This window comes from Emys orbicularis, chromosome 8 (genome assembly GCF_028017835.1).
Source record: "Emys orbicularis isolate rEmyOrb1 chromosome 8, rEmyOrb1.hap1, whole genome shotgun sequence".
NCBI classification, from domain to species: domain Eukaryota; kingdom Metazoa; phylum Chordata; order Testudines; family Emydidae; genus Emys; species Emys orbicularis.
The window spans coordinates 107,743,503-107,882,858 of record NC_088690.1 but is presented as its reverse complement, the minus strand read 5'-3'; the positions used below and the strand labels follow the sequence as shown (position 1 = coordinate 107,882,858).

The following is a 139,356-nucleotide window of genomic DNA, read 5'->3' as shown; positions in this document are numbered from 1 at the left end:
GGAGCACAGGTCAGTGTGGACTCATGTTCCTAAGGCACTTAGTGCTGTGGAAATTCCCACCCTACATCAGCATGCTGGGTGGGCTCAGACGGCCCCGAGGGTCACCTCCCGGCGGAAAGGAGCTGTTGACTCTCAGGTCTGGGGCTAGCGCACAGATCTCCATAGGAAGCACCCCCACGATTTGCCTTCCTTGTCAGTGGTCTCGGTGGAGAAGCCAAGGACTGACTGAGCTACCGTCTTACCCATCTCCTGCCCCTCCCTCTCAGGACAGACACACAGGCAGCTTGGGGGGTGGGGCGGAAGTTTGCACCAATTGTTTTCACCAATTGTTTTCGAGCTACAGATCTGGCCCCCATCATTATAGTCTGTGAGCCCCTCAAGAGCACTGGTTAAATTATCCCAGGTGGGTGGGGGGAGCAAAGGTGTTATCCCCATTTTACAGCTGGGGGACTGCAGCACTGAGGCGAAGGATGTTGGAAAGAACTCAGCAGGGTGGGAGCCCATGGGGTGCTGAACTCTTGAAAACCTGGCCACCCGTCTTGCAATGGGAGCTTCTGGCTACTGGGCACTTCAGAAACTCTGCCACTTATCAACCTGCCTAAAAGACACCCCTTATTCCCCTATCAAAGAAACCCTGAAATGAAGCAGTCTAAATAAACCCCGCTACAGAGAGGAATTAACCCTTGTTTTTAAAAAATCCCTCCTGCAAGCAGAGTTTTTCCCGAAAAAGGAGAAGTTGACAGAGACGCCAAGAGGCTCCCGAGAGCCTTTCTGTTGCCGCTGATTGTACGTGGAAGGAGCTGAGAGCCTATGGGGATGGGCAGAACGAACCCTGAGACAGAATAGGGAGCTGAGCGCTGGGGAAAATCTGGCCCTCGGTGACTTTGCCAAGGGCAGCCAGGGCATCAGTGGCAGAGTTGGGAGCTGAATCCTGATCTCCTGAGTCCTATGCCATTGTGCTAACCACACGACCTCCCCCAGCTCGGCAGAGACTCTGAGCACGTGGCTCCCCAGAGCTGTCAATCAGGCAATTGTCACCAGCACTAAACTCATTTTAAAAGGAACCAGCTGCCACAGAGAGAAGTCTCAGCTCCTTGTGGGCCAGGAGACAGGAAAGGATGGGCAGGGGCGGAAAGACAGCTTGAGTCCTGCTGTTGCGGCTGTCACAGCCATGGAGAGACGCTGCAAACCTTCATGGAGGCTGCCTCTGCTGGTCTCTGCCCAAGAGGAGCGCTGGAGTCTGACCAGCCGTTCTGTCATGCCCCAGCTCTCCCCAATGCCTGGGACCAATTAGGCTGCGGGGAGCACTTCACAGCTCGCTCGCTCTCTCCCAAATTGGTCTTTTGCTAATATCTTTTCAGCCTGCTCGGTCAGGAAGGAGTCAGGGGAGGTAGGGGGAGATGAGGCCTCCAGCCATCAGTCATTCTCAGTGGTGGCAGATGACAGAACAAGGAGCAATGGTCTCAAGTTGCAGTGGGGGAGGTCTAGGTTGGATATTAGGAAACACTATTTCACTAGGAGGGTGGTGAAGCACTGGAATGGGTTACCTAGGGAGGTGGTGGTGGAATCTCCTTCCTTAGAGGTTTTTAAGGTCAGGCTTGACAAAGCCCTGGCTGGGATGATTTAGTTGGGGTTGGTCCTGCTTTGAGCGGGGGGTTGGACTAGATGACCTCCTGAGGTCCTTTCCAACCCTAATCTATGATTCTATGATGCATTTCTCTGGTCTGCTGTATTAGGGGGTATTTGTCACCTCCCAGAGGTGCTATCCTTAGCATAAGAATTGCAGGCGGGGACCCTACTGAGTGAGCTGTGAACCCCGTGTTCTCACAGATGTAGGCAATAAGAGAGGGTGGTGATATTCCTGGCCACCAGGTGTATTTCTATATCATGGTTGTCTCCCCTTGGGCTTTCCCCGTGAAATGGTTCCATGAGGGAGGGCAGCGTGACTGGTGGCATGTTAGAATTAAAGTTCATGGCTGCTAGAAAATACATATGTTGGTCCCTGTTCAGGGCTGCCCATGGGAAAGCGTGCTCATGTGTGGATGTGTGAGTACCCCGCATGCACTGCACATATACATGCCATACACATATTCATGCACACGCAGGCATTTGCCTATACAGATGTGTAGGCGAGCATACATAACTATGCACAAACACATGTACAGCTATATAGGCTGACATGCACGCACACTCTGCATGCTCCCAAAAGCATACACATATGCACAGGGCCGTCCCTAGGGGGGTGGGGGCCTGGGAGAAATCAGCCTGTATGGGGCCCCCCTTAACATTTTTTATACAGGTGAAATCTGGTGTGGGGAGGGGACACTAGTGCTGGGGGGTGAGGGATGATGGAGAGTCACAGGGTGGCACCTGTGCTAGGGGCGAGGGGGCCCCCCTGTGCTGGGGGGTCCTGGAAAAGGGAGGGGTTGGGGGCGGAAGCGCAATGGATGGGGTCAGCCTGGCGCTGGCGTGTTACGGCGGTGCTAGGACACTGGTGGCTGGTGCGGCGGCAGGCGATGCCGGGAGCTGGCGGGGCGGGCTGGGGTTGCTGCTGCCGGAGACTGAGCCCGAGCCCTGAAATGCCGAGGAAGAAAAAGAAATACGAGGCACCCCTAACCCCACCCCCGGGCCAGCCTAGTGCCCCCCCGCATGACACACACACACTGAAGTGTGGGGCCCCCCAAAGCGCGGGCCCGAAGCGGCTGCCCCAATTTGCCATACCCAAGGGACAGCTCTGCATATGCCCCTGCAGGCTCCCATACACTGCACACCCACGCACGTATGTGATCACACGGGTGACTAAAATGATACGACCATCTGCTAGCCTGAACTAGAGCTGGGCCGGACCCCAAATCCTGGATCCAACCAGCCCTGAGCTGTGGGATAGGTGGGGCCCACAGTTCTGAACATTGCTGTTGACCCCTCTATGTGCAATGAGCCCTGGGCAGAATCCCAGGCCCAAGTGGGCCTAAACCTGGCAGAAGTTCAGACCCCACTCTGGATTGGACCGTAACAGCTTCGACCTTCCATCTCTCTCTTCCCCTCGGAGAGCTTTGCCCAGATCTGGTTTCTTTCCCAGCAGCTGTGACCCAGCTGACGTGGTTCTGCTACCCTGGGCCCCGCTCCCCATGGTGTAGTGTTGAGAGCTCAAGAGAGCAGAAGCAGTGAGAGAACCTGCCAGCCAGCAATTTGCCTCTCTCGGGCACGTTGGCAGCAAGGCTCTGTGGCACAGAGGGACTGGTTTCCCGTCTCGAATCCTAGTGAAATGCTCTGCTTGCTCAGGGTTGACCCAGACTCACCTGGGGCAGCCTCTCGCCTCCCCTCAGTGCACCCTGTGGACAAAACAAAGTCTCTCCTCTTTGAAGAAGCTGGTCAGTTTAATGAGTAAATAAATCACATGAAGGGGAGGAGGAAGAATGGAAGCAAATTTGGTCCCTGTGTCACAAAGAGATCTCTGGTCCTTTTATTACTTCTATGCGTTGCCATCGCTGACCTCCCTATCTGTAGCACGGCCTGGCTATCCAGACCGGGTCCCCCTCGGGGCCGGGGTGGCTGGAAGTACCCGGACACGGGTGGAGACGGTGGTGGTGCCCTGTAGGTTCATGGCGCTGCAGGTGTAAAGCCCCTCGTCTATGGCGCGTGCCTCGTCCACATAGAGGATGCTCTCAGACTCCTGCTGCACCTGCCCGCCTCGGCGCGCCAGGTCGGCGCGTTCGCGGCTGTAGGGGGGCCTGCCAATCTGAAAAGCAAGCGCGGAATGGGGGTGGGAGAGCTCCTATCCCTTCCTAGGCAGCCTGCAGCCCCTGCAGAGCTAGGGGCTGGTAAGTGCAGGGCTGGAGGCAAAGGAAGGGCTCATCCGATGCTCAGCAGCCCCTCACGCCTAGCCCTGGTCACTGGCATCTGCTGTAGCAAGAGGGGGCATATTAGCCAACCCCCCGGGACATCCCCTGTTCCATGCACGGAGCACCACGGGCTCTTTGTATCTCCCCCCTAAAGTGTCACCAGAGATGGGCAGAAGGGACCTCAGCTTCACACCTGGTCTGCATGGCCCCGCCAACTACCCCCCTCCCACTCCATGTAAAGGGCGCCGTGTGCATTTCCGATGAAGCCCAATTCCGGCCCCCATTCCGTCACCTCCCCCCCCATCCCCCGCCCACAGTCATTGGTTTCACTGGAACCGCCCATCATTCTGGAGGCCCCAGCCCATGTCCTGTTCAGTTCTGTTTCGTTGGCCCTGGTGTGCTGAGTGAACCGTGCTTCTGCAAAGGTCACATCAGCCCTTTGTGCTGTTTCCTGTGGGGAAAATGCCTCTGGTCAGCTGCAGAGGAGAAGCCCCTGAAAGGAAAGTTGTGTGCAGCGCAAGCCCCATTCTTCTCTCTGTGCCCTTTTAGCTGGGGAGGCACCATGGTCTGGGAGTCAGGAGAACTCGGTTCTGTTTCTGGCTCTGACCTGCTGTGTGACCTGGGGCAACTCATCCTCCCTCTCTGGCCTTTATTTCCCCCCCACACACACTTTCTCTGTCTAGACTGTAAGCCCTGGGGGGCCGGGACTGCCTCTTACCCTTTGTAGGTACAATGCCTGGCGCAATGGGACCCTGATCTTGGTTGGAGCCATTCGGTATTATCAGGCTAACAACCCCCTTCCCGCCCAGCCACCTCGCTTCCCTACCTGCTGCCCCGGATACTCCCAGGTGAAATCAACCGCGACTTCTGGTTCTCCAAAAACCGTGCATGTCACGTTGAAGTTTTCTCCAGCCCGCACAGTGGCGGCTGAGGCGCTGACTGTGGGTTTGGGAGCAGAGGAAGGGTCTGCGAGGGCAAGAGTGAAGTGGTGAGAAGCAGGATTAGGAAGGGCGGCAAAGTACCATGGGTTAGCCACTTCCCGCTCGTAGGAGACGGGCTAGTCAACCAATGGCAGTTCAGGGAGCCGTAGCGCTGAGAGTCCATCAGCTCACCACCTCCCTGCCAACCCTTCTGGGCTTTAGGGCTGGGTTAAGGGAGGGACAGGCCTGCTAACAGGTATCTCCAGCTAAAGGGGTCGCTGCTTCTGCTTAGAGACCTCTGTCAATGTAGCAACCTACCATCTCCTTGTGCTGGATGGCGTGTGTTCATCTGGCGGGCTGATGAATGGTACGTCAGCGTGTGTATGGTCCTCGATAATTACAGACCAGTGCAGGTGACCAGGGGCGCTCAGTTAACATGCCCGGATAGCTCAGCTGCTCTGCATAAGCAGGTCTGTATGAGCGCAGCAGTGCCCAGAAAAGCTAGTGACAGTGAGAAGAAGGCAACGATACACAGCCTCGTGGGCTAATTCCTCCTGCTCTGTCTTAGGAAGGCAGGTGGAATTCTGTGTCCCCATTCCTGTCCCCACTGCTAGTGTGGTGGAGCGTTTCTGGCTAGCTAGCGCCGTTCCTGAGCTGACAGTGGTGAAGCTGGCTCGGGTAAAGGCAGCGGATGTCAGCAAGCAGGCAGGTGGAGGTCTCAAAACCAAAGGAACACATAGGTGTTCTCCCACCTGGATCTCCCATCCCTGCCAGGCAACGGTCACTCACAGTTGATGTAGATCAGCATGTACTTGGTGGATATCTGCCGCATGCCGTCCAGGCTGGCCATGCAGAAGAGTGACCCTGCATACGAGGGCCGCGGGCGGTGGATCACGAACCCCCTCTTCACGTCATACGAGATGTCGATCCCGTCCACGGCCACCTCCTCGGGGGGGAATTCGCGGTGCAGCGTCACCTTGGCCAGAGGGCTGGTCACCTGGCATGGTAGGAGCGTGGGGTGGTTTGTGCGCAGCTGGACCACTTCGTAGTAATCCTCCGTCGGCACGAACAGCTCCTGGGGGTCTGGGGAGGGAGGAGGGAAGTGGGATTACATACTGGAGGCAGGGAGACACTTCCCGGCTCTCCACCTGCGCCGGCCTCCTGTGTAACACGCCCTAGCCTGCAGCAGGCCTCACCCGGGGCTTCCCTGTCCACTGGATAACGAGAGCAGATGCTGATACTCTCTGGCTCATGTCCCCTGCCTGCCCCAAACCGGTCTAAGCGCAGAAGCCTGACCTGTGAAGAAGATGAAAGCCTTGCCCGTCCTGTCCTCTCCGTCCTGGCACTCGCTGTCCCGGCACTGGAAGGACCAGCAGCTGTACTCGCCCGTGTCAGCAGCCCTGGAGTTCACCACCAGCAGCTGGCTGTGCCTCTCAAAGTGCTTGATTCTGAAACAGAGGGGAGAGGGCCCCGCTCAGACTCCAGGAGAGTCACCCTGGGCCTCTGCATCAAACAGTTGAACATAAGAACGTTCAGACTGGGTCAGACCAATGGTCCATCTCGCCCAGTGTCCTGTCTCTGATAATGGCCAAAGCCAGGTGCTTCAGAGGGAATGAACAGAACAAGGCAGTTATCAAGTGATCCATCCCCGGTCGTCCACTCCCAGCTTCTGGCAGTCAGAGGCTAGGGCCACCCAGAGCATGGGGTTGCATCCCTGGCCATCGTGGCTAATAGCCCTTGATGGACTGATCCTCTATGAATGTATCGAATTCTGTTTTGAACCCTGTTATAGTTTTGGCTTTCACAACATCCTCTGGCAATGAGTTCCACAGGTTGACTGTACACTGCGTGAGGCAGGAAAACACCCACTTATCTCCACGCCCATGGTGATGGCCTGGGGCCGGGGAAGGGCTTCCTGTGCCCCCATTGACTGTGCCCAAGGACAGACCATGCATGACAGGGTCACGCTAACAATTCCCAGTGGGCACCGAGTGTCAAGCTCCCCAGCTCTGACCTACCTGCCCACCCAGCGGGGTGAAGTCCGGAGATGGTTAATAACGGGAGCTGTGGCCAGTGTGCTCCAAATGCTGGATAGTGCCTGGCACAGCCCCTCCCTTAACATGCTCCCAACTGCTGTGGAGCTCGCACTGTCCCCCAGCCCAGGGCCGTGGGGCGTGAGAGGTGGGACGGGCAATGGAAGCCGCAGCCAGGCTCAAGCTGAACGTGAGGCTCGGGCTCTATGTCCCTGAGCGCCTTCCAACTTTGCTCCCTGGTGGATCTCACAGAGCGAGCAGGGGGTGTCTGTGTGTTTGGGCCTGTTAAACGAGCTCCGATTGGCCACGCCAGGGTAACGCGTCTGCTGCATGCCCTCCCCCGTGCTTGGCCTCCAGAACAAGGGTCTGCCCGGCATCCCCAAATCCAGGCCTCCTGCATGTCATTTACTGAAGCCATTTGATGCCTTTGGCATCTCGGGGGAATGGACCCCACACAGGCCCTGCTCACCCCTCATCCATGACAGGCCCCGGGCCTGGACAGCCTCCCAGAGCCCGTCGCACATCCCGGACACACACCTGAGCCGCCCCTCATCCTCGTCCTCCAGGTACGCAGGGAACCTCCACCTGACGGCCCGCCCTCTGCAGCGCAGCTCCAGGGTGTCGCCTGCCGTCAGCGTCAGGGAGTCAGGCACTTTCTGGAACCGCCCCCTGGCCACCACCCGAGTCAGGATGGACGCAGGCTGGTGCACCTGGCTGGGAGGGGCCGTGGGTTTCACTCCGGCTTTGCCCTTCGGGGGCTTGGCTGCTGCCTGATGGAGCTTTTCACCTGTTGCTTTGGGAGGTTTGACCTTGTTTGGCTTGGGCTCTTTTGTGACCTTCTTCTCAGTGGCTTTGGGGGGCTTTTCCTTCTCCTGACATTCAGCTGAGGACAGAGAAGGCGCATTTGATAGCAGAGCAGCAGCAGGCGCAGGCCCACAGGGGCAGAGGGTCCAGCGCGGCTTTGTAGGTTCTTGCACTGATCTTTAATTACAAAAGGCTGTTCAGCAACAGGGCCAGGTCAGGCCCCAGGCACTGCAGGGATGTTTATTCTCCCTCCTAACCCACAGCACAGCTTTCATGGACACACTAAGGGTCCGGTTATGAGATGCCCCATTTCTGTGTGTGCAGCTGAGCCCACAAAATGAGGGGCGGCACCAGTTTACCACAACACATTGACTGGGATGCGGCCCAGCGCCTCAGCTGATGTTCATCAGTGTCGTTTCACCAGCTGAGCATCTGGCCCTGGGTTCTTGGATCCCGGAATTCACATCCACAAAAGGCTGTTTGCCTATTCAAAATGGGAGTGCGCCTGATACAATGGCCATAATCAGTAGCGGGTTCAAAATCAGAGACCAGTTCTGGAAATCGGGTCCCAAATGTCATATCCCCTAAAGGGCAGAAATCTGCAATTCTTGCAGGGTAACATTATTTACCAAGGAAATTCTTACCTACTCACCGTGCAAAGGACATGACTGGCAGGATCCCTGTGCCATATAAGACAAGGCTTTTCCTAGTAGGGTTACTTGTCTTCCTACTCTAAGTTGCTTCTGGGTATTGGCACAGGAAGATGCTGTGAAAGTATCGTAGCTGTGCAGAAAAGAGGCCTCTCTGTTCGCTCACTGGTTTGCCTGCTCTCTGTTCATTGATTGTTGGGAGGCATTTGTGTAGCAAGTAGCTTTTGCCTCCTATCTGTGATCCCCACATGCACCCAAGCCGAGGATATCTGGGATGCACCTGGCAGAGAGCAAGAGATCAGGCATCCTAACTTAGATGTGGATCTCCCAAATCTGCCAAGCCATCAGCCTGGCTCACAACCCTCCTAGGTATCCTTCTTCTCTGGCCAGGGAAGAGATGGCTCCTGTACTTGATGCATGTCTGAAGGGAAGATCATCCAGCTTCCTTTTATGCGGACCCACAAAGCCAGCAAAACCTGGGATCTTTCCCTTGGTTACACTCAAGCCAAAATAATTGGGGCTGCGGCCCATTGGCAAAGTTGTTCAAGTACCACGGCCTGGCCAAAGCTGCAGAAGCAAGTCCCTATACAGCCACAGTCCCTGAGTTCCTGCTGGTGTTGCAGGCAATGTCTTCATGCCATGCCTTTCCAGCATGCTGCCCTGCCCTCCAACAAGGCATCCTTGTGTAGGCCACTGAGGAATGCAAGGAGCACCAAGCTAGGGAGGGGGAGGAAAACGTATGGGCTTGGGAAATGAGTAAGAGGAAGGGAAAGAGTCAGAAAAGCAAGACTTACCCAAGATGAGGAGGAGAAGGCTGCAGCCCAGGACAGTCAGGGCCTTGGAGTTCATGCTGGAGCAAGCCGGACACAAACCAGGGAGCTGCGCTGCTGAAGTGGGGCTGCACCAGCTGCAACTGTTCACAGCTCCGCAGCAATTCCACACTCTCCCGTTCCCTCCGAGAGGGAGGAGGGGGCGCTGAGGGGACGGAGAGTCCGAGGAACTCGGGAGATGAAGGGGAGAGATTTCAAAGCAAATCAAAGGCTTGACTCTTCACCTCGTTAAACAAAATTCCTTTCACCCCCGCGTGCTATGAAGGCATTCAGGTTCCTTCGGAGGTGGTGAATGGAGCTATTCAACGCCTGGCTCCAGCAGTCACACTCCAGGCTTAAAAAGAAAACAGTGTCCACCTCCTCCATTTCCAGGCGGTGCCCGGTCCAGTTACGCTGTGGAGAGCTTGGGGCAGGTGGAGTGGTTGGATGCAAAGCACTCTGGGGAAGGGGCCAGCTCTACCCCAGTGTTTGAACAAACTCCTAGCACAATGGGGTGCCAATCCTGAGGGAAGACTCTGGGTACTAACTACCCCGACGATGGTGATAGCGCAGTGTGGGTGAAGGGGAGCTTCTTGTTGGAATCCTGCGGTTTGCTTCCCCTTCAGCTATTGCCTTTGATACACACTATTGAAGGGTAAATGTTGCAGCGCAAGATCATGTCACAGAGTGCAACACAGTGCAGGCCAGTAGCCTGGAATAATAGAATACTTAGCTCCTCCACAGCACTGTTCATCCTCCGATCTCAAAGCACCATCCCTACTGTACAGCAGGGGAAGCCAAGGCACTAGGAGATGAATTGACTAGCCCAAGGAAACTCAGTGAGACAGTGGCAGGACTAGGCCCGGCAGTTCAAAGCCCCGGCACCTCCGGGCCTGGCAGTTCAGAGCCCCAGCACCTCCGGGCTTGGCAGTTCAGAGCCCCAGCACCTCCAGGCCTGGCAGTTCAGAGCCCCGGCACCTCCGGGCCTGGCAGTTCAGAGCCCCGGCACCTCCGGGCCTGGCAGTTCAGAGCCCCAGCACCTCCGGGCCTGGCGGTTCAGAGCCCCGGCACCTCCGGGCTTGGCGGTTCAGAGCCCCGGCACCTCCGGGCCTGGCGGTTCAGAGCCCCGGCACCTCCGGGCCTGGCGGTTCAGAGCCCCGGCACCTCCGGGCCTGGCGGTTCAGAGCCCCGGCACCTCCGGGCTTGGCGGTTCAGAGCCCCGACACCTCCGGGCCTGGCGGTTCAGAGCCCCGCCACCTCCGCGCCTGGCGGTTCAGAGCCCCGCCACCTCCGCGCCTGGCGGTTCAGAGCCCCGGCATCTCCGGGCTTGGCGGTTCAGAGCCCCGCCACCTCCGGGCCTGGCGGTTCAGAGCCCCGCCACCTCCGCGCCTGGCGGTTCAGAGCCCCGGCATCTCCGGGCCTGGCGGTTCAGAGCCCCGGCACCTCTAGGCCTGGCGGTTCAGAGCCCGGCACCTCCAGGCCTGGCGGTTCAGAGCCCCGGCACCTCTGGGCTTTGCTGTATCTGTTATGAATGTAAAACAATTGCTTGAGCCCTGGCCTCTCTTCCATTACAAATTAAGCCCTGACTCATGTGGCCTCTCCATGATAGGACAGTTCTGCAGGATGCTGGGCAAACTTGTGGAACGAAGGCCATCCCTTCAACCTGGAAGATGGGTGCACATATTAACTAGACATGGGGGTGCAGGGCCTTAAAGGGGGACAGGACGTGGTGTGGAGTGTCCCTGTGGTTTGGGGGAGATTTAGGGTTAGGGTTAGAGCTGCTTGTGGGCAGAGGAAATATTCAGTGTTGACTTTTTACCTATATTTGCTGGAGAAGCCCCGTTTCTGAGCTTCCATGGAGAGCTGCAGGTTAATTCCCGTGGGATGATGGAGTGAGGGCCTCATGGCACCCAGAGGTCTCCTCCCGCTTGGAATCGTAAGCCCTGCCTAGCATTGCCCCCTAGGGCAAAGGTTTGTCACTGCATTATTAGCACAATGGCACACATGCTGGGTCTGTAGCCATCCCCCACACCAAAGCCTGCTCTTGATGTTCATGGGAGCTCTGCGTGTGAAGCGAGCTGCAGAGCCTGGGCCCATGACAGCCCAGAAATGCAGTTTGCCCACAGATTTTTCCCTTGGGTTTTTTGCCCTCCTGCACTCCAGGGAACAGGCCTACGTGTAAGCTGGTGAAGGTCGGGAAGCCACGCAGCTGCTCCTAGCACAGGTCCAGAAGCAGCAAAGTGCAGCACCAGCCTTCCGGGACAAGCTACGGATAGCCGTGCCCCCCAAGCAGGGAGACAGGCTGAGGGCAAACCTGTGTGATGAGATGGCCGATTGGTGGGAGCCAATCTATAGTGTGACTGGAGCTTCTGTGGCCCCATCCTGCTCTCAGGTGTTGGGAGCCTACAAGGAGATGCTGATTCCACCCTGATTATCAGCGCCTTGGGCGTGGCTCTCCAGGCAGAGGGAACTAGGGTCTGATGGCTTGTCCACACTTGAAACTGTGCCACTGTAGTGCTTCAGTTGCTACCACTGGGCTTTGGCGGCTGCTGACTGTGGCCAGAGGCCTGAAAAGGAGCCCATCTCTGGCCATGGCAAGTAGGATCCGTGGCATTGGGAACATGGAACCGAGCAGGCTGCAGGGGAGGGAGGAGACAGATGGGGAAATAGGTGTAGCCTGACCCAAGCAACCTTCCTTGCTTCTTTTTCCTTTTCTAGGACACACGGAGTAAGCTTTGGCAGATCTGTGCTGTGTGCTGGGATAGGCCTTCACAAAACACCATTAACACGGCTCTGCCCGAGCACCACCGAACGCCTGACCAGAAACAGGCCTTGGGCTGCAAGGTAGGAATCCTGGATAGAGTAGGTGGCTGCGCTGTGTGACCTTATCCTTTCCTCTCTCCAGAACTGAGTTCAGGTGTGGTCACGAGTGAGGTGCTGATCTCATCCCTTAGAGGCCAGCAGATGTTTGCTCACATGATAAAGGCCGCACACGAATGGGCCTGACTCCAGATCCTTGCTCAGGAAGGGTGGGAGTAGGTCACAATTGGGGTGAGTTGGCAGAGCTCTGCTGCGGCCCAGGACTGGAAAAGCAGGGGTGCTGCTGGTCATGACGGGGGTGCATTGGCTGAGCTGAGTTGGGGCTGGGAGGGGAAGCAGGCATGGCTCTATCCATCTCTGACTTTCACAAGGACTAAAGCTCACCCAAGGCTTTATCGATGCTCAGGAAACTTTTTTTGGGCCTATGGAACATGAACGAGTCTGAGGTAAACTCAGCAAAAATAACTTCTTCCCAATGTGCTTCTCCCCCCCCCCCCAACCCCCTTCTCACCTGGTGGTCAGGGCGCACAGCGACCCCACAGCCACAACGTTCTTGGCCACGCTCCACCCAATGTATTCGAACGCCACTGGCAGTGGGCTCCTGGGGTCCAAGAGGTGGTACAGCACCATGAACGTCAGGGCAGCTGAAACCCCAGAGCATGCCAGGAAGCAGACCGAGAGGGAGATGACGATCCCTGTTGGGATGGATTTCTGGGGGTTCTTCACTTCCTCCCCTGGGAAAGGCACGCTTGGCTGGTCAATGCAGGCATCAGCAATCCTTGTTGTTTCTTGGGTCTATGGCCCCTGCTGGCAGCTGCAGTATTGTGGCACCTACAAGGAATTGACTGGAGACTTCTCTTCCCCTCCTGCCAGCCAGCCTCCTGAATGCATCCCAGGCTTCTGTGTGGCCCATCCCCCCTAGAGCAGTTAGAGCGAGGAGTGTGTTCTGGCAGGTTCAGCCCAGGCCTGGGAGCCAGGAAAGCCTCAGTTCTGACCTTGGCATCTATACCAACTCCTTCTGTGGCCTCAGGCAAAGTCACTGACCCTCTCTGCCTCAGTTTCCCTATTTGTCCAATGGGGATAATACTTTTCTTATTTTTCCCCTTCTCGCTTACCCATGGTAGCAATGCAGTTGAACCCAACAAAAGCGTAGAAGCAGGTCGGGGCTCTGGCCAGTGTCCCAGTGAAACCATAGGGCATAAACCCTCCGACTCCAAACTCACCGGTCCTATTGCCAGCCAGGGATTGGTTACTGGGGAGAAAAAGTCAGCCAGCCAGGGGCAAGCTGAGGGCCTGCCCCTGATAAAGCCCCGCCAATCCCCCCCTACCCCTCCCCAGCACCAGTAAGGGTCCCGGCCCACGTCCCGAGTCGCCCCCCAGCACCAGCAGGGGTCCCAGGCCACCCCCCCAGTACCTGCAGCGCTGCCAGACACCCCCCCACCCAGAGCACCCGTGGCCCCCTGGCCCAAGTTTTAGTCGGGGTATATAGTAAAAGTCATGGGCAGGTCACAGGCCTTGAATTTTTGTTTACTGCCAGTGACCTGTCCATGACTTTTACTAAAAATACCCGTGACTAAATCTTAGCCTCACCGACGCACCCAGCAAATACGAGCTGCATTGCAGGCAGGGTCTTTACTAAATGTCCAACCACCTGGCAATGGAAAGTGCAGTCGGGACACTTTCATACAATCACTTTAGACCCAGGGTTGGCTCTCAGGGGAGGCCTCCGTGTGGGGTGATTCTAAAGCACGCAGAACGGTCTCGGGGCTGGCCCACCCAGGCTCTCACCTGGCTTGGTGAGCAGCGGCCCTCAGCAGGTCATCCTCACTCCTCCTCCAGTTCCTCAGGTCCCCTTTGCTGGCGCCGCTCACTGTGATGAACAGCAGGATGAGCACGTTGATGGCTGTGAATAGTTTGTTGACTGTGGTGGACTCTTTCACCCCAAAGGAAAGGAGCCCCGGGGAATCAAAATGGAAGAGCAACACGCCCAGCTGGTTAGTCCCCTTGGGGGCGCACGGGGACATCAGGGCCAGGTGCCTCCATATGGAAAGGGATCCGAATATGAGACTTGTGTGTCTTTACCAAAGGAACCATTGAAAGACCCCAGGAGGAGCACAGGGGAGCACATGAGCCTTTCCTCTCTGGAAAGCTGAGTTCAGATGCTCCTTCAGAGCCTGTTGAGTTAAGGGAAACGCTCCCATTGACTTCAGCATGCTTTGGATGAGGCCCTATGTCACGTAAGTGAAAATGAACGGGTGATCTCACCTCTCACCACGACAGAGTCTGTAGCACCACCATAGCAGAGACGCAGCTGGTACACGGGCTGGGCTGGGCCTAGAGAACCTGGACTGGAACGTGCGGGGGGCCGACATGCATTGGTGACGCTTTCGAATGGGTGTTGAGATGCTCACTTTGGGTGGCTGGTTTGCATCACACATGGCAAAGATCCACAGAACACATTACAGACCTCAGCTGCCTGCTTCGCCAAAGCAGCTTCACTGCCTGATTCGCCCAAGAGAGGCGACGGTTATTGCCGGTGTCAAATAAGCAGAAGTATTTGGCTGCAACAGACAGGCCTGTTTTGCAAACCAGACCCCCCGGCTCTTGGCAGCGGGCAGTGACCCCTGGGGGTCATTGCGAGAGTTTCACTGGAGGAAGAGCTGGCCTCCACTCTCTCAGCTGCCAGGAGAGCGACTGTAATGTGAGGAGAACAGGAGTACTTGTGGCACCTTAGAGACTAACAAATTTATTTGAGCATCAGCTTTCGTGGGCTACAACCCACTTCTTCGGATGCATAGACTGGAACATATAGTGAGAAGCTATATATACATACAGAACATGAAAAGGTGGGAGTAGCCATACCAACTCTAACACGGCTGCTACTCTGAAACCTGTGATGTGAGGGCTGGGCGTGGAGGATGTGAAGAAAGCGGGGCCCATAGGGCTCTGACAGGCATGGGAAGCACCCCCTGGTCCAAGCACTTCAGTGCATTTGTCTCATTTCTAAGGCTGAAGGCAAAACCAGCTCATTCGAATGCTAAACAAAACCCAGGCCTCATGCCCTGGACTGGGTCTCTGACAGGCTGCGCTGAGGAGTGAGTTCCAGAAAGGGGAGGGGGGTGAGGAAGGATGGTCCAGGGGGCTAGCCTAGCCCCAGAGAGAGCTGGGTTCAATCCCCCAGGCTTCCCCTGCGACCTGGGGCAGATTACTTATGGTTATGTGTCTGTGCGGAGCTGTAATTTCCAGCCCAGGTAGACACCCCCCACCTAGCGTGCTAAAAACAGCAGTGGCGCTGCAGCGGTGCGAACAACGGGACAGGCTCGTCGCTGGAGTATGCATGTAGGGTTTCAGACAGGGTGGTACTCAGGGTGGCTAGCCTGCCATGTTGTAGCGACTACACTGCTCTTGTTAGCATGCTAGCTGGAACAGAGCTGACGTGGGTATGTCTCCCAGAGCTGGAAATTACCCCTCCAGCTCCAGCGCGGCCGTCCCCTTAGTCTCTCTGTGCCTCAGTGCCCCAGCTGTACAATGGAAGCAATAGTACTTCCCTACCTCACAGGGGTGCAGGGGGTTGTGAGGTGCCCAGACACAATGCGGGGGCAGATGGGGCCCTTAGGTAGACAGAGCGACTGGCTGCCTAACAAGGCGGGTGCATGCTTAGAGTCTGGCCACAGGAATCCCCCTGCCAATCCTAAAAGTGTGCATAGGGCATAAGACCCTTTGGATAAATGGGTCCCAGCCCATTTGAGGATGTAGTGGCAACCTTCGACTGAGTCTATCCAAACCCCATATAGACCCGGAGGTTTATCACATCCCCTGGGGCATGGCTGGACATTCTGCATCTTATAGACAGGGTCAGAGGAATGAAAGCATTCGCGTGAATTGTATTCAATAAGGGAATGTCCCTTGTTTAAAGCTTGTGACGAAGTGGGAATGTTCTTGATGTGTTATTTGAATGCTGAGTGGGGAGTATTAACCTGGGAAGGTTGCAGGGGAGTTTTCCTGGGACTGCCTGCATTGGGGAAGGGAGGATACCTGAGCATGTAACATGAGAACCCAGGAGGGGGGTTGGAGGCCAGGTAACACCTCTGCTGGGGAAACTGGACAAAGGACACAAAGGCTGGGGGAGGAGCCGGGAAAAGGCCAGAAAGGAGGGGACTGAAGGGAGTTTCAGTTTGGAGCTGGCTGGGAAATAAAGAGGGGTGCCCCGACCAACAGGGCTGTGGCCTCCCTGGGGCCCCCAGATGGACCTAACTAAAGGGGGTTCTGTTGTCTCCAGTGCTGCACATGTACACTGTGCTGTACAGGTTCCTTGCCCCGAGAAAGAGAGCTGTGGAGAACTATGACAGGACCAGCGTTCAGGACGGGGCGGGTTATTGGCTGGGGGCTCCTAGAAGTAGGTGGATGGAGGGCGGGCTTGGAGGACAAGAACAGAAAGGGGGCCAAGTGCAGGGGAAGCATTGCAGGAGAATGGCAGAAAGGGGGCAGTGAAGGAAGAGGGTAGGTAGGACTGGAGATGTGGGGGACTGTAACCGCACGGGACTCACCCGGCAGCGCCTCCTGCTGGTCATCTCTGGGAATTAGCTTCCAGCCTCCGGAGCGCCCTCTGTCCGTCAGTGTCCCGCTTTCGCTTCTGGGATAGTTTAGGCTCACTTGGGCCTGCCTCATCGTGTGTGTGGGTGGGTGGGTGGATGGGTGGATTAGATGACCTCTCAGGGCCCTTCTAGCCCAACTTTCTATGATTTGCCCAAGGTCACAGCAAGTCTGTGGTAGAGCAGGGAACAAAATCCAGTTCGTCTGTCTCCCAGGTCTATGTTGTACCAACAAGACCATGCGTCCACCTCCAAGCTTTTGAACTGGAAGTCCTATTTCTTTAACACATGCCCTCATCATAAACCATTACGTTACTTGCAGAAGCTACCATATCAATGAGGGCTTTATGAGAGGAGGAAGAAGCAGGTCAGGAGGCTGAGAAGGCTGCCTGATGCGCACAATAATATTTGTGTGTGCATTACACCTCGCTTGGACGGATTAGATTTTTATCGGTAAATTTCACCGTACGCACGCTCACCCCAACAAAAAAATGTTTCCATCGATAATAATAAAAACGTAAAGATAGGCAATGCAAGACAAATGCTGCTTGAGAACGTATTAGAGTTCGATGGGAGGATATTGACTTTGCATATGCTGACGTGTGATGTTGACCTCCCCCATAATTTTGCACATCTGTGAAAATGTAAATCTGCGAAAAGAGAAAAAGATGCATGAAGATAAACATCGATGTTATCTTCCGAAAGTCTACAAAAATAAAAACGGAATTCTGCCCAGCCTAAATACAACAGTGCTGAAAAATCTGCAGCAGGCAATACCTGGGCCCAAGCCAATGAGAGCTGGGCAGCCCACAGCATGCCATTTCGATTGTGTAGTGAAAAGCCGTGCTCACCAGCTTAGGGCGTGCCCGGCAAAATTGTCGTGGCCAAGCTGCGCTGGAGTGGCGTGCTAGCTGGTAAAAGGGCAGGGAGTGGAGACAAATGTTGTTTTCCATCATAGAGCCTGACAGTTGTTAACAAAGCTTTTATTGTCTCCTGCAACCATCTCCAAGGAGCAACTGCTCCTAACGCACCTAATCGCATCAACATGCGTGACTGTCACACCAGCCAACTGGGTTATACAAAGCAGATGGGGTTGTGTCACCCAGAAAACCAGGCTTGGGTGACAATGCTAGTTAAGTGACATGTCCACAGGGAGGTAGCAATGCCAATCTGTCAGTACTAGGACGTGTCTCGTTAGATCCTAGGTGCGGGATGGGAATGAGGAGGGATTCAATTTGGTTTTTTATATTAGGGAAAGCCCTGCCCTTTCCCAGCAGTTGGACATTTTCCCTCAGGCTGTGCCATCCCTCCGGCCTGCCCCCTTCTCTGCCTCTTTCTCACCATGCCCCGCCGGCTTGGTGAGAGGAGGGAAATGGGCTCAGGGAAGCGTCTCGTGGTTATATCCAGGATGCCCGTTCTGCTGATTGCCAGGCTGCCACTCTAATTGCCAACAGCAGGAAGTTGGCAGCGGGGTGTTCCTCTCTGCTCCTGCGGCTCTACCCATCTGCAGTGATCCTCTGCTCCCTCGGCTGACCCCGAACTGCTTTGGACCCCCCTGCAGGAGAGCTTCTGGGGTACATCGAGCTAATGGGGTACATCCTCAAACCTTTGTACTGGGGACCCCTTTCACACAGCAAGCCTCTGTATGTGACCCCCCCTTATAAATTAAAACACATTTTTATATATTTAACACCATTATAAATGCTGGAGGCAAAGCGGGGTTTGGGGTGGAGGCTGGCAGCTCGCGACCCCCCATGTAATAACCTCGTGACCCCCTGAGCGGTCCCAACCCCCAGTTTGAGAACCCCTGAGCTAATGCCAAAAACAACAAGGAGTCTGGTGGCACCTTAAAGACTAACAGTTAGTCTTTAAGGTGCCACCAGACTCCTTGTTGTTTTTGTAGATACAGACTAACACGGCTACCCCCTGATACTTGAGCTAATGCCGTCTGTTGCTGCTGGGCCAGCAGGTGGCAGTGTGGACTGACACACAGGCCAGAGGCCGTACCGTAGGGCTGGCTGTTCTGCCTTGGGGGGGGCAGTTCTCCGGCTGGGGTCCGGGGAGCGCAGGAGGCAGAGGGAGACTCCTTTGCACGTTGACAGTAAAGCTCCCATTGGGAGAACTGTCTATGTCTCTGGCAGCTAAGGTCAGGCACCTCCGTGCTAGTGTCAGGCACTGTCAGACCTCAAGGGACCAGATAGCAAGTGTGAAAAATCAGGACACCTTTTTTTTTTGGAAGGGGGAGAGGGGAGTGTAGTTGCACATATAAGTAAAGCCTCTAATATCGGGACGTCTGGGCACCCTAGTCAGACCTGCCAGCACCTGAAAGCTGTGGACAGGGACAGGCTGCAGAAGAGAAAATTCAGTGACACACATTGGGTTGAAAGCGTGATGGAATGGGGTGCTTGTCTAGCCCCCTCAGCAGGTGCCTTATTTCTCCCACCCCATCCCCCAATATGCAGTGCAGCCAACTCTGGTGATCTCTGGTGTTTCTCTTAAAGCCCCCGCTGCAGGAATCAGGAACTTGCGGGAGAATCTCCACTGTCCTTTGGGGGGAAAAAAGCAAAGTAACTTTCAAGCCCCCGTCGATGCAGAGGAAAGCTCGAGAACATGCACCGAGCGCAACCAAAAGGCTCAGAAACCAGCCAGCAAAGAAAAAGATCCCAGCCTTTATTACTGGGAAAAAATCTCACGAGTTTTAAGCAAATCTCTGAATTTGGGGAGCCTAACTCGTGATTTTTGAACGCTTCGGGTTGGCAACGCTGAGTCACTCCCATTGACTTGTATTCTGCGCAGAGGATCAGTCCATCAAGATGGTCAGGCGTGCAACCCCATGCTCTGGGCACCGTTAAACCTCCAACTGCCAGAAGCTGGGACTGACGACAAGGGATGGATCACTCCAGAGTGCCCTGTTCCGTTCATTCCCTCTTGACTACTATTCTGCAGGGGAGGAGCATAGGGCTCCGGGGGAGGAGCCTTTAAGAATCCGTTTCCAAGGGCCCTACCACTGCACTTCCTGGTGAATTTCCCAGCTGGGCGGCTTGAACCCTAAATCCATGCCTGAGAGTAGAGTGGAAAACTAGGAGACATTTTGCCAACAAATATAGGGCCCATCCCCTGCCAAAGGCCCTGTCGCCATATGTAGATGGCGCTGCTATAGATGGCGCTTGCTCTGCTCTTTCACTGAAAATAGGGGCAGGAGGCGCTGAGCTGGATTTGGGGCCATTCCTTCTGGCAGTGTCGTTCCACTTGCAGGCCTGGCTGGCGACAGCAGGCAGGGTGCTCCCTCTGCAAACAAGATCTGCCCCTCGACTCCTGAGCGCATCCTGTTAATCACTAACGGTGAAACCCTGGCCCCACTGACGTCAGCGTGAGTTCTGCCGTTGCCTTCAGTCGTGATCACCAGCATCGTCCCAGCTCTCCAAGTGCTTTACAAAGGAGGTCGGTATCATTATCTCCATTTTGCAGGTGGGGAAATTGAGGCACAGAGCGAGCCGTGACTCGCCCAAGGTCACCCAGCAATGCAGTGCCAGTGCTGCGAATAAAACCACCGTTTCCTGAGTCCCAGCCCACTGCTCAATCCACTAGACCAATGGTTCTCAACCAGGTGTCCCGGGCCCCTGGGGGGGCCACGAGCAAGTTTCAGGGGGGCCGCCAAGCCTGGCCGGCATTAGCCTCTCTAGGGCCCAGGGCAGAAAGCCAAAGCCCCACCGCAAAGGACTGCAGCCTGGGACCCTGAGCCCCACCACCCAGAGCTAAAGCCGAAGCCTGAGCAACTTAGCTTTGCAGGGCCCCCTGTGGCATGGGGACCCCCAAGCAATTGCCCTGCTTGCTACCCCTTAACACCAGCTCTGGCTTTTATATGCAGAAAAACAGCTGTTGCGGCACAGCTGGGCCGTGGAGTTTATTGTAACTGATGCATTTCAGTTTCAAATATAGGAATGGCTCCAAGCCCTCTATCTATGATCAGTGTGTTCACACTATTTCACAAGAGACTGAACCAATTTCCTGGCCGTTCATGATCAGGATGGAGCAAATATTTGCTTTAATGGGGGCACAGGTCTGCAGGCAAAAGACTTGTGCATGAACTCGTGCAGCTCCCTCTGCACGTGCAAACCGTCTCCCTGCACGTGCAACGCAGGGACTGTTTGCACTGTCATCTGTTTCATCCCTTGTGCTTTCTACACTGAGGAGAAAACCCCAGCAAATAGTCTGGAAGTGCCAAAGAAACAGCCAGGGGGAGGTCGCACAACAGACCCTTTTTAAAACACTTCAGAAATAGACTCGCTATAGGGGCTATCTGCAATAGAGAGCAGCAGGCCCAGAACACACTTCTTGGAAAGAAACATAGGGCCTGATTCTCATTGACACTAAGGCAGTGGAGAGGCCTCAAAGCTGGCAGGCCTCTTTACCCTGCTCGAGTGGCGTAAAAGGGCCTTCGTGTGAATGAGAATCAGGCCCCTAGTGATTTCAATGGGAATCCTTTTCCTGCCCTTCTCTGGAGCCTGGCCAGACTTGTGCCTTCGTGCCTGGGACCCTCTCTCAGCTGTTTGCGTTAGATCTGGCAACTGCTGAGGGCTGGGCACTCGCCATGTCATTTGAGTCTCTCTCTGGTAGAACCCAAGAGCCCCCTGATGTCGGAGCACGTCCTGCCAGCCAGGCACGGAGCCCCCACTACAGCATGGACCTCAGCTCCTTTGAATCCCAACAGGGCGATGCTGGCGGGATTGTTGGGTTAAAATCCCTGCTCCGGGAGGACGATCCCCCTCCTGAGGTTCTGCTGAAAGGTGCGAATGGCTGCCACCAGGTGAGCCTTTGACTTATTAAAGTCCAGGGGTGTGCCAAGCCCCTGCTTTCAGCCTCAGTGAAAGAGCAATGGTAGTAGGTAGTAAAACAGCTGCAGCTGATGGAGGCTAGGGCTCGAGGCACTAAAGTGCATGGCTAGGCCTGAGCAGAGCTAACCCAGGTAGATTAATAGCGGTTTCCCTAGAGGCAAGTGCAGCGTCTAGGGTAGACGATTGGTTTGCAACCTTTGCAGGCTAGTTGGTTGGAGGCAGAACAACCTGTGAGCATGAGCCAGAAAGCAGAGACACATGGAGGTTCTTGGGCATGCTGGAGCGGCAGAGTGGGGGATTTCTGAGCAAGGAAGCTGCCTGCTGCTGTTTCTTTCTACATCTCCTCTCGCTGTGACTGCAGCAGCCCGGAGACGGAAATGGCTGCTGCAAACAGCGCACAGGCAGGGGGCTTAGAAATGTCACGAGGTGCAAAGCACTGGAAATTGGAGGCCCCAGAGTTCCAGCTGCACACCCTGGAGCTGTTGTAACCCAGGCCTGGCACGTCACCATGCAGCCATGGGTTACGCTAGGACCACATTCAAGTTAAGACTCTTAGTATTTCCATTATCAAGCCCAATTTGTAGGTGCTTGCAAATGGCTGAAAACCCTTCTTGGTGCCTGAGCCGAGAGGCTGCTTCTTTCTCAGAGGAGAAGGAATTGGGCCTTTTATCTTTTCAGAGAGCACAAGGGAAAGGCACCATATATGGTCTGGCTCTTGCTAGATCTCTCCTCACTTATACGGAGGATGCATCCCTCTGCCCCTCCACTGTCCTGCTCTCTCCTCTCATTCACGCCCATGCGGTGCGATACTGACATGGCGAGTGACCACCAGAGGTGCTTGAGCTGGGAGCCCCCACAGGTCAACAGGGCAGGGCATTCTCCATGAAGCCCTGAAATTTGCTTCCCTCCATGGTGGGTCAGAGCCCGGCTTCCTTAGTTAACTTGCCTGCGATTTCCCCTGAATTAGGGTCAGGGATGAGCTGATGGGGCAGAGGGGATCATCATGTTACAGTCATTGGTGGATGTAGCTTAGTGGTGGCACAGGCAGTTTGATCTATATATGAAGAGCTTAATTGTGTTAAATGCTCTTGTGTTAAGGGGGTATAAGACTCATGCCATAAAATTGAAATAAGCGTTATCTCCAGTACGTGCCCCATAATGCACATCACGAGACTGAGGGCAGTGGCATATGGCCGCTGTGAAAACCACCAGGGCTAGCCTTTCCCACCATGCTGTGCCCTACACGGGGGGGGGGGGGGGGGGGCTGGAGTTCTATCTCTGCAGCCTGGAGAGGCACCCAAGTTATCCCTCTCATTGCTCTTGTCCTGGTGTGTATAATGAGATACACTACTGAGCTCTGCTCCCACTAGTGCAGCGAGACGGTGAGGCAGGAGCTGGATTATTTCTCTGACCCCTGTTGCCTTTTCTCAGTGAGCGTGACAGATGGCAGTTTGCTGGTGCACGTTCTTTCTCTAGTGCCATGGGCGAGGGCCACTGGGGGCGAACCAGTGGCTCTCCTGGTGGCCCCTGCCCCTGCCTGGGAGGCCAGGGTGACACCCAGGGGCTAGCCCGGATTGGAAGGCTCTGGAGCGTGTGACGTCGCTCCACCGGAGGAGAGGAAACAGCTGCATTGCAACGAGGGCAGGCTGCACACTGCCATACCGAGTGCGGCTCTGCACAGCTCCTGGGCTGTCTCACTGCAGGCTGAGAAAGGCTGCTCCAGGGGAAGAGGCCTTGGCAGGACATGTAAGTCTGAGCCCGGGAAAAGGGTCGATCCTTAGTGAGAGGGGAAGCTGGAGAGTGCCAGGGCTGATTGCGGGGAAGGGGGTCTGGCAAGCCACTGGACTAAAGGCAAATCAATAGCCCCTCCTGTGTGCATTGCAAAATGTTTAGCGTGCTGGTGAGTTTCAGGGTTATTTGCTCTTTAGAGTAAATTAATGATTATTTATTATTAATGAAAATCACCATAAGTCTACCTGGCACTCTCCAGACGGAGAGCAAGCCCCATTCCAATTCGCTGGGAGTTTTGGGGAACTGGGTAGCGTTTCTGTAACCAGAGATGGCTGGGAACTGGTGGGTGTGTTCCGGGCCCCTTCCCCGGGGTGTTTGAGTGTGTGCAAAACCCAGCCACAAGGATAAGCCTTGCTTAGCTTTGCTTGTCCCAGTATTTGGGCAGACGACAGAAAAAGACAAAAATCCCAGTGACATACTCCTTGGGATACGGGTGAAATCCGTGAACTTGGTTTGGGGAAAGCGGATTCCCAGGGAATTTTACCCTCCTGTTTCATAAAACGTCCCGTGCAATAGTTATTTTATAATGTATATTTTTAAAAGATTCATGACCTGGCGGGGAGATGCTTGAGCTCTGGGACATTTCTTGGGGAGCTGGGATCACTTGTCCTAAGGCTTAAGGTTGAATTTAAAAAAAACAGACTGCATTGGATGTGTAGCGTCCCGTGTCTCTGTCTTCTGAGGTGGCTCGTGCATCTTTTTTTAACCCTCCCGATGTTTCATTTGCCGCCCTACAAGGCACGTCTTTTAACGTGAGGAGCCCCAAAGGGCTGGTGCAGGAGGTCCTTGAGCCAACGCCCCGATTCCAGGGGGATGGGTAGAGCCTGTGGTTTCACTTTTGCTCCGGGAATGACTTTCTGAAAACCCCCTCCTGTCTAAAGCAGAAGTAAACCCCTCCTGAGGCAGGCAGGGTGTGTTCTCACAGTACCGCTGCCAGCCTGCAAGCTTTCAGAATGACCCCTAGGCCTCTTGTCTCTCTGTCCATGCTGCACCCTGGCATGAATCTGCAGGGCTGGGAAGAATGTAAAACCAAAGCCCTGCAGCTTAGAGGAGCCGTGCAAAGGCGGGCCAGGCTGGCCGGGGCCGTGAATCCGTCAGTGAAACACAGGGGCTGGGGCTAGCCTGTGCACCACGGCTTTCACTGGCCCTTTTGGGGAAGGGGAGCTCAGGACAATTATCCTGCCACTGTACCGAGGATTTAAAGGATGTGGGGAGGGGCTGCTGAGTGCCCAGAGATCCTGGATGCAACAGGAGAGAGCTCTCCGCTCTAGTAAATTATTTATTAGGTGCTGTGAGAAAATCCCTATAAGCTCTCCTAAAGCATAATGAGCAGTGAATCCTTTTGTCCGCCCAAGAGCCGGCAAACATGGACACACCGACACCGCCTCCCAGATCCCCCCCTCCCGCCCCCGGCCATCAGGGCTTTCCGTTGATTCCCTTGGTCTAGGTCGCTCTTCCTGGTGTTCAGCAATCAGGGAACGAGCTGCGCTTGCCAGGAGAGGCGGCAGCCCGAATGGTCGTGTGGGGCCGGCCCCCCAAGTAGGGGTCCCGTCTGCCCCTCGTCAGCTCACGTGCTGCAGGCGCGAGTCTGTGCGGCACAACGGCGCGCTGACTATTTCATCCCCCATCGGCCTGTCTTTGTCTTCCAATGAGTGTCCCAAGTGGGGATCGGCTCTTGCCGTTGGTCTTTGCATAGCTGGACCTTGCCTAGGCAGTTGTCATGGGAGAGGCGCCTCCCCTAGGGCCAGGAGGATGTTAAAAAGCAGTGCTGGATGGAGCTGTGGTGACTCCGGCATGGGCCTGCTCCCATCCAAGAACGGGGATAATGCGGAAGGCCAGCTGCAACCCTGAGCAGCTGCTCGTTCCAGTGAGGTGGTGTTGCCCCAGACGGGATCCAGGTGCTGTCGGGAGTTATCAGACCCCAGTGAGATGAATTTGGCTGTGTCTGTTGCACATTTCTCTGGGGCTGCATGCAGAGGTGGGAGCCAGACCCGGGGTAGGTGATCTGTATCAGAGGAAGTCAGGCAGGAAGCTTTCATAGGGTACAAGTCTCTTCATTTCCTCGCTGCAGTATTCACAAGCAGCCCCCTCCCCCACCCAGGGCCCCAGGGAGGGGCCCCATCTATGCAAGTACCCTCGCACAACGCCACCCCCTTTCCCTTTCAGCATAGCTCTGCCCCTCGTGGAGCTGTGGCAGGTGCTGGCCACCCTTTGCAAAGCCTGTCAGTTCAGCTGCTCTGGGCCCTGAGCCCTGCACGTTCCTGGTATTTCACTCTCTGGGCTTGCTGGCTTCAGCATTTGTGGATAAAAGCCCGGGTTTTGGAGCTGGCCCCGAGAAAATATGGCAGGCGATGAGCCTCAGTGAAAGCCCACGTCAGCACCCCCCTGGGCCTGGCCAGTGCAGACCAGCAAAACTGCAGAGTTCTGTGCCTCTTGGCCAGTTCGTGGTCAGACAGCGCAGCGCGTGCTGCTGGAGGCTGAGGGGTGACTCCGGCTGGTTTTTGGATCCCTGCCCTGCAGCCAGACTGCAATGCAGGGACAGGCTGTCAGCCAGGAGCCAGCCAGGCCTCTTCCTGCAAGCCGGGCTCTCTCATTGGAGATCTGAGCTGTGCGCTCTCCACCCCCGCCAGACATTTCTCTCCCACCCTCTCTGGGCAGAGCTGCAGCCAAGAGGGTGCCTTCAGAAAGAGGATAGGAAAGCAAAGGGGGCTGAAGAGGCCGCTGAGTTTCTCAGCAGAGCATAAGAATCATAAGGAATTCTCAGAATCACAAGTAAAACTGTGACGATGCCGGATGCTTCTGTAGCATCTCAACACACTTAATTCATGTTTGGAGAGCACCGCAACGCTCTCCGGAGACAATACTGTTATCACCATTTTAGCAAGGGGGAAACTGAGGCACGGAGGAGATTAAGTGACTTGCCTGGGGTCACCCAGGAAGTCGGTGGCAGTCAGTCAAGAAGAGAACCCAGGACTTCTGACTCCTCGCCTCATGAGGAACAATGAGGCAAGCCCACCCTTCCTGCTGCCCCTGGAGATGATTGTGGTGTCCGAAATCCAGCCGGACGACCTCTCCACAGGCTCTTCTGGGGCTGTGCGGGAGAAGAGCCTCCTGTTTGAATGCAGTTCGCTTTGGCCGTTCGCACACAGGCTTTGTGGAAGTGAACAGGATGGAAAGTGAAATGTATTCAACGTATGTTTTTGAAAAGTGCTCCCAGCCCGAATTGCTGCTCTGGGGCTTTGCCACTATTGAATTTTCCTGCAACATGGCGCGTTGGCTCCAGGAAGTTGGGGGGGGGGGATACGAGTTGTCCCGAGACCCGATGGGTGTCAGATAACACTCAATAGACTCATTCATTTCCAGGCTCCGTTATCCAGCTGCTTCTCTCCCTCCATCATCCTCTGCTTCTCTCTAGTCCCGAGGAAAATGAAAATGGCTCCCCCTCTTTGGTGAATCTCCCCCTTGTGGGGACGGGGTGTCCGTTGCCTGGTGACCGGCAGTGACTTTAGCGGTGAGGGCTTGTTTCCGTTGGTGTAAAATCTATCTTAAAGTAGGAGTAGGGTGAGCTGCCATGGAAACCGAGGTGCATTTCCTAGGTTCGGGTCTCTGTATGTCTCTGGCATCCGACTTGATTTCTAGTCTAGATGGAGTGAGGGGCCCGTGAGAGGGAGCTGCACAGCGCACTGCAGACCTCGAAATGTGGCACTTGGTTCTAGCCCCGGGCTCCCCGGAGAAATAAGGGACTGATTGAAGCTGAGGCGGGATTCTGTCTCTCGAGGGCCTGTGGGATGAAATGGTGAACAGGGAGCGAACCAGCCGCTCTCTAGAACGCAGCGCAGCCCCATCCCACCCTGCCGGGTCTCTGAACACAACACCCCACTGCAGGGGGTCTGGATTGTGAGGTCGTCACTTGTAGCAGGGGCTTCCTCCGTCAGGCATTGACCTCTGCTGCTGCCTCAGTTTCCCTTCTCCCCCTGGTAAGCATCCCACTGCAGGCGTAGTCACAATAACCCTCCCCTGCTGGGAGTTTGGCTTATTAACAGCGTTCAACACACAAGCCATCCGCCCAGCCTCCTGTGCATCACAACCTTTGGTGTAGGGCTCTTCGCTCTGTCCCTGATGAGGCTTTCCCCCCATGGGCCTTCTCGCCCCTAACCTCTCCTCTCCAGCTCCTGCCCACTGGAGGCTTATGCTTGCCGGGACTTCTGCCTGGGAGCTCTGGAGAGCCCTCTCCAGCCTGCTCTCTCTCTCACACGGGCCCCCTATACGCTGTCGCCCGGGACTCACTTGCCTCATCTGTGCCAAACCAGGCGAGGCTGAGCCCAACTCTCTTGTGTTCTGAAAGGGCCAGCATTGGAACTGGTGCTCTGGGACGTGTATGTACCCGGGGGCCACTGCCCTGCTCCCCCAGCCACCCCTGTCTCCCTGGGTGGCTCTCCTGGCTGGCAGGGTTGCCCCAAGATTTTGTAAGATGTGTCTGAGTGTCTTGCGATATCTTTGGGGCCAGCGCAGCATCCTCTCCTCGTGGGGATGCAGCCCCTTGCAAAATAGGATCCTGAACCCCGACTGGGCTGTCTGGACACTATCGCAGTGCAAAGGAGGATGATACGCGAGCTGAGCTCACCACAGGGCGATGCCAAGCCAAGATGGCATGACGTTGTTCCAGAGGAAAATGTCTCTGAGACGGTTGGCGTTCCGCTGGCTCCTAATATCAAGTGCTGTCCATATCGAGCACGATTCTGAGGTCCACGCTCAGGGAAACTCCAGTTGACTTCAAGGACTTTGTAAAAACGGCTGAGCATGCCAGGATCTGGCCTTCGGTTTCCACTCCTGATGATCCTGGGCTTGAACGGGGCTTAGATTCCACATAAAACCTGTCTGCTGGTATGGTGGGTGGCTTTCTTGGGAGAAGCCAAGCACTGGAATAGCAGGGGGTGGCGCAGGCCAGGCCTGAGATGCGTTGGCAGAATCCTGGAGTAGAAGCTTGTTCAGCGCTGCCTGCTCTGTACCTGTCCAGAGTAATTTGTTCCTCCCCTAGAGGCGTTCTCCTGTAAATGACGTAGGTAAGAGAGAACAGCTGGGAAAGCAGAGGGAGAGGAGAATACAAGGTGACTGGAGCAGTAATAGGGGAGCTTTTGTATTTGTGGCAAAAGCTGAATCTTCCTGACATGCTCCTGTGGGGTCTGGTTGTTTTATTGTAACACCTGTTGCCATAGCAGTGCCGAGGTTTAATTACAGCAAGATGAAAACACACAGGGCCTGATCCAAAGTCCATTGAATTCAGTGGGAGACTTTCCATTGACTTCAATGGGCTTTGGGTTGGGCCCATCACCTACGTAAATTAGTGCCAGCAGAAGGAGGTCTTAAAAATTGAACGGGGCCATGACAATAACTTGTCGCCAGCAAAGCTATGGAGACTGAGCGTCCGACAAGAGACAGAACACCCCGAAGCGATCAGCCAGGGACAAAGCAGCCATGGGCCATTGTGTGATGCTGCCCAAACATGGGCTCTGGGGAGGGATCATCTCCCGCCAGCCATGGAGAGCTCAACCCTACGAAGCAACAGCAAGAGCATCTCAACCACTCAGGATGCAGAGAGGGAGAGGAGGTCTCCTAGGTAACCAGGTCTCCGGCCATTCAGCGCAAGACTTCAGTGCTCTGTGCTGAAAAGCCAGTTGCTCTAGCAGGCTTTCCATTGGGGAGCGGGCTGTCAATGGCAATGTTCCCCAGGGACCACGCTGTGCTCCTTGCTGACTCAAGTGCAACCTACTTTGTGTTTCTTCCTTCCCTCCCATCCCCTTCCTGTGTCTGTCTGTGCCAGGCTGCCTGGCGCGGAGCAGAACGCCAGGGACCGAGAGCGAAGCAAAACTGGCTGCAGATAAAGAGGAACCTGTGCATCTGCTGCTCTCACTGGTGAATGCTGATTTCTTGGAACGATGCTCCATGTGCCCGCGCATGGCAGCAGGATTTCTGCCCTCCAGGTCTATCAATACATGCAGAATGGCTCTAGGGAAGAGAGGGGATAAAGGGCAGAGCAAATCTGCGCAGCATCTCTGCCCGACAGAGGCATCCGTGCCCTGTAGCAACTGTATTGTGTGTGTGAGCTTGGCCAAGCCTCGGATAGGGGCCAATAAAGGACATAACGGACCAAATGTCTGGCCTCGGTTATGCCGGTGTAAATCTGGAGTGGATCCCCTGACTTCAGTGGAGTCACTCTGGAATTTACATTGCTGTGACTGAGAGCCCAACCCCCACCAAAGTCATAATAGCTGTTGGGTGAAAGGACATTTTGCCTGACGTTTTTCTTTTCTTCTGCAGCTTCCTCTTCCTCCTCCCTCGTTGATTCTGACCCAGAAGCCATGGCGCCCACAGGCAAGGTACTGTACTAGCTGTAGCCCATGGGACATGTCGTAGCACTGGTTACCTCCTGCCGACTCCTCTGCAGAAATGGAGAGGCTCAGGGATCCCCCGTGCACCATTTTGTCCTTGGGACAGATTCACTGGTTCACTCCAGTGGTTTTGTGCCTCTCTGGCAATGTAAAGCAGCCAGTCCTGGTTAAAGGATTGGCTACCAAGAATCCATCCCATATTTTGCCAGGGGGCCATGTTAGTGAAGCTAACAGGTTGGTACAATCCACCGACCCAGTTTATAATTCTTGCCATAGTGGTACTGGGTAACTCAGCATTTCTGCTCAGGGTGGGGGCAGTTTCTTTGTAAGGCTGAGAAGCAGGAAAGCAACCACAAGTTGCTTTTCATCCGGGAGTCATGAGGCTTGAGATCTTGCTGACAGACACTGTTTACGGTCTTTCGTCCTTCGGCTAGCACTCTGTGTAAACACAAAGCAGAGGCACCATAAGATCCAAATGATTGTGATCTGAGTGGGGCTGGGAAGAAAGACAGAGGGGAACACAGATGGAAAAAAAGAACTAGTAGGAAAAGAAAGAGAGAGAGAAAGAAAGAAAGGAAAGTAGAAATAGAAGAAAAAGGGGGGGGCGAGGGAGTCAGGAGCCTCTGTGGGGACAAAAGAAGTGGCGTGTAGCACAAACTTCTCATTCACCCCGGGGAGGTTATAGATCAGACCAGTTCATGGCCTTCAACCCAGATTCTGGTCTCAGCCACCCCAGTGTAAATCTGGAGCAACTTCCCAGAAACCGAAGGACTGACTCCTGATTCACACTGGTCTAATGGGGATCACAGCCTGGCCCCACTTCCCTGGTTTTCCAAGCAAGTGGTGCAACCCATGGTTTTTAAAATGCCGGGGGTGACGGTTGTGGCTGGATGCCAGGTGGGCGCTGGAAGCTCGAGAAGTTCTAATCCAGAGCTTGTTGCCAAACCTTTTGTTGTAGTGTAGACAGGGGGAGGAGGGGGGCGAGTGTGAGCGAAGGGAAGGGTCACCACCACTCCTCTAGCCTGGAGCAGGGACAGCCATCTGGGGGTGACCTTTAACAGCCACAGGTGGGGGCTGTTTGCTACAAACCCTGCACTTATATCGGATTGGGGGAAGGGTCCTTCCGCCTGCTCGGCCCCATCCTTAGTGGGCACTTCAGCGATCCCACTACGTCCCAGCCTGGCCTCTCATCATGCCTAGAGGAAACCGATCTGGCAACTCCCCTGAAGGAGAACAACTCCATTCTGCTAAGAGAGCAAGTCCCTTCGCCCTCTGCCATCTGGCAGCTCCATTAGCAAACACCCACGCGCTGCCGAGCTCCGGGGAGGCGGAGGGGTGGAAAATCCCCTGTCTCTGGTGTCAGTGAGGTCTGCACGCACCCACGCCTGTCACTGCTGGAGGGCTCCTGCCACCTGATCCCTCGCAGCCCCCATGTGCACCTGGGGCTGGCGCTTCTTCCCGCTGCAACGCGCCCAGTAGCCACTGGTCAGCGTGTGTTATGTCTCCCTCTTGGTGCCCGCTCCACACAGGGTGTGAGTCTGTTAGAGCCCCTCGCTAGACAGCCTGGCTGCAGGGCCTTGTGCTCCTGGATCTAGAGGGCCCAGTTCAATCCCGGTGCTGGCCAAGATGGTGGCTGTCACACTGGCAAAGGGTCAGCACCGCTCCCCTCCCTGGGGGTGTCCAGGTGTCCCCGCAGGACATGTGGGTGGGAAGCTGGCGTTCTCTCATCTCATCCACTGGGGAAGTCCTGTCCCCCAAACGGGGGAAGTCCCTTAAAGCGACAGACAAATATTCACGCTGTAAAGAAAGTGACCCCCTCCCCCCCCCCCGAGAGAGAGAGGTGGCAAGAGCATAGGGTGCTGGGCAGGTGAGCATGTGCACCCAGGGATCACTGGGCCCAGGGTGGATGCTGAGGCTGTGTGAGGAGGAGTGAAGCTGTGTAGGGAATTCGACTTCCACGGAGCAGCCTGCCTATTTATAGCGTCAAGGGCTCCAGCTGTCTAGAGGCTGGTGTGACTCAGAAGTGGGGGATGGGAGCAGGAGGGAGTCTTATAGCCTATGCACTAAATAAAACAGCTGAGGAATTGGGGGGGAAGAAGGAAGGCTGCCTCCCAGCTCATTCCCAGCAAGGCAGGAATGGGAGTGGGGGATGTTATTGCCCCAGAAAGCTCACTACTAGCATGGAGCAGCCTCTGCTTCCCCTCCCCCCCATTCAGTGCCAAAGGGGCCCTCCATTCCTACTAAGTGCGTATATATACAGCACAGTTTCGGGCTCCTGCATTTTGTTCCCAGCTCTGCTACTGACGCGCTGTGCAGCCTTGCCCATGGCACTTAGCCGCTCTGTGGCTCTGTTTCTCCACCGGGCTCAGAGTGGTGTGGCTGTGAGGGTGAACAAGTTAATGTTTGTAAAGCACATTGGGACTATGAAGTGCCCTGTCAGTGCTGGGTACGATTAAACCTCTGTCCGAGTGGCGGGTGCTGAGTGTGCCCCTGCCAGCGTGATCTATGCCACCCCAGGCAGAAAGAAGTTCTGCTGGTACCTGATTAGCCACCCGATGGGCCCCTGCTCTGAGCTCTCCCCTGAGATGAGTCTCCACAGAGAACACGCCCCACCCCCACACATTCTGCGGGAGTCGGTGACAAGTGACTCCTTTGCCGGTGGCTTGGCCTTGTAACGTTTATTCACGTCTCTCCAAGGCATTGGTGCGGGAAGCAGCTCACACAGGGAATAAGGGACCTCAGGGGCTTTGTTACGGGAAAGCAGGGATAAAGCCTTGCCCTGCCGATGAATCACCCGCAACACGATCCTGCCCTAGCAGCAGGGAGAGTGATCGGCTTCTCTTATTAGCCATGCCAGAGACTGTGCACACGGCCAGAGCAGAGGTGCTCTAAGAACAGGCTCACGGTCTCCTGCTTGAGTCACCAGCCCCTACTGCCTCCCCACACTCTAGCAAAAGCGATGCTACTGCTTGCTTTTTGAAGAGCTGCTTCTCCCTGCTGTGGTCTCTCTTCAGTTCCTTGAACTGAACCATTGTGGTGGTTGAGTGCTGCTAATCGGGTGTCATATCTGCTGTCCAGTAGGGCCTCAGCTGTTTACAGTTGTCCTGCTTCCGTGTTCCTGCACAAGCTCTTTTGTAGATGATTCTGCCTCTGTGATGGCTGATTCAGCACTGGGCTGAGAGGAAGGCGTCGGTGGCTAAAAATTAGCCAGGCACCGGGAGGGAAATCCGAGTTTCTCCCCAGTTTGACTTGACTTCTTCATTCTTAGACTCTATTCCTGGGCTATAACTGTGCATGGTGACTTGATAGCAACACGGTGCATAGGAATTGCCACGGTGGGTTGGACCATGGGCTCCACCTAGTCTAGGATCCCATCGCTGACCTCAGCCAGTACTAGATGCTTCAGAGGAAGGTGCGTGAAACCCCATAGGAGTGATGGGACAACCTGCCCCTCAGGGAGCCTCCTCTCAACCCCCCGCGGCTGGAGGCTGGCATGTGCCATGAGGCAGGAGGCTTTGCATCTCTCCAAAGCATTTTATTTTTGAGGGTTCACTAGAACAACTCTGGCTGGGCCTGCCATCCAAATCGATGGCCACGCTCGCCTGGTTAGTTGTGCTAGAACGGCAGAGCAGCCGCGCACACTGGAGCAGCTAGGACTGCAGAGACTAAGGGTGAAGGGAGGATCCTGGGGTCTGATCCCTGTGGTTAGAGCAGGCCCAGCTGCCTCAGGGGCCCGGAGCACAGATGATTGCCGCACTGTTGGCTGCTGGCCGGGCTGAGCTGCTTCGCTCCGGAGAAGGGCCAGGCTGGAGCAGAAACAAAGGCCAGGTTCCATCAGGGCACAGGGAGGTGACTCGTCTGGGAAGCTCCCAGCTGTTGGTGGATCTGGGCCCTGTTTCACCGGAGTCCCCCTGTGGAGGCTGGGTGAGAAGCCCAGTGGTGGAATTCAGCGGTGGCTGGGTGGATCAGATGTTGGGTTTGCCCCACGCGTTCACGTTGCCGCCCTCATGCCAGCTCTGGCCAGGCGGTGGAGAGGAGCCTCCAGCTGGCACGTCCCCATTTGTTTTCTTGTTTCCTCTCTCTAGGCTGGCAGGTACAGGGGCTCCGTGAAGGAGTTCCCGAACTTCACCGCGAGCCAGGATGCAGAGGCGCTGTACAATGCTATGAAGGGGTTCGGTGCGTACTTTCCACTGCCGCCACGCTTTGGGCCCAGTCCAATGTCCGTTGTTAGTGGCTTTGGAGCAGGCCTTGTGCTGGCATTCTGGGGCGGCATGGCCGGGTGTGAGCGGAATGGAGGGGTGACACTGGATGCCCTGATTGTCCCTTTTCTGATGGCAAGGGAGAGCATTAGGGGGAGAAGGCCATGAAAGCATCTCCTAGCCCTTCAGTATTGCCCCCTCCGGTGCTTCATCACCTCCCTGTGCCTCCATGTAATTGGTAAACGAGGATGCACAGTGCATGTGTTTTCAGGGCACTGCTGCCTGTTTTTGTAGGGTGCTGGAGTCGCTTCATGATGCACAAACAGCCTTCCTATGGGAAATGTCCCATGGCTTATCTTGGTGGGGGGAAGAGGCAGGCAGAAGGCACAGCGCTTCAGTCCGGATCACCTGGGACAGTCTCTGGTGCCCCAGTGCAGGATCCCCACGGGGAGAGCGAGTGATTAGGGCATTCCCTGTGCTAGCGTGCTATGCCCCCCCCCCTTCCCCAGTGATGTCCCTGAGACCAATCAGTCCATTACCCTGGTCCCAGGTAGGCCAGCCGTGGATGGGTGCGCCCTGGTCGCAGCTCTCTGTCCTACCAACTCCAGCACAGAGCTGGAATCCGCTTCTGGTCCAGGCAAAGCTGGATCTTAGAACAGACCCAAATCTAGGCAGTGGGACGAGGGTGACTGACCGTGTCTCCCTGCAGGCAGTGACAAGGAGGCCATACTGGACCTGATAACATCCAGGAACAACAAGCAGAGAATCGAGATCAGCCAGGCCTACAAATCGCTCTACGGAAAGGTAACCCCAGAGAATCAGACGGTGACACATCCTGCTCTGTGATCCACAGGAGAGGAAGCCTTTGCTGTGTCCTCCAAACCAGAGCATGCAGGGTGTACAGCCCCCTGCTTCTCCCTGTCCCTGCCAGACTGGCAACGGGCACACAAAGCAAAGCAAAATCATTGGGAAAATTCACTAGCTAACGGCAGGGGGGGGGAAATCCTTCCGATACCCATGGCCAGCCCGGACTCTGCCAGCAGCCCTGCTGAGAAGGTCATGACCTCCTCCCAAACAGCTAAGGAGGCTGTCTTAATAAGTCCTTTCTCCCAGAGAGTCTGCCGCTCATGGATCCTTCTCTCTCTCTCTCCTCACACTCCCTTCTGTGCCCGGTGGCCAGGACCTGATTGCAGACCTGAAGCGGGAGCTGGCGGGGAAATTTGAGAGGCTGATTGTGGGTCTGATGCGGCCCCTGGCATACTTTGATGCCAAGGAGATTAAAGACGCCCTTCAGGTAAGGGGCAGGAAAGGGCACGCTCTGACCATCGTGGAATACAGTATGTGCTACACCGGGGTTCTCAAACTGGGGGTGGGGACCCCTTAGAGGGTCGCGAGGTTATTACGTGGGGGGTCACGAGCTGTCAGCTTCCACCCCAAACCACACTTCGCCTCCAGCATTTATAATAGTGTTAAATATGTAAAAAAGTGTTTTTAGTTGATAAGGGGGGTCGCACTCAGATGCTTGCTGTGTGAAAGGGGTCACCTGTACTATAGCCTAGCTCTGGCCGCTGCCTCTAAGGGTGGGTGTTCTTATCCCCGCTCCCCGACGCAGTCCCCCAGAGGCTGCCCTTCTCGGCTGATACCCACCTGGCGTCAGCACGTGACATCTCACGCGGTGGTTGTGTTTCCTGCCTGCAGGGCATTGGCACCGACGAGAAATGCCTGATTGAGATCCTGGCATCCCGGACCAACCAGCAGATACACAACCTGGTGGAAGCCTACAGAGACGGTTAGCATGGGGGACAAGGGCGTCCCGGCTTCTCTGGGGCCAGGAGGCCAGCAGTCACTGCCCTGTGGGCAGGGGAGGATTTAAGTCAGATGGGGCACAGGTTCACCAGAACTAGAATATCCCCCAATAGCCTCTTTCTCTGTGTTCCCCCTCCGCTGCTCCTGAGATGGACTCCTCCACTCCAAACTCTGTGCATGCTTCTCGGGGGCACCTGCCTGCATCCTCGCACGTGGGTGGGAGAAGGTCTTGCACTTCCCAAATGTTGCTGTTGCCTTTGTACTCAGCTTTCTGATTGGTGCTGGGCAGCTGGAGTTAGAGAAGCGAAATATCTTTCTTTGAGAAGAGAACTGATTTTTTAGACAAAGGAAATGCAGTAGATCGAATCTGCGTGGATGTCAGGAAGGCATTTGATACAGTTTCACATGGGAAATTATTAGTTAAATTGGAGAAGACGGGGATTAATATGAGATCTGAAAGTTGGATAAAGAAGTGGTTAAAGAGGAGACTACAATGGGTCGTGCTGAAAGGTCAACTCTCAGGCTGGAGGGAGGTTACTAGTGGCGTTCTCAGGGGTCAGTCTTGGGACCAATCTTATTCAGCATTTTTATTACTGACTTGGGTACAAAAAGCGGAAGTGTGCTAATAAAATGTGCAGATGACACAAAGTTGGGAGGTATTGCCAATATGGAGGAGAACTGGAATATCATACAAGAAGATCTGGATGACCTTGTAAACTGGAGTAATAGAAATGGGATGATATTTAATAGTGCAAAGTGCAAGGTCATGCATTTAGGGATTAACAAGAATTTTTGCTATAAAATGGGGATTTATCAGTTGGAAGTGACAGAGGAGGAGAAAGACCTGAGTGTATTTGTTGATCCCAGGAGGATGACTATGAGCTGTCAATGTGATGTGGCCATGAAAAAGGCTAACACGGTCCTGGGGTGCATCAGGCAAGGTATTTCCAGTAGAAACAGGGAAGTGTTAGTACCATTATATAAGGCACTGGTGAGACCTCATCTGGAATGCTGTGTGCAGTTCTGATCTCCCATGTTTAAGAAAGAGGAATTCAGTCTGGAACAGGTGCAGAGAAGGGCTACTAGGATGATCAGAGGAATGGAAAACCTACCTTATGAGAGGAGACTCAAAGAGTTCGGATTGTTTAAGTGGTTCTCAAACTGTGAGTTGGGACCCCAAAGTGGGTCGCGACCCTGTTTTAATGGGGTCGCCATGGCTGGCTTAGACTTGTTGGGGGCCAGGGCTGAAGCCTGACTCTCATCACGCAGGGCAGAAGCCAAAGCCCGAGGGCTTTTCAGCCCTGGGCAGCGGGGCTCAGGTTACAGGCCCCCTGCCTGGGACTTAAGCCCTTTGGCTTTGCCCCCACCCCCACCTAGGACGATGGGGCTCAGACGGGCTCAGGCTCCGGTCCCCCTCTTGGGGTTGTGTAGTAATTTGTCAGAAGGGGGTCGTGGTGCGATGAAGTTTGAGAATCCCTTTAGCCTAACCAAAAGAAGGCTAAGGGGAGATAGGGTTGCTCTCTATAAATACCTCAGAGGGACAAATACCAGGGAGGGAGAGGAGTTATTTAAGTTAAGTACCAATGTGGACCCGAGAACAAATGGATATAAACTGACCATCAACAAGTTTAGGCTTGAAATTAGGTGAAGGTTTCTATCCATCAGAGGAGTGAAATTCTGGAGCAGCCTCCCAAGGGGAGGAGTGGGGGCAAAAAACCTAACTGGCTTCAAGACTGAGCTTGATAAATGTATGGAGGGGATGGTATGACAGGACTGCCTACAATGGTGTGGCCTGTCAGTGACTGCCTGTAGCAAAAATCCCCAACGGCTGGAGACGGGACACTAGCTGGGGAGGGCTCTGAATTACTACAGAGAATTCTGTCTCGGTATCTTCCTGGTGGGTTTTGCCCACATGCTCGGGGTCTATCTGATCGCCAGATTTGGGGTGAGGAAGGAATTTTCCCCTGGGTCAGATTGGTAGAGACCCTGGTGGTTCTTTCACTTCCTCTGCAGCATGGGGCAGGGGGTCACTTGCAGATTTAAACTGTGAATTCTCAGTAACTTGAAGTCTTTAAACCATGATTGGAGGAAGTCAGTAACTCAGCCAGAGGTTAGGGGCTGGGTGAGGTTCTGTGGCCTGCGACGTGCAGGAGGTCAGACTAGATGATCACGATGGTCCCTTCTGACTTTAGTAAGAGTAGCTGAGTAAGGATATACACTACCATTTTAAACCTAACCAGTGTCCCTTAAGTGACTTCCCACAAGATGTCAGAACATGTTAGTATTGGAGCTGAGTGGGTCTACTATGTACTTAATTTTCTTTCTTGATATAGGAATTAGATACAGTGCTCCTGTCAGAGAATTTCTAAGTTATTACCTGCAAAAAAAAAATAGAGTTTTCAGTTGCCTAAGTAGCTCCTGGAATCATGGTTAAAGTTGTCCCTTCCCTCCAAAAAACCTGAAATGGTGCCCCTGTTGGCAGGCACAGAATTTGTCCCCCCCCCCCATGCACAGCACCATTGGCTTGACTGGAGCCGCCCCTAAAAAAGTCAAACTATGGTGATGGGGCTGTGGGGGCAAGGGGAGTTGTTGGCAGGGGGCAGTGCCTCTGAAATGGGTTTGGCTTGTTTTGGGCTTGCTGTGAAAGGCAGTGCAGCTTTGATTGCATCTAAGAGAGGGGTGGCATGCTGGACAGCAGCTCCACATACATCCTTTGAATCTGGGGTCTGGATTCTGGGAGCCTTGTGTTGGGCTCCGGCCTAACCTGAATACAGAGCTGAGGTGCTTTCCATTTTCCTTTCCAATGCTCCAGCCTACGAGAGGGAGCTGGAAGCGGACGTCCTGGGAGACACCTCGGGCCACTTCAAGAAGATGCTCGTTGTTTTGCTTCAGGTAGGTTGATCTGTCCGCCCCTCCCCATTCCCCCCGTCTGTCCGCTGCCCTCATTCCTCTGTGACTGAGGCGCTGGCCTCTCGTCTCTGATGCAGGGCACGCGGGAGGAGGACGATGTCGTGAGCGAGGACCTGGTGGAGCAGGATGCCAAGGTAAGTGACGCTGAATTGAGACTGGCTCACTTCCCTGGCAATCACTATGGCACAGCCAGTGACTGGGAGGAAGAATGATGGGTCAGAATGAGCTTTCCATGGCACTGGCTGCGTCCCCAGCTGGTTCAGATCGGCGCGACGGTGATTTGTACCAGCCGAGAACCTGGCCCCTCCGACTTCAGTTTTAAGCACATTTTTTGTAGTTTATTCATTGCTCTGCTATGTGTCTGGGCAGCTAGAAAGGGGCCCAAAGCCCTGGCTGCGGACACCCCATTCTGGAAAAGTTCAGCTCTGACTTCTGCAGCTCAGGCCCATGTTTATCACCCCCTCTTACAGCGTTTGAGAGGCCGTGTGGACAAGAGCCACCCAGGAGCTGCTTTCTAACTGAGTAGAAAGCTTCACAAACACACATGGCTGTGGCCCAAACAGGATATGAACCTAGGTCCGTACACACACACACACACCACACACACACACACACACACACACACACACACACACTCGCTCTCTTCCAGCCATGTGCTCTTGCAAGGTTGTAACTGTTTTTACTGCACACAGACACAGTGAGATATGGCGGGGGAAGGAAGACAAGACAAATCAGATTTTGAATTGATAACGTCCCTATAGATGAAGTCAGTTAAACAAATGATCGAGCCTGAGACCGGGAAGGAGCTTTGCCTTTTGTAAGCAGTGGCATTAGGGTTTGGAGCTGGCACTGAAGGCAGGTGTTGAGCGTGTTTGTTCTGGGTTGCGTTCTGGGTTCAGGATTTTAGCACTCTCTGACTCTGGGCTTTTGCTGCTGTTTTCGCCTTTCTGCAAGGATCTTTTGGAAGCTGGCAACCTGAAGTGGGGCACAGACGAGGCCCAGTTCATCTACATCCTGGGAAACCGAAGCAAACAGCATCTCCGCCTGGGTAAGCTGTTTTCAAAGCGATCATAAGATCGCCAAACCACAATGCTCCTCCCTCCCCACAAAGCAGCTAGCTGGTCCTTGCAGATTCTGTGTGGACATGCCAGCCAGTCTGGGCTCTCGCCATCTGGTGGTCACGCCTGGGAAGGACAAGTAACCGTTTTCCATGAGATCTAATGAATTTTGAGGGAGGAGACCCCGGTGCCCATTCCATCTCTGGCAAAATCTTATCGGGCTGTTGCTGGGGGAGCCCTGAATGCTCCTTTTCATCTTCTCTCAGGCCTCATGGCTGCAATAACTTGTTCACCCCAAGAGATTTTGTTTCTGTAGAAGTGCTTCGTAGCTTTCATTATTGTCATTGGTGCCTCTGCTGATTAAAACCCAAATCATTTAAGGTAGTTGCCTTAAAAGCAGACTTGCTGTGAAAGTAGTGGAGTAAACCAGCCACTGGATGGCCGCCTTCATGCTGTAGTGTCCAAATGACTCGCAATCTGGCTAATGCACAAAGGAGGGGAGTGCGCCTGTCTAACCCACTGGTGAGTGGGTGTTACAGGCAGTGGCGGTGGAGCCATTTGTATAGTGGGGGTGCTGAGAGCCACTGAACATAACAGTAAACCCTGCATATGATGGAAACCACTTCAAGCCGGGGGGTGCAGGTTACAGGGACCCTCTATGCTGGTACACAGAGGCTATGAGTTGTTACAGCCCCAAGCCATAGAGTTTGGGGGTTTTAGCTCAAGCTGTAGGAGCCCACGCGTTTAGTTCTGGAGGTCCCCGGTTCAATCCCCAGCGTGTCAGCTGAAGATTTCAGGTGGCCAACACACTCTCGGTGGCCAGTGGGGGAGCACCACGGGGAACAGCTGCAACCGTGGCATATGGCAGTGAAGAGAAAACACAACAGATTAGTTCCTCCTCTCACCCTCCCACGCAGCCATGGGCAGGGTTCCTGAGAACAGCCGGACGCTCTTGCCAGCCAAACACCTAAAAGGCAATAATCCCTCCCTCTGAGAGCCCCTAACATGCAGAGTGGTGTCTGCTCCCCCACAAAGACGCTGGCCTCCATTTCCCCCGCCTCTGGGCCATGCCGGTGTGGCTTGTGACGGGGCCTCTCTCCTGCTTTCACCCCACAGTCTTTGACGAGTATCTGAAGATTTCCGGGAAGCCCATCGAGGACAGCATCCGGGGCGAGCTGTCCGGGGACATTGAGAAGCTGCTGCTGGCAGTGGGTGAGCTGGTGCTGTCTGGTGGAGGGGCAGGGCCGGAGGAGACGCTTGCACCAAAAGGGTCAAACGGGGGGACTTAAGGTGAAGGGCCCGTCTCCCTATTTACACAGCTGAAGAAGAGACCTGAGCACTCACCGATACCGTGATCCCACTGACGGCACCTGGTGGTGTGGGTGCTCAGCACCTCTCAGAAATGGGTCACTTTTATTTCGGTGCCTTAACATGGATTATGGGGCCTACTCCAAAGCCCATTGAAGTCCATGGCAGAATTCCTGATGGTATCAATGGGCTTTAGATCAGGCCCCAGGTACCCATCTTGAGGCACCCAAGTTTGAAAATTTCACACTAATCCCTGTGGAAAAACACAGACTGGGTCCCCCCATGTATACGAATGTGGGACTTGCCCGACTGCATGAGGCCAGGGTCTGTCAAGTCTGGTGTCCTGTCTCGGAAAGAGATTCTGGGCGGACAATCGTTGGTGCTAAAACGTGTAACGTTCCCCTGAGCATGCAGGGAATGGCTGGAGAGCCCCGGACAGCGGAGAGGAGCCCGCAGCGAGGCTGACTCGTGGAAATATGTGCAAACCCCTGCTGTGTCACCGGGCCAGCTCCGCGCTGTGCGTGTAAATGCAAGCCCAAATCCTGCAGTCCTCCTTCAGTCCGTACCCCCGTTATTGTAGAGGGTAAGGAAGGAGGAAGAGCTGGGAGGGTCCCATGTCTACAGGAGTTACCTGTAATCTGCAACAGGAAAATAGAGCGCCAAGATTTGACCCACCATTAAAAAGACCTTTTCCGGCTATTACATCACAGCAGCATCTGCGATGCTACGCTCATTTCTCTCTAACTAAATTAGCCATCAGCTGCGACATCTGAGGCATCACAATACAGTAACTCATCCTGGCTCTTTAGTGGTGACCACTGTCCTGTAGGTGGGTTACAATACACCTTAGAGGGAGACCACTGTCCTGCGGGGGGGTTACAATACATCTTAGAGGGAGATCACTGACCTGCGGGGGGGTTACAATACATCTTAGCGGGAGCCTTGGGAATTATACTGGGACAGGAGGAATACAGACACGGTACAGGGGAAACTGGGGGTGGGTTAGGGAGCAGCATCTAATGTGGTGTTGGAGGTGTGGGGAAGAGACCGAGAGCCTGGAAGATTTGAAGGAGTCAGCCGTGCCCTGAGCTGGAGCGCTGTGGTTAGAAGGGCTAAGGAAGCCACTCTGCTCTGCTGGCCAATGGGGAGCCCTGTCTGTCGGGGTCACTGGACTCTTGTGACTCTTCTTGTTTTTTCACCTTCGTTGTTTCTCCTGCAGTGAAGTGCATCCGGAGCACCCCAGAGTATTTTGCTGAAAGGCTCTACAAGGCCATGAAGGTGAGTGGTGCAGGACGTTCTCAGGAGCCCAGGCTCCGCAGGTGCTGTGTCAGGGAAACCCCACTAGCGAGGCATGAACCCCATTTCCTTTAGTCTGTGAGAGGCATGGGGCTCTCTCTTCCGGGCGCAGGCCTGGCAGGGTTCTAACACCCGGGCGTGGGCAGGGAGAGTTCAGCAGAGCGTGGGACAGAGGGGTGGGAACAGTCTGGGCAGATTCATTCTGGCCATGGAAATCCGAGCCCAGCCTAGCGTAATGACACTGTTGCTCTCCTCTGAAACTGCGCTCTAGGAGAAGATTGCAGAGCTCCAGGAGAATTAACCTTCCAGGGGCTTGGGGACAAGCAGTGTAAATGAGCAGAGATTCTGACAGTGGGCCACGGGGACATTGACTAGCTGGCATTCGGCTGGTTTCGCGAGTTACTGGGAGCCCAGCTGGGTGACCAGTGCAGAGAGAACCCCCCGTCCAGGGTTTCGCCTCTTTCTGAGCTGGCGAATTGTCTGCAGACAAGTTGTGACTTTCTGGCATGATTGTGTGGCTAAGCCGTGGCCTGTGGGGCCGTCTGTTCCAGGGGCTGGAGACCAAGGACAACACGCTGATCCGCGTCATGGTCTCCCGCAGCGAGATCGACATGCTGGATATCCGGGAAGTGTTCAGGACCAAGTATGAGAAGTCCCTGCACAGCATGATTAAGGTAAAAGGAGGGCACTGCCAGGAGAATACCCAGTAATTCAGCTTTGATCCCAACCACATACGTATGGGAGACACGTGGGGCCAGGGAATCCCATCCTCTCCCCATCTTTTGACAGTGTGAGGAGGGGCGGCAGGGAGGTGGGCTTGGAAAACCAACAGGAGAACATTGGGGAGCTGTTGGGGTTGATTTTGGCTGTGTGAAAAGCTCTCGTCAGCCTCTTCTCTGACGCGCAGAACCCCTTAATCCCCACTCGCTGCTGAGGCAGCTTTAGGGAGAGACTCTCCGATGCTCCCTGGAATCGTCCCTCAGGCATTTTTGGAAGGCTCTGACTAGATTTTTTTCCCCTCCTGGTCTGGACACCCCCAGAACTGCAGTGAGTTCTGGGGTTCCATCGCCCCCGGCTGGCTAAAGCTCCTTCTAATATGTTACCACACTGATTTGTTCTTGAATCCACAGTGTGGTGGATGGTGGCACCCCAACCGGCCCCCCTCTGCCTTGTGCCATGGCTTCCTTTGGAGAATGCAGCCAGGAAATCCCCTCCCGCTCATGAGCTGCTTTGTGAGACCCAGCGTCACACCCCTCTCCACCCGGGGGAAGCACATGACCTGCTCAAGCTAGACAACCCTGGCTGGGGCCTGGCTCTGCGATGTGGCTAGAGGTCTGCCCTGTGCACGCATGTGGTTTTAGCCTCTGCCTCTTCCTTTGCAGGACGACACGTCTGGCGAGTACAAGAAGGCCCTGCTGAAGCTGTGTGGGGGAGATGATGAGTAAGCATGCCTGCCACGCCCGCTGCCTACCTTGTACTGTCCCGCCAGTGTCCCTCGGGGTCTATGGGGAGGCCAGACTCTAGGCTCTCCAGCCTCCTTGACTGGAGCTCCATCTGGGGCCCTGTTGGAGGGTTTCCACTGCAGTCCAGGGAAAGGCACGGAGTGCTGGTCTGGTGCCAAAGTGGAGCATCCACATCATGGGCTTGATCCTCTGTCACTGACGTCAATAGGAGCAGGTCCCGTAGTCCACATGGTCAGCACAACCAGAGGGGTTATAGTCCTGTCCCAATCCCCTCATTCCCCCTCCGCGCCCCCAATTGTTGCCTCTAGAGGCCCCTGTCAGACGTTGGCTTTGGGGGAAGCCCCACCTGAGCTGAAGCGTTTGTAGCTGCCCGGTCCGTGGGCTTGAGGGAGCTGCTGAAGGGGTGCCGTGGTATCCCGTATCTCCAGCTTGCACTGGGACGGGACCCCCTCCACATCTGCAGCTGAGTCACTCTCCCGCTGGTGACGTGCCAGCGCGAAACAGCCTCCTTTCATAGGAACTGCCCCTGAACGCAGCTGTAAAAACCCAACCCAGCTCCCCCCACCCTGCAGGGACGGGGCCATTGTCCAAACACATGTGAGCCCCAGCCTTGTTCACAGTCCTGCGGTCCCCCCAGTGGCACCCGATCGCTGCCAGCTGGGGGAAGGCAGCGACGTGAACGGGGGAGCACAGTAGATGCAGGATATGGACTAGAGTGGGTCCCATGCTGTAAGCAATGGTGGGGGGAATGCTTTGTCCTTGTCCCCCCAGTGCTGGGCGCAAGGAGCAGAGAAACCTCCCTGCCCTGTTCCCGGCCCACCAATCCCTCAGGTTATGCAGCCAACGCCTCGTCACCTACCAGTGTTCCAGAGCGCAGGGAAGCAGCTGAACCGGCGATGCAGTGCACCCCGAGTCATGGCAATGCTAGCGTGAAAAACACCTCCGCCCCCCAGGCTCAACTCACCCACCCCATCCGGTCGCTTTATCCTGACAATGCACAAAAGCCCCACTATTGTCTCAGCAGCTCTGGGTCACGCTAAGATTTAGGCTGTGGGGAAAGGGCTGCAGATTTGGGTTGGGATGCTGGCTGATCTGTCCTGAGGGGCATTTAGGGACTGGGTTAGAGTGGCGGCTGATTTGCCCCCAGGGGCATTAGGAACTGAATTGCAGTGTCAGCTGATTTGGCTTGGGGGCATTAGAGATCAGGTGATGGTGTGGGCTGGTTTGGCTTGGGGGCATTAGAGATCGGGTGACGGTGTGGGCTGGTTTGACTTGGGGGCACTAGAGATTGGGTGATGGTGTGGGCTGATCTGGCTTGGGGGCATTAGACATCGGGTGATGGTGTCGGCTGGTTTGACTTGGGGGCATTAGAGATCGGGTGATGGTGTGGGCTGATCTGGCCTGGGGGCATTAGAGATCGGGTGATGGTGTGGGCTGATCTGGCCTGGGGGCATTAGAGATCGGGTGATGGTGTGGGCTGATCTGGCCTGGGGGCATTAGAGATCGGGTGATGGTGTGGGCTGATCTGGCCTGGGGGCATTAGAGATCGGGTGATGGTGTGGGCTGGTTTGACTTGGGGGCATTAGAGATCGGATGATGGTGTGGGCTGGTTTGGCTTGGAGGCATTAGAGATCGGGTGATGGTGTGGGCTGATCTGGCCTGGGGGCATTGGAGATCGGGTGATGGTGTGGGCTGATCTGGCCTGGGGGCATTAGAGATCGGGTGATGGTGTGGGCTGGTTTGGCTTGGGGGCATTAGAGATCGGGTGATGGTGTGGGCTGATCTGGCCTGGGGGCATTAGAGATCGGGTGATGGTGTGGGCTGGTTTGACTTGGGGGCATTAGAGATCGGATGATGGTGTGGGCTGGTTTGGCTTGGGGGCATTAGAGATCGGGTGATGGTGTGGGCTGATCTGACTTGGGGGCATTAGAGATTGGGTGATGGTGTGGGCTTGTTTGGCCTGGGGGCATTAGAGATCGGGTGATGGTGTGGGCTGGTTTGACTTGGGGGCATTAGAGATCGGGTGATGGTGTGGGCTGATCTGGCCTGGGGGCATTAAAGATCGGGTGATGGTGTGGGCTGGTTTGACTTGGGGGCATTAGAGATCGGGTGATGGTGTGGGCTGATCTGGCCTGGGGGCATTAGAGATCGGGTGATGGTGTGGGCTGATCTGGCGTGGGATCACTCAGCGGTTGGGTTATGGTGCTGGCTGATCTGTCCTGTGTTGGTGAGTTCCCCAGTTGCTCACTGTCCTTGACGTCCTATCCCCTCCCATTTCAGCGCCGCAGGTGAGTTCTTCCCTGAAGCTGCGCAGGTGGCCTATCGGATGTGGGAGCTTAGTGCAGTCGCTAAAGTAGAGGTCAGAACCCACTCCAATCCCTCCTCCTCTGCTCCCTGCTAGCTTGGAAATCACAGCTTCCTCCCTCTGCGCACTGGCACCTTCTAACTGGCTGCTGCCCTGGCCAATCAGACGTCTGTACTGTGCATATTAACACGAGGTTTCCCTCGAGGTTCTGATTTCCAGTGATGAGTTAACCCCAGAAGTGCTGGATGCTCCCCCCCACGCGGCAGCAGCACGTGTATCTACTAACACATGTTGCTAACACTGAAATGCAAGCCTGGTGGATCCTGCTGGGTGCTGGTGCTGTCCAGTGCCATGTCAGCACCGTACACTGCGTGCAATCTGGAGCTTGGCTTCAGTGCCTCACGGAGGTCTCCTGCACATGCAGCAGTGGGGCTCAGGGGGCCTTGTGTTCACCACATTAATGGTGTTGCACTGATGAGGCATCCCAGGGCTCGGGGGCGGGGGGGGGGGGGAAGGTGATGGGGGTGGACCCCCTGAGGAATGGCAGCACAGCAGATCTTCTAGGAACCTTTTGCAGATCTTGGGTGTGTGACCAGGGGGCTCAGTCCCCAGCAGCGAGGCTGTTCAAGGAGCCCCCTGGGAATGTTGCCTGGCAGAGTATTAGATGAGGAGCAGGGTTGGGTTGGGTGGCAAGGACCTTCCCAGCCCAGTCAGCCTGTGGAGGGGCACGGACGGCTCCGTTCCTGTTGGTGAGAGCTGCATGAGGACACCCGAGGGTAGAATTTGGCCTAATGCGGGAGGGGAAAGACTTTCATCCCCTTTGTGCTGCTGACCCCAGTTCTCAGCTCTGTCCCTTCGCCTGGCGTGGGAGGTGGTGAAGCCCAGTCTGGCTCTCGTGCAGCATGAGGCGAGGATGGTATTTATACAAGCAACAGCGCCTCCTCTTCAGGGCTTCTTGGCTATTTCCTTCCCTGGGGGCCAGTATCTGGACACTGCTGGCTCGGCATCCACACACAGACCCCCACCTGCTTTCTAATCCCACTAGCTGCTTTGCCTTTGGCTTGCTGGTTAACACGCCTTCTCCCTCTGTTTCTTCTCCTCTCCTGGCCCAGTGGGCTTCTGGATTTAATCTAAAACCTCTTAACCTTTCTGCAGCTGAGAGGAACCGTGCGCCCAGCTGCAGACTTTAATGCTGATGGTGACGCAAAGGTGCTGAGGAAGGCAATGAAGGGACTTGGTAAGTAGGACACTGTGGGCACTGGTGGAAGGTGGGTGGCCCTGTCTCCTCTGTCTTCTGGGGAAATGTTCCACTCCCTAGTGGATTCTAGAGCAGAAAACCCGTGAAGGACTGAGACTATCTGCATAAAGATCTAGAAACATAATTCTGCAGATCGACTGGAATAAAGAACTGTCAGCATTAGGCTCAGGCAGCTGGAGTTGGAGCTGCGTAGAGTGCAAAGCTTGTAGTGAAGGATTTACTCAGAGAGTTTGGCCCATTTTCCATATCACTGATTGTCCCTCAACAGACGGACTTTGTTTTGCATGTTTTCTGCAAACATATTTCAGCCTAAAAGGCATCTGCAAACTCTTCACACCAGTGAGTATGCCTTCAAGTGTTAGAGATTTGCACGGGTGTGACTGGTCACGAAAGTCATGTGATTTTTTTTCTGTTCCCCCATTGGATGGTCTAACTTTTAGAAGCTACTTCCACCCAATATGAATTTTATTTAGTTAGGGAACAAACTTTGATTCCTGAGTAGACGATTCTGGGCCATGGGCCACAAATCCCCTTCTCATGAACACTTGGGTTCCTGCCCTTTGCTTGTGCACATCTTTGTGGGAAGGAAACAGGAAGAGAGGAGCACCTGGGTGACTGAGATGTTTGTGGATAGTTGCTCTCAATTCACCCAGCTCTGGTCTACAAGTAGGAAGGGAGGGGCTGTTTGGGATGGCCCAGGAGGGATATCAGAGGATGTGATTAAATGTGATCAAAGGGAAATTTAGACTAAATATCAGGACGCTTCCTGCCAGTGGGATCTCCCGGAGTGTCTCTCTCTCTCTGGACAGCTAAAGCCCATCTCTTAGGTCATTGAAAATTAGACTGGAGAACATACAGTAGGGAACAGCCCTTCGCTGGCAGGCTGATAAACTAATCAGGCCCTTTGGTGTCTATATTGAGGAAAGTGTCTGGGGTACCTGACTCTGGCTCTCAGGGCTAGCAGTGTAGGCACTTGGGCTCTGGCTGGAGCCTGGCATCTGAAACCCAGCAAGGGGGGAGGGTCTCACAGCCCAGGCCTGTACGTCTACTTTCCTATTTGTAGCCCCACAAGCCTGAGTCATGGTGCCATGGCTGACACACTGTGGGTCAGGAGGAAGCAGGGTTAATGTCAACCTAACAGTTAGCTGTAGCCTCACCTTTCTCCTGGTAGGGGAGAATCCCAGAATCGTAGCTACCCGAGCTAGAAAAGACCCATTAGACTTTCAGTGGGACTTAGGCGCCTAAGTCACTTTTGAAAATGGGACTTGCTCCTCACTGATTTCTTGAAAATTCTCCCCCGAGTGTCCGATTGTTTTGCTGGCGGAAGTTGCTGTTGCCAACTATGCTCAGCTCTCTGGTCAGGTTCTCCCCATGACTGGCAGACGCTGCACAAGCCCAGCCCTGGGGAGTGCTGCCAATTTGGGGTGATCATGTGATACCACTGCCTTGGAGGTGCTGTGCTGACTGACTCTGAATACCAGGCCTGTTGTTAGAAACGGCCTTAGGGTGGGGAAGGCTTCTGCCCCAAGCCCCTCACAATCCTGCTGAGAAGGGTCTAGATAGCGGAGCTCCCAGTCCCCTAGATACCCAGCTTTCCGCCTCACAGGCCTTGTGGCAGCAAACACGTCTCAGGAGCTTGGACTTTGCTGGGTGGCCCTGTCTAGAGCCTGGACTGGCTCAGTCTGTGCCTACCTGTCCTTCAGGCCCATCCCCGCAGTGCGAAGTCCCCTGGTCTTCACGTGGGCTGGTTTCTGTGTCATTGCAGGCACTGACGAAGGCGCCATCATTGATGTGGTCACACAGAGGAGCAACGCTCAGAGACAGGAGATCTTGAGAACCTACAAGTCTCACTTTGGCAGGGTAATGATGCAAGCTCCTTTCCCCTTACGCTTCCTGCCACCTTCCCGTCCTTTCTGCTCTTTCCCTTCCGTCTGGTTGCTCATTTTCACCTTCTCTTTCCCCGCTACTGTCTCCTCTGTCTCCACTAGGCCTGACGAAGCTGTGAGAGGGGAAAGACTCACAGACAGAGTTCAGCATCTTTCGTATCTATCCCTTTTCTGTGAGACAAATCCCAGTCAGGAAGGAGTCTGGTCTTTAGTTGAAAGTTCTTCTGTCCGTTCTCGCCCAAATAACCCTGTCAATAAGGGCCATGTTTTCAAAATGGCCCCAGTTTTTGGATGCCTCAAGTTTTGAGTGTCCAACTTTAGACAACTTGGGGTCTGATCTTCCAAGAGCTGAGCTCCTGCTTGTGAAATGGGGTCTCCTGTGGGGCATCCCAGAACAGAGGCACTCATAATGAGAGGAGACGCTTGAGAATTTGGGCCCATTTCCATGTCTCCATAGTACCTGCACTTCACACTCATTGATGGATTTTCTCCTCATGTAACCCAAAGTGCAGAAGTATTTAGCCCCTTTTTACAGATGGGGCACTGAGGCACAGGGTAGCCTAAGTATTTGCCCATGGTATTTCTTCTTTATTCCCCTCTCTTATTCCTGCGTTCTGCACCTTTCCCCTTGCTAGCCAGCAGGGAGCGCTGAAGATTAGGGGGTAGCCATGACTTCCTCCATCACTAGCTGCTCCGAGCTGTGATTGGTGAGGAAGACAGAGTTAAACATGATGACATCCATCCCTTTTGCAGGATCTGATGGCCGATCTGAAATCAGAGCTGTCGGGAAGCTTGGCCAAGCTGATCCTTGGACTGATGATGACACCGGCACAGTTTGATGCCAAGCAGCTGAAGAAAGCCATGGAGGTAAATTGTTCCGTCGAAAAATTCTCCACAGCTGTGTCTGAGAGTTAGCCATGGTGCTCCCGCAGCACTCTAGCCAGGCTTCCAGAGCTGCGTGGCCCCGTGCACGGGAGCAATGCCATAGAGGGTGGCATCTTTCATCCAGTTGGCGATTTCCGTTTGCTTCTCCTGTTGCAACAAACGAACAGGGAGAGAGGCAGGGGATGGGCCCAGACCCAGAGCAGAAATAATCAGAATACCTAGCTCTTATGCAGCTCTTATCGGTAGATCTTAAAGCACTTTACAAAGGAAGTCAGTATGATGACAGATGGGGAAAATGAGTCGCGGGGAGGTGAAGTGACTTGCCGTAGGTCATTCAGCAGGCCAGGGGCAGAGCTGGGAATAGGACACAGGTTCACTGAGGACCCGTGCAATGCTCTACCCGCGAGGCCATGCCAGCAGGAGTTTGGGATAGGAGCTATAATGGGAAGGAAAGCAAAATGTGACAACCTGGGACAGCACCATTTGTCAGCGAAGAGAGAGATCAGCAGCTCTGGGGCAGATGCAGCTCAGAGACTTGATGTGCATCCCACGTGTCCTAATCGTCCCCACCCCAACAAGAAAACATGATGAGGATAGAGAAATACTTTGCTGTGATTCCTACCCTCTCCGGAGCCTGCTGCAGCTCTTAGCATTTAGAACAGCAGAACTTCCCTTTAAAAACCCAATGGGCACCTGCAGGATTTTCAGGGCCAAAGGGATTTTTCTTGCCTCCTTGAATCCAGAGAGCTCTTCGAGGGGCGGTGGATCACTGAATGCCTAACTGCAATGAGCGAATCCCCTGATAACTATGCGGGAGAGGAGCCAAGCCAGCAATCCAAGGAGAATAGCTTCTGTTTGCTGTGCTGTGAATTAGTCATGGCTTGAGGTCCACAAACACAGCGTTAGGTGTCACTGCCTTGGGGGATTCTCCAGTCTCCACAAATACAGAGTAAATAAACAGGAATGAGGACATAGCCACGGGGTATTTACCCTGGAGTTACCCTGTGCTTAGGGATTTTGTCTGTGAAACAAAGCGTTGCTGTGATTAAAGAGATCTTCCATATTGTGTGACTGGGATGATATGGAAATGCCCAGCCAGGAGGGTTTTCATCCTAACTTCACCAGCAACATCCCTCCAGAAGGCACTTCCCATCCCGCAGTGTGCCGTGCGTCGCTAACGTAGGGACGTGCTGTTCTCTTCCCTTTGTGCTTCCAGGGGGCTGGCACCGATGAGAACATTCTCATTGAAATTTTGGCCACTCGGAACAATCGGGAGATCCAGGCGATTAACGAGGCGTATAAAGCAGGTAAGGAAGCCAGAGGAGAGATCTTAGAGAAATGCCGGGGGGGAATCTGCCTGGGGAGAAGAGGGCTACATTTCAGCATTACTGAAAGTGAGGGACTCAAGACTCCCCCCAGTACAACTCTGCCAGGGTAAGTGGTCTATGTACCACTGCTGCTCCAGGCTTGGGTTCCTCACACAGCTCTATGAAGGCACCTGAAGCCTTCTAGGTATGGCCAGCGTCTCCCAAATGGCTCTTGCCTCCATTCAGGAGCAATAGAAACGAATGAGGTGCTTGGCACAAGTCCTGGATTTCCTGCATGTCCATCCTCAGCAAACGGGATCCCTGCCCACCTACCCAGGCTCTTGTCTTAGTGCCCATCACCATCGCTTCTCCCTGAGCGCCTGTCCTTAGAAAACGGGAGAGTCCAGGATCCCATTCCAAGCCCTTCCCCTTCTCTCCCAAACACCCGCTGCCCTGGACCAGACAGCTCCATGCGTGGTAACTAGCTGTACATGCCTGTCCTGGAGCCTCGCCATGACCCAGTTGCGTGACTCATGTCCTACCCTTGCCCTCTCCTCTGTCCACTCTTCCTCCATCTGGCCCTTTCGTTATGGAATCTGTGGAACAGAGGGCTTGTCCTTTACCATGTGGGATCAGGTGAAGGCTTTTCAGCCGGCCTCCAATTCCAAGTACCCATTGTTCCATGACCAAAACTGTGCCTGTAAAAGCTGTTGTGCATCCATTTTATGTGTGCAAATAAGGCAGCTGGATACACAGGCCGTAGGGGCAAAGGACCGCTCTCACCTGCCCCGTTCCATCCCCAGGGCCCGTGTGGTAAACATGATCAGCTGCCTGAGCAACACCGGATGCGTGAGCGGAAGGCGGGGGCTGACTCTTTGAGGTGGGATACATATTTATATTGTGTTCGGTTTTGCGCTCCTTTCTCCTCAGCCTATCGCAAATCTCTGGAGGATGCGCTGAGCTCTGACACATCAGGACACTTCAAAAGGATTCTTGTCTCCCTGGCTCTGGTAGGGTCACTTTTTCTCCAGTGTGCTTTGCTTGTGGGACTCTGGTTTTCCAATCTAACCTCTCGCAAAACTCCAGTTTCCTCATAGCCCCCTTTCTCCCCGACAGTTGACAGGATGTGGTTGTGTTTCTTCAGGTAGAATCTAAGACAGCTTGCAGAACTCAGGAATACACCAGGATGCCTTGGTGTTTGCCCATTGGTTGGCTGTACCCACTCAAATCTTTCACTTCTAGCTCCTGTGGCCTATAGGAAAGCAACATGCCAAATAGCCATCCAGTCAGACTGCAGGCTGTTGAAAAGGTCACACTCTAGGGCACATTTTTTAAAGGGGGAAACGGAGCTATAAACCCAGACAAAAATGTCCCGAGAGTCCCTGGGCCAGATCCTCAGCTGGTGTCAATCGGTGTAGCTCTCCTAAAGCTAACCTCCTGCTCTGAGGCCCGTGATGCTGTGGGGATTGACCCCGGCTGCGGAACTAGCCCCATCTCCTCTCTATTTCTGAGAAGGTAACTGAGCCCTGGACAGGAAATGTTCAGGGCTCTCAGGCAGCCTGTCCTTAACGAACAGGACTTGGTGATGCTCTATCCCAGCTGGTCAAGGAGTGTTGGAGGAAACGTACTCGGTGCGCACATGCTGGGGTGGGACTGGAGATCTAACCGTGCATGGTCCTGGAGTCTTTGTGCCCCAGTTAAACTCCTGATAAATAAATATACTGTCACTGCAGAGAACAGGGAAAATCCAGGGAGCCAGGTGGCTTAAAGGGACATTGCCACACAGATAGTACTGTGGACTCCAGTCCTCTAATTTTATACGGAACAGGCAGCAGAAGCGCTGGCTTCCCATCCCCATCCGTGTGTGTCAGGTGTCTTCTGGAGAGACCACTGGCAGGGGTGAAAAGGGAGTGCAGGCTCCAGGGAGCCCATTAGTGCTAAATGCGTGGCCTTTGGATGTAGACCTGTGTCCATTAGGAACCAGGCAGAGGTCACCAAACAGCTGTCAGCCAGCCAAGGCTTTTGCCACCAACCACGTGACCTGGCTGTGAAAGACTCTCTCTGCCACAGCTAGTAGTCTCAGCCGTCCAATATCGTTTGGGTGTGCAGCAGGGACAAGGTCCCTTCCTGCTCTGAGCAGACATTTCTTCCAAGATCCTTTCTCCATGACTGTCATGTTTAAACACAGGGCAACCGTGACGAAGGAGGAGAAGACCTCACACGAGCTCATGAAGATGCCAAGGTGAGAACTGCCCCTGCAGGTGTGCACACGTACACACATGCTCACAGACTTGGGAGTCGGTGTTATTTATCAACCTCTCCTTTGCTCCGTGGATCTGAGAATGCCCACCCCGAGACCGCCTACTCTCTCCATTTCTGGTGGGTTCCCTGGACCCAACACTGAGGCGCAGGGGCCCTTCAAAGAGTTTGCGCTGCTTAGTAGCTCTTCTTTTCCCAACCTAAAGGAAAAATCTCAATGAAATTTTCCATGAGAATAGTCTAGCTGGGGCTTGCAGAAATCACACCGTCCTGCTAGGAGAACTGGGAGGAGTTAGGGGGGTGGTGCTTCCTTTTAGAATTTAAATCAATCATTTTATTAGTTAAAAAGACGTAGAATTAGTGAGCGGGTTGGTGTCCGAGGCCCTGAATGAAGTGCTGTAACATGTGCCAGTCTGCCCAAAGGTCACTTTGGCATTGTATCGGATGGAATTTTCAGACCATTCCTTTCTGGGTTCCACGGCGGTTTCACGCTGGTTAGTGCGATCGTTGACTCTTTTCCTGTTTGTCTCCTGTCTTCGCTTTGCTCCTTCCGCCTGCCTTGAACGACACCAGCCGCTGCCCTTGGAAAGTCAACAAAGCCAAAACGTTCAAACTGGGAGCCTAACATCCGGCACCTAAACAAGGATCCTGGTCTTCTGAGGTGCTCCAATGGGAGCTGTGAGGGCTCAGCGCCTCTGCAAATCAAGCCATGGCTTCAGGTGTCCAACGTCAGGCCCCCGTGTTTGGAAAGTCTGGTCTTCATGACTCAGATGTTCCCATGCAGAAACCTACATGAAAAATGCCTAGTGAAGCGGAACCGTTTCTGGGACAAAACTATGTGTGTTTGGGTAAAACTGCCACCCTTGATTTCTGCAAGCCCTAGTTCTAATATCCTGGAGCCATTGCTGTTGTATGTAAACATACAGGGCAGCTACAAACCATGACAGAAGACAAGGTCCCTCTCCTGAGAAGCTCCCAGTCCTGCCCCCTGGATTGTAAATGTTCTTATCAAAGGAAAAACCTCTTCCCCCCTCCCCCCCACCACTTAGTTGTTCAGTAGCTAGTTTGCAAAATAGCCACCATTTTTGTGGGCCACACACAAAAAAAGTCAGATCCCCTTGCTCGCACCGCCGCTGCAGTTAGCTTAGGAAGGCTGTCCCGTGGGGAGAAGCTTAGCGCTTTCGCTTCACACAGGCTGGCGCCAGTAGCTGCTGTGGTTTTGATCCGCGGGAGTTACCGATCCCTTGCGTTTTGCTGGCAGTGACTCCGAATCTCAGAGTGGAAGGCAGCTGAAACACTGAGCTGCACCTGGTTCCTAATCTGAATCAACCAGGAACTGCTGAATTCATGATTTCAGCACAAACCCCTAAACCAGCCCGGGCTTGCTTGAAAGGCCCCTGGTCCCCAGTGAGCATGGCACGAGTACTCGGTTGGTTAGTCAACTGGAACCAGGCAAGGTTAGCCTGGTGGGGTCAAGCATGAAGACCCCCTTGACACAGCTCTGCCCTCCGCAGAGCTCACACTTCAACCCCCGTGACAAGAATCATCTCCCTTCCCCGCTGCCCACCGCACTGCACCATCTGAAGCTCCAAAGCCTGTTTACGAATCTCGCTGGCCTGAGCTATCTGAGGTGGCTTCCAAGGGCTGTTTGAATATTCTGCTGCTGCAACGCCTGTGGACACGGCGGCTCCGTGGCCCCGCCATTTGCTGCTCTCTGTGCTTGAAGCCTGTTGACATGTGCCTTTCATTAGCACGGCTGGCACTGTTCTCCTGGAGGATGTCGTTAGCATTGCTACCAGCAGAGGGGGGGCTAGCATCACTACCGCATGCTGCTGTGCGTTCCTCCTACGCCTGTCCTGTGCAGTGCTTCATTCGGGCCTGCCGCTGATTGTACCGGAGAAAGAGAGAGGCAGCGATCAGTGGCTAAAATGACCTATGCTGAGCAGATGAACTCGAAATCCCAGGCCCCTATTCAGGCCATTCCAGCCAAACTGCTCCCCATGGCTCAGCCCTGGAGGAATGCATTGGAATAATCTCACATTTCATCAGATAGCAAGACCAATGCCCTCCCCGCCCAGCGCCTGATCTTCACGCAGGCTCGGAGAGGGCAGAGTAGGTTTTCGAGGCTGGCAGAAGAGAACAACGGTCCCCATGTATTTTTGTAGGCCACCTTGTGTGTGTGGAACACCTTCCCTCTCTCCCTGCACCAAACAACCCCCCTGACCGCCTCCCAATTCCTGTGGCTTGGCCTTGCATCACCCAGCTCCTCTCTGGCATGTGCACAGGTTGCCCTTCACGTCCTCATTCCTCTCCCGCTCCGGGTACGTCCACACTGCAGTCACGGGGTGTGATTGCCGCTCAGGTACCAGAGCAGTGAGGTGGCAGCAGCTGCATGCCTGGCCCCATAATTACCCTGGCTTGGACAGCCTGTGCTGAAGTGCGCACTGCTGCCGAACCCGAGCTAGTGAGATTAAAGCTGTAATCACCCCCTGGGACTGCAGCCCAGACATTGCCTTAGCCTACAAGCTCTTCAGAGCAGGGGTCTTGTCTTCCAATGTGTTTGCAAAACTCCAGGTGCATTGATGGCGCTCTGTGAATAATAATGATGGGCAGGGATGGTGTCCCTAGCCTCTGTTTGCCAGAAGCTGGGAATGGGCAACAGGGGATGGATCACTTGATGATTCCCTGTTCTGTTCATTCCCTCTGGGGCACCTGGCACTGGCCACTGCCGGAAGACAGGATACTGGGCTAGATGGTCTGACCCAGTAGGGCCGTTCTTTTGTTTTTATGCTCCATCACCCTGCTGGGAGACCACCACCCCCAATGAGATTTCCACTGCACGCTCCGTTCTCCTCTGACCCACACGGGGATCCTCTCTTTAAGGGATTGTTAGCAGAGGAGGGGTAATGGAGTTTTCTATATTTTACCTACTGCACTTGTGAACAGCCCGATTGCCTGCCCTGGCGACCGCTGACATTTTCAGCAGCCGGGTCAGCAAAGGGCATGGCCAAGCCGCTCAGTGGCCAGAACAGTGGGCGCCTCACCAGGCGAACGTGAGTCCTCTTCTGCCACCCTTGCCTCCCTCTCTCTCGGTGGGGGGAATGATCGGTGCCTCCCCCAGGAAAGGGGGTGTGCTGCACATCTCTGACCCTGTTGCCTTCCTCTCTCCCCCCCTCTCTCTTTCTCTCTGCCAGGTGGTTGCGGAGAGCCTGGTGAGTGCCTGCCCTTTTATTCTTTGACCCCCATCTGCATGATTTACAGGGTACTACCTAGTGTGTTTGCAGTGCTGGAGGGGGAGGAGGCAGAAAAAACCTGCCCACTGCACACGCAGACCAGGCTGCAGGCACCTCCTAGGGGTTCTCTGTGCAGGGAGCTCTCCATCTCGCGCCAACCGTTCCCACGGGCCAAATCCTGCCTCCTGCCTCTGTCAGAGCTCCCCCTTGAGGTCAGCTGGGGAGTTTTGCAGGAGTGCAGGCTCCAGGCCTGAGCCCATGTGCACAGTGTCCTGGGGGAGCAGCCTAGGCAGTGGTCCAACTCCTCAATTTCTCGCACGCACACACACCCCCTCCCAGAAAGTCCCATGGGAACCCGAGTGACAAGACCGGTGATGGGTGCCTGGGAAATGTGAGTAATAGCAGAGTCCCAAGGCAGTCCCAAGTCACTTCAGAGGGGGCAGCCCTGTGGGCCCAAGCAGGGGAGACATTTGCTATGGGGAACAGGGACAGTTCCCCCCACACCTTGGTTTGTTCACACACAACTTCTCCCTCCCCCCCCCCCGAACTCTTCTGAAATGATGCCCCCGGGCCAAGTTTAGTTGTACACCACGTAGCCCCATTGACTGCCGTGGGGTTACTGCTGATTGACACTGGCCCAAGCGTTATATCTGCACTCCCAGCAATCCACAGAGGCGTCTGCAGACTTCAGCCAGACTGACAAGCCTCTCCGTGCCCAACGGGGCCCCAGGGGATGTGCCCTAGAGCCTGGCCAGGCCTCAAGGTGCACTTGGGGGCTTGAATGAAAGCTGCTTAAACAGGGCCCACGCTAAGTGGGAAGGTGCTGCACTAGGGGGAAGAGAAGGGAGATCCGATCCTTTCCAGCCGAGATGTGGAACAGCTGGGAGCCAGTCCTGTTCCCAGGGCCAGTGCCACCACTTAGGCCCCCTCCCGCCCCCGGTGGCAGTTAACCCCACCCACCCGCACCTCCCACCCGAGGAGCGCCCCCCCCCCCCGCGGCATCTTGAGCTAACCCCACCCGCCGTGGCAGCTAACCCCCCGCCACACCCAGGGATCCCCCCCTCGCAGCAGCTCCCCCCCGTGCAAGGTCCCCCTCCGCGGCAGCTAACACCGCCCAAGGAGCCCCCCCGTGGAAGCTAACCGCCCCTCCCCCCCCCGCGGCAGCTAACCCCGCCCGGGGAGCCCGCCCCAGCTCTCCTCCGCTGAGCACGCCGGCGCTGCTCTAATTCTCTAATTCTCCTCCCCTCCCAGGCTTGTGCGCCAATTGGAGGAGACTTAGAGCGGGGGCTGTGTGCTCAGCAGAGGAGGCAGAGTGGAGGTGATCTGGGGCGGGGAGTGGTTCCCCTGTGCGCCCCCCCCCCCCCCCGTTACTGCGGGTGGCCCTCCCCCCGCCCCAGCTCACCTCCACTCCACCTCCTCGCCTGAGCGGGCTTTTAGGTGTCTTGGGAGCGCCAGGGCAGAGGCGCCGGAACAGCGTGCCAGCACTTTTGCCGCATAGAGGAGGCCATTTGGCTCTCAAAATGGCGCCCACAGCATGCGTGCGAGGTCAGACCGGCGGGGCCGTTCCGGTTGTGTACGGCCCACTCAGGACCACAGCAGGCTGCTCACTAATGACTTTAGACTCTCGGGCCTGCACAGTTTTTTAGACCGGTTTAACTATTTCTATTTGCGGTGTGACTTTCTACTGAAATAGTGAAATCGGTGCAATCCCGAGGGTGGGCGCAGTTCTATCGGGATAAAGGTGCTTTGCATCAGTGTAGGCTATTCCCGTTCCCTACGGGAATAAAGCACCTTTGCACCAATACACGCCCACCCACACAGGTTTATCTCAATAACTACACCGGGTCTCGTTAAAGAGCTACAGTGTTTGTGTGTAGGCAAGGCCTGGGTAAAACATAAGATCACAGAAATGTGGGGCTGGAAGGGATCTCAGGAAGTCATCAAGTTCAGCCCTCTGGACCAGAATCAAACCTAGGGAGCTAAGTTGGTTGGGAAATAATTAACTTTCCCTGTCAAACATTTTCAACAGAAACAGAGGGGAAAAATCCTCTGTGTTGCAATTTTTCAGATTTTCACTGAAAACCACAATGTTTCTGTGTCTGGGTTTTCCTGTTTTTCAGTGAAAACCCAACTGTTTTCAAGAGAAATAGACTTTATTTTGTGAAAATCTCAGTTTTGTCAAAGAAGCTGTTTTCCTTCTGGGAAGCTTTTTGGATTGACATTTTCCCACCAACTCTCCCAGGAAGAAATGGTGTACGGCACGCCTCCTCCTGCTCTCTGCACTGTCTCCTCTCCTCCTTCATGCTTGTTTGGTTTTGCAGAAACTATCTGATGTTTCCAGCGGCGACTCCACATCCCTAGAAACCCGTTTCTTGAGCATTTTGTGCACCCGGAGTTACCCCCATCTCCGCAGAGGTAGGAGCACGTTAATCACCAGCATCTGGCCCTATGACTAGTGGTGAATTCTTTGATCTGACCTGTGGTGCCCACATTGCCGTTTCCTGGAAGAGTGAGCTTGTGACGGCCTCACCCATAGTGATGCAGCCCTTGATAAGAGGGTGGAAATTTTCCTTTCGCCCGAGGGAAGGAGTGGCAGACCCTGCACCTTTGGGTCTCTGGGTTCTGGTTGCCAACTGCGCCTGCCTTAGGAAATACCCATGTGCTGTTTTGTAACCGTTCCTTCTGGCACCTCCTTAGCCTTTCCTAACACGGACCAGAGGGCCTGATCTTCAGGTCCTAGGGGGGCGGGGCTTGGGGCAGGATGCAAAGGAGGGGCATAGGTGGCTTTGTGCCCTGCTTCCCTCCCCCCCCCCCCCCAATCTTGGGGTCAACTTGAGGCCAGTTTAGCCTGCAGCAGAACTTAGAGCGGCCTCGGGTCTGGGAGGCTGGGACTTCGTATGCTCTGGCTTGTGACGTGCTCTCTTCTCCTTTGGTCCCTAGTGTTCCAAGAGTTCATTAAAATGACTAACCATGACGTGGCGCACACCGTCCGGAAGCACATGTCTGGAGACGTGAGGGATGCCTTCGTGGCCATCGGTCAGTTCCCCGCTGTGTGCTCAGGGGGTAGCGGGGGCCCAGGATTCCACTGTGTACACTGGCCCAGTATGGGATGTTGCATGACCCTGTGGGGCTCTCTGCCATTGCCCACGGGGGTAGGGGGTAATAGGAGGCTATATAAGAAAAAGACCCAAAAAATCGGGACTGTCTCTATAAAATCGGAACATCTGGTCAACCTAGCTGGCTCTGGGGCACCTCTTCTCTCCCTGGAGCTAATCCAACAGGATCAGAGCACTGTTTTGGTTTTTCCAATAGCGGACGTAGATATTCTCCCCCCTTGTGAAATGTGGGAAAGGAACGTCCCGTCGATGTCTATGGAGCTGCTCACGTGCTCCTGCTATAAGTGTTTGGCTGGGTCGGGGCCATAGTGAGTTCAGTATACGCTCCAGTCCTGCGTTGCTGAAGTCGTGGAGAGTTTTGCAAGTGACCGCAGTGGGAACTTCGGAAGGGATTGTATTACTTAAATATTGGGATGGTATCGGGAAAGCTGTCTTTTAGTCTCTCTTGTTTTCTGTATGAAAGCCATGATCAGAATAATACTAGGGACAAACAAAAGAAAATCAGGGATTGGTTCTGGTCCATCTTCTCCATTCAGTGGAAATGAGGCAGCTGGATAATTCAGAGCCTGCTAATTACCTGCCTGGATTGGGGGGTGGGATCCTTAATGATCTTAGAGAGCAGCCTAAGCTGTGAAGTTGGGATCTAGGGTGAAATCATAGCCTCACTGAAGTCAATGGGAGTTTTGCCATTGATTTCATTGGGATTAGGTTTCCCCCTGGGTTTCTATCCCAGCCCCACTAACATTCAGGGAGGGTGGTTGCTCCCTCTGAAATACCCAAGCGGAGAGCAAACAGCGCTCCCAAGGCAAAAGCTGTTAGAAGGGCTGTGCTGTGGGGAATGATTCCCCCATGCCAGCCCCCACTGGGGTATCCTGGAGCCATACCACTATTGCTGGGGGTGTGGGGCAGCGCTGGTTGCTTGGTCCTTGGCAAGGTTTCCAGACTGCGTCTCTTCTCTCTCTGCTTGCAGTTCGGAGCGTCAAGGACAAGCCGGCTTTCTTTGCTGACAAACTCTACGACTCCATGAAGGTGAAAACAGACTCTCTGTTTGGGGTTCCCATGGCCACCTGGCGCTCTTTGCATTTTTCAGCCTGGCTGGAGCGGAGGTAGCCCTGGAGCAGTGGCTGGTATTTTCCGTTCCGTGGGTTCTGGTGAAGCATCCGTCTGGCTGCTGCAGCTGCAATAGCTCTGCCCCGCATTATGTCCAACGACAGTGTCGCTGCTGCCACGCTTCCCTGGGCACGGAGATTTGGGAAACTCATTTAATTTATCAGCTAGAGGCACGGTGGGAGGGGACCCCACCGTGCTCCCACCCTGCCCCTTTTGGTTATTGTACTTTCTCCCCACGTTGCCAGGGCATCGGCACCGATGACAGAACCCTCACCAGGATCATGGTCTCCAGGAGCGAGATCGATCTGCTGAACATCAGGCGTGTGTTCAAGGAGATGCACGAGAAGTCGCTCCACCACATGATTGAGGTGAGGAGGGGGTGGGAACTTCCCTGTCACATCCCCACTGGGCGCTGTCCTTACCATTGACCAGGAGTGGGCCATGCTTTAAAGACGTGCCTCTTAGCTCGGCCTTTGCCCTTAAAGTTGGCTGCAGGGGAGTGTCCTGGGCTCTTCTGAATCGCTGGCCATTAGTGTCACCATGGTGACTGCTGGGTGCTTTAGAAAGTCTGTTTCAGCTACTCCATCTGCCAGGGGATGCAGGATTGTGCCTGCTGGATGGTAACCAGCACTTTGTCCATTCACGCTTTAAATGTACCAGGCAGGCAGTGAACACTGTGAGTGAAAATTTCTAAGAGGCTTGTCCCCATAACGTCTGGGCACCAACGGTATTGATCCCTGCCTTCCGCTGGAGGAGATCAAAATGCTTTAAGGGCCAGCTTGCACTCCCCTTATTGCATTGTCACAAGAGTCTCCTCTCTGGCTTTTCATTTTTCTCTGGCGTTTGTTTCCTTCTTGCAGAAGGACACCTCCGGCGATTACTGCAAAGCTCTGCTGGCCATTTGCGGAGGGGACGACTAAGCTGCCCCGGGAGCCCTGTGAAAGCCCGTCCCTGTGTCTGAGCCATCACGTGCACACAGCCTAGATGTCACTGTCGCTTTTAGGGGGCTTCGGAGGACGTTCAGTTCCACTTGGAAGAAGATTCACCTTGTGCTAGAAAAACGTACCACAGAAGAGTGTAACATTGCAAGCAGTGCAGACCACCCGGGTGGTCTCGGGGTGGGGATTTTATGGGAGGGAGTGGGGGCGGGATTATTGCCTGAATTGGTGCAAGATGACTCGTGTCCAAACGTGTCACTAACCCAGGAAGTTACTGTGATATAAGAAACGTTTTAAACCACAGAAATAAAACCTTCATGTTGCTGAGCATGGAACGACTCCAGTTCGCTTATTGCAAGACCTTCATGTGCGAGAGAGCCCATCTTCTCAGCTGCCTTGTGTACGGCTGAGTGCCGCCTAGTTCTGCTATCTGATCACATTGGCTGCTGCATGCTCTGCTCCCCTCACTCCCATGGGTATTTTCCGCGGGAAATCTGTCTTTTCTTTCTGGTGGAGTGGGAACGGAATACCCAGGGGAAATAGCGGGAATGGCATGTGCAAAAACCATCCAGGAACTTCATGGTTTAATCCAAAATACAGAGCTATCGGGAGTTCCCCAAGTGCCATGTGACTCGGAGTCCACTCCAAGTGGAAACAGAAATCCAGTCCAGGATCTGTCTGAACTGGGAAGAGGTTGGTTAATTAAACGCATTGTTCATTCCCTGGCAATAGCCTATGTAAGCTTCCCTTTTCCTCTGTGAAAAATCTGGACTGGATTTCTGTACCTTTATGGAATGGACTGTGGTTACAATTCTGGATATCAGGTATTTGTGTGGATGTTGGTACAATAAAGCTGAAGTAAAAATCTGACCTTCCTGCCCTCACCTGTGATCCCATTCGTGGTTTGATGTGCTTTACAAGCTGCTAATGGGGCATTCAAAGCACATGTGCCAAAACTGTAATATGCACCTAACAATTACTTATTTTAAAATTGCGTGGATACAAAAATGTGTATCTGCAGCCGATCCGCGATCCACAAAAATTCTCTGCGGATATCCTCAGATTTGCAGGGCTCTGCTTACCGTGGCCGGGCTGAGGCTCAGAGGCACCCCCTCTTCCCCTGCCAGAGCCGGGTCAGGGATTGCTGCGCGGGCAGCTGTGGGGAGCCAGTGTGGAGTCGCTGACCCTCCACCCGTCCTCAGCCAGGTGGGGAGCCTGGGGGGTGGGGACAGGGCTGGGGGCTGCTCTCAGCCCCCCAATCCCCACACCATGGGCAGGTGGAGGGTCTGCCACGGCTCCCGGGGGGGGGGAGGGGTCTCGGGGAGGAAGAAGAAGGGAAGGGAAGGGGAAGGGTTCCACCCCTGTGAAGAGTGGACAGGCGAGGCCCCCCCCATTCCGGCACCACTGGTCACTGCTGCACGGTGACCTGCGGAACTGCCTGGTGGCTGCTCGGGCCCCCCTGCACAGGGCAGATGGAGGGTCCACCGCAGCTCTCCCCACAGCTGCCAGCCCAGCTATTCTCATGGCTGGGCTGTGGCTCCGAGCCCCCCGGCAAGAGCTGGGTCAGGGAGAGCCACGCTGGCAGCTGTGGGGAGCCGCTGCGGACCCTCCACCTGCCATGGGTAGGGGGCCCATGTCCCTGCCCCCCCAGGGCCCCCACCAAGGGCAGGTGGAGGATCCGCGCCACGGTTCCTCACAGCTGCCTGCCCAGTTCTTACCGTCAGAGCCCTGCGCGGATGCAAAATTTGTATCCGCATCCGAGCGGCTATCCACCGAAATGGTCCACAGATATAAAGTGGATACTCGCGGATTTGCAGGGCTCTACAAAAGGGCATTTTCCAATGGAAAACTGTTCCATCAAAAAAAATGTGACCCACTCTCCTGGTACCTTACCATCCCCTGCCACCCCATGTACAACAAACAGGCAACCCAAGCAGAGGGACGACGTTGCAATGCAACGTCCCCAAAACACAGCTGGTTTGAGGGTGAGCCACTAACCTAGCAGCTGGCATTTAACCCATGTTGCTGCCATCAGTTGGGAAGAGCTGAGAGCACTTTGCAGGAGGATGTTTGAAAGGGGGCTAAAGATATTGTATGAAGGTCGATTCAGTGTTGGGCCTTTCGGCCTTGTGGGCAGGAGCAGGTTAGATTCAAGAACGGAGCAGGTCTTGTGGTTGCTCTGACCTACTCGCTCCTCCTCTCTGCTCATCGAGAATGTTCTAAGTAGGCATCTATTTGTGGAAGCTGTGAGGCAGTTACTGCTTTTAGTCACCGGGGGTGGGGGATGAATTCGGAGTAATTCCATTGACTTAGTGGAGATGTGACACCTCTGTCGGAAGAGGAGTCCGGAGCAGCACGTCAAGTGTCTCTGTTCGCTTGGAAACAGGAAGGTTGGCAGCAACACGCAACTGCTGGCAAATGTGATGGTGAGCTACCACTGCCCTCTTGGGCACGGCATCCTTCTGTAACTCTAACTCCTGAGGGTGGGGCCTGTTTGTCTGCATATGCTAGGGCCCACCCCGAACTGCACAACTAGAGACAAGCTGCTTCCATTCACTGGCAAGCCAAGCATAGAGAGATGATCCCCAAAGGTCCAGGAGGTCTGTTTGGTTTGGCCCTGCGCTCAGAGGAGATTGCCCTAAACTCACTCTCCGCCACTTGCCAGAAATTCCAGCTGAACCTGACGCACGGAGACCAGCGTCTTTGTTTTCATGTGCGAGGAATTTCCCTGGGAGGGCGTGGCTATGAATTCAAGTCCTGGCTGCTCCCTGTTAAGTGGATGAGGACACCAAAGTCACTCAGTGATAGGAGGGAGAAATCCTCCTCGAAGGGGCTCTCTTTGCAACACCGATTCTCTGTCATCCCCCCGCCACTGATGGTTTAGCCCCAGGGCATCCATCTATCGATCTAGGTCCTTATCTGGCCCTTACTGCTGTGGTAACGAAGCTCCACTAGCTATAGCTCCAGCAGAAACAAGCCATCATCATTGTAACCACCATGTTCACTAACCCTAACACCCCGAGCTCCATGTCTGCTCCCACTGTTATCAGTGCTAGTGGGGCTGCCCCAGCACTCACTGGTGGCAGAATTTCCGAAGAACCTCAGTGCAGACCTAGACCATTCAATCCATGTCCCATCACTGTGGGAAACTCAGCAGCCCCTAAAAGCATCCCAAGCCAGGAAGGAGCAATTCCTGATGGCCTGGAGAATGTCGGAGATGGGGTCCCCATCCCCCCCCCTCCCAGAATAATAGGAGAGCTGTAGTGGTTTGGGGAACTCAAGCACAATCCTACAGGATTCATTCTGCATTTGGAGTATTTTCCCTCTTTATCCCGCCCCTCCGGTGCTTTGGGAAATAATAATCCAACTCTACCTTCTTCTCTACTTCCCAGGCAGCCCTCCGCCCCCCCGCCCCCCCCCCCGGAAATTGTCCTTGTTCATCATCATGGACGAGTGGGGAAGACTTTGGTGATGCAAGAGGGTTCCTGCTCCCTCTCCCGCTGACTGGAATGACGTTCCCAGCAGAGTGCCGCTATTTCTGCAGTGAGAAGTGCAACCAAACCCAAAAGGGCAGTAGCACCCACGTGAAACGAATGACAAGGAAATGAGGGAGTAACGACCTCTGGGCTCCAAGCTTTAAGACTGACTTCTTGTGCACCAAAAAGATAACTCGGTCGCCGTGTAAACTACTGGCACTTTCTGCGGTGCGGGAAATTGGGGGTGGAGGGTGGGGAGAAGTGATCTTATTTAACTTCTGACCATCTTCTTGGTGCTGTGCAAGGCCTTAGAGAAGGAACAGGCTCTGCTGCATGGTGCTTGCATGAGAAAGCAGGGTGGCGTTGGGATGGCAAGTCACGTCTTTGGGTGATTTTAAAAGTGAAGGGTTAATTGAAGCAGCCTGAGCCAAGCATAGTGGTTCCCCTGCCCAGGGTTTAAATGCATCTTGATCCCCCCTCTGGCAGCACTTCTTGCTACTCATGTTCTAGGTCCCTGCCTTGCAGCTCCTGCTATCCCGGTCCTGTGAGGCTCATGGCCAAGTCTGCGGGTGAGGGAGTGTGTGTGTGAGACCTTTACAAATGGAGATATTTGAAGGCGAGAGGCCTTGCATCCAGGCCATCTTCACCCATCTAGGATTTTAGTCCTGGTCTCCAGAGGAGAGCCGGGACTGTTCCTCCAGTACACCTCTCTTCCCCATCATGCATTGGATCTGAGCCTGTTCTGAGCTCAGACTCCATGGGTTGAACTTTCCCAGCCTTGAAATCTTTCTCAGGACCTCACCTGACTAGGTTATGTGGTTCTGAAGGCAAACGGCGACCTCTGGTAATTCAATGGACACCTGTAACCAGGAAAGTGTCATCGATCCTAGGTGGTATTTCCTCTCTCACCTGTCACACCCCAAATAGCTTCTCCCCCCGCCTCCAGTAAGTACATGAAAAGGGCCATGTCAAACACAGAAATAAATGCAACAGGAAAGTTGTTCTAATGGTTTACGAGCCACAGCGCTATAGAAGGAAGTGAGGGGGCGTAGAATAAAAAAAGGGAAGCACCCGAAAGCTGACTCGTGGGTGAGATATGAATGCAGGTCTGGGTCTGCCCCCCCCCCCCAAGGAAAACGAGGCCTTCGGTGTTCCCACAGGAAACTGTCTGTGAGGGCCAGGGGTTCATGTACCAGTACGAGAACAGAGAGGGCCAGACGCACACAGCTGCTTTGCATTCTGCTGCAGCATCGCTGCCGGTGAGGGATTGTTTCCAGGCAAAGCAAAATTGCATTTCATTAGTTGCAACACTTAGAAAAACCCCAAAGCCAGTGATTTGAGTCCCAAATGGATGAGCTTTCACTCTGAGTCAGTTCCCAGGACTATTTCAGGTCCTCTTCGCCACTGACAGACTCTGGGAGGTATGGTGAATGTACTCAGCGTGAGGATGGCTCTGGGGCCTAGCCCTCTCCCTACATTCCATGCTGCGGCCTCATTAAGCTGCTGTCTTCTGGCCAAAACCGACTGTGCTGCTTTGGAGAAATCTGAGTGCACTAAAACACCAGCAGGCTGGGTTTTTGAGCAGTGTTTTCAGTATGTTTCTCTGTACAAGGCGGGGAGTGAGTAGGTTATTTTTGTTTGTTTTTCTCTGGCTTTTCAGCCCTCCCAAACTAGACCATGGATAGGCAACCTATGGCACGCGTGCCGAAGGCGGCACGCGAGCTGATTTTCAGTGGCACTCACACTGCCCGGGTCCTGGTCACCTGTCTGGGGGGCTCTGCATTTTAATTTAATTTTAAATGAAGCTTCTTAAACATTTAAAAAACCTTATTTACTTTACATATAACAATAGTTTAGTTATATTATAGACTTATAGAGAGAGACCTTCTAAAAACGTTAAAATGTATGACTGGCACACGAAACCTTATATTAGAGTGAATAAATGAAGACTCGGCACACCACTTCTGAAAGGTTGCCGACCCCTGAACTAGACAGATAAGGAGGAAACAACAGTCTTGATTCTAGGGTTGCCAAGTTTGGTTGGACTCCAAGGACAATCCTGGAGGGTTGACAACCCTTCTTGACTCCTGTTTTCACACGAAACTCCCTGTACCAGTTTTAATGGAAATGGCTTGTGCAGAAAGGGGCCTGGTCTCACCAGAGACAGTGGATGGAAACCAGAGTTGGGTCCCAAGTTGATGTCCATGCTGGAGGTGTGTTGGCCACGAGGCCCGGTTATTTACAGAGAAGTATCGCTGCAGAAACCAGGTAAAGGCATGACCATGTTATGCCATTGTGTTACTCTTTCAGTTGTGTCTTTACTGCCTAATTTGCTCAGTGCATGGGACAAACCCCCTTCCCCACCCACAATGGGCTGTCCCGGGAACCTGCTCATCTCTGTGGTGCTGATATTCCAGCAGATGATGATTGCTGATCGTTTCTTGTCATTGTGTCTAGTTAAAGGCAATTTGATGGCAAACAGTTCTGAGTGTGTGGGGTTATAGAGAATGTTACTGGCCTTGAAAATTTAGGCTTGAAATAGCTAAAGGCTAACGCAAAGCAAAACATGATCTGAGATCTCTTAGGACCAAATTCTCTGTTACTGCATATTGGTGTGGCTCTGCTGCCATCACTGGAGCTGCACCAGTTTACACCAGAATGTGGCCCATAGAATTGGCCATGACATGTGCCTCATCTTGATTTCACAGTTCTTGTTAGCCACCAAATGGTCTTGTGTACCTACAATAACGGGAAGGGAATAATGACCTCCTTGCTGATGGAACACCACCTAGCTCCATCTCTGGCTAGGTCCAGAAGGTAATCTGGCTGGATATTTAGTTTATGTCCATCACTGACAATCTGATCGTGCCACCAAAGCTTTTGGATGGATGGATGGATGGATGGATGGATGGATGGATGGGTAGTGGAGATCCTTGGTACACGTTCTGGGAAGTGGGGGAAGTTATTTGATTAAATGAAAGGGTAAAAGCCCCAGCACGGTGGAATGGGTCATGGAGGAAGCTGCCTTTAGGCATGAGTCTAAATAGCTTGGTGCATTCCATAGGCTGTGGGCTGCAAAAGGTATGGAGAAGCAATTGCCTACCTTAACTCTATTCTCTTCTTCTCTCTAATAGCCCTGTCCCCTTCCTCTCCTCCCATTATCACTTCTCCCCTCCACACCTCTTCTCTCCCTCTCTCACTTCCTCAGTGGTCCACTCTCCTTCTCTCTGTTGCCTTCCTCTCTTTCCCTCTCAGCTCCTGCCTCCATCCTATTTGATCTCCAACTCATCCCTCTCCCTTGCACGCTGTCCCTGAGCCCTCTCATCCTGCCAGGGTAATCTGAGTGCATGATTTACATAGTCAGATCTTGATGTTCTGGAAATCCCCTTCTGTGGCCTGAGCTTCCTCCCTGAGCTCAGAAGGCGTCATCCTCGCAGTTCTTCTGCTTTCCTTTGTCAACCAAAGCAACAAAACAGACCAGCCTGGACTGGTAAATACTATAGCCACAGGAGCAGCGAAACCCCACTTCTGATGTCAGTAGACACCAAGATGTCAGAAATGTGGTGCCCTGCACAGATCAAAGTGCAAAAATGGCCTAGAAAAGCACTCAGCCTTTGATCCTGTGCCACTCCCCCCTGTGCCTTCTCTCGAGGTGCCCTCTGTGTCTGGGATTTGATTCCTGACCTTTGTCCTCAACCCCTCTCTCCCCCCTCCACTTGTACAAAGTTATAGGGCAGTGGTTCCCAAACTGGGGTTCGTGAACCCCTGGGGGTTTGCAAAATGTTACAGGGGGTTCTCGGGGGAAAATTCCCTAATGGCGGACAGAGCTGTCCCTTGGACTTCCAAGAGCTATGCAGATCAAAGCAAGCATATATGTCACACTGAGGAGATTTAAATTTCAAGACTCCTTATAAGAAATGGAAAGGGAGGTGGATATTTTTTGCTGTTTTTAAAATTAAATAGGCACCTAGCACTGTTTTTAAAATCATTATGAAGAACAAGTTTAAGCTTTGTAACGTGTGGTGTTTGCCTGGACTACTCAAGACCTGAATGCTTGTGTAGGAGGAACTTTGAGTAAGCTTCTTAAATACCTTCATGCTGTTTCACATCTGATACTCCTTGATGAAACAGGCTTATTCAAAGTGATACAAGCTACGAAAGTGAGATCTTGGAAGAGTGTTGCCGTTTTCATAATGTAATAAAAATACTGTAATGATAAATAATAATAGTGTGAATAAACATGTCATAAAAACAAATTTTATATTTCCAAGATCACTGCTTTTATAATTTATACTCAGGTAAAAGAGAAAATCCCTGGAAATATTCATTTTTAGGAGGGGTTCGTGAGACTTGACATTTTAGTGAAAGGGGTTCACAGGTTGTTAAAGTTTGGGAACCACTGGTATAGGGTGAGAGCTTGGATTACAAAATTAACCCGAGCAAGCAAACAGGGAGCACCAGGATGTCTTGTTACTCAGGGCTCATCTGCATGCAGAGTTGCACCAGTTTAACGAAAGGTGCCATTTTAAACTGATCTACATAAATTAGTGCAAAAGGCAATGCTGGAGACTCTGGTTTACACCAGGTCAGTTTTGGTTTAGCAGGAGATATTAGGAAACAGGTTTAAGCTAAACCATAATAAGCCACTTCTGAATTGAACTAAGGGCACGTCTTCACTACCCGCTGGATCGGCGGGTAGTGATCGATCTATCGGGGATCAATTTATCGTGTCTAGTGTAGACGCGATAAAATCGATCCCCGATCGCTCTGCCGTCGACTCCGGAACTCCACTGCAGCGAGAGGCGGAAGCGGAGTCGGCAGGGGAGCGGCAGCCGTCGACTCACCGCCGTCCTCACAGCCAGGTAAGTTGACCTAAAATACGCCACTTCAGCTACGCTATTCGCGTAGCTGAAGTGGCGTATCTTAGGTCGACACCCCCCCCTCCCCCCGCGTAGTGTAGACCTAGTCATAGTGTGTGCAGCCTGGAGTTTGCACCAATTTAACTAAACAGGTATAACTAAACCAGTGCAAATTTGCTCTTGTTCCAAGTGCCAAAGCCAGGTACAGTAATGCCAATAGGGGAGCAAGCTGGATTCCAATCTGCCTCATGCAGCATCAGTCAAGTTGTCCCCTTAATTCTAGAAGTAAGGTGATGTAATGAGCTGGGAGAACACAGCCTGAATTTCTGATGCCAGGTAGAAGATGCAGGCCGGCAGCTAGAAAAACTGAGCCAGATGGTTCAATAAAAGATATCACCTCACCCACCTTGTCTCTCCAGATTCTGCTGTCAGTTATAGTGGTGCGCCCTGCACTGGGTGCATCTAGAACAGAAAAACAAATGCTCACAATAGAGCAGGAGCCAGCAATGGTGCAGCTTCTCGGTGCTCGGAGTCCCTTGACATGAGCAGAGTTATACTATCAGAGAGCATGTCCTCCAGCGGAGATGGGGCTCTGGCGTTTTTACTGCCAGGACATATTCAGAGCGTATTTGCATGATACCGTGGTAAGAGCACTGTCTACATTGGTGCTTAGGCCAGTGCAACAGCTGTTATATAGTACAAGCAGTCATTTTGCTAGTATAGACAAGGCTGCTGGAATCAGTGGGTCTGCGTGCGTGTACCTGACAGCAGAACTTGGTCCTCCCATCATCCTTTGACTTGTCGAATGAGGGAATCGGAGGAATACAAAGTCCATGCTGTCAGAGCAGCGTTCTGCACTATAACCGACGTAACGTTATGGCCTCCGTCGAAGGCCCCCTGGAGAGTTGGGATCAATCTCTAAAATGGAAAAGACTCTGAGTCTTCCACGTTTATTCCAGCACCAGCCAGTTCCAGCCATTGAGCAGACTGTCAAAGAACTTGGTAACCACTCCACGTGGTTTATCTGGAACGACGGCAGGGCTGGCATCTATTCACCCTGCCTTCAAAATAGTACCACTGGCCCACTTGACTTCACCGCTGCTGAGGCTGATGGGACAGTGAGGGATGCGCTGATCACTGGCTAGGAAGGACAAGGCAGGCTGGCCAGTAGGAAGTATTTCCTAGTAACACTAAACAGGCTTCCTAGGGAAGTCACTAAACATATGGGAATGTGGGAAAGAGAACAATCTTCCGGTGGCCAGGCAGGAACTGGATGATCTCATTAGCCTTCCTAGGATTCCATAAATGAATCATTGTTCTGTGGTTCCAAGCTGCAATTACTAACTAATAAGTGGGGTACCGCCCCCTCTTCATGAGGACAGATGCAGGAGAGCCCTTCTCGCTGTGTGTGGCTCCTTATCAAAACCACTCTAGCTGTCTGGGGCCTCATCATGGGGAATTCCCCTTCTCCTGCCTAAAAGTAAACTCAGCTGGGCTCTCCTTCCTGTATTCGCTTAACAACCCAGAGGCTGGACTGAAGGCTCTCTATCGCCAGCTCCCCTCGGCCCTACCTGGGTGAGTAACCAAAGGTTCTTTTAGCCAGAGCAGGTGGTAGATAAGATGAAATGGAGAAGAGTCAGTTGTTAGGCTTATAAATCAAGATTCTAGAACTATGGAGATAGAGACACGACACCTCTTTCTCTCTCTTTGACAGAAATAGACCAGAGTTTTTACAGTCTGCGTTAGGCTATTTATTTGCAGGCTGAGACACTAGCTTAAAAACAAGCCCCTTTGTGGCTCAATATGGCTGTATTTAGCTTTGCCTCCAGGCTTTCTGCTGGCTTACAAAACAAAAAACAGAACAAAATGAGCACCAGTTGGTCTAGGAGAAGCAGGGATAATTTGACCGTTTTTCAGTCCCAGGGTCCATAGATGCCTGGGTGCATGGAGTGCCTGGGTGGTATATTCAGCTATAGAACATAGGCATTTACATTTCCTGCACTGGTTTAAAATGCAAGGCACGAGAGTCCCAAAACCTTAGAACATGCTAAGCTGTGAAATTAAACCCTGTAGAACATTTTAAGGCATTGTTCTATTTAGAGCACCGAGGGACTGGGCCACAGAGCTTACCCCTTGTAACGTATTTTAATGACAGTGTTCTCCGGTGTTACCTGAATCCTCCAGTTTCCAAAAAGTGATTGTGGTGCATGAGCAGTGTGCTGCAGGAACCCAAGACTGGAATGGCTGACCATGCTGTAGGGCTGGATTGAAGTGTACAGGCAGGCTTCCGGGAGAGCCCACCATGGGCTAGTAGGAGTTGCCACACAAGACAGCAAAGAGGTGCATAGGCTGAAAGCTATGGGGGAATGGTTCAACTTCTCTGCTTGTTCCACAGCCTGCTAGGTATAGTCCCTAGCACCTTACTGGCAAAAAATGGCTAATAATTAAATGGAACATCAGGTCCAGCGTATGTGAAAATCTATGCAATATTGTGCAAAAATGGGAAAATTCCCTGCAGTTGTCACTGGCTCTTTTTTTCCTGTCATTACCCACCATCGTTGCTCATGAGCAACCCTACAATAACAGAAGCGATGGTGCCGGGGGTGGGGTGGGGGTAGGAATGTGATAAGGAAACAGATTTCAATGTCGGTTTTCCAATATATTATGAGAACAAACAGCTCAAAAGGCCAGATTACTCTCCCCTAGGCAATAAAGGCTGGGGAATTCTCGCAATCTGAGCTGCTCATGATGCCAGGAAAGCTGCAGTAACTCCGGAGCAGCTCTTTGCACTGTACATAGGCGTGCCTCTCCTGCATTCTTAGAGCCAAGCCACGCTCTTGACCTTTCTGCACAGCTCCCCTTGATATCAAGGGGAGTCAGGCAGAGGTACAAGGCTAGGCAAATGTATGGTCATTGTGAAACGAAGCAGTGGGTCTCTGGCATTCTAAGGAAACACAGTGACCATCCTCTAGCCAGTGGAATGCTGTGTCTACATCTGTGTAATTCACTTGTGAAAACTTTAAGAACGGGTTTTGCACCTCTATGTGCCCCGTGCTCCACTTTCATCTCCCCAGTCTGGCAGGGGGTTCCACCTCTGAGTCTGTGATGTCCTGAGATCCAAACTTGGGACACTCACTGGCATAAGAGCATTCACCTAAAGGCCCAGAGTTTCTGTTCTGATTCTCCCCTCCCCAGAACCATGGGGTCCTTGCTGACAGCTGCACAGAGTTCCCCCTCTAGTAATGCCAGGTGCTTCAGAGAAAATGAACAGAACAGGTAATCATCGAGTGATCCATCCCCCATCATCCAGTCCCAGCTTCAGGCAGTCAGAGGCTAGGGACACCCACAGCATGGGTTTGTATCCCTGACCATCTTGGCTAATAGCCTCTGTAAACATATCTAATTTTTTAACCCCATTATAAGTTCGGCCTTCACAGCATCCCCTGGCAAGGAGTTCCACAGACTGACTGTATGTTGTGCGAAGTAGTACTTCCTTTTGTTTGTTTTGTTTGTTGCTGCCTATTAATTTCATTGGGTGACCCCTGGTTCTTGTGTTATGTGAAGGGGTAAATAACACTCCCTTGTTCACTTTCTCCACACCAGTCATGATTTTATAGCCCTCTATCATAACCCCCCTTAGTCGTCTCTTTTCCAAGCTGAAAACTCCCCCCTCTTTCTAATCTCTTCTCATATGGAAGCTGTCCCAAACCCTTAATCATTTGTGTTGCCCGTCTCTGAACCTTTTCCAATTCTAATATATCCTTTCTGAGATGGGGCAACCAGAACTGCATACAGTATTGAAGGGGTGGGTGTACCATGGATTTATACAGTGGCATTATGATATTCTCTGTCTGATTATCCCTTTCCTAATGGTTCCTAACATTCTGTTTTTTTGACTGCTGCTGCACATTGAGCGATATCATCAGCATGGGACCTGCTCTCCTTTGGCACCCTGCAAATCACAAAGCCCACCATGCTCAAGTGTCCCGTAATGATTACTGATACTGACAGATGCAAGCAGACAGCCAGTAGGCATCTGACATGTGGGGCAACGACCACCTTTTTGTTCTGTGTTCATACAATGGTGTCCTGGTCCTTGGGCAGTCCGGGCTGCTGCTTGCTATGGCAATACAAATAGTAAATATTAATAGAATCAGACGCAGGCTTAAAGGCTTTTCTTTTCTTTCTGAACAACTCTGTGGGTTGGAGAGACTGAGAGGAAGCGGCAGATCATGAGCAGCCCAACGTTCACTGCAGGCACAACTGTGGCGGTACCCACTTCCATCCACGAGTGGAAATCCCCCTCCACATATGTAATCATTTGAGAAAGATGATCAGCCTTCTGCCTCCCTCCCTGCCCGTTCCCCCTTCACAGATAGCCAAGATGGGATCAGTAACTCGAAGACTCCATTCGAGGGCTAAATTTAGGAAGGGAAATTTAGGGAGATAAGACTGGTTGCCTCTTCCTTCTCTTTGTGTTATAAATGCAATGGCAGTGTTCTGTAGCTATGATCCAGCACGCTACAGCTCAGGCGAGTGATCCCATAGGGCATGGGGCCATCAGCCCAGAATGCTACAGCACATCACAGTGTACAACTCCTATGCTGCAGGACATGGGGTTGTCAGTCCCAAATGCTCCAGAACACCACAGTGTACAATCTGCAGGACATGGGGCCATCAGTCCAGAATGCTCCAGAATGTCACCACATACAAGCCGGATGCTGCATGGCATGGGGCTGTCAATCCAGAATGCTCCAGAACATCACAGTGTACAACCCCGATGCTGCAGGGCACAGGGTTGTCAGTCCAGAACACTCCAGAATGTCACAGTGTACAACCCCGATGCTGCAGGGCATGGGGGTGTGAGTCCAGAATGCTCCAGAATGTCACAGTGTACAACCCGGATGCTGCAGGGCACGGGGCTGTGAGTCCAGAATGCTCCAGAGTCCAGAACGTGACAGTGTATAACCCCGATGCTGCAGGGCACGGGGCTGTGAGTCCAGAATGCTCCAGAACGTGACAGTGCACAACCCTGATGCTGCAGGACACGGGGCCGTCAGTCCAGAACGCTCCAGAACGTGACAGTGCACAACCCTGATGCGGCGGGGCACCGGGCCGTCAGTCCAGAACGCTCCAGAACGTGACAGTGCACAACCCCGATGCGGCGGCACACGGGGACATCAGTCCAGAACGCTCCAGAATGTGACAGTGTATAACCCTGTTGCGGCGGGGCACAGGGCCGTCAGTCCAGAACGTGACAGTGTATAACCCCGATGCTGCAGGGCACGGGGCTGTGAGTCCAGAATGCTCCAGAACGTGACAGTGCACAACCCCGATGCGGCGGGGCACGGGGCTGTTAGTCCAGAACGCTCCAGAACGTGACAGTGTATAACCCTGTTGCGGCGGGGCACAGGGCCGTCAGTCGAGAACGTGACAGTGTATAACCCCGATGCTGCAGGGCACGGGGCTGTGAGTCCAGAATGCTCCAGAACGTGACAGTGCACAACCCCGATGCGGCGGGGCACGGGGCTGTTAGTCCAGAACGCTCCAGAACGTGACAGTGCACAACCCCGATGCGGCGGCACACAGGGACATCAGTCCAGAACGCTCCAGAACGTGACAGTGTATAACCCTGATGCGGCGGGGCACGGGGCCGTCAGTCCAGACCGCTAGTGTAGTTTCCTGATGGTCCCTCCCGTCCTTTTGTCTTGCTGCTTTCTCTTTCCCTTGACCGCACCGCACCCTCTGCCACTGCCTTCCTGCGTCTGTGTCCGACCCCACCGCCTCCCCCCTGCCCTGCATCTCTTGCCCTTCCCCCACCCCTCTCTTGCCCTCTCTGTTTATATCTCCCTCTGCCTGCTGCTGGCAGCCGATCTGCGGCATGCCATGGCGGGGGTGGAAGGGGGGGGGGGGGCGTTGCTGGTTAGCTCTCAGCCCCGTCAATCACGGGTGGGAATTTCCAGGGGAGGCGGTGCTGACTCACACTTCCTCCTCCTGCCGCGAGCGAGGCAGGGGCTGAGATGTCCCTGCGCGCGCCGCTGGCAGACCCGGGCTGCCCGTTCCCAGGTAGGACGAGACCCTCCCCTCCCCCCGCTTGCCAATGGGCCCGGGCCCGGGCCCCTCTCGCGGCCAGCCCCGCTGGGGCGGGGGGCCCTGGCTGCAGCCAGCCCCGGGAAGGGGCGCTGCTGCCTGGCTCCGCCGTTCGGTGTTGTGCTGCGCTGGCCTGGCTGCATCCCCTCTGCTGGGGGGCTGGGCTGGGCTGTTGGGGGGCTGGGCTGTCTGCATCCCCTCTGCAAGGGGGCTGGGCTGTTGGGGGGCTGGCCTGGCTGCATCCCCTCTGCTGGGGGGCTGGGCTGCTGGGGGGCTGGCCTGGCTGCATCCCCTCTGCAGGGGGGCTGGGCTGGCCTGGCTGCATCCCCTCTGCAGGGGGGCTGGGCTGGGCTGTTGGGGGGGCTGGGCTGGCTGCATCCCCTCTGCAGGGGGGCTGGGCTGCTGGGGGGCTGGCCTGGCTGCATCCCCTCTGCAGGGGGGCTGGGCTGGCCTGGCTGCATCCCCTCTGCAGGGGGGCTGGGCTGGCCTGGCTGCATCCCCTCTGCAGGGGGGCTGGGCTGGCCTGGCTGCATCCCCTCTGCAGGGGGGCTGGGCTGGGAGACTAGAGCGGAATGTTTGTAAAGCAAACCGGGGCTTGACAGCTCCGCTTCCCCGGAGCGGTGGGGTGGTGTTCGCACAGGACTGATCATGGGTTCGGTGCCATGGAGGCCGGGACATGTGTGGAAAGCCACCCCCCTGCCCTCTCGGCGGCTCTCCAGACATCTCCTGCGCTACCCCCCACCCCGGTACCAAGTGACTCACTGTTTCTGAGCGGGCCTGGAGGATTCATGGACCTGCGGTGGAAAGGCTGAGGTGCCATGCCCACCTGGCAAATGATGAGACATCGCCCTGCCAGCCCATTCACCCCAAAGATCCCCGGCAGTGCCGCACTCCCTGGAGTGCCCCCCTAAGGCACTGCGTGCATGTGGTAAGGTGTGGGGGCGTTACATGCTGCCTGTGCACTTGCTGCGCTGCCCATGCACAGTGTGGACCTTGGGGGTGTGCTGGGAGCTGGGGTGCTGCTGATTACAGATGCCACTTACAGCTCTGTCTTGGGGACAGTGTCTGGCATAATAGCAGCTTCAGGAAGAGAAATTTACCCATTCCCAGGAGCCATTTGAGGCTCCCTGGTGAGTCCCTGCAGACTGTGCTGCTCCCCAGGTAATATTGACATCCTGCTCGCACACACTATTTTTAATCCAAGGGTCTCCGTGGACGTTACGGACATGCATTAGATAAACCTTGCAACAACCCTGAGATAATGATACGTAGTATTATCCCTGCTGTATGGATGGAGACACTGATCCTCAGAGAAATGACTTGCCTCGCTCACATCGCTCGTGTGTAGAACCCAGGAGGCCTGACAACCCGTCCTCTGAGCTGATCGCTAGCCACAGCCTTCTCTGCCAACCTTGTCACAGATTGGCCAGATGACAAAGAGACCGTCTTGCATGGAAGGCCTCAGAACTGGCCTTAGAAGAGTGTCTGGTGGACACCTGGTTCTGTGTGCTGTGGGATGGGGAGGGAAGAAATTTCTCAATGGTCAATCCAGTTGTGATTTCAAAGAACAATGTCCTAGCTGATCTTTGAAAGAGAGCCACATGTTCTCCCTGTAGTTTACCTTTCCAGATTTGCATTTACCTGGCTTTGACTGAAAGGCAAAGATGAGCCCTAGGAAAATATAACTTGCTGATTGTCTTTTTGGGTTAGATCAAAGGTTACTGAGCCGTGTAGTCCATGGACCATCAGTGGTTCACAGAGTGCTTGCTAGTGGTCCAGACAGCTAGCTGGTCATATGGGGCTGGCATCTCTCCTTGCTTCCAGCTCCCGCATCACACAAAGACAACTAAAAATAAGACCAGGTTGTAATGGTAATGAGGGACTTTAACTATCCACTTATCTGCTGGAAAAGTAATATGGCAAAACACAAAATCTCCAATAAGTTATTGGAACGTATTGTGGACAACTTCTTGTTTCAGAAGGGGGAGGAAGTAGCCAGAGGGACAGCCATTTTAGATTTGATTCTGGCTACCAGGGAGGAATTGTTTGCAAATCTGAAGGTGGAAAGCAGTTTGGGTGAAAGTGATCTTGAAATGATAGATTTCATTATCCTAAGGAAAGGAAGGCATGAGAGCAAGGGAATAAGGACAATGGACTTCAAAGAAAGCAGACTTTAACACACTCAGAGAACTGGTAGGTGAGGTCCCATGGGAAGAAAATCGAAAGGTAAACATGTTCAGGAAAGCTGGCATTTTCTCAAGGAGACAGTATTAATGGCACAACAGTGAACTATCCCAATGTGAAGGAAAGATAGGAAGAATAGTAAGAGGCCAATATGGCTCCATCGGTTAATAAACTGAGAATCAAAAAGGAATCCTACGAAAAGTGGAGACATGGACAGATTGCTAAGGGTGAATACAAAAGAATAGCACAAGCATGTAGGGACAATATCAGGCTACAGCACCAAATGAGTTGTGCCTAGCAAGGGACATAACAGGCAATAAGAAAAGGTTCTATAAATACATTAGGAGCGAGAGAAAGATGAAGGAAAGTGTAGGCCCACTACTTAGCAAGTAAGGAGAGCCAATAGCTGATGACATCAAGAAGGCTGAGGTGTTTAATGCCTATTTTACTTCACTCGTCACTTACAAAAAGTTTAATTGTGACCAGATGCATAATTAATATTAACAACAAGGGGGACGGACATAAGCCAGAACAGATTAAAGAATATTAGGTAAATTAAATGTATTGAAGTCGGCAGGGCCTGACGAAATTCACTCTTGACTACTTAAGGAATTAGCTGAAGCAATCTCGGAACCATCTTCAACAACTCATGGATGATGGGTTAAGGTCGCTGAGGACTGGAGATGGGCAAACATAGTACCTATCTTTGAAAAAGGGAAGAAAGAGGACCCAGGGAGTGGGAATTATAGACCAGTCAGCCTTTAACTTTGATACCTGGAAAGATACGGGAACAAATTATTAAGCAATCCATTTGTAAGCACCTAGAGGATAATAGAGTTATAAGGAATAGACAACATGGTTTTGTAAAGAACAAATCATGCCATATCCACCTAATTTCCTTCTTTGACCCGGTAAGTGGCCTGGTGGATGGGAGGAAGCAGTAGACATAATGTATCTTGATTTTCGTAAGGCATTTGCCACAGACCTTCATGACATTCTCATAAGCAAACTAGGGAAATATGGTCCAGATGAAATTACTATAAGGTGGTTGAAAGACCATACTCAAAGAGTAATTATCAATGGTTCTCTGTCAAATTAGGGGGATATTTCTAGTGGGGTCCTGCAGGGGTCTGTCCTACGTCCAGTATTATTCAATATTTTATTAATGACTTGGAACAGAGAGTATGCTTATAAAATCTGCATGTGACACCAAACTGGGAGGGATTGGAAGCACTTTGGAACACAGGTTTAGAATTCAAAATGACCTTGATAAATTGGAGAATTGGTCTGCAGAAAAGGATCTGGAGGTTAGAGTGGATCACATATTGAATATGTGACAACAATATGATGCAGTTGTGAAAAAAGCTGATTATCATTCTGGGGTGTATTCACAGGAGTGTAGTAAGTAAAACATGAGAGGTAATTGTCCCGCTTTGCTCAGCATTAGCTGGAGTATTGTGTCCAGTTCTTGGCGCCTTTCAGAAAGATGTGGACAAATTGGAGAGTGTACAAAGGACAGCAACAAAAAAGATAAAATGTTGAGAACACCTGACCTATGGGGAAAGCTTTAAAAAAAACTCGGCCTGTTTTGCCCCGAGGAAAAGAAGACCAAGGGGAGTCCTGATAAGTGTTCATATATGTTAAGGGCTGTTATAAAGAGGACGATCAGTTCCCCATGTCCACTGAAGGTAGGACAAGAAGCAATTGATTTAATCTGCAGCAAGGGAGATTTAGGTTAGATATTAGGAAAAACTTCATAACTATAAGACTTGTTAAATATTGCAGTAAGCTTCCAAGGGAAGTTGTGGAATCCCCATCATTGGAGGTTTTTGAGAATAGGTTGGACAAACACCTGACAGGGATGGTCTAGGTTTACTTGGTCCTGTCTCAGTGCAGGGGGCTGAACTAGATGACCTCTCAAGGTCCCTTCCAACCCTACATGTATTTGATTCTCTGAGATACATGCAGTCCTTCCAGTTTTACTTTCTCATGTAAGCAAGTGTTGTTGTGACCCCAGGGATGTTGTGTGGTCCCAAATGGGAGGGGAGGTGTTCAGGATCCAGTCTCTCTGTTAAGATATGCTCTGTCCTATGGGAACAGTTTGAGCAACACAGAACAAAAAGACAATCCCCACTCCACAGAGTTTACAATGAACAGAGCAAGCTTTGTCAGTCATTTTTCTTGTCTTATGTCCAGGAAACCAGGACCAGGCTGGTGTGCCTGCCAAATTGCCGGTTCATAATAATACTCATTTACATAATAACACGCATATGCAGTTTGGCCCAGCCCCCACCCCTAATCCCACGGTGCTTCTTGGATTATAAAGATGCTTTCTCTGAGACAATCTGGAAAGCATTTAGCGACCGAATGGCACGTGCTCCAGCTATTGTAAGCTCTTCTAGCCCAGGAACGGGCCTCTCTATATTTATAAAGCATGGTGTACGTTTCCAGCTCTGCATACATGTTTTGTAACAATATTGGGTGTGAGTGAATGAGCACCTCATAAGCGCTGGGGTAGGGAGGTCTGTTCCCCTGCCATCCGCAGAAAGCTTTTTGGTTATTAACCTAACATTCAGTTTCCTGCAGCTTAGAAATCACGCTCCTAAATGTAGGTATAACATCATCTATGGGAAAACTGATCTGTTTACTAATGTACCTGGAACCACACCTGAAAAGCTGGAGCTGTATCATGACACAGCTGCATCATATGGTGACCTCGGCAGTGTCAAGGCAGAATAACTCCCCCAACATGTGGCGTGTTGGATAGTCAGATGTGCTGAAAGGCTGGATCCTAGATGCATCTGAGGTCACTGTTAAGCGCTCTTTAGAGAGTGAGCTGGATGACTCTTGGGTATTGCTTTTGGGTATCCGTTGGAGATGGAAGTGAGAGCCTTATGCAGTGCTGGAGTGTGTTATTGACAGCATTGGAAGCAAGATGAATGTGGAAAGGAATGCACAAGTCCTTCCCCTTATTTTCTTATTTCTATGCTTCTAAGGTTTTGGGTGGAGGAGGTATATCCTGGAGCAGCCTCAGCTGTCGCTAAATGTAGTTATTGTTTGTTACCTCCTGCAAAGACAGTTACGGGATGCTGGAGTTGGGGGTGTGCATCCCAGATAGCTTGATCCATGGCGTTTATTCTGGGAGCTCTGGAAACAGTGACACTCATACAAGATTTCTCATCCAGAGCTCAGAACAGTGTTTGAAAAGGCAAAATAAGTGACAGGAAGGGAAGTGAGTCTTTTAACGGCCTTTTCTTCTTGTAGAGCTACGGGCTGAGCTGATCCTATAATACCCCATCAGCCTGACCTGCAGAAAACAAGTTTTCACGGGGCTTGAAGTTTCACTTGCCAATGGTGGGTACGAAACGTTGCCCGATGAGTGAAGAGAGCATAGAGGAGCTAAGCCATCAGTTTCTACAGAATTTCAGCTCTTATTTAAAATAAGACTTCTAGCTCTTATGGTTCTGAAGATAACTTTGCAAATGGGACTCAGTTCCCTGCTGACTTCCTGAGTCTGCTGGCAGCTTCACTGCCCCGTTGCGGCTCGGAGTTTCCTCAAGCAGCAGCAGAGTACACTTAACAAGTTCTACTTCATTTTAAATGCTGCTGTTTGGAGCTTTGAAGGCTGCTGGGAAAGCATGTCAGTTTACTCTGCTGCTTTGGAAAACTGTGATCAGCAGCTGAGGCAGGTACTGTTGCTGCGTGGAAAGCAAAATTAAAATACTGGGTTTAGGGAAAGGGTAGATTAGTAGAGAGAACTTATCTTCCCAAAAGAGGATGGGGTCCCCGAGCAGCATCCTGCAAAAAAGAAAATCACTCCACAGAAGGGGTTTAGCTTCTCATCCGGGCACTGCTGCTAAAATCTCACTACCGGTGCTCCTTTGCATTGGTCTCTGGCTAATAAGTGGCTGGTAATTGCTTCTAGCAGGAACCTATAAGAGCAATGGCTTTCCTGCTTGCTAACAAACCTGCCCCCTGCATGGCCACTACCCCAGGGGAGTTGCAAGAAGAGCTGGAAAAAATTTTGACGAACCATTTTTCCAGGGACAAATGTTGTTTCATCAAAACCGAAATGTTATGTGGAAATGTGTCTGTTTGGACACACATTTCATCGGGAAGTTTCCTTGGGTCTGGGATGGAATTTCTAGACAGAGGGTATGCCTACCCTGGAGCTGGATGGGGTAATTTCCAGCTTGAGTAGACAGACCTCTGCTATCTATTATTGAGCAGGCTCACAAAAACCAGAAGTGTAGCCAGGGGCAGCGGGATGCCCGAGGACAGTCCGGTAAGAGACCCTAAGTACGTACTCAGGACAACTAGGCTAGCCTGCAGCTCACTCCATCAGGGCTACACTGCGCTTTTTTTTTCTTTCTCTCTCCACGCTTGCTTTATCAGAGCTAGCCTGGGTATGTCTGCTCAAGCTGGAAATTCCACTTTCTTCAGCTCCAGTGTAGACATACCCAGAGACCGAGGCCAGAATAGCCCAGCGGTTAGTGCGCTCAGCTGGGGAGGTAGGAGACCCTGCTATGAAGCAGATAGAACAGGGATTAGAACTACTAGGCTATTGGCTATTCTGGGGTGTCTCTCTCTCTCTCCCCCCCCCCCCCAACCCCCCCAAATAAAAAAAGTCCCCAGGAGTTACCCAAACTCTAGGCTGAATTCACTATAGTACAATCTGGATTTTGTTCTCCAGGTTCAGCTCCTCATTCAGGAAAGTCCCTTCTCCCAAGCAACTCCCCACCCTGTAAGTTTTCTGGCACGCGCTTCCCCCTCCGGCTTCACCTCCAAGGGTATGTCTACACGACAGCTGGGTGTGTGCTTCCCAACATGGGAAAACAGACCTGCGCTAGAGCTGTTTGAACTAGTGTGCTAAAAATATCAGTGCGCCCATGGTAGCCAGCCAAGTACATACCCAGGGGGGTTGGGTGGGTGGGTGTGAGAGCTATTTGTAGAATACTTGTATGTGGACTACGGAACTACGGGAGTTCTCACTGAGACCTCAACCGAGTGTAGCCCCCGCGGTATCTACTGTCCTGGCCACAGACGGCACGTCTGTATTGTAGTTAGCTGCTTTCCAGTAAATAAGGCTGAAGCGCTTTTGCTTTCATTCTGAGGAGAGAGTTGCTGTCCTCAGCAGGTGCCCTTTGGAACGCCAAGTGTGCTGCCAGAGTTCAGGAGTTTGCTTTCAAGCCATGGATTCCTGGGTGCCCTGGACTGTCTTGTGTTGCAAGAAGGAAAACCCCTGCTCTGCATAAGGATCGGCTGACGCTGAGTAGCGTTTTTCCTGTGTGCTGTGCCAGTGACTCCTGAGGCTTGGCACACCTGCTTCCTGGCTCTGCCCGTGGGGAGGGGCTTCAGTCTCAATTTCACAGGAGTGCCAGGGTCCTGCTGAATGATTTGGTGGTGTCGAAGGGATGTGTGGGACAGAGCCACAGGCTGAGGGGTGAACGGGAGCTCTGAGAGAGGCTCACTCACTGGCCAGGTGATTCTCAGCCTCCCAATAGGGCTTGTGGGGGCAAACAACTGAATTAGCTTTAAGAGAAAGCTGGGTAAATTCATGAATGGGATTATATGACGGACGGGGCTGCTTGTGATGGTGGGGGGCAGGGCTCAGCAGCCCTGGGGCTCACTGCCGGTTTAGATCTTATGTTCCTAAAAGCTCAGGCTTCAGGGCTTCACCGTGCGGGGCAGATGGGACTTTGGCCCACCCCCAGGGCTCTGAGGTGGCACTAGATGTTTTCTCTCTTCGGTGCTGGCTGGTTTTTGCTCAAGGTCTAACTGATTGTCTTATCGGAGGCGGGAAGGAATTTCTCCCCGGTCTAATTGGCAGTGGTCTTGGGGACTTTTCACCTTCCTCTGCAGGGTGTGGGTGGCGGTCACTTGCCAGGTTTATCTGGGTTTATCTCATTTAATCATTGTCCTGCCATCGCAGGGGCCTCGTGCATCGATGCACTTTGGTCCTGCCTGTTCTCTTTGTGTGACAGACTAGCCTAGACTCCTGTGGGCTGTCCTACTTTGATCTAATTTTGGTTGTGGGATTTGGGGTGTGGGTGCCGGGCGGTGTTGGTGGCCTGTGATGTACAGGAGGCCAGACTGGAAGATCTGGTGTGGTCCCATCTGACCTTAAACCTTATGATTCTTGAGGTCCCCCACGTACACTGTGAAAATGCCCTGTTACAGTCATTCAGTCTCAGCACAGAATCTCTCCCCCCACCTCCACTGCTGTTGGAAATCCTTTGACTGCTAGTGTAAACTCACCAACGTGTTTCTCAGCACGGTCAATTGTTTTCAGGGCCGCTAGAGAGGGGGCAGCCACGGCTGTCAGCAGCAATGCAGGGATCATCTTCCCCCTCCTCCCCAGCTGGGTCAATTCTTCATCTTTCCCACTTGCTTGTACGTTGCATCAATCTCCTCTACCCATTACCTGTCTGTGTCTTTAGAGTGTAATCCCTTGACAGCAAGGATTGTCTCTTCGGTGCTTGTACAGCCCCAGCACGATGGGGCCCCAATTTCTGCGGAACCCATTCGACACGACCACCAATATCTGTATTCGCTACTAAAAGTAAGTTTCTGGCCTCATGGTTGTGAAGAAAAGTTAGAAAATGTGCACCGCAAAAGGAAATAAAAAGAGCCCACTGTGTGTTATTTCTGAGCCAATCTCAGACTGGCTGGGGGGGGACTGGTCATGGCCAATGAAATCTAAAAATAATCACAATTAGAAGCACACTGCAGGGCGGCTGGAAGTGTGAGTGAGCATTTAATGCCCATGCTAGCAAAGGGCCCACAGCACTAGTTTGAGCCAGTTACGGTTCCAGGAAACACCGTGCAAATTTCCCCCACCCAGCTCTGCTGATGCACCTCAGTCCTGAGCAGTGTCACCTGCGCCTGGTCCGTGCTGGGCTCCCTCTGCCAAGGACTGGCAGTCTTTCACTAGTGATTAAGAGGAGGTCACCAAAGACATTATGACCGTAGGCAGATTTGAACATGGGTCTCCAGAAGTGAAAGGCTAGTGCCTGGATGTACCGTCCTAGCTCACTCATGACTGGCTTCTATTGTATACTGTCTCAAAGAACCCTTCCAGAGGAGGCTAACTCCCAGGGAAATTCCAAGGCAGTGGCGTTACGTAATTCGCACATGCTCATTGTATTGAATTCTAGAGCATAAGTGGGACGGGAAGGAAGTTGTTTGTGTTCTTCCTGGCATGGACCTAGCTATGGCTTTATGATGCTCTTCCCTGTACACCATGGCCACTCACAGCATGGTGGTAGCAGCAGGAATAGAACTGAGGTCATCTTACTCCAAATGCCCAGGCCCCCCCTGCCTGAGCTAAGGAAGAATCTCTACTGGCTGTTAGCGGAATGGGCCCCAGTGTTCACAGCTGAGCAGTCCTGATTCCTTCCAACAGAGGGCCACAGCAAAGCCCCCTCTTGGTTTGAAGTGAAGTTCAAATGGGCAAATCCGAATGAGCTCAATGGATTGCATCTGGTACACTTCAGGCTATTGGAACGTTTTTAATCGCAGTCGAAGAAAGTTCCTATACCTGCCTGATTCCAGGAGAGACTTCGCTTGGGAACACTCCCCACTTGAGTATGGCAGTTCTGGAAAAATCCCACGCTGGAATTTTTCCTGGCATTATTATTGGAATGAGGAGTACTGTGTAGGACTGGACTCAATCGTACGCTGCTCAGACCTCAGACTGGAGAGACCTTGCCTTGAAGACCCTTGTTCTAACACCCATTGCCTTTATGCTTTCCAGGGGTGCTCAACAACCATTAACTAGTCCCAGTCACACCTGAATGGGTGCTAAGCCAGTGTGATCCCCATTTTGCAGAAGGGGCCTCACAGCAAGTCAGTGCTAGGGATATGGTGGGAACCCAGGAGTCCTGCCTCGCAGCCCTGATCTCTCTGCCTCTTTTTTTTCAGTTTGCTTTGGTGCTGCCTGCTAGTTAAAGTAGATTGAGACAGGAGGGAGAACTCTAAGCAAGGGCTAGCACCGAACCAGTTCTACTGTCTCATGAAAATATTCGAGATGTCGAAAAAATGACCTGTCTCAAATAGGGTTGAAAAGTCAAAACCTAGAAATTTTTCACAAACTAGAGGGGGAAAAAAAATCCATTTGGGTCAATTTTGACCATTTTTTATTGCTTTTTTTACTATAATTAGTTTAATTTTGAAACAAAAAGTTATTTCAACCTGGAATGTCAAAATGAAACATTTCAACAATTTTAAAACTTTTTGACAATTTTTTTTTCAGCTAAATTTTTTTATTTTTTTAAGTTTTATTTTTGTAGAAAAAACAACCCTTTCCCTGAGTGGTTTCAGTTTCAACGAATCGGCGTTTTCTGACGAACAACAGTTGTCTGAAAATGCCTGACTAGCTCTACTGTCAACATACTGGGCATGGGGGAGAGATCTGAACCAGGGAGAGGAAGAGAAGCTCCTTCTTGTTCTTAACGAAAGAGCAAGAGCTGTCTCCCCCTTACTAATCCCCAATGCTGCTGACTTGGCACGGGTGGCTCATTGGGTTGTATTTTTCTCCCAGACACTGCGATGTGGCTATTTAGACGTGACATTCTTGATCTTTAATCTGAATTCTCCCCCACCCACTCTTGTCCTCTCATTTCTCCTCGTGCTGAGTTGTTATAAAAGCCCTCCTCTGAAAGGTCTCTGTGCCCCCACCCTCTTCTCCAGCAGGCTGAGAACGGAGCTGGTGGGCAGGTGACCACAGTCTGCCTTGCGTGACTGTGTCCTCTCCCTCCGGTTCTCTTGAGGTTGTTGTGCTCTCCCCTCAGATAGTCTCACGACCCGGGAGGAGTTGTCATCGCTTGATGAAAAGACCAGGACAGCTTGAAAAAAAAAAAAAAAAAAAAAAAAAACACCCCACATTTCTCTTCAGTTCAGGGCTGAGGAATGGTGAAGTTCACGGCTCCTTCTGGCCCTAACTCAGAACATGAACAAAACTTCTAGTGGCCTTGTGGCAGACGGGATCGGAGGGCCCCATGGATTACCAAAGGCGCCTGTGGAGTCTTGAACAGCAGTAGGATCATGAGGGGTGGGTCTGACAGAAAGAGCCTTGAATTGGACCCTGTGAGTGACAGAGAAATGCTGTGTGTGTCACAATGAGCTGGGCCTAAATACCACTGCTAATTGGTGGGGAAACACTTAACAACCTTGACATTTGAATTGCCCTCATTAGGCTTCAGAGTTGACAGAGATGGATGGCTTGGAGCTACTGTTCCAGGCCATCCGCAGACTCAGGCAGACAAAGGCTGACGTCCGTATGAGGCTACAGGTGGCTCAAGTCTTTCCAATCAGCCAACCTCTGGCTATTGGAATCATTAGTTTAGGACAATGGTTCTCTATGGCTCATTCTCTTAAGTGAGATCTGTGCATTAACCCACCTGTCCTCCCAACCACCCAGTCCCATGAGGCTTGGCAACCAAATGTTTGATTCTTGGATAAGGAGGGAGAACTGCTAGGACAGCTGGTGGTGAATACCCCCCCCCCCCCAATGTGAGGTGGTCCCAGTTCTCCGGCGTGTCTAAGGCAGCCTGACCTCCAGTCCCTTCCTGCTGGCTTGCATTCTTTTTAGGGAATCCTTTCGCCCTCGGTGCATCTCTTCTATGGGATGCTCAATCCGACCGTGCTGAGCACTTCCCGGTGCTGGATGCTGTCTCGCTCGTTACGGGAAGTGAGCAGGTACTGAAACTGCCACAGCTCTCAGTCAGCTGCTCCCGCATGCTCCAGAAACAGAGGCTTTGGTCAGGTAGCACCTGAGAAGTTAGTGACTGTTCTGACTGCTCTTCACCCCCTTGAAGTACTCTCTGCCTGAGCGTCCCTCTGGTCTGAGAATAAATATATGGAGATATACCTATCTATCTCCTAGAACTGGAAGGGACCCTGAAAGGTCATCAAGTCCAGTCCCCTGCCTTCACTAGCAGGACCAAGTACCGATTTTGCCCCAGATCCCTAAGTGGTCCCCTCAAGGATCGAACTCACAACCCTGGGTTTAGCAGGCTAATGCTCAAACCACTGAGCTATCCCGGGAGGGAGGTAGGGGGTGGGTGGGTGGGTGTGGGTTTTTTTTCTTTTTTCTTTTTTTTCTACTAAGTGCAGACAGGTCTTGCCGGGTCAAAGTGCACCTGTCTCTCCCCTTTGGAGACGTGGTGTTGTAACTCCCTCAGGGCACAGAAAGCACGAATCTTAACATCTAGGCTTGGTGCCTTACTGGGGGCGTCCATGCACCTCGTGCAAGCTACCCATGTGCTTGGACATGATTCTGCCCAGGGAGGTCAGGGCTGGAATAGCAGAAGGTGCTGCTGGCCAGGATGGCGGTCCATTGGCAGAGCTATGTGCTTGTCAGTAACCTCCCATCTTGATTTAAAAATGGTCAGTGATGGGGAATCCATCCCAACCCTTGGTAAGTTGTGCCAATGGTCAGTTACTCTCACTGTTAAAAATTGATGCCTATTTCCAGTCTGAATTTGTCTAGCTTCGGCTTCCAGCTGTTGGATTGTGTTAGACCTGCTAGATTGAGGAGCCCATTATTAAATATTTGTTCCCCGTGTAGGTACTTATAGACTGGGATCCGGTACTTTCTCTTTCACGAGCGCTGCCGGTTGCGGAAATGAATGTGGGATTTGCCCTGTGTTACTTGCAGTGCACTGGAGGCCTTTGCGACGTGTACATGATAAGCTAATGCACTCGCAGCACTCCAAAGATGTAAACGGAGGGACCTTCTCCTGGGCCTCTAATCCAGGCCATAAATTGTATTGTAGTGGGCTTTGTTGGAATCCAGTCCTGGTTAGTGAAATACATCCACAGAGCTGTCCCAGGGCGTTCTAACTAGCAGTTTAAACCTTGCTCTGGAGGAAAAGTCCCTCGCTAGGTCATGTTAATTATCTTCAAACAATCAGTGAGTTAATTGCTATTCTGGTTGCAGATCCTGTCAGGTGGCAATTGTCATCTGGAAAGTCCCTGATCCCACTGACAGGCAGGTTATGTAAACTTGGAAGTATCAGAGGGGTAGCCGTGTTAGTCTGGATCTGTAAAAAGCTACAGAGGGTCCTGTGGCACCTTTAAGACTAACAGATGTATTGGAGCATAAGCTTTCGTGGGTGAATGCCCACTTCGTCAGACGCATGCTTATGCTCCAATACATCTGTTAGTCTTAAAGGTGCCACAGGACCCTCTGTTGCTGTAAACTTGGAAGTAGCTCTGGGCCTCAGGCCAGGGGGCTTCAAATTTTCAGAGCATGGACTAGAGCTTTCCTGTCCCACAAAAATTTGAGATACAGTATTGAGAAAATTCCCTGTCCTGAACCGGGATGAAAAATCGAAATCTTGAAAATTTTTGCCAGTGGAAAACCTTGGGGGGAAAAAAAAAAAAAAAGTTTGGATCAATCAAAAGGTCTTGTTTCAGTTTTGGTCTTTGTTCTTTGAACGGCTCTTTCCCTTTTTTTTTTTTTTTAATGTAAATGTACTAAAATTTCAAAACAAAAAGTCATTTTGTTTAAAACACGTGAAACTTCCTGTTTAGAAAATGATAAAACGTCCATTTAGACAATCTCAAAACTTTTCTTTTCCCAGTTTTTTGAGTCAGGAGATTTGTCGAATCCAGACCCTGTTGTGTGAACAGATTTGATTTTGATGAATTGGCATTTTTGGGGTAAAAAAACAAAACGGTTTGTTGAAGAATTCCTGACCAGCTCTAGCATGGAACTTGTGGTAATACAGTGATTCTCGGGTAGCCGCTCCACCCCGTTTGCAATTTCATAACATCCCTGTGGTGACTACTACAGCCATTGCTTACCTGGAAAAGTAATTAGGGAAGTACTGAATGTAATTTAGCAGCCTTTGAATGCGATGTAGCAGCTAGCAAAGGTGTTCCTGGAGCTTAAAGGAGGAGTGAGCCAGCCAGGGGTGTGATTTTTTTTTTTTTTTTTTTTTTGTTGAGAGACCCAATACATGGTGGCTTAATAAATAAATGTCCTGGTGTCAGCTATTGTCTCTCTTCTCCCTCTTGCCCACCGCTGCCTGATTCTCTGCACACGGCTGAGCCACATCCAGGTACTTAGGCCCAGCAAATAACTTAGTGGTTCCCCGGGCCTTTTGTTTCTGGTATAACTGGTTAACACAGACTGTTTTTTCCACCTGGGAATATGTCTGGGTTGGGCCATGGAATGTATCCAGGAGGCACCTGGGGCCAAAAATGCTATTTAACGAACTATTGGACTTATCTGAGATGTCTCCCAGCCCGATCTGTGGCTCTGTGTTGACACGGTCATCATCTAGTGAATTGCAGAAGATGGATCTAATAGGGTGGAGCCCAGCACAGTTTGATCTTGCAACACAGACAGGACTAAGCTGTGTGTTTGAGAGCTGGTTGAAGGCGGTTTTGTTTACTTGTAATTTAAGAACTTGGCCATTTTCTGGCAATGGAAATATTCACGTAAACATTCTGCTCTTTCTCAGTCTTTTACAAATTTTTCATGGAGACTTTTTTCCCCTTACCTTTTGGTTTCCCTTTGTGAGGTTTTCATTTTTTGGGGTTCTGTGGGGCAGTTTTCTCTCTGTTCTGTTTGCACTGACAGGTTTACTTGATCCGTTTAGTCATGTGGCTGGAATCTCGTCAAAAGTGAAAAAAATCATTTTAGAAAATGTCACTTTAAAAAAAATAAATCTTGGTCTGTCAAACTGTGATGAAAACAACGTCCACGGCTCTCGTGATCTTTTTTCAAAAAATGTTTTAACCAGCTCTAGTGTTAACCATATGGCCAAATAGCAGGAGAGCCCAGCAGCTCCAAGGAGGAAGGGGAGAGGACCAAGCCTGATCAAGTAGAATGAGTCTGCGGTGAAATGACTTTGAGGGAGGTGGGGAAGGAGATTGGAGCAAAGGGCCAGTCAGCACCGGGGAAAGAATGCCCTGAGTGGGTTCTAGCCCACAAAAGCTTATGCTCAAATAAATGTGTTAGTCTCTAAGGTGCCACAAGTACTCCTCGTTCTTAGGACTAACGTGTATCACTCAGAAGCGTCAAAAGATAATTGCAGTAAACCATCTTGGGGCTGGTCTGCTCACAGGTGTCTCACTGATTTAATGATATCGGTTTCTGAACTGATCTAGTTAAATTGGTGCAAAAAAACCTGCGTAGAGCAGCCCTTGACTGGCTCTGCTCTTGTCCTGCAGATGTTCTCTGTAAGGGAAAGGTGTGCAAACACAATGCTCGGGGGCCAAAATAACCAGAGTCTCTTAATGTGAGTAAATGCCATTGAGAGGGAATAACTTGGTCTCCTCTCTCCTGACACGCTGCCCGTGGCTGCAGCTTGCGTGACGTTAACGGGTGAGAGATGACGGGGGGTGCAGGAGAAGAATCGGCTGTGGTGCCAGTGATGCTTTCAGGTGGCTTTGAACACTGGTGGGGCACTTGTGCATGCTGGGGACAGGGCGAAAGGAAGGGGCGAGACAGGCTTTGTCCCTGAGCAGGGGCTGCCAGTTGGTGCCCAGTCCGAGCCACACCCAGCAACGGAGACCAGGGTGCTCATTGTTGCTGAATGGAGCCAGGCTTCGAGCGCAGGTCTGCAGCGAGGCTGGGGAGTGCACTAACCCACTGTAACACATGCAGCCACCCACCCACCTCTTGTGACATTTACATATAGCTATTGTGAGCAATTATGGAAGCTGCAGACCAACTGGAGATAGCTGTGTCTGGCAGCCGCTGGAACCCAAATGCTGATGAGCTCTGGGCTAGGGCGTGAGGTACCCCAGGGCCGTTCTCACACTCCAAGGGGCTCAGGTCCGGAAGGGTGATGTTCTGATTTGTTGCCTTTCAGGGATGGCTGGTTGGGAGGTAGATGATTAAGCTGCAGACATGGAAGGGAAAGGACCCTACCGCATCTACGACCCTGGTGGGGGGACACAGGAAGAGGCAGCCGCAGCCTTTGAGCGGCTGGTGGAGGAGAACACCCGGCTGAAGGAGAAGATGCAGGGGATAAAGTCTCTAGGTAATTGCTGTGGTGCTGGACTTGTGTGTGGGGGAGGGTGGCTTTTCTTTTATCCTTCCCCTTTCTGGAGAGTTCGCTGCCTCCCTGTGGCAGACCCTTGCCTTGCAGCCACGATGCCACATGCATGGTGCTCTCACTGCTTCATCAGCTAGAGGGGGTGCTACGGAGTGACACCCCTCTCTTTCCCCACCCCAGGGTGCGCTTGCTGGCTCTGCAACACTCCCTAGCTGGGGTGTGGGAAACCGGGACTATGAATTCAATGTGTAGCCCCTCTCAACCTGTCCTGAACATGCCCTGGACGATTGATATCCATGGGGTGATTCCCTGCCTGGGAAACCCCTCCCAGGTATGAATTGTGCCGTTCTGCAGCGAGTGGCGCAGCTGTGCATCCTGGGAGCGGGCGCTGGCTCGTCACTGAGAAGGCAACACAAAGCTCTTGGCTCTCTGTAAAATCTGTTGTGGTGCCGGCAGAATCTCGTGGCTTGTGCACAGGGACGTGCAGATGGGCTGAGACGTCTGCCGTTTGTGCAGCCTACGGAAAGGCCCGCGGTCTGTGCTAAATGGATGGGTTGCTATGGTTGCTGTGCTGATGCGTGGCTGAGAATTGAGAAGTGTCTTAAATGTGCTCAGCTCCTGTAGCATCCTTCTGTGATGTACGGCAGGAGCCTTGATCCGGCTAGCTTTTAAATAAGGCTATGCTTCTGTTCAGCTACCACCTGAAAGTCCCCCACCCCTAATCCGTTTGATGGCTTTTTCCCCTCTTGCTGGAGAGGACACTTAGTCCACCTCACTGCTGGCTTCTGTGCTGCAAATGTAGGGGAACCTCTTGGCCCTGTGGACCCAAATAATGCAGACTAAGGCCTGGTCCACACTTAAAAATTAGATCGACCTAGCTACATCGCTCAGAGCTGTGAAAAATTTCGCCTTCTGTGTGCCGGGGTTAGGTCGACCTAACACCTGGTGGAGACACAGTGAAGATGGCGGAATTCCTTCCTCAATGAAGGAAGCGACTCCACTCCGGTGCTGCATTGCCAGAGCTGTGCCGCTGTAGTGTAGATGTACCAGTAACCTCTTAGAGTTCACAGGCAGCAGAAGACTGTGATGCCCCGTTCCGAGAGGCCTGACAAGATACATGAGTGTGGGGAAAGATTAGATCTTGTTGTACTACCCAGTGGAGATTAAAGGCCTTGGAAAAGGGACCCTCCTGGCCCAGGGTGAGGTTCTCTGGCTTAAGATCAGAGCTTTTAAAAACTGGGGAAGACTTATGAAATATAAAATCTTCCCAGTAAGATGTGCTGTCCTGGATGTTTCCATGCTAGAGAAGCATCAACTGTAGTTCCAGTGTGGGATTATTTGTTTGGGAAGAATTATTTCTGTCATGTGTGACATTTCCATTTCTTCTGGTTGTGAACTACAAGTGGGGGAGGGGATTTGTGCAGGCTGGCATGGGGAACTGGCCTCTGGGGCATGGCAACTATATACTAGGGAAGGGGTGTAAATACCAGGAAATGTGAACTCCTCTGTTTACTGTATACACCAGGAGAACTGCTGGAAGAGTCCCAGATGGAAGCATCGAAGCTGCGACAGAAGGTGGAGGACCTTGTGAAGGACAATGAGATGCTGAAGTCGTCTTCCTCTTTCGACAAACTGCCTGAAATAACAGGTATGAAAGTGGGAGGCTCCCCCAGGGAGAGCCGTCCCGTCCAGATTCAGGAAGAGGACATAAAGTATTTGTCTGAGCAGATTCACTGCTCAGATTGGCTGGGTTTCATAATGGTTTTTTCTCCTCCTATGTTCTATAGCGCGCACACGCACACACACCTCTTTCTTCTCTGACCCTGATGTCCCCAGGGAGTTGCGTGGCCTGTGGAGTGTCCTTGTTTCCCACATCAGTGGTTATGGAGAGAGAAGGTCAGAGCAAAGTTTGGCAAGTCATATCTGGCCTGCCCATTAACCTTCCCTAGTGCACATACATTAGGGATGGTGTGCCTAGCCTGTGTTTGCCAGAAGCTGGGAATGGGCGACAGGAGATGGATCACTTGATGATGACCTGTTCTGTTCATTCCCTCTGGGGCACCTGGCACTGGCCACTGTCGGAAGACAGGATACTGGGCTAGATGGACCTTTGGGCTGACCCAGTATGGCCATTCTTATGTTCTTAACGTAACAGCCTGTAGCAGCATTTTAAAATGGGTATGCAGACTGTTGGTGCCCTGTGGTCCAGGAGTCCTGTATGCAAAAAGGCTGCACCCTGCCTTGCAAGGAAGTGATTCCTAAGCTGTGGAATGGCCAATGAAAAGTGAAGAGCAAAGTTAAGTGTCCTAATGAAAAGAGCTGGCTGCTGCTCTTTTATACTGAGATTTGCCTGCAGCTAGTCTGCCTTCTCCTGCTCCCTTCTGAGGACAATACGTTGAGTGCTGGTGTAATTCGTGCATGTTTCAGATAAGCCATGAAAACCTGAGGTCCTGTCTGATTTCTGTGGACATCAAACCTCCCCTGGCGTGCTTAATAAGAGTGGGATTTACCCTTGTTGGCCAAAATTTTCTTCCCTGCAGAACCCGTGAGTACCCTAATGTAGACAAGCCTCCTGCAGCCAAGCCCGTTTCTAGAACCGTTTTTAGGTAAAGCTGCTTAAAGCAAGTCTAATCGAAGGAGCGATTCAAAATGGCTGTGGCTGCCGGAGAGTAAGCTACACCAGGGCTCCCACAAAGTCAGCTGAACTGGTGTTAGAACCAATAGGAATCTTTGTGAATTTCCGCGTAGTTTGACTTCTGTACTGGGCGGGCAGGGGGGAAAAGCTCCAGTCAGGTCAATGGGGTCGCATGGGGTGGGGGGCAAATTCCGCACCTGCCTGAGGCTTTCAGTTTGGGGGGAGGTAACGCCGCCCTGCCCCCCGCCACACACACAAACTATAGCCATGAATGGGCAAGGCCTGTGTGAGGCTGTTATTGTTAAAGTTGTCTGCTCGCAGGGACTGGCTGATGAGACTTAAAGGGCTGCAAAGAGAATATCTAAGCCCTGGACCTGATCTTTCAGGATAGCGGTGTGAAGCATCCGAACAGGGGAACGTCCAGCTGCTTTACCTGACAAAGCTGACTGACTAAAGGCAAACGCCTGGGAGTTAATACACACAGTCTGCATTTGCACGGCATGCAGGGCATTACCTGGACCACTTACCCACAGAGCAGCCCCTGGAAAGAGCCAGGAGAAGGGTGTACAAGTGTGGTGCTTAGCCCTGTAAGCCGTTCCTTGGTGCCTGTTAGTCTGTTGCTGCTGGTTAGATGGGAGGAAACCAATCCGCACTCTGACCTCTCTCTGCAGCCTGTTGATGTTATAAGACTCTGTTGTTTTGTAGCCGGGGGGAGGGATCGGAGAAGGGCCAGTTGAGTAACATTTGTTGCCAGTGCAGAATTTCACCCAGTGGAAGCCCGAGTTCCCTTCCCCTCCGGGGAACGGGTTGGAGGTTTCTGTCCTGTCGCACTAGCTGGAAATCATTGTTCTCTGTGACTTCTTAGCCTGTCTGGTCTCTGCCTCTTCACTGCTGTCCTGTTTCCCATGCCAAGCTCTGAAACATTCACAGCTGTGGCATCCTCTCCCTTTTACAGGAGGTGATCCAGAGCCACACCTGTCCCCTGCGGATCCAGGCAAAGCTGAGAAGAAGCCGGATACAGACGCTCAGAAGCCTCCATCCACTGTAAGTCTGATGAAAGGGAGGCATTTGCCCTTTAACCCTTAGCAGCCCAGGCCCTGAAATGATCAGGCAATTTAAAAAAAAATACTCTGAGACTTAAGGAAACAGACACGTCGGAAGGGGCTAGAATTCCTGCCTGACTGGGGTGGGTTCCCTGTTTTGTTTCCCACATCCGTGATAGAATGGACTGTGAGCCTGTGTCTTTAGACTAGCATGTAATTGCAATAGCTGCTCTGCATTATAGCATTGGAGTGCAGTGCCAGCTACTGTTATCTACACCCATTCGCTTTCCCTTCAGGGGCTTCCATTCCAACTCTGACCCCTGTAGACACAGGACTTGCTTTCTGTTTGTGGGGAAACCTGCCTGTCCTAGGAGCCCCTATCACTGGATTCTAGTCCTCAAACCTGGAGGATCATCTTTACAATGCATAGAGTGGCTTAAAGAGCTGACCCGCTGGCCCAAACCATCCCTGTTTTGTACTAGAGCAAATGGCATTAAGCCAGCTGGCGGAACGGGGAAATGTCTCCCTTCCCTGCCGCCCCCATAATCTCCGTCCTCCCTTTGTTGTGATGGAGCACCGCGGGATTTGCTTTCCCTGCGTGAGGGCCTGACTCCCCGTCTCCCTTCGCAGGGATCCTCGTCAGAGTTCGAAATTGTATCTGGTGAGGACAAGAGGTTTTCCCAGGAGAGCAGGAAGTCGGTGAGTTATCCTGCCAGCTCGGTTCCCTGGGGGAATGCTCGTCTGGGACTCGAGACAGGGCTATTAGTACATTGCGGGGGCAGGTGGTGGGGACTGTGTAAGATGGGCAAGGCCGTTTGTTCTGGTTTTCCCTGCACTGACCGGGTTTGCTCTTCCTGGATGGGAATGGAGGCCGGGTAGGTGGTGGATGATCAGGGGCAGTAGCTAGGGCTAGAGTGCTGATTCTGAGTAGCAAGGCCAGAGGAGCAGCCAGCCAATTCTCCCCGCGCCCACTTCCCCGTCGCCTCACCCCATTTCAGTCCCTGGCCTGATGCACGAGAGCTGCGGCGCGCACACAGGAACCACCGCACGATTGCTTCCCTTGGCCCGTTTCCCGGGACACGGCCAGGAAGATCAGAAGGGGAAAGCGGGAGGCTGCTGCAGAGGGGCCTTCTCGCTCACTTATGCAAATGGGCCGGCACCAGTGACTTGCCTCTGGGCAGGCGCCGTGCGCTCTGCAGCTGGGCGTTCAGCCAGGAGGGCAGGCCACCGGCCTGGGAAACTGGGCGCCTCGGGGCTGAAGAAAGGGGCTGTAAAGTCCTGAGTGGCGCAATCTGGCGCCGCACGTTTCGTAACCCTTTCAGTCTCTGCACAACTTGACAATCGCTGGGTTATTGTCAGCCCTCCCCCGCACTGCCCCCCTGCCCTACACACAGTTGATGAGATTTTTGCACCCACCCTGGCCTATTTAGGATCCTCTTGACGCCCTGTTAACTATCCCTGTAAAAACCACCATAGGACTCCGCATGGCTAGCAGGCTCTGCTCAGCAGGTGCCCGCTGCTGGCACAGCAGAGCTGGTCGGGCAGGGTCCCGACTGAGGCCCATCGAGAAGCCTGCATTCAGCCTGCCTGTGGTAAGCTTGGCTGTATCCCTGACAGGCGTCCCAGGGGAACGCATCCTTTGAGAGCATTGCCCGTCCCTGCCTCCCGGCCCTTCTCCCGCCCTCAGCAGGCCGGCGTTGTTTTTCTGGGAGCCTGGCTGCAGGCTGCAGTGCATAGGAGGGCGAGCAGCATTCAGGCTGATTCAGACTAGGAGCTGAGCCGCTGAGGAAGGGGGCACTCGCCCCCTAGCGTCCGCTTACTGCCTGTACCCAGCCCTTGTGTGTCAGCCTGTGTTTTGGTTCCCAGAGCCTGGCCTTGCCCCGCGGCTGTTCTGCACACCTGAAGTGGAGAATCCTTCCCACTCTGCCGGCACTGCGGTGGAGCGAGTCGCTGCACGCTTTGCTCTGGGCCCAGACCACTGTGTCCGAGCCGGGCAGCATCCGGGGCGGGGGAGGGAAATAGGACAGTAAAGAGAATAGCTTCTTGTTGGATAAAAACAACCCCAGTGCCAGGTCCTAGAAACACATGCTGCTCCACTGGGACAGGTCCCCGGGTTTGTGCGAGGCCCAGCCCACGCACACATTTGCACCAGTTTCACTAGAGGGTGTGACTTAATAGCGGTTTAATTAATCCAGTGCAACTTTGTGTGTGGATGCTCTGAAATCAGCTTATATCCATCCAGCTTCCACCTGTCCATTGAGAGATGCCAGCTCAACCCATTTAAACCCCACAGGAAAACTCACCCAGTTTTAAGAGAAATCGGTGCAACCCGTGCGCGTAGAGAGAAACCAGGAGCAGGCGAGAGGGCGGCTGGGTGCATGTGTGGCAGACACATGAGGTGGGGTGATGCAAAGTCAGAAGCGGGTTATGTTGTCACTCCCTTTGCTAGTTGGTGCTGGGGCTGGAATAGCAGGGAGCTGCCCCCACCCCCCGAGCTATCCCTGCTCCGTTCCTATCTATAGCAGCTCCCCCGGCAGACGCTGGGAATGGAGTTCGCTCCAGTAACTTTACTGCTTGGCATTGTCTTAGCCAGTTTTCTCTTGGCTCTTATCATTGGCGGGGGGCTTTACAGCTGACCTGTGTGCTGCCTGGCTGGGCACATACGGAGGCTGCCAGGGCTAAGTGCGAGCCAGGCTGGGTGTGCCCGGACGTGCCCTCCTCAGCAGCATTGCTAACAGTGATAAAATCTGATGGGGCCAGAGAGCTGAGGACGGTCTGTGGTTTGTGAAGCTGGGGGATGTTGCTTTTTCGCGTTCCCCTTTATGAGTCAGCTGCGGGATGCGTGAGAGGTGGATACGGACTCCTGCAACTCTGGGATTTCCCGGGGCCATGGGGGCAAAAGGACGGGGGGCGGGACGTGAGTGAGGCAGCCCGGGGAGCAGTGCCAGGCTCCCAGCAGGTGAAAGGCTCACAAGACTCGGCGTGGGAGGAGCCCCGTTCTTGGTGGAGTGGCCAGATGGCACGCAGGGTGATACCTGTTCCCTCTTGGGAGTCATGGCCCCAGAAGGTGTCTTCGGTCTCCTAGGTAACCAAACAGTTAAACACCCGCAATAGCTTAGGGCAAGTCAGGGCTCAGTAACCGAACGGTGCAGCCGGGACTTCTGTCAACATGTGTGTAAGTAAGTGGGTGTGTGGGGTGACGCACGCCGGCAGGTGTGCCCGGCCACGATAAATACAGCCCGGTCCAATCTCGGCTGGCATCTGTCGTGGGACCTGGATCCCCACATGCCCTGGGGTTACTGGGAGCAGGACAACTGCAGAGACAAAGCCCAGCGGAAGAGAGGAATTACGTGGTAGAGGCAAGAGAGGGAGCTGCCCCCAGCTGAGCTTGGAGAAGCAGTGGAGGGCCGCGGAAAGGTACCAGGAGCTGCAGAGGAGAAGGGCCTCATGCCAGCAGTGGGACAGAGAGGAAACGGATGAGACAAGTTCTGAGCGAGGCCGCAGCGGGTCCTTGGGGTCCAGTTCCCATACGGCACCAGGTAGCACAAGCTGAGCTTGTTCCAGTGTGTAGCTCAGAAGCGGCACCTTCTGGCACTTCCCAGCGAGGTGCAGGGTGAGGGGAGTCGCTGCCCATGGGGGCCCATTTGCTTACTGCTCCCCCAAGAGAATCCAGGTTCAGTAGTCTCACTGGACTCTGGCATTCGATTGGCGCCCACAGCCAGAGCAGGGTTGTGTACCGAGTCGTCTGGGCAAGCCCTCCTACGCTCCAAGATTGCTCTGTTATCCCAGGGCTACCCACAATATGTCTCCTGGGGGGGGGCGTCCTTGAATGGAGACCCCCCTGTGGGAAAAAACCTGCATCGGGCTGGTTCAGATCTCACTGGCAGGTCACAGGCGTGTTCTGGACGCTCTGGGCTCTGGCTGGCCAGTGAGGGCAGGACGGGACTGGTGCTTGCCAGCGTTGCCTGTGTGGGATGGGTAATAGAGAAGCTGGGAGGTCCTAGAACTCTGGTAGCCGCTTGGGTTTCATTGTAGTGTCTTTTGGGATGTAGAAGGGCACCGTTGTCTAGAGACACGGGAGCCACTAGAGGGCACTGGAGGCTCAGAGTCCTGCGTGGAGGGAGACACTGTTCCTTCAGCAGGGAGAAGCGAGAATTAGGTCTAGAAAGGAGGACCCCGGGGTGAACCCCAGTAAATCCCCTGCCCTGTGCTGATGCCCTGTTTGGGTTCTGTTTAGGGGTTTGAGTTGGCCCCACATTCATTCGCCGCTCGGCATCTCAGTAGGAGGATGAGCACCAGTTCGCGGAGGCTTCTGGGTTTGGCTGCTATCTTCTACCTGCTGGAAGGTGCTTGCTAAGCTACCTTCACTCCCCATTAACCAAGTGCTTTGTTAAGAGAGTGCTCACCTGACAGGGCCGAGGTGGGGCGAACTCCACGTTTGAGAGCCCTGGCTGGAAGGTGCTGCTGACATGCCAAGAGAGGTTGAACTCTCTGACACTGCCTGAGTGGCTGGCCGCCTCCTCCCTTGCCCAGCCCTGCTCTCCCTCAGCTCCACGGGTGCGAGGCTGCCGGGCTGACCTGTCTGACTGACTGCAATTCCTCTCCCAGGACGCAGAGCTGCATAACGAGGACACTAACCTGATGCTGCACCTGCAGCGGCTGGAGAGCACCCTGAGCGTCTTTGCCGAGGAGCCGGACAAGAACCAGGTCTTGGCTCACCTGGGGCGCATGGCCCTGGAGTTTAACCGCCTGGCCTCCAAAGTGCACAAGAACGAGCAGAGGACGTCCGTTCTGCAGGTAGGGACGTTCCCTCTGCACGCAGCAGAGAGGCCTGTGGGGTCTGTCCCCCGCAGGCAGGCCTAGGAAACTTCCTTCCCCCTCACCCCCCCACCCCACTGTAAATCCTGCAAGGACCTCCGCAAGGGAGCACTGCCTAGCTGCCTTTCTCCACGCTCCCGCTTTTCCTCTCCTCATTTCTCCCCCCTCTGCCACACCAGTCCCTCCTTTAATCTTTTCTTCTCTGTGTCCCCATGCTCCCACCTCCCCCTGCTATCTGTGTGTGAGAAACTGCAGGCTCGTCTGTGTCCAGCCTGCTCTCGTCCAGCGTCCCCTTGTCACTTCCCTCCCACTTCTGGCCATGAACAAAGCACTAAGTGCCTGGGGCGAGGGGGAAATCTTCCCCCGTGGGCAGCTTGATTGTGTAATTGCTCATTATTGGACATAGAATGACTTGCATCTTCTTCCAAAGCACTGATGGCAGATGCTACCGAGAGACAGGCTGCTGGGTTAGCTGGATCATTGGTTTGGTTCTTATGGTCCCTAGTAGGGTTGGCCACTTTAGGACCACCCTTTGAAGCACTGAGGTCACATTCGGCTTGTGAGCGAGATGTGTAGTGCCCAAGGGATAGGTGTACGTGCGCTTCTCCCCTCCAGTAGCATTAGTGGAGGAGAGACCAAGTCATAGAGCCCAGTTGGCCATCAGGCAGGGGCCTGGCCTTGTTAAACCAAGGGGGTTCCATCGCTGGAATGCCCTTTCCCTGTATGTCAAGGGGGCTGTGTGAAGCATGAGCCTAAAGCCACTCGTGTTCCTCTGGCAGACGCTGTGTGAGCAGCTGCGTAATGAGAACGAGGACCTGCGGGCAAAGCTGGAGAAGGATTTGGAGCAGAGGAACCAGGCTACGGAGAAGCTTAGGTGAGAGCAGGAGGGATGTTAGCTGGGCAAGACGCTTGGTTGGCGGGGTGGATCGGATGGAATTCGGCGTCTTTCCTGCCCTGATTGTTAACTTCTTCAAATGTTGGTTGCTGTATGAATCCTTGAGGGTCTCTCAATCTGCGTTTCTGTTGTGCTCTTCCCGCCGCCAAGGTGTGAGAACCTGGAGCTGAAGAAGATGGTGATGATGAGCAACAAGGTGGGCGTGAAAGGGGACGGTGTGGAGAACGCTGGCCAGCAGCAGGTAGGAGCAGCCAAGACTCTTCCTCTTCCCAACTCCTCTTCCCTGTGCCATCCCAGGACAGCTCCCACGCCGCAGGGACAGCTCCCACGCCGCACGGACAGCTCCCACCCTTTGTAACAGTACCCTGATTGCACCTTGGAATGGAGTCCCAAGTCCAGAGCGCCGTGTGATCCTGGAGGGTGCCTGGAAGCCCTCTTGGCAAACCCCCCCATTTATCTTCAAAGCATCCCTTAACCCTACGCAGGCTGATATTTTTAATCTCCCAGGGCCCGATTCTCCCCATTTACCCCTGAGTTGCTGAGGTGGTGCCCCTGACTCCAGCAGTCACCCCTCTGCAGAAGGAAGGCTCAAGGGTGGGAAAACAGGCCCTAAACTTGGAACAAGTGCAGGTATTTGTTTCTTTAAGAGGCTTATTTTGGAGGGAGGGCCATAAAGCTACGGCAGAGCTAGGAGTCATTCTGCCATGCTCCCTGCAGCCTTGCTAAATGCCACTGGGTCAGTGTTGGCTTCCAGCAAACCCTGCTGCGGCGGGGAAGTCCAAAGCAGCAGAGCACGGCTGCTCCCCGCCCCCATCGCCAAGGGATGGGCTGGAAAGGCGCACGTCATTGTAAGGGGAGGAATGGTCTTGGGCGACCAGGGCTTTGCCACTGAGCTGGGGTGCGGACCCCCTCTCCGCAGTGGGGAGAATGCTACTTACACCGCAGGAAGTGGTGAAGCCAAGTGAGTGCGGGTGCACTCGTGAACCGTTGCCTTGAAAACCTTGTGTGACTGGGAGGGCGGGTGATTGCGCCATCAAACCAGCAACAGGAGCGAGCAGAGGATTCCCGTGCTGAGGGAGGCAGTAAAGCAGCAGGGGCCAAAGCCGAAGGCTGATCACCCTTGAACTAGAAGGCGTTCCCTGCCTTTGTAGGCAGATGGCTGGCTGCTCCCACGACATCCGCGTCCCCAAAGAGCGGGAGATGTCCCTTTCCCCGGGAAAGGGGGTGGGGACAGGACCGAGGCAGACACCAGATGGCGCTGTGCGGGACCCATGCTGCCTGGGGTCCAAAAAGCAATTCCTGACACTAACGACATCTAAATTTCTCTCCCCCTCCCTACCCTGCAATTGCTCGGGTGGGGGTGGTGAGTGGTGGCCAGAATCGAGGGATTATGGGGGCAGGCCAGTGGACTCTTTCTGGGCTGCGAGTTCACGTTGGTTACCTGCAGAGAGACAACCGGTGCAAGGCTGGTGTCAGTGAGTCACGGGGCTGGAGGTGGGTTCTGCTCCCCGCCAGGCGGGGCTGATGGCCATCGCCGTGTGAGGCAACATGAGCTGTGTTGCTCAGGTGTGCTGGGAGGGCAGGGGACAGCTGGGGGAGTGGGGCAGGTAGCTGTTGGACGCAGGACTCTTCTCCTGCTTCCCCGGCTGTGGGATGTGTCTGGCCCAGCTGCCGTGAAAGTCCTGAGGGTTTCTGTTTGCGCTGTCTCCAGAGTGGAGCGCTGGCAGAGAAAGCATCGGGCAAGGGCGTGCCAGGGGCCAGTGAGAAGAAGGTGAAGATCCTCGAGCATCAGCGCAATGAGGTGAGCTGGACCCGCTGCGGAGCACCCCGGCATTGTTGGCTTAGAGCGTTCGCCTTTCCCCCAAAGGCGTGCCAGGCCTGGCTCACACGGCCTAGTGCTAATGTACGCACCTTACAAAGCAGTCCCACTCTTGGCATGATGGGCCGTGTCTGCTCAGGACAGGCCCAGCACTAGGAGAGTAGCAAGGGGCTGTGGATCAGTCTGAGGTGCATGGGAAGAGCCTGGGGAGGTGGGGGAGCTGTGAATCGAGCTGGGGGGAGCTCTGGGGTAGCAGGAGGCTGTGAATCGAGCTGGGGGGAGCTCTGGGGTAGCAGGAGGCTGTGAATCGAGCTGGGGGGATGCTCTGGGGTAGCAGGAGGCTGTGAATCGAGCTGGGGGGATGCGCTGGAGTAGCAGGGGGCTGTGAATCGAGCTGGGGGGGAGCGCTGAGGTAGCAGGGGGCTGTGGATCACACTGAGGTGCACTAGCAGTGCTGGGGGGGAGCTCTGGAGTAGCAGGGGGCTGTGGATCGAGCTGGGGGGAAGCGCTGGGGTAGCAGGGGGCTGTGGATCGAGCTGGGGGGAAGCGCTGGGGTAGCAGGGGGCTGTGGATCGAGCTGGGGGGAAGCGCTGGGGTAGCAGGGGGCTGTGGATCGAGCTGGGGGGAAGCGCTGGGGTAGCAGGGGGCTGTGGATCGAGCTGGGGGGAAGCGCTGGGGTAGCAGGGGGCTGTGGATCGAGCTGGGGGGATGCGCTGGAGTAGCAAGGGGCTGTGGATCGAGCTGGGGGGATCGAGCTGGGGGGATGCGCTGGAGTAGCAAGGGGCTGTGGATCGAGCTGGGGGGATCGAGCTGGGGGGATGCGCTGGAGTAGCAAGGGGCTGTGGATCGAGCTGGGGGGATCGAGCTGGGGGGAAGCGCTGGGGTAGCAGGGGGCTGTGGATCGAGCTGGGGGGAAGCGCTGGGGTAGCAGGGGGCTGTGGATCGAGCTGGGGGGAAGCGCTGGGGTAGCAAGGGGCTGTGGATCGAGCTGGGGGGAAGCGCTGGGGTAGCAAGGGGCTGTGGATCATACTGAAGCGCACTGGCAGAGCTTGCCTGCCCCTTGCTTGTCTGTGACATTCCTACTGTCTCTCCTGCTGGAGCTGCTAGTTGCTCAGTAAAAGTCACTAAGCATGAAGGTTTTACAAATGATGGTTCAGCTCAACTTCTAATAGCATGAGCCTGGCTAGTGGGAGAAGAACTGGGTTCTGCTTGGGCGCTCTGCTCACACAGCGCTCCTGTGAGAGAGAGAGTGCCTGGGGGTAGGAGACTGGTAAGCTGCAAACGCCTGTTCGCCCCACTTGGCGGGGGGGAGAGGGGTCTGTGCCCCAGTTAACTCTGTGTCTTTCTCCCCCTAGCTGCTGGAGGTGAACAAGCAGTGGGATCAGCACTTCAGGTCCATGAAGCAACAGTACGAGCAGAAGGTACCTCCTAGGTGTCCGCATGTGCCGGGCAGTTTGCTTGTGGGCAGAGGCTGTGTCTGCACCTGTGAGTGCTACACACAGACCATTCTGGGCGAACTGTTCTCCTCCGGACTGTGCAATTCTTCTGAAATGTCTCGCAGGCGAACGTGTGCGTGTGTTTGCAGGGAGCAGCATGGGGGCTACTCGGGTATCCCCCACCCCTTCAGTGCACTCTCCTTTCCCCAGCCACAAGCTCTCCCCAGGCTCTCTCCCCATCCATAGAACCATTCATTCCCCCTCCATCCATGCCAGCCTAGGCATCTGTGCCGTTCTCATCTTCGCCGTGGTATCGGAGCCCATCTCTTTCTCTTGGAACCTCCTGTTTCATGCATGACACAGGTGGGGAGAGGCAGCTGAAGGGGCTGTGGGAAGTTTTAAATTAAAATGCAGGTGGGGGTGGGTGGGCAAATGGGGCTGAGGGTTGCACGTCTGCTGTGGGCGGTGCTGCGTTCCAGACGGTCACGTGGCCGCCCTGTCCCCCGTCAGATCACGGATCTGCGCCAGAAGCTGGTGGACTCCCAGAAGGCGCTGAATGAGCTGGAGGCAGAGCGGGAGCCGAAGCAGAGGGACTTTGATCGCAAGCTTCTCCTGGCAAAATCCAAGATTGAAGTGGAGGAGGTGAGTCCTGGGCGGGAGGGGCTGTATCCTCCCCCCACTCAGGAGCTGGGCAAAAACCAGGCACTTGTGCGTTGGCTTCCTCTTGCCACAGTAACCCTGGCTCTTCCCAGCACATCGTCTCCCTCTGGCTCCCCAGGTGTCGGCTGAGTCAGAGCCACTGTGTTAGCAGAATGATTGAGCAAACTCTGGGCCGGGGCAGTGGGGAGAGATGGGGCGTGTAGCTCTCCTCCAGGCTCTGTGAGGAGGCAGCGATCCTGCATGCCGCACCTTGGAGCAGCGGGCGGGCCCCATGCGGGCTCTCTGGGGGCACTCTGCCTCCCAGCGCCTCTCTCCTGCCTCCAGTGTAGTAAAACCCCCCTGCCTGGGAGCGAATGGTTGGAAGGAGGCTGCGTCCTGTCAGGCCCCAACAACCGGGCTGCCACTCGCCCTGCAGCACCAGAGTCAGGGGCCGCCATGGGGCCTAGAAAGCAGGAGCAGGTCCATCTTGCTGCTTTCAGACTGACAAGCCTGGCTGGTGTGGGGCGGAGGGAAAGCGGGTCAGACTAGGGGGAAATGTCTGCTGGGAGTGAGGGAAAGAGGCTCCGAAATCTGCTGAGCCCTCCATAGGGGCCAGTTCTAGTTGAGGGAAGGGCAGAGAGGTCTGACTAGACTCCCTTCTGCTGAGCCACGGCCGTGCGAGAAGGCACCTTCCCGATCGGAGCAGAGGTGCTGCTCTCTCTGCCCCCCGGTGCTTGACCCGAGGGATGAGTCTTTCCTCTCTCACCCCCCGCTCTGCCACCTGGCTTCTCCCTCCCGTCACGCCCAGGGAGGGAACGACAGGCCTGGGAGGAAGGGCGGTGAGTAACGTACGGCTGCGCCTTCCTCTGACCTCCCTGCCTCTTGCTCTTTCAGGCAGAAAAGGAGAGGCTGGCTGGGGAGGTGAGGGATCTGAAGCAGAGAATCAAGTTCCTGCAGGAGCAGCTGACACCGGTCACCAAGCAAAGGGAGTACCAGGAGAAGGAGATCCAGAGGCTAAACAAGGTGAGCAGCCTGGCAGTGCCCATCCCTGGTCGCCCCTGATAAGTCTTTGGTTTCCAAGGACCAGTTCAGACAGGTGTTCCTGTACCTCTGGCAAACTGCAGTTCCCCTGGTTCCCCGGGCACTGCCTGCACCTCCTATCCAATGCACTGTGTCTCCGAGCAAGGCAGCGGCTGCCCCTTTCCATCCCCCTCCTCCCAGCTGGACAGTAAACCCAGAGCAGCTGCTCCCTGTCCTGCCTTCCTAGCCAAGCTCTTTCACAGAAACCCCGCCTGGCCAGTTGTGCGGTGCCGGAGAGCAGCGGCCCAGGGAGACCTGCGGTGCCTGAGAGGGGGAAGTGCTAATGTGCTAGGAATTGGCTGAGCTGAAAGAAGAAACGTTTCTCCCCCCATTGGAAGAGTCTCTGATGGAATCTGCCTCGCTCAGGGGTGGACGCATCCTGCCAGGGGATTATGGGAGGGCCTCTGCTCATGGCTCCATCAGACAGTGTGAGGGCAGCTGGGGGCACTTCTCTATAACTCAGCGGTTGGTAGCTGCAGGTCGCCAGGGGTCCTAAATGGAGCCTGTGCTGACCGTGTACAGGCCGCATGTTGCAAGCGCAGCTGCGGGAAGGGCCCGTGTCTCTTTTGGGGATGGGGCATTGCAGGGGAATAAGCCCTTTGTGGCACTTGGCTGGCAGATACCCCCTGTGCATCAAGCCTGCCTCTCCTGGTGTTCTGGATACCAGCCTGCCCCTCCTCAAACCCATCCTGCCTGTCTCCGAGTTTGAGCCCTCTCCGTCTGTTCCGAGCCGTGCTGGCTGACCTGCCCCTCGCCGTGCCCGTGTCTGAATCTTGGAGGGACACAGCTGTTCCCTGGGCAGTACGTGCCAGAGGCTTTGCCCAGACATCCCGCGGCAGCGGCAGGCACGTCTCGCTGTTGGATAGTATCAGGGGGTAGCCGTGTTAGTCTGTATCCACAAAAACAACAAGGAGTCCAGTGGCACCTTAAAGACTAACACATTTATTTGGGCATAATGCCTGCATCTGTAACTTTCACTCCATGCATCTGAAGAAGTGGGTTTTTTACCCACGAAAGCTTATGCCCAAATAAATCCCTTAGTCTTTAAGGTGCCACCGGACTCCTTGTTGTTTTTGTCGCTGTTGGATAGTGACCAGGGCTCTGTTCGGGCCTGGCTTGTCTGAGTGGGAGGGAGGGCCAGTGATAACGCGGGATTTTCCAGGAGGCAGAAAGCTGGGGATTTTGTTTCTTTTAATCAGCAGTCGGAGCAAGAGAGGAGAGAGGGCCTGGGTGGTGGCTGTGCTCTTCACCTGCACCATGTCCAGGCTTCACTTGGTTTGTCTGCACTAACTCTGGATATCTGCCTTCCCAGCCCCCTTCCAGCTGGGCGTGTGCCCCACTACTCTATGCACTCTAATGGCGCCCTCTGTCTCTCTCCACCCTCAGGCCCTGGAGGAGGCCCTGAATGTCCAGGCCCCTGCTTCTGCCCCTTCTGCACTCAGTAACGCCACGGAGCCGGGCGGGAGCATGAGACCACACGAGCTGCTGACCCAGAACGAGCTCCTGAAGCAGCAGGTAAGGCGGGATTGTGGCTCTCTCTCTCACTCTAGTTCCCTGGGCTAGCTAAGGCTGCAGAGAGCATGTGAACTCAGACCCTGGGAAGGGTCTCGGGTCTCTGAGCAGATAGCCCCAGCCTCCCCTCTGCTTAAAGGGCCAGATTCTGCTTGGATTCCCACCAACGTGGTCAGCTCCGTTGACGTTCCTCTAGCTTTACTCTGGTGTAACTGGGAAGAGGCTGTAAGGAACGCCATTGGTGGTATCTGACCGTAGCCCCATCCAGGCCTCGGCTGGAAGTGCCTGTGACAGGGGGTGTCGCTGAAGGGGACACAGCAGGGTGCCAGGTCTGACATGAGTTTGCACTGTTGGGGGTGGCGTCTCATCTCTCGAAGGCTCGGTGTGAATTCTTCAGTTAGCTTGGCATGAAGAATTTCAACATGCGCTCACAGGGAGGGCGCCTGCCCTGCCACCCCCTGGACCCTGCGGGAGGTGTCTGACAGGGCCCAGTGACCCTCTCTGCCTCGTCTCTCTGCCAGGTGAAGATCTTCGAAGAGGACTTCCAGCGGGAGCGGCGCGACAGAGAGAGAATGAACGAGGAGAAAGAAGAGTTGAAGCAGCAGCTGGAGAAACTTAAGAAGCAGTTAACAGTCTCCAACAACCAGGTAGGGCAGTGGGGTGAGGAGTGGGGGAGTCATGCTCAGAATGCTCTGTGCTCTGAAGTTAACGTCAAGAGGCGTTTGGGGGACAGGGGAGACAAGTCCACCCCTGAGCCTTCAGCTCTGCCACGCGATGGCGTCTGCTATGTGCATGGATGCGTTGACACAGCCAATGCTGGGAGAGTGGACTGGGCACAAGTGAAACCCACTGGCAGATGGAGCCGGATCTCTCAACACGATCCTTCCCTGACCCCCGTTTGTGCCGATCGGCCAGCGAGCTGGGTCTCTGCCTCCTGACCCTCGAGGGATCCAGCCCGTCAGTGTGTGGTGTGGGCAGTTTGTTCACCGCTCCGTGCAGATGGGATGGAGGTGAAGGCCGTGCCAGCTGGGGAAGGGGAACTCGTGTGGGAGAAGATGGCAGTTTCCAGAGTGCTTTGGGGTCAGCAGGGGCTGGGGGGCAAAGACAAACACAGGAGACAACGTACATTCATAGTGTGCAGGGCCCTGCGATCCCACGGGCAGCCCCACCTAGGATGGCGATAGACCCGTGTCCCCAGCGCAGGAAAGCTTGCGTCAGCCAGCAGCATTCAGGTCCACGCTCCCACCCGGGTCAGCTGAGCCCCCTGGCTTCGCTCTGTGGGGGGGAGGGGTATGCGACGAAGGCCTCCTGCGAGACCTGGCTTCCTACCAGCCCCGAGGGTCGGTCACTCAAAGGTTATTGAGATTAAGTTGTTTTCTTGCCTCTGTCGTGGCCTAGAGCCAGCTCCCCCCAGCCTAGGGGAGCTTCGTGCTGAGGGGGGTGGGCGGTGTTGTCTGTGAGATTTTAAAGATCTCTTCTCCTCACGGGAGTAGCTGAGAGGCCTGTGCGAAGGAGCCGTCTCCTCCATCACAGTCCCGGGCAGCAGCTGCTCTGTTTGCAGAGTTGCAGAAGCTGCCCCCTGGGGGAGATTTGGGGCTGTCCTCCGCTGTCCCTCTTGCCCCGGCACGCAGCCCAGCCAGTCAGTAGCTCTCGGGGCAGCCAGGGGTGGGAGACCCACAGGAGCCTGTTGGCATCGGGGGCGCCAGGCAGGGCTTCCGTCAGTGCTGATGAGGTGGCTTTAGGTGCTTGACCCCAGGGACTCCTTCCCCTGCATTTGAGTGGGAGCTGCCAAAATTCCCCTGCCTTTTGGGCCATAACCCCCCACAGGAAACAAGCAGCCACCGGCTGCCAGCGCCCATGTGGCCGTGACCCAGGCCGGCCTGCGGATTTATTTGAAAGCCCCTCTGGGATCACGCTCCAGACAGGCCGGCATGTGGCCAGCGAGGGCGGGGGCAGTGGGTGCTTTCGGTGCTCCAGCTCAGGCCCCAGGTTGGGCCCCAGCGTGGCTGTCAGTCGCCGCTACCAGGCTGCCCTGCCCTCGGCGGGCAGGAGTTCTGTCCGGCGCGTACCGGCGTCCGCGAGGGGGGGCCGGTGCTGTGCCACACTCTCCGTTCTGACCCCGCCTCTCCTCCAGCTGCGGCTCTTCAAGGATGACTGTCAGAGAGAGAAGGAGGAGAAGGAGAAACTGAAGAAGCTGCTGAAGCAGCACAAGCAGGTATGGAGGGTGGTGGGCGGAAGCAGCTCTCCCCTCTCGGGGACGGGGTGTTGGCCGGAGCAACGTGGGGTTTTTCTGGGGGCGGGAGGGTTGGAAGGGGAGCAGCGTAGGCCAGGGCTACCCGGGGAGTTCGGTGCCCTGGCTGTAAAAACCCCTGCATGCTGATGTGCAGCTATTCGGGAGGCTAAGAAATCCGAACGTGTGGCAGAGTTACCGGTGCGCTCTCTGCCTCCTGCCCCCAGCACGGAGGGTGTGTCGGGGCGTGGTTGGTGCAGGGGGGCGTCTAGCCATAGCAACACTGAAGTTGCTGTAGGTGATGCTGGGGGCTGAACCTGCCCTTGGCTGGTGCCGGGATCAGAGGACATGAAAGGATCTTACAGGCACCTTTGCTTCTGCCTAGGATCTTGTGCCAAGTGCATCTCGGCCAGAGCCAAGGACCAGGGCTCGTGGTGCACAGATGCTACCATGACAGGCACATTAGACTTGCACAGCTGGGCGGAAGGGGGGTCTGTATAAGCTGGGCTGTCTCGGCTTTGTTCCTGAATCTGCCCATCTGCCACTTGCAGGTTTCTGGAGAGAGGCTGCACCCAGAGCCGGTCCCGGGGCCTCTCGGCCCTGCCTGCCCCATGTACCAGTTCCAGTATAGCCCTCCAGTGCCCCACCACGTCTACCGTGGCTACGAGGACTGGCAGCAAATCCGGTACCCACCTTCAGCAATGCCAGGCGACCATCTACCAGTGCAAAACTTCCACCACTTCCCTCCTGTGAGTACCATCTCAGGCAGGCATAAGGCTGGGCCAGGGCGGGGCCCATCCTGTAACCATCTCTGCTCCTTGCACGCCCCTCCTGCAGCGTCTGGGTGTGTTTCAGGCAAGGTGGTTCCTGTCACACCATCCCCAGATAGCAGCCCTTCCACCCGACCCCCTGGCAGCCAAGTGTAGACAGCCGCCCGCCCACTCGCTATGGGCCTCATTCCTTATCCCAGAGGGAGTGCAGCTGTGCACACACAATGCGTGTACAGTCAGCATGACTGCGTGCACAAGTCAGGGACTGCCCACACAAATGACTGCTCCGGACGATTTGCACACACTGCTGGTGGTCCACACATGGTGTGTGACTTAATGGCAGAGCCAGGGATTGCCCTCAGGAGTTTGTGGCTCAGGAGTTCATGATCCATCTGCTGGACTCCGACCACTGATGAACTAAAATGTCAGTTTCTGACCTCACTGATATTTTTCTCTCCCCCATCTATCTAGGTGCTTATCTGGCCCGCAGCACTAGAATATCTGAGATCCTCACATTCTTGAATGCATTTATCCCTGGGAGACAGGGAGAGTCTATTACCCCATTGTACAGAGGGAAACTGAGGCACCAAAAGACTGCGTGACTTGCCCAAGGTCACACAGGAAGCCTAGTGGAGCAGGGAATTGAACCTGGATCTCCCAAGTCTTGGGCCAGGGCCCTAACCACTGGACTATCCTTCCTACATCCCCATCTGCCTCCTGCTAAGTCGTTCTGTACAGAATCTGAGACCTCCTGTTTCCTGCCCTCCCTCACGCTGCCCCGTTCTTTGCTCTTCCTTTCAGCCAGAATACACCTGGCGCCCACCTTGTGCTGTGTCCAGGGCCCAGAACTCCCAAGCAGTGGAGGGAGTGAAACCGCTGCCCAAGGAATCCGGTAAGGAAACGCTGCTCTCATACGCCAGGGGTTACTTTCCTTCTGCTGAGAGTGGCGCTGCGTGAGAACCCCGGACAGCTGCCGTTCGTGTTACGGCTCAGATGGGCACTGAGTACTGCAGTGCATTGAGGCAATGGGCTTGCCCCGTCAAATCCCATCTGTCACCAGCTTGGCATTGGTTTGCCCATGTCCCAGACCTGCTGCACGAGGAGGATCTGGGGGCTGGAGTGGACCAGACTGAGGCGCTTTGGGAGAGTGCGGTGTGGGGAAGCTTGCACGCTACTCCCTTGCCCTCAGCCCCAGGAGCATGGAAACACCTGTCTCGAAGCTGAGAGTAAAGTTAACTAAAGCCTGCGATGGCCCCTGACCGCCCTCTGGCCCAGCACGTGGGAATACCATGGGATGCTGCTGTGATCTGTTTAAACTGGCTCTAAATAGCGTGTGTACCAGGAGACCGGAGCGCTACTTACGCAATGTGGGTGTGCTTTCTGTCTTTCAGAACCTGCAGGGCTTGGGTTACCAAAAAAACAAAGGCCGGTTTAGCTGTGGGCCAATGTCAGAAGAAGAGGGGGCGGGGAGTGTGCGTGCCTGAGTGTCTATAGACCCTGCCTCCTGCTAGTTATCCCTGTTCACACACTGTGTATGTAACAGCAGATCCTTGATGGGCTGGGATGTCTCCCTCCGGAGCTGCTGAAGAGAGAACGCCCCGTGCCCTGCGGAGTTGCTGAGGAGCAAGTCGCGTGGGTGCTTCCTTGGAATCCCGGCCTACAGGGGTTGTGCAAATGGCCACGTGTGGTGATCTTGTTCCTAGCCATGTCGCTTGGGTTTTAATTTGATTCCCAGCCTTGCATTCTGCAGCAGCACCTGCTGGGAGCCTCCCATTTCCTATGTTTCAACAGAGCCTTCGGTGGCGGATTTTGCTGCAGCCTGGTTTTGTATTTTAACGTGTATTTGCTGGCTGACCCCAGAGACTTTCCCCGTCAAATAGTGTAGGTGGGCGAGCCGCCCCATACAATCCCATGACGAGCAGAGAGGCCAGCTGAACAGATGTCTGATACCCTGGATAGATGGGTGGGGGAGAGGGTTTAATTGTTTGTTGTTCTTTTCATAGTTAAAAAGAAGCCAAGCTGAAGCTAAACTGAATCCATTGGTTCATGTCATTTACCTGTGAACACTCTCTAGGACTAAAGTGAGCGCTCTGGCTTGAATGGCTTTTAAAGTGTCCCGAGTCCAGGGGCCAAATGTAAATGTCTCTCGACGCTCCATTGAAACTTGGGCGTGTAGCGCTTGCCCCATGTAGATACTGCCCAGCCCTCTGTACATACATATACATACACACTCGCTGTCTATAGAAGATGTGGCAACCCTCATTCTCTTATTAGATTGACCTCACAGTCCAGTCTCTGAGTGATCAGGGAGCCACAGGCCTATGGTGTGCAATAACTCTGCCTTTATTGCTCCCAGGGAGTAGGCTGTGAACTCTACCCCTCTTCTCCCACATCCCCAAAGCAGAGCTAACGAGCCGCCTTTCAGTAACGAGTTAAGATTTTAGGGCCTGATTCAGTAAAGTACTTTAAGCACATGTCTAACATCAGGCGTGCTTTGAAGTCCGTGGGACCTCTCACCTGCTCAAAGGCAAGCGTGTGCTTAACTAGCTTGCTGACCTGGGGACCCGAGGAAGAGGAGGAAAACCTGATGGAAGCAGCAAACAATAGACAAGTTCATTCGTGGGCCCAGGCAGACCTCTTCTACTCCGTCCTGTTCTATCCCACTGCAATGTGCCCCTGGGCTTGCCCTGCCCGGGGTAGCTGTTGCGAAGTGCTGGGGTATGCTGAACAGGAGGCGCTGCGTACTTGCTGTTTAGTACTGATAGTGGCTTCGAAGGGGTGACGGGTCTTCCAAAGAAAAAAATGACAATGAAACAAGGTCTGAGGACAGGAAAGGAATGGCTGGGGTTCCGATCCCTCGGTCTCCCTGAAGAGGCTAACGTGTCTGTTCTTATGCGTGCGTATTGTGGGTGCAGTGTATTGTTGTCTGTAATTAATCTGCTGTATGTTAATGTTGACACGCAAATGGTAATGTGTACTTTGGGGGGTTCTCGCCCCTCCTTTCTTGTGGATGTCACTTCCCCTGGTTCCTCCAATTCCCTGTTAGCTGCATGGGCTAGTTCTGGGGAACAGCGGACAGATCTCTGCCGTTCTCTATACTGTCGAATGATAACTTGAAGGGAAGGGAAGGGGAGAAGAGGAGCTTTTCACCCCATCTTCTCTGCAGAGAAAACACCCAGCTCATTGTCCCCCACCTTTTCCTCCCCTACTCCATCTCTTGGGTTTCCTTTCTGGGATGTGAATGGACTCCGGTCCCCTCCAGATGCTAACAGTCCCTGGAAAGGGACTAACCCCATCGGAGGGAGGTGCTGTGGGTTGTCGTAACCCTGGACAATTGTAGGACATAGGGGGGTAAATTCAGGAAGTGCGCAGTATGATGGAGCACCCTCAGCTCCCTAAAACACTCGCGCTTCATTAGCCCAAAGCTGGGGCCATTAACTTGACTGTTGTCTGTGATCACATGGCACCCGTGTCCCCAAGAACCCATATCTGGCCATCGCTGGCATGTGACTGAGGGTTTCAGACTGTCAATCTAACAGCGCTGTATGTAGTGAGCTGGCCTCTGTCTGGTTCATAGGAGCGGCCCCATGGGCTTCCCAGGCACTGTTCACATGTGCAAAGCAAGCGGATTTGGCCACGGGGGTGTGAAGACAAGGCTACCAATGTAACCCAGGCTAATAGAAGCGGTTCCTTGTCCGCTTCTAGGGGCTGGTCCATATGGAGAGATTTGAGTCTGCTTCTGCCTCCGAACTAATGGACTTGCTCTTCTGGCTCAAAATCTGTCCTGCCTGCCCCAGACCCGAGGGAGAATAACAAAACCCAGCTCTGGAGGCTGTACTATTCCCATGGATCCGGCCCTATAGCAAAAGGGACACCCACCCTGCTTACAGTGAGTGAAGCCTGTAACTAGCATCCGCGTGTGTAAAACGCTCCATGATTTGATCTGCCCTGACATCAGTCACTCAGCTCTGTGGGTCCCCCCGGGTCCTGCTGGCTTCCTGTGACTGTCCAGTTCTGCACCCACCGCCCCGTGTCTGGGTTTTTTTCAGTGTGGCTCCTAAACAACCCAGCCTCTCGTTCCTTTGCTCTGGTTGCTCCCTGTCCCTTCAGTTCCCTGTTCACGTGGGTTAAATCCCGTTCCTTACAGCTCTGGATCTAGGCCTGGATTCATGTCAATCTTGTATGCGAAAAGCCAACCTTGCTCCAGATGAAAACTAGTCTGAAGAGTGACGTCCCCGTAGGGGTCTGCCCTGGGGCATTGGGATCCACCATTAAATGTCTAGCTCTAGGCTGCCTTTCTAGCCGATGGCTCTGTTTACACTACGCACAGTGACCCGCGTTGATATTGCAGCTGAAAAGGGGTGAGGGGGCTAGTTTTTCTTACCCCAATCCCCATGGGTTCCCCACATGGAGAAGACCATTTCCATGTATTTGGGATGTTTCGCCATCCATTTTGCCCACACGTTTTGACATGCTAATGTTTTAAACTGATACAAATCCAGCCACTCAGCCTAGGTTTTGAAATGCACCCTGTGTAGCAAATCTCCTGGAAAACAATACCCCTCCATTCCCCCAGGGGGCAAACGTCTACCCCAGAGACGCATGTACAAATCTCTGACACGGGTTGCTTGATTGGTTGGTTTCTGTGCAGAAAAATTATTATGAATTGTAACGATAACTATTCCTTTGCAATACTCCTTAATAAACTATCAGGAGATTTTCCACCCCTGGCATTGTCCACTGTGGGTTTGCTTTGTCTCCTTGTGTTCTCAGACAGCGGCGCTGCCTAGCAAAGGGTTCCCGTCTTTGAGCGAAAACAGAGTCTTAGGCTGGCGTCCTAAACTGAATAGCCGGCAGAGTTTTGCTCTTGAACACAGCGTTTCTTAACTAGCGATTGCCAAACTTCCCCGGCCAGAAACGACTCCCTTACCCCCTACACGCGTATCATCTGCTACTGCAGGGAGCTGATTGGGGTGCCTGTCTCCCCACTGTGCGTAGGGAATTCAGATGGGGAGTGAGGGGGGGTGCTTTTGCATGAGCAGATAATGGCTGGAGAGGATGGGGGGGCTTCCTTTTTTGGGAGCAGAGCTTTCCATGTTGCTCTGGGCCTGGCACACCTCCCTCAAACCTGCTCCTAGCGGTACAGGTGGAGATGGAAGAGCAAGGCACAATGTCACCCCAGTCCCCTCAGCCAGTATCTGTCCCAGGGTGGACACAGCCCCACTCCACCTAGGGCTGCCTGTAGGGACACCCAAGCGCTTCCCCAGCCTCAGTGCTTCTTGTGGTGATCACCAGTCCAGCGGGTGGCTTAGATTGAAACAGGAGAGGGAGGGAGCTCTCCCTGTACCAGCCCACGAGAAGGAGGGGCCAGTGGTTGGGGTGAGTCCGGGACTCTGCCGTAGACTTCCTGTGGGACCTTGAGCAAGTCACTTAGTCTCTCTGTGCCCCATCTGTGAAATGGGGATAAGAGCACCTGTACTGAGGGCAAGTCCATTAAAGACTGAGGCACTTGGGTACTCAGTGATGGGGGGGCCACAGAAGCACATATGGCAGGGAAAGGGCTGCTGCGCCTCTGAGTCCAGGAGAAGAGGGGAGTTGTGCTTGAACCCTGCCCAAATGTGAGGACAGAGCCATCTGACTGGGGCATCTCTGGACCCAGTGTGGGGCCTGCCCCTATCTGCTCTGCCAGCTGGTGTGGGGCATGGGTGGGTTCGGCCCCATGGCTGAGGAAGGAGAGTCCTTTGACGCTGTGGCTGGAGCGTTTGTGATAAACAGGAAGAGGCAGGTTGGACGTCAGGTGCTGTGAGACAGACACACCCTCACTCCCTGGGAGGCTGAGGGCATTGCCACCACCGAGCTCTCAGCCCAAGCCAGCTGGTCCCCTGTCGCTGTCACAGGTAGGGTGAGGACCCCAGAGCCCTGGGTCCCCTGGCAGTTGCGGTGTCTGAAGGGCCCTTGTCTATGGGCTCATCTGGGTAGTGTCTCATGCCTGGGATGACAGGAGTTGGCGTTGGAGCCCAGGAGAGAAGGAGATGATGGAGCCGAGAGCTGGGGCCCGGCAGGATCAAGTGCCAGATGGACTCGCTGGCTCATGCCCTTGCCTCTTGGCTGAGAGGAAACCCCCCAAAACTCCTTAAAAACCAAGCGCCCCCTTGCATGTTTGCACAGGTGTTTATTTTGCATTTCTACAGCTCTACACAGGCTGCGGGCGTGGGAGGAGAAGCTGGGTTCCTGGGAGAGAGAGGAGAGCACATCCCTGCACAGGAAACGGCAGAGCAGCTTGAATGCACTGGAAGGGCCGCTCTACGCCCATGCAGGCTTGGGACAGATCCACCCTCTGGGGGCTTGCAGACCTAACCGTCATGGTGATGCATTCTCCTAGCACTCCGAGCCCATGCCCTGCTCTCACAGATGCCCGAGATTACACACTACGCCACAGCAGCTAGAAAGAACTCACCCTCTAGGGAGATCAGGGCTGCAGGAGAGATTCCAAGGGGCACGTTCCAGGTGTGGAAGGCTTTGTGGGGAGGGGTGGGACCATGCACATTATCCAAGCCCATCCGTCTCCGAGGGCTCTCCTGCCAGGTCAGGGACAAGAGCAGGAGCAGCCCAATTTACGGGGATGGCAATGGCAAATATACAGCGAGATCAGTTCTAAGGGAGGAGGGCTGGACTGCTAAATAAATAGTGATGAGTGGTTTTCAGCAGGAGTCTATTCCTGAGGGAGCAGCGGAGAGGGCCGGTCCCTGTACTTGCAAAGGGTCTTTCCCTTCCCCTGTCCGTGTTTCTCTAGGAAGTGGGAAGCTTGGCTATTAATGAATCTCTCCAGAACGGAGCGGGTGGCAGTGGAGAAGGGCAGGTTAAGGATAGCAGACAGGTCTGATGGCTGCAGCGTGGGGAGGTGACGCCACATGGAGATGGGTGACTGGTGTAAATCAAATGTCATTTTAGGCAACTGTGTTTCCCCAAAACGTGTTGCAGGACCGGTCTATAGGGAGTGGCGGTCAGGGCCGGTCTCTACAGAGTAGCACGAGCGTGCGTGCAAACTAGTCTGTAGAGACTGGTGCCTTTCCTAGCAGATTCCACCCGTATTGGTGTCCTAGCAGAAGGGATTTTTGTATCCAGGGATTCAGCTCTTTGGATGCATTGCATGGAGATTTTTGGCTGTGGATAAAGCATTGAGTCCCACCCCACCCCACCGCTGACATCTCTACATTAGTCTTCTCTGACCAGGGGCAGCCTCCTCTGACCAAAGACCCGCCGCTTCATGTAATCTATGATGTCATTCTTCACCACGGCCAAGTTTGTCCTGGGGCCCCACCTCATCACGGGCCGCCCAGTCGGGCCAACCAAGAACTTCTCGAAGTTCCACTTGATGTCGTGGATCTTCAGGGGCTCCCAGAAGAGCCTTTTGGGGTCGCCGAAGCTTTCCACCACGGGAGGGCAGGAGTTCTGCAAGGAGAGGGAAGGACGGGCATCAATGACACTGTGGGCTGGGGAAAGCTATCCTGCCCCCACCTACTGCTCCCCAAACCTGGTCTCGGGAGAGGACGTTTGGAGGCACGCACCTTCAGGAAGGTGTAGAACTTCTGCTCCTCCTCCCCGTTCACATCCCCTTTTTGAAAAAGCTGGAAATTCGGGACAAAGCCGCCCCCGGGCCGGACGTATCTGAAATCAAAGGGAGAGAAGAGTCAGGTTCCAGTTCAAAGGAACATAAGAACGGCCATACTGGGTCAGACCAAAGGTCCATCCAGCCCAGTATCCTGTCTGCCGACAGCGGCCAATGGCAGGTGCCCCAGAGGGAGTGAGCCTAACAGGTAATGATCAAGTGATCTCTCTCCTGCCATCCATCTCCACCCTCTGACAAACGGAGGCTAGGGACACCATTCCTTACCCATCCTGGCTAATAGCCATTAATGAACTTAACCTCCATGAATTTATCCAGTTCTCTTTTAAACCCTGTTATAGTCCTAGCCTTCGCAACCTCCTCAGGCAAGGAGTTCCACAGGCCCATCTTCACCTGGCATGGAGACAGTGATGAAACTGCTGCTCCTGCCCATACACGCTGCCCGGCCGGTGGAAGCCAGGCCTAACCCATGTTCTAGACAGCAGGGACCTGGTCAACAACCAGGCTTGTAAACTGTTTTCTAAATGGTTACTGGTCTATGCGCCCAGGCGGGCTGTGTGGACTGGAACCATTTTTAAATCACTCCCGTGTACTGTTACGCTGATGCTGCTTCAGTTGCTGGCATGATGGGGCCTCGGCCTCCCTTCCCCTACGTCACAAGCAGCAAGGAGGAGCCTGGGCCTGGGGGATGCAGCCTGCAGGGTCAGCACACAGTTATCAGATCACAGCAACTGCATCTAAAGGACGGGACCCAGAACCACCTGCTTAGTGGCTGGGGCCAAGCAGGAATTGTCCTTGTGCATTCCTGCCACACACTGACTGTGCTGGGCTTGGTTCAACACTGATCTACACTCCCGAACCCCTGTCAGATACTGTGCGGAACGGCTGGCTGTAATTACCCTTGGGCTTAGCGTGGGTTCAGAGACGCAATAGGGAATCCGTGCCAGTCTTGTGACTGATCTCCGGTGTATCCACTTGACTAGGCACTGCCCGTTTCCCCCCTCTTCCAGCCCAGGTGGCAGCCAGGGCATTTAGAGGAGAGAACGCGGAGCAGCAACCCTGCCCCCGCAAGGGATCTCAGGCCCCTGCGTCACTCAGCTGTGGACTCACTTCAGCGCGGGGAGGATTTCGGCGTTGTCGCCAGGTTCTTGTTTGCCAAATTGGTTGCTGGGGAAGGCCAGGATGACGAGTCCGTGCGGCGCCAGCTCTTTCTGTAGTGCATTCAATTCTGCGCACAAGAAAACCCCACCAGGGACGGGTTAGTCACAGCGATCGATGGGAGCTGCTCCCCCGGTGGCTGAGCCGCACGCGGCATCACCAAGCAGCCGGTTGGCATTCGAGATGGCACAGGGGAGGCGGGAGAGTGCTTCTCCCAGGACTCTGAGGCCAGGGGCAGAAGTCCTGGCATTCTCCTTCAGCAGGAGTGAACTCTACGCCATCGCATCAGCCTCCCCTCAGTCTTCCTAGCTGCAGCATGGGTCTCCTGGGACTTGGGCCCCGTCTGCGCTTAAATCCCTCTCTCTCCCTGTCTCCGTTATAGCGTTGTGGCAAAGGGGAAATCGCTGGCGCTCAGGCATGACCTGGCCATCCCTCCTCCGCTCCGTCTGCCCCCGAACACCCCTGACCTGACCCCTGCACCAGCAGCGGCTTTACACTCGCTCAGTGAGGTTCCCCCCCCCCCCATTGCCACATCCTCTTTCACTTCACAACTTTCCTTTTCTCTTTAGCCTATGCCAGGGTCCCCCTGGCCCCCAGTGTCCTGAGGTGCACAGAGGTGGCTATCCCAGACTCCAGCACAATCTCCTCCTTCCTCCGGACAGGGGATCTTACCCAGGTACTGCATGGTGAGTCCTCAGTAGGTAGCCACGTTCACAAAGAGGATCATCTTCCCTTTGTACTTCCCGAAGGGGATGTACTCCTGTCCGTCTATGGTGAGGGCCCCATACTTGTAGATTGTTCCCTCCACCGAGTTGTAACAGTCCACCTGGAAAACAGCCAGGCAGAGCACGTGGAAAGGGGCAGGGCTGGAGAGGGGCAAGCAACAAGGTCTGATGACCAGCGATTAACTAGCTTCTTCGGGTTTTACTCTGTTTCCTGAGGAGCTCCAGAGCCCCCAGTTCCTCTCCTGGCTTCCCCTTCACCTGCTCTGCCCGGCGGGGGCCAAGGCACACTGCTGGGATCCTCCGGTGTGGCCGGGTTTGGTTCGGCTCAGGCGAGGATGGAGACAGCTGTGAGGTTCTGATCTGCTTTTAGAGTCTCAATCCAGTCCCCACCACCAACCACGGGGAGGTTTGGATCCAGGGATGATCTACTTCAATCCTTCCTCTTCCTTTCCTGCCAGTCCTTCTCACCTCCTCCTTGACCCCTGCCATCCTGCCTTCACTGCCACCCTTCCCTTCATCTCCTCCACCTCCTCGCTGGCCCCACAACCGTTATTTCATTCCTCCGCTTCCCTTCTCCTTAGCTCTGCTCCTGTCCTCAGCCTCCTTTCCCCCCTTCTTCTCTTCGTTCACATGCTCCCTTAGCCCCTGTCCCCTCCAGCCAGCCTCCACCCCTCTCTTCCGAGGAATCTGCAGAGGGGCAACATCCAGTTTAGGGAGGGGAAGGGGCCCAGTGGGACGCCATCCCGTGCCCCAGAAAAGGGCTTTGCGATTCCATGCCATTTGGTGCATTCCCCGAGAGAGCAACGTTCAGGTGACCCACCGGGAAGTGTGCGTTCCAGACCCCCACTTGCGCTCCTCCCCAGAGTTGGGGCAGCCCCCTGGCACTCCCTGGTGTGTTGCCCAAGACGGCGGTTGTCACATGGGAAACTGGGTTAGCCACATGCAGAGAGGGCGATACGTTCTACTGGCAAGAGGAAAATCTTTTCCATGGTTCCCCCTGTTTGAACGCTGCCCTCCTCTTTCATTACACCCCTGCTCGCTGCAAACAGGCCTGGCTTATCGAGGCACGAAGGAGCACGCAGGGGCGCTCTCGGGAGTTAAGCCCTAGTTTACGTTCTCCTTTGCGTTCTAACCGACCCATGGGCGTGCCTCTCCCACTCTGGCTCTGCTAAGGGGTTGGATTCATAGGTGCTGGAATTAGGGGGGCTGCCGCACCCCCTGGCTTGAAGTGGTTTCCATCATATGCAGGATTTACAGTTTGGGTCAATGGTTCTCAGCACCCCCTACTATATAAATTGTTCCAGCACCCCCATTAGGATTTGTCTCTGGCAGCCTTGGCTGGGCTCCGTGGATCGCCTGGTCAGGGTTTCTCACGCAGACTCTTCCCAGACCAAATGGCAGCCAATGCTGGGCTCTCGCACGGTGTGCTCATCTCACTGAGTCTCAGAAATCGTGTTTGACACGCACCGGCCTCCCACCCAGCGCCTCTGACTTTCCAGGGCTGCAGCTGCTAGCATGTTTACTCCACCCAAGCAGCAGCCACAGAACCACAGGTGGGGAGGGAAAGGACCAAAAATAGCCACAGTGTGTCAACAGCGAAGAAGAAACCCTGCGCCTCTTTCTACTGCTGCTCGCTCCTGCGCAGGGAGAGGTGCTGACCCGCTCACGCTGCCCCATCCTGTACATGTGAGAAGGGCCAGGGGAAGATTGCTCCGTAGAAGGATTGCTGATTTACAGTGGCTTGCTACTCCTCACTGCCCGGCTCCTGGCTGAGTGTCTGTCACCTAGAAACAGGCTGTTACTAGGATCCCACTCAGCCATGTGTGTCAGGCGGAGCCGCTGGCTCAGAGAGTGGGGAGCCAAAGTGTGCCCCAAGGTTGCCCAGGCTCCCTGTTCACCAGGACAGATTTAGAGAGACACGGAGAGGGGAAGGAACCTTTCTCATCAGGACGAGAAACAAAAGCAAGTCTAGCTGCTCACCTGGCAGGGGGAGGGCCCTGGCATGAGAGATTGCCTGCCCCTGTCCCTACAGCCCCCAAGAGGGTCTCAGGAAGGAAAACCTGCTCTTGCAGACTCTAGGATCGAAATGCCAAGCACACAGCTGGGTTCCAATTCTTCTTGTGTAAGCACAAAGTGCCTAGCCCTTCAGACTGTGAAGGAAACCTTCCCGCAGTAACCTGAGTGTAACCAATGCAGAATGGATTCCCTGAGTCTGAAACAGCAGCTCCAGGAGGGGTGAATGCCCATTCACCTCAACTAGTGTTAACTCTTAAGCCTAATGATTATGTTCCAAGACCCCAGGTTTTTCCAATAAGTTGAGTCTTGCAAATGTGTGTCTAGTTTATACAATCACAGCAACATTGGGTAACTACCCATGCCAATGGCCAAGCCGACAAAGAGCACAGATTCATAGATTCCAAGGTCAGAAGGGACCATTGTGATCATCTAATCTGACCTTCTCCAATGATTAATTACTCTCGCTGTTTAAAATGTACATCTTATTTCCAGTCTGAATTGGTCTAGCTTCAACTTCCATCTGCTGGGTAGTGATACACCTTTCTCCGCTAGATTGAAGAGCCCATTATTAAATATTTGTAGATGCTTCTAGATGGTAATCAAGTCACCCCTTAACCTTCTCTTTGTTAAGCTAAATAGATTGAGCTCTTTGAGTCCATCACCATAAGGCAGGTTTTCTGACCTTTTTTAGTCATTCTCGTGGCACTTCTCTGAACCCTCTCCAATTTGTCACCATCCTTCTTGAATTGTGGACACCAGAACTGGACACAGAATTCCAGCAGCAGTCGCACCAATGCCACATGCAGAGGTAAAACCACCTCTCTACCACTAAAGTTTCCCCTTTTTATGCATCCGAGGATTGCATTAGCCTTTTGCCCAAAGCTCATGTTCAGCTGATTATCCACCAAGACCCCCAAATCTTTTCCAGAGTCACTGCTTCCCAGGATAGCGTCCCCTATCCTGTAAGTGTGGCCGACATTCTTTGTTCCTAGATGGATACATTTACATTGGAAATTTCCACCACAAGCGTCTGACGAAGTGGGCATTCACCCACGAAAGCTTATGCTCCAATACGTCTGTTAGTCTATAAGGTGCCACAGGACTCTTTGTCGCTTTTTACAGATCCAGACTAACACGGCTACCCCTCTGATAATTTACATTTAGCCATATTAAAATGCTTGTGCCCTGTTCACCAAGCAATCCAACTTACTCTGAATCAGTGACCTGTCCCCTTCATTATTTACCACTCCCCCAATTTTTCTGTCATCTGCAAACTTTTATCAGTGATGATTTTATGTTTTCTGCCAGACCTTGATAAAAATGTTAAATAGCGCAGGGCCAAGAACTGGTCCCTGTGGGACACCACTAGAAACACACCCATTTGATTAGGATTCTCTGTTTACTGTTACATTTTGAGACCTGTTAGCCAGCTTTTAATCCATTTAATGTATGCCATGTTAATTTTATATCTTTCTGGTGTTTTTAATCAAAATGCCATGTGGTACCAAGGCAAATGGCTTACAGAAGACTAAGTATATTGCGTCAACACTATTACCTTTATCAAACAAAACTGTAATCAAATTTTTAAAAATCAAGTTTGTCTGATAGGGTCTGTTCTCCATAAACCCATGCTGAGTTGCATTAATTAGATTACCCTCCTTTAAGTCTTATTAATCAAAGCCCTTAACAGCTGCGCTTGTTTGGGATCTATGTCAGACTGACAGGCCCATAATTACCCAGATCATCCCATTTCCCCTCTTTAAATATTGGCACATTAGCTTTCTTCCAATATTCTGGAACTTTCCCAGTGTTCCAAGTCTTTTTAAAAATCAGCTTTAACAGTCCAGCAAGTTTTTCAGCCAGCTCTTTTAAAACTCTTGGGTGAAAGTTATCCGGAGGTGCTGACTTAAAAATGTCTAACTCTAGTAGCTGCTATTTAACATCCTCCTGAGAGACTAGTGGAATAGAAAAAATGTTATCATAAAATATGACTACATCATTTGGTTTTTTCCCCAAACACAGAACAGAAATATTTATTAAACACTTTTGCCTTGTCTGAGTAATTGTTGATAATTCTACCATTTCCATCTAGTAATGGACCAATACCATTGTCAGGATTCTTTTTGTTCCTAACATACTTTAAAAACTCCTTACTGTCCTTAACTCTGCTGGCCATAAATTTCATCTTGTGTCTCTTTGCTTCCCTTATCGATTTTCTACAATTCCTAGCTTCTGATTTATATTCATTACTATCCACTTCCCCTTTCCTCCATTTGTTATATATTTTATTATTTTTTAGAGCTGCCTTTACTTCCCCTCTACATCAGAGAAGAAGTGAAGAAATAGTCATGGGTCTAAAACCTTCCAAGGTTTGGGGGTTTTGTACGTATAACCCCAACTCTGAACTCTCTGAGTTCTTAAGTTGTTTGCTCAGGTGGCATTTTGTTTCACTTTCATGTTCTCAGAAGGCAAGATGCACTCAAAGCGCTGATATGTGCCAGCTTAACGTCGGTGAACGCGGTTTATATAACTGTAATGTGACTGCTATTTGCTATGCTCCTCACAACCACCTCACTGTTGCAGCCCCTGTCTGTCAGATCCATCTGTTGCCTCTCACCATCGTCTCAGAATGCGAGTTCTTTTGGTGGGAGAACCACTATTTCATTATATGTCTGTACAGCCCCTAGCACAGCAGGGGCCCTGATTCCTGACGGGGGTTCGACATGCTACCTCGGTCTTTGCAGGAGCCCCTACAGAAGGTGTAAGGGAGACTAAGGATTGCTGCACTAATTGTATCTAATTATCTCATGCAGACTGGCATGCATTTCCCCCATGTCCTGCACTGGGTGTCAGCGTGCCTGTCTCTCGCACTTCATCACCCTGCAACCCTTCCTCCTGACACCCTGGGGCATCTAGAATTATCTCCCCTGCCATCTCCCTGCCATCCTCTGCCAGGAGGAAGGCAAGGCAGCCTCCACGCACAGGCGGACACACAAAACAGGGTTAACAGACTGGAAGCCAAACGTTTGTAGCTTTCCCCCTTTCCACGCAGCGCCTCTGATTCAGTCCAAGACGCCCCCACTCCGGGCTTGTGACATCACACTCACTTCCCAGGCGACGGATGGGTGATGCAGAGCAGCAGCCTAGGAATTATGCAGCATTCAACTCTCATGCAAGCCCTGTTTTGGGAGCTGATAGCCCTGCCAGAGACAAGCATCCAGGGGGGCAGGCTCAGCTCGCCTTCCCCATGGATCTCTGCCAATGCAACTCAAGTCCTAGGCCTGCGCCCTAATCACTGGACCCTCCTGCCTACTTGGGCACCTCCCACAGCTCTTCTGATGCCCCTCACTCCGGCCCTACCACCCTCTGCCCCCAGCTAGTCCAGTCCTGGCGTTGGCCTGCGTAGAGCTTGCCAGTCACATTGACCCGTGTGCTGGCTTCGTGACGTGGCCTGTTAGAGATCAAGCGGAGAGCCACCAAACTTGTTCCCAATGTAACTCGAACCGTGTTTCTAAGCAAGGATCCCTGCTCACCGAGACAATGACACTGATTAGATGTTTTCCTCTTCCTCTAAGATCCCCAGGCAGCCAGGCTCCGTGGAATAATCGTTCCCAGGGGCCCCAGGACTCTGCACATGCCAAAAGGAAGATTCACCCTGATAGCTGAAATGGGGGAGCTGCCACAGCGGTAGGTGGGGTGCAGTGAGGGAGCAGGGAGAAGAAAAGGCAGCGTCTGTGTCCCCTGCACTAACGCCGTGTATTTAAATGACTGAAACCCAGTTAGGCAGAAGGGAAAGAGGGAATCAGCTGAGAGAGGGAATGAGAAATTACCCCTTTCTCCCACCAGCAAATCAGTGCATTCCCCTTGTTTGCCTGCTGCCCCCCTGCCCAGATCCCAACACACCAGAACTTTGGGGCGTTGAAACCCATATCCAATTTGTGTCCATCTCTCCTGATGAGTGTAGGGGAGAGACCCCCAGACAGGGATGAAGGATGCCCCATGGGACCCAACAGCATCATGCCAAAGCACCGACCCTGCATGCACACTGTTCTCCGGTGGGTTTCCCCTTACCTTCTGTTTCTCCTGCCCCTGGTTAGGCTGAATTAACCCAGCCAAGAACAAGGGGAAAATCCAAGAGCCCCTGAGTCTGCCCCCCATGGCAGCTGTGGGGTGCCAACACCCTCTTCTTGCCCCACGGAGCACAGCAGCTGGGTGCCCGTGTCCGGCTGGGCTTCTCCGTCACTGTCCTCTTCCCCACACTGTGCCACCTTCGAGCACAACAGCAGGGAGAAATAAAAGGCTGAGCCTGAGTCCTCCTAACCAATCACAGTGAGGAGGGGATGGCAGGGCTGCTACCAGAGCTATTAACCGTGTGGGCCCTGGTGAGCTCCAGAGGTGTTTGAGGGAGGGAGAAAGGGGATTGATTGCTTCAGCTAAGGGAGAATCTGGACTCAGATCAGGCGTCCCAACACCCCCATGGCTGGAGAGGTCTGGTTGCAGGGCTTTGGTTCGGCTTATAAAGCTAGGGCCCCCATATGAAATTCGGGCTGGGATCTGAGTGCAGATTATGCTACTCTCCAAAACAGAGGGGAACGAAACCAAAGAGCATGGGGTGGAGGGGAAAGGAGATTAACCACGTACCTGACTGTTATGTAACACACTACGGGCCTGGCTGCAGTGCAGCAGGACCTGAGCTCCTGGAGATTAGGATCAAAACAATGGAGAAATTCAAGGCTGTTATCTTGGCCCAGCCCGTGAGTCTCGCCCTGGTGATCCTGCTGGACGTGTCCAAGTACAGCCACAGATCCATTGTATCTCACACACCAAACGGGGCATGAGCAGGGACAACCCAGCATTCCAACTCCAATCCCTGCTACTCACGGGATAAGCACACCACAAGATGCAGCGGGTGGATAAACCAGCTAAGAGGGAATGGGGTGGGGGACAAGGAAGATGGGTACGTTCGCATGGTAGTGTCAGCAGTTAAAGCACTCACTGGAAGCTCCCAAGGGTAGGCGTTAGGGTATAAAATAAAGGCAAATAATCCTGGGAAGGGTTAGAGAACAGCTGGCACTGGCCACTGTCGGAAGACAGGACACTGGGCTAGATGGACCTTTGGTCTGACCCAGTCTGGCCGTTCTTATGTATAACCGAATGGGAGAACCAAGGCATTCCAATTCCTGTTGCCCGGGGGAGCCCAGGGGAAATCCCTGCGGGCAGTGGCAACTTTTTGGTCTCAATTCCCTGTGTTAGGGCCACTTGCTGCTGCTCCAGCTCTAAAGCCAGCCAGAGCCCCTGGGACAGAGTGGCTCCTACACCCTCCCACCTCTCAGCTGTTGATGTGGAGAGCTGGGGGGGGGGAAGAGGGTGTGGCCAGGGCTCCCTGCACCTGTGCTGACCCCCAGCTGCTTGGCAGCCAGTGTAAATTAAAGCACTCCCCAGGCTGCTGCAGTTTACACAGGGAACTGGCCAGGCAATGGAAGGTCCCAGCATCAAGGGAGTGCCCACAGAATACCTCTGCGCTGTCCTCTGCTCGAGGCACCCAGAGCCGCAGCTGCCAGCACCGTCACAGGCACGGTGATGGCCCAGCTCCCTCCCTAGAGTCACACACAGGCTGCTACTGCTTTGAGTGGGGAGGGGGATCCTAGTAACCCTAGCAAGCCCCATGAAGCCCTAACAGAGGCCATGCCAGGCCGACACTGACTGACTAACTGTGTGCTTTCATCTTGGTCCACAGCCTGCTGTTCTGGGGCTGCCCATCCATGACAGCTCCTGGTTCTCTCCAGCTGACGGTTGGCCCCTGCCCTCTGCTAAGCAGAGACTCCTTGTCCCCTAGCCCTTCGCAGCCTGCTTTCCACTCCCCATCCCTGAGTTTTCAGCTGCCTCTGGGAACGCTGGGATTATTAACGAAGCGCCTGTCAAAGCTGGGCTGCTCTGTTTACACACTGGGTTCCTGCTGGATTGCGGTGTGGCTAGAGAAGGCAATCCAGCGAGCACGGGCCTGGGAACAACCCCACCCTTGTTTACTTCTGAGCGGAAAAGAGCAGAAGCAGGGTGGGTGGGATCGTCCCTGGAGGGCTGGTTGCGTTTGGGTTTTGCCGACTGAAAGCAGGGGGCGTCTGGAGACCGGGGTCTGAAACCCCAGGGTTCGGGGGAGATTGTAGAAATTGCTCCAGCTTGGGGCTCCTTTCCATTTTGGGGGGACTGGGGTTTTCATAGGAGGGACGTGGTTCCACTGCTCATCTGTGTCTCTGTCATCAGGCCACGAGGTCACTCGGATCAGACCCCCTATGCTGACATGTAGCCCAGTCCCCATGTCTCCACTACGCTTCCAGCCCCTGCAGTGACTCAGGCAAGCAACCCCGCTGTTCTCCACCTGGCTCTTTGCCTTGCCTTCCAGCCCCCAGCCCCTTTGTACTGCTTCCTGAGCCCGCTGAACTCTGAACTCCCTTTTGCTGTGGGGCTCACAGCCCCCTCCCCACCGAGAGGTCAGGAAAGGGGCCATCTGGCCACTAAGAGACCAGAAAGCCTGATTAGCAGCTGGAACCCATTAGGGCCCCTATAAAGGCTGCCTCTCAGCAGAGCAGAGGCTTGTGAGTGGGGCCTCAGGAGCAGGTGCTCTGATGGGGGAAGCTGGGGTTAGACTCCTTTCTAGGGAGGAGTTAATAGTAGGACTGGCTAGTGCAGGCTGGGGTGGGGATCAGGAATTCCTTCACGCTGGGCTGCCACAAGGCTTGCCCTGGGAGCCTCAGGGCATGAGGAGCTGCTCTCTAGGGAGCTTTGGCAAACATGCAAACCTTGAACTGGACCCCAAGAATACACCCCTTTGCCTCCTCCACCCATGCCTCAGGGCACGGCTGGGAAAACAGAGAGAAGGGATCAAAGCGGCTAAGCAGGGAGGCACAGAACCAGGAGGGGCACTGAAGGGGAAGACAATGACAAGGAGTTTGATGTGGTGGAACATGGGGAGTCAGCGGAGGGAGGTGTCCTGGCCAGAGCGACGGGCAACCAAAATGCTCTTACAGCTGTTTTGTCCTGGACGGGGGAGGGGTGAGTAGGGGGTTGGGAGGGGTGAGTGGGGGGTTGGGGGGGCCAAAGAGGAGGCTGCAGGAAGAGATGAGCAGGGGAGATCTCTGGAGGAGATTTGAGGTGTGTGAGGAGAAAGGGCAGACTGGGGTTGAGAGATGCTCTCAACCGCGGCCCCATGCAGCTCCCAGAGCCACCAGGGTAAAAGCAGCAAGGTTTGCAACCAAGAGATGAGGTCATGACCTCTGGCCAAGCACAGAAAGTCCCCTCTAGCCTCAGGTGCTCCCTGGACAGCCACAGGCAGCCAGGGACCCGAGTGCCCCCCAGTTTGGAGAAATCAAAATATTTACCTTGCATTGGATCAAAGTTCAATAGGACTGGTGCTGAAGCAAATTCCCTACCAGCGTCCCTGCAGGGGAGTGGTGGAGAGCGGTGAGCTGAGTGAGGGGACATTCAGGGGTGCAATCCAAGCGAGTTCTTGGCCAGGTCACGTAGAACTGGGCAGTGACATGGGACTAAGGTCCCTGGGAGGCAGCGGACAGCAAACACTGGAGAGCAGCTCAGAATTGCAGGACATAAATGTGAATCCCTGAACTCACGAAAAACTAATAGCCCCGGGGTGGCTCCCTCTGCTAGGCCGGCTGTAGCTGTCTGGGCTACAGAGGAATATTCCCTGGTGGGATCCGTGTAGTTCAGGGAGGAGGGCTGAAGCTGCCAGAGAGGGGCAATAAAGATTTGGGATTTTCCTAAGCACTCAGCTTTGGCCTCACTTACGTATTTCCATAGCACCTAAGGGCCCTGGTCATGGGCCAGGACCCCAGTGTGCTAGGCACTATATGATGAGCATTTTTGAAAATGCCACCCTAAATGTTGGGCTCCAGCTGATGGCCCTCCCAGGGGCTTACCATAGCCCCGCAGGGCCCATCTATGTTCAGCTGACACGGACAGTTCCAGGAAGAGACAGGAGCACTTGTTAATGTGCCTGAGAGTTTGCTGCCCTTTGGGACATGCTAACCTGGTTAAGCTTTAGTGTCTTTATCAGAAAACAAAATAGCCTTGTTCACTTAATTCCTACTGCGGGTGAAGATCTCGGGCCAGTGTGCTGCGGTGGACGAGGGTTATGCAAGCTGGGACTGGAGGGATTCTGGCTGGAGAAAGCAGTCTGTCAGCGTCTCCGATTTCAGCCAAAGTGCCCTCCGCTTCGGAGGATTACATAGATAGCATGTAGGAGATAACAAGGAGCATCCCAGGTGCCTCTAGATGCTCATTCGGCAATGACTGCCACAGACCAATCCTGCCAACCTTTAGAAAGGGTAAACAGGGCCACCTGCATAATTATAGGCAGGTCGGCCTGACATTGATCCCAGGTAAAAGAATGGAACAGCTGATAAGGGACTTGATTAATAAAGAACTGAAGGAGGGTAACGTAATTAATGCCAATCAACATGGATTTATGGGAAATAGATCCTGTCAACCTAATTTGGTAACATTTTTGATGAGATGACAAGTTTGGCTGATAAAGGTAGAAATGCTGATGTAATATGCTTAGACGTCTGTCAGGCGTTGACTTGGTATTGTTCAACATTTTGATTAAGAACCTTGAACAATACAAAATAAACATGGCATGCATTCAATGGATTCAAAACTGGCTAACTGATAGGTCTCAACATTTAACTGTAAATGGGGAATCATCATCGAGTGGGTATTGTTTCTAGTGGGGTCTTGCAGGGACCACTTCTTGGCTCAATGCCATTTAACCCTTTTATCAATGACCTGCTGGAAGAAAACATAAAATCATCACTGATAAAGTTGGCTGCTGATACAAAGGTTGGGGGAGTTACTGATGGAGAGCAAACTGGATCGCTTGATAAGCTGGGCACAAGCCAACACTATCCATTTCAATATGGCCCAATGTAAAGGCGTACATTTAGGAAGAACGTACGTAGGCCGCACTTTAAGGATGGGGACTCTATCTTGGGAAACGGTGATTCTGAAAAAAACGTTGGGGTCATGGTGGATAATCAGCTGATATGAGCTCCCAGTGCGACACCGTGGCTAAAGGAGCTAATGTGATCCTTGGGTGTTTATACAGGGGAATGTTGAGTAGGAGAAGGAGGTTCTATCCCCTCTGTATTTGGCACTGGTGTGCGCGCCAATGGAATCCTGTGTCCGGTTCTGGTGTCCACAGCTCAAGAAGGAGGTTGATACATTGGAGAGGGTTCCGAGAAGAGCCACAAGAATGATCAAAGGGGCTGCTAGGAGTGGGCAATTGCCAAGGACAGCAGAAGGCCTAGTGCTAACATTGGCTAGCGCTACCCTGCCCCTGTGAGAAGGGAAGGGTGTCAGGCTCTCAGCAGAGAAAGTTTGCAGTGTGAATGCTTTTGAGGGAAGCCAGACACAGCGGGGGAGCTGGCTGCCATTGACTCTGCTAGGACTAGAGTTCCCCCCGAGTCCTGCCAACAGGCTGCTCATGATCCACTCTGTTCTCCGTACAGAACCAGGTCGGGGCTGTGCAATCCTCTGAGCCAGACCCACCCCTGCTCCCACCGCATCCCGCATAGAACAGGAGCTCCCAGGGCCAGTCCATGTAGGGTGCATGTTCCCAGCTGTGGGTGCAGAGGGCTAAAGCCCCATCATGAGACTCAGCTGGCTCCCACCCCGATGGGGCGGCCCAGCTAGTGAGAGAGACGGGCTCTCTGGGCTTGATCAACTAATCTCTCATCCGTGCCAACAGGAAAAGCCACCCACTCCAACCACAGCATGTACCTTCCATATCTAGCCCAGGCCTTGGGAAACCTGCCTGCAACTCCCAGCTGTGCTGCAGACGCCCTGTGGAACATTGGACGAGTCATTTCGTCTCCCTGCGCCTCAGGCAGGACTGTTACAACCCCCGGGGGCTTGTCTCTCCCACGGGCTCCCCTCAGGGGCAGAATGTGCCCAGGGCTTGGTGGCACCTGCTACCGTCAACAAGGCTTTAAAAATAGCAGCCCATTGTCGCCTGCTTGGTTTGTTTGTCAGACCCAGGAAAGCAGGGGATCAAAGACCAGCCTCGCCCCTTCCTGAAGTGCATCCTGGGATTGTTTACAACAGCCCTGGGCCAGCGGAGATAAAAAGAGACAGGGGTTGTGTTGTGTATGACCACGACCCTGGCGCCTGGAGCGGAGCCTGCAGAGATGATAGGGCTAGTGAGAGAGACGGGCTCTCTGGGCTTGATCAACTAATCTCTCATCCGTGCCAACAGGAAAAGCCACCCACTCCAACCACAGCATGTACCTTCCTGCCTACAAAGCTTTGATAATCAACTATATCTTCCTGTCACTCCCAAGGAGTCTTCCAAGCCTGAAGGAAAGGCCAGTCTAGTGTGGGCTTCCTCTTCTCTGAGTGAGGTCAGTGCTGATGAAAGATGGGCGCACTGGAAAAAACAACAACCCCTTTATCCACAAAAGGGATTCAGCACAGGCCACAGCATTGCGAGCTTCCCCCTACGCTGCCCCCCACCCCTACCACTGAGCTTCACCCTGAGAGAGGAGAAGCCAGGTCAGCCTCCCTGCCGCCCTGTTCAGTCCTTGGCCTCTCTTCGGAGGGTGTCAGTGGTTTGTCGTTCTGTGGGTGTGGTGTGGCCACCTGCCCAGCAGGACCAGGACCGAGCCCATGGATCTATTCCGGAGAGGCCAAAGAGCCATCAAACAGCACTGCCCATGCCCGGCGCGGCTACTGGACAGCCAATCTCCTTTCCATGGCACGGCAGGCGGTTCCTTTCAACGGTGTGTATGCTGTGCACGACTGACGTGCATTATCCAGTGACCTCTGCGTATGGCTTATAGGAGAAGGAAGTCCACTACACCGCTATCAGCATATCACAAAATCCCCTCCTTACGGACAGGCGCGCTGGGGATCACAGGCTGTCCCCATGCTCTGGCATAAGTAGCGTATCCTATGGCTACTGAGCCGTATGGCAGGTATTGCTGAATGTGTCTCTTCGGCCCTGGGGGAGGGACAGTCAAAAGGACAAAGGCAAACCTGTTATCCCAGAATGCGTGATCTTCCAAAGGAGACGTTCATCTGCGGAGTGGTGCCAGGTATAAACTCTCCTCCTCTCGTGTGTCTGCCCCGATGGGGATGTAAAAACCAAAAGGCTACAGATTGCATCAGCCAGTGCAGGGCGGCTTATGCAGAAGGTGGATCACTCACTCCACCCTTGATTCAAGGCCACGCACATCATTCTGCTTCCTCCTTTGTCCCTTCTCCATCAGGGACAGTTCTGACTCTTCCAGGGAGGATCCCCAACCTGCAAACTCAACCCTGTTGCTTTGCATGGCTTCTGGCCAGGGAATAAGAGACCCAAGGGCATGTAGGTGAGAGTGGCCAGCGGGTCTCAGGGGCATAATACCTGTACAGCCAACAACACTGACAAGAGAGAGGATAGAGGAGGAACTGAATAGCTTGAGAAAATGCACAAGAGCCTGCCCAATGCCAGCTCATGTATTGTGCCGCTAGCTCATGCAGCGTATTGTTATGCTGGGAAAACGGGCCATAATCTTGCACACAATTCATCTCAGCCCAGGAGCAGCGCAAGGGGACTGCAAATATACAACCACAGCGATGGCAACTGGCATGACTGTAATGCTGAAATCAGCTGGCACCTAGCAAGCCGGTGCTCACGAAATCAACAGCTCTCCCATGACACTAGTGATATGTACGGAGGGCCCCCTTCTGAGTAAACTCCAGCACAGCGGCAGCCCCTGGGGGCTTGTATTCTTCATCCACCCATTGGGCTCCTCTTCTCCAGAGCAGAGCTGGGCTGCAGGCCAAATCGGAGCCAGGGTGCAGGGGGACTCCCTGCGCTGCAGATGTGCCCCGGCTAGCGGGGGGAGGGGGAGGGAGCGGGGGGGGAGAGAGAGAAGGGGGGCGGCCAGGGCTTCAGCAGGGCGCTGCCACGCGGCCCCTCCCGCCGTGTCCCCTGCTGGGAGGGCTCCACACCGCTTCGGTCGGCTGGGAGGGAAGGACGCAGGCTGCCCTGCCGGGCTTGCTGCAGGGCGCTCCCGTCCTCCACGCCGCCGCCCCCTACAGGGCGGCTGGAGCGGAACAACAACAACAACAAAAGTGGCCGTGCTGCCCTAGGATTGGGCGGAATACCGCCTCCTACAAGCTGCCGCCCCAAGCACCAGCTTGCTCGGTTGGTGCCTGGAGCCGGCCCTGCTCCGAGCTCCCACTGGAAACTGACTCCACTTCCTGGGAGGTGGGGAGCTGGAAAAGAACTGTACCACACCCCCTTCCACTGCACAGCACCACATGTGACTAACAGCGTCAGGGCCGTCTCCTGACACCCTGGCAATCTTGCATGGCCCCAGGAGTTCCGTATTTAGCACCAGGAGTGTGATAGTTGCTCTGGCAGGCTCCCTCGGCACCTCCTCTCTGTTGGGAATGTTCATAAGGAGAGGGCCGGTGTAGGGACGGGACGCACCACCTCCCCGTCCCGCTGTGCCTCCTGCACCCAACTGGAGATGATTTGACGTTCCCAGCTGGCGTCGGCATGGAGATGGGGATTGCAATGGATGGAAGGGAAGGAGAAGTGCAAGAGAGCTGTGTTAGCTCCGTGCATAGAGCGGGGCAGGTAGTGCAGCCCCACTGATGGTGCACGAGCCAAACAGAGGGCATGCCAATTACTCAAGGGGCTGGGGGTGGGGAGAAGAAACAAGACCAGTGCTGTATGCTCCTCCACCACAAGCCCCACCACACGCAGCTACAACAGGAAGCGGCCCCGGCTCCACCTATGGATCTGCACAGGAGGGTGTTTAGGGTGTCAAGATGGGCGGCCGGCATTCTGAAATCAAACACAGTGTTCAGTGGCAGGCTGCCGAGGCCCTATCCCACTACCAGCTCCAGGGAAGCGGTTGATTAAGCGCGAGGCCTGGCTTGCTGCGTCCCCGCGGATCACAGAGTTATGTCCAGGCCAGTTGCCCTCGCGGTGGTTGTATGTTTGCTGTCTGCACTGGGCTGGGATGAACTGCGTGAAAGATTGCGGCTCATTCGCCCCGCGTCACAATACGCTGCGTGAGCTACTGGCACAATCTAAGCTTATGCATCCTCCCGAGCTATTCAATCTCTTGACAGATTCCTCCAGCATTCCAGCTGGGGCGATGGGAAGAGCTTATTCTGTCGCATGCAGTTGTCAGCCACTAATCGCTGGCAGTGCTTTCCACGCATTGAGGTGTCTTTCACTTCTGGTTCCCCCTTTCGCTCTCCTCCTCTGTGGGTGGCGACCCCATGCCAGAGCCCTGTGGCAGCTGGGACACAGCAGAGCTGGCTTGTTCGCTGTTTGCTTATTCTTTGTGACATCAGCAGGCTTGGGTGAGAAATACACCGTAGAAGAAATCAGTATAAGTCTGGTTACCGGTGTACCTCTGTCTTTACCCCAGCATAGTTTCCCCCCATCCCCTCCACCCCCCACAGAGCTGGCTATGTGCAGCCCCACAGCAGGTATGTGGAGCACCCCACTTGCATTGCATTTTCCCAGGCATGTGTTTTTACTCCCCAGGGGATGATCAGGACTTTAGTTTATAGCTCCTGGCCCAGCTGTCTCATTGAGCACAGAGCACGTCTCTTGGAAAGAGAGACAAAGGAACACAAAATGTCTCTCCTGGCCAGCAGAAAAGCCCTCAACCAGGGCTATGGGTAGGCAGGCCACAGGGGGTGGTAGCTAATGATTGTCACCTGGCTTATCAAAGAGCAGCGGGCTGGTGATGCAGCCATTGCAAAAGCAGTTGGCAAGGGAGGGAGACCAGCACAGGAGCAACCAGGTATTCATGCAGGAAACCCGCCCAGTGGCCTGGACTAGAAAGGCAGTGGGGGCAGATGGTCGTGGGGCGCGAGGGCTGGGAACGGATGCAGAGGGTCTAGGTGAGATGGAAGAGCAGCAAGTGCCTTGGGTGACAGGATCTGCCCAGACTGTGTAGAAATGGCGAAGTGAGTAGAGCCGAAGGCTGCTTAGGGCCTAGCCTAGGCCTGGGAAACCTGCCTGCAACTCCCAGCTGTGCTGCAGATGCCCTGGATGAGTCATTTCGTCTCCCTGCGCCTCAGGCAGGACTGTTACAACCCCCCGGGGACTTGTCTCTCCCACGGGCTCCCCTCAGGGGCAGAATGTGCCCAGGGCCTGGTGGCACCTGCTACCATCAGCAAGGCTTTAAAAACAGCAGCCCATTGTCGCCTGCTTGGTTTGTTTGTCAGACCCAGGAAAGCAGGGGATCAAAGACCAGCCTCGCCCCTTCCTGAAGTGCAGCCTGGGATTGTTTACAACAGCCCTGGGCCAGCAGAGAGGAAGGGAGACAGGGGTTGTGTTCTGTTTGACCACGAGCCTGGCGCCTGGAGTGGAGCCTGCAGAGATTTTGCAAGGTGTCACAGGGCATTACTGGAAAGCCCTGGAACGGACCTGTTAAAACTCCCTCTAGAGCCGTGTGCTGCCTGCGTGGAGGCCAGGGGCCGAGTGCAAAAGGAGGAATCTGCACCGCGGCTAGAGACCAGCATTCCAGGGGGCTCGCGCTGCACAAGCGCAGAACACAAAGACCGTCCCTGCATCAAAGAGCTCCCAATCTAAGTCTGAAGCAATTAACATTCAGGTTTATCCTTTTCAGACCCTCCCAAAGCACCAAAGGCAAATGCACCTATGCTTTGCGGAGCGGGACAAATGATTCCCAGCAAACAATTTGCCTGAGGAATTTGGCCTCCTTTCCTCTTTGTGAAATATTCCTGAACAGCTACGAGGGCATCTGATGGTGCCTCTGTGAATATAGTCCAGTCTATGGATTCCTCGCAACTATTCACCAGGGCTCCGGCTTTCAGAAATCACTATTTGAGCTTTCTGATTGGTCACCTACTATTGATTCAGGTCTCTGATTGGAGGCCTCCCAACCCCCCATGGAACTATCAAGGAGTTTGTGGTACCGATCAAACCTGCCCCCATCCTAATACACGGGTCATGCTTAAAACTTTAGTTCTTATATTTGCAAACCCCCTCCCCCCCATGATTGGCAAACACTGCTGCGTGTGAAACTTGGTTCACGAGAATGGCCCTGGAAAAGAAAAACATCCCCAGTACTTGTGCTTAGCCGAACAGAGCCTGCAAGCCTTCCGAGGGTCTCCTGTCCCTAGCTGGCTGTTCAGTGCATTCTGTGGCATGGATTCTTTCAGCCCACTTCCTAACTGGAGAAGTGTCTGCAGCAGGAAAAATGACCTCTATGTTGTATGTAGCTAGGTAGGCACTATGATTTCACTTCCTCTGCACCGCACTTTGCATTTTGAGGCGCCTGCTGTCTGCTGAAGGCAGCTGCCCTCTGGAGAGGCAGATCTGGGGCAGCATGTTAGAGAGGAGGAGACACACCCTAGGTGTTCTCTCCTGGAGTCTTTCATTTTGTTCTATCTTGATTTGATGTTTCCCTGATACTCCAGCAAGAGTCATGCAGGCTGGAAGTTCAGAGCTGCTCTCTGGCTCGGGAGATGCCGAGGAGCCATCACAGTTGGTACCAATGGGCATCTTCAGCAAAGAGAACAAGGATGGGCAAGAAGACCTGCACTCCCCTCTTCCTCGCGGAGGTGAAACCGCCATAGCAGAATCCAGGGGAGGGGTTGGTGTGGGGAAAGTCTGCCACTAGCTGGATAAACTGGGGCCTTTAATCTCCAGGCTTTTCATTCGAGCCCTTTTCGCCAGCAACAAAGGCCTGGTCTACACTACCCGCCTGAATCGGCGGGTAGAAATCGATCTCTTGGGGATCGACTTATCGCGTCTCGTCAGGACGCGACAATCGATCCCCGAATCGACGCGCTTACTCCACCAGCGGAGGCGGGAGTAAGCGCCGTCGACTGGGAGCCGCGGCAGTCGATTTTGCCGCCGTCCTCACAACAGGGTAAGTCGGATCTGATACGTCGAATTCAGCTACGCGAATAGCGTAGCTGAATTTGCGTATCTTAAATCGACCCCCCCCCAGTAGTGTAGATGTAGCCAAAGTAACTGAAAGGAAAGGGAGACGCCTGCATATTTCCAAAGCACGCTACCCATTGGTCTAGTGCAGGGGCCCATGAGGAGCGCGACACTGCTGCCAGAACAATTTATTTCCATGCCAAAGGAGGGTGCTGTGGGTTAGACAAATGTAACCTTTGCCCTTATTTGTCCTTTGATCAGAAGTCAACAGGCTCCATTCCAATGCCTAGCCCCAGGTTTGTTACTACAGATGTTTGGCTGGGGGTGGCTTGTGGGAGGTAAACGGGCTTGCGGTCATTCCATTTCCCCTGCTCCTCCAGAAAGAGCTGCTCTGTGGTCTCCCTTCATTTCTGGCTGCTGCTAGGGCCTGGAGAAACTCCCTCGACCAGCTCAGCGTCTGTCTGGAATAACAGCGCCCTAGTGTTGCCAACGCTCACGATTTTTATCACGAGAGTCGCGATATTGGGTTGTTTTCTGAAAGCCCCAGCTCCTGGATGCGTGGGAAGA

General features: G+C 53.8%; 4 protein-coding genes across 5 annotated transcripts; 2 read left to right on the top strand and 2 right to left on the bottom strand.

The window, feature by feature from the left end:
- Positions 1-3,517: 3,517 nt before the first annotated feature.
- On the bottom strand, positions 3,518-9,098 carry PDGFRL (platelet derived growth factor receptor like). The gene is made up of 6 exons (XM_065410117.1): positions 9,044-9,098; positions 7,333-7,678; positions 6,059-6,210; positions 5,552-5,845; positions 4,669-4,808; positions 3,518-3,739 (listed from the first exon to the last, which is right to left on the bottom strand). The coding sequence occupies exons 1-6, from the start codon at positions 9,096-9,098 to the stop codon at positions 3,518-3,520; spliced, it is 1,209 nt and encodes a 402-aa protein (XP_065266189.1).
- A 24,480-nt stretch (positions 9,099-33,578) lies between these two features.
- On the top strand, positions 33,579-62,147 carry ANXA6 (annexin A6). 2 transcript variants are annotated; one of them, XM_065408977.1, is made up of 24 exons: positions 33,579-33,661; positions 34,394-34,488; positions 34,865-34,978; positions 35,383-35,473; positions 38,303-38,382; positions 38,478-38,534; positions 39,355-39,448; positions 40,575-40,670; positions 41,986-42,044; positions 42,614-42,736; positions 43,445-43,503; positions 45,806-45,884; positions 46,986-47,067; positions 48,854-48,948; positions 49,728-49,841; positions 51,076-51,166; positions 52,097-52,176; positions 53,355-53,408; positions 56,620-56,637; positions 58,980-59,073; positions 59,599-59,694; positions 60,745-60,803; positions 61,130-61,252; positions 61,745-62,147. In XM_065408977.1, the coding sequence occupies exons 1-24, from the start codon at positions 33,649-33,651 to the stop codon at positions 61,802-61,804; spliced, it is 1,926 nt and encodes a 641-aa protein (XP_065265049.1). In that variant the 5' UTR covers positions 33,579-33,648; the 3' UTR covers positions 61,805-62,147. The 2 variants fall into 2 exon arrangements, with proteins under 2 accessions (XP_065265049.1, XP_065265050.1); XM_065408978.1 differs by lacking the exon at positions 56,620-56,637.
- A 14,006-nt stretch (positions 62,148-76,153) lies between these two features.
- TNIP1 (TNFAIP3 interacting protein 1) lies at positions 76,154-116,053 on the top strand. The gene is made up of 18 exons (XM_065408975.1): positions 76,154-76,223; positions 92,261-92,431; positions 93,972-94,094; positions 96,037-96,125; positions 96,755-96,823; positions 100,733-100,921; positions 101,722-101,816; positions 101,988-102,078; positions 103,549-103,638; positions 105,012-105,077; positions 105,603-105,734; positions 106,626-106,754; positions 108,198-108,326; positions 108,845-108,970; positions 110,458-110,538; positions 111,105-111,302; positions 112,125-112,215; positions 112,867-116,053. The coding sequence occupies exons 2-18, from the start codon at positions 92,299-92,301 to the stop codon at positions 112,875-112,877; spliced, it is 1,842 nt and encodes a 613-aa protein (XP_065265047.1). The 5' UTR covers positions 76,154-76,223; positions 92,261-92,298; the 3' UTR covers positions 112,878-116,053.
- Positions 116,054-118,181: 2,128 nt separating this feature from the next.
- On the bottom strand, positions 118,182-127,109 carry GPX3 (glutathione peroxidase 3). Its single transcript, XM_065409417.1, has 5 exons — positions 126,921-127,109; positions 120,781-120,934; positions 120,061-120,178; positions 118,892-118,991; positions 118,182-118,775 (listed from the first exon to the last, which is right to left on the bottom strand). Exons 1-5 carry the CDS (start codon positions 127,005-127,007, stop codon positions 118,539-118,541), a joined length of 696 nt encoding a protein of 231 aa, XP_065265489.1. The 5' UTR covers positions 127,008-127,109; the 3' UTR covers positions 118,182-118,538.
- Positions 127,110-139,356: the final 12,247 nt, after the last annotated feature.

What these genes read in the sequence shown, in the direction of transcription:
- TNIP1 (XM_065408975.1), top strand. Translation starts at nt 92,299, where the DNA reads ATGGAAGGGAAAGGACCCTACCGCATCTACGACCCTGGTGGGGGGACA. An exon ending in AGAGGACGTCCGTTCTGCAG is followed by an intron (nt 100,922 to 101,721) that starts GTAGGGACGTTC and finishes TTCCTCTGGCAG; the next exon opens with ACGCTGTGTGAGCAGCTGCG. An exon ending in TCGAGCATCAGCGCAATGAG is followed by an intron (nt 103,639 to 105,011) that starts GTGAGCTGGACC and finishes TTCTCCCCCTAG; the next exon opens with CTGCTGGAGGTGAACAAGCA.
- PDGFRL (XM_065410117.1), bottom strand. Translation starts at nt 9,098, where the DNA reads ATGAACTCCAAGGCCCTGACTGTCCTGGGCTGCAGCCTTCTCCTCCTC. An exon ending in CCTTCTCCTCCTCATCTTGG is followed by an intron (nt 7,679 to 9,043) that starts GTAAGTCTTGCT and finishes CTCTGTCCTCAG; the next exon opens with CTGAATGTCAGGAGAAGGAA. An exon ending in GGCTTTCATCTTCTTCACAG is followed by an intron (nt 5,846 to 6,058) that starts GTCAGGCTTCTG and finishes CTCCCTCCCCAG; the next exon opens with ACCCCCAGGAGCTGTTCGTG.
- ANXA6 (XM_065408977.1), top strand. An exon ending in GTGCAGTCGCTAAAGTAGAG is followed by an intron (nt 45,885 to 46,985) that starts GTCAGAACCCAC and finishes ACCTTTCTGCAG; the next exon opens with CTGAGAGGAACCGTGCGCCC. An exon ending in AACTCTACGACTCCATGAAG is followed by an intron (nt 60,804 to 61,129) that starts GTGAAAACAGAC and finishes CCACGTTGCCAG; the next exon opens with GGCATCGGCACCGATGACAG.